This window comes from Oculina patagonica, chromosome 3 (assembly GCF_052425735.1).
Source record: "Oculina patagonica isolate OP01 chromosome 3, crgOcupat, whole genome shotgun sequence".
In the NCBI taxonomy this organism is placed as follows: Eukaryota; Metazoa; Cnidaria; class Anthozoa; order Scleractinia; family Oculinidae; genus Oculina; species Oculina patagonica.
The window spans coordinates 13,008,775-13,117,654 of NC_135760.1; the positions used below are offsets into that span (position 1 = coordinate 13,008,775).

The 108,880-nt window shown below is 36.3% G+C and overlaps 2 protein-coding genes and 1 long non-coding RNA gene across 5 annotated transcripts; 2 read left to right on the forward strand and 1 right to left on the reverse strand.

Annotated features, from left to right (window-relative positions):
* Positions 1-35,144: 35,144 nt before the first annotated feature.
* LOC144645659 (uncharacterized) lies at positions 35,145-40,915 on the forward strand. Its single transcript, XR_013569323.1, has 2 exons — positions 35,145-35,192; positions 40,212-40,915. It is a non-coding gene; the product is annotated as an uncharacterized LOC144645659 (long non-coding RNA).
* A 1,799-nt stretch (positions 40,916-42,714) lies between these two features.
* Positions 42,715-97,530, forward strand: LOC144646694 (laminin subunit alpha-like). Of its 3 annotated transcripts, XM_078506366.1 has the most exons (53): positions 42,715-43,509; positions 44,258-44,497; positions 45,248-45,313; positions 46,001-46,105; positions 46,899-47,106; positions 47,350-47,559; positions 47,947-48,081; positions 50,545-50,682; positions 52,713-52,850; positions 52,982-53,119; positions 54,094-54,440; positions 54,930-55,188; positions 57,441-57,540; positions 58,010-58,223; positions 58,731-59,003; positions 59,676-59,945; positions 60,517-60,798; positions 61,430-61,642; positions 61,890-62,159; positions 62,502-62,826; positions 63,208-63,551; positions 64,096-64,229; positions 64,335-64,494; positions 64,915-65,019; positions 65,347-65,433; positions 65,533-65,766; positions 66,340-66,466; positions 66,940-67,448; positions 68,007-68,187; positions 69,149-69,425; positions 69,780-69,856; positions 70,564-71,196; positions 71,605-71,814; positions 72,726-73,078; positions 73,252-73,368; positions 73,788-74,081; positions 80,363-80,588; positions 81,326-81,411; positions 82,082-82,650; positions 83,345-83,588; positions 84,171-84,688; positions 85,098-85,200; positions 85,888-86,043; positions 86,522-86,664; positions 87,303-87,503; positions 89,969-90,105; positions 90,765-91,059; positions 91,676-91,859; positions 92,549-92,704; positions 94,495-94,654; positions 94,843-94,973; positions 96,158-96,380; positions 97,108-97,530. In XM_078506366.1, the coding sequence occupies exons 1-53, from the start codon at positions 43,150-43,152 to the stop codon at positions 97,266-97,268; spliced, it is 11,826 nt and encodes a 3,941-aa protein (XP_078362492.1). In that variant the 5' UTR covers positions 42,715-43,149; the 3' UTR covers positions 97,269-97,530. The 3 variants fall into 3 exon arrangements, with proteins under 3 accessions (XP_078362492.1, XP_078362493.1, XP_078362494.1); XM_078506367.1 differs by lacking the exon at positions 70,564-71,196 and having other exon boundaries at positions 42,717-43,509; XM_078506368.1 differs by lacking the exons at positions 85,888-86,043; positions 86,522-86,664; positions 87,303-87,503; ... (6 more) ...; positions 96,158-96,380; positions 97,108-97,530 and having other exon boundaries at positions 43,098-43,509; positions 84,171-84,698; positions 85,107-85,176.
* Positions 97,531-98,189: 659 nt separating this feature from the next.
* On the reverse strand, positions 98,190-106,105 carry LOC144646699 (extracellular signal-regulated kinase 2-like). The gene is made up of 14 exons (XM_078506374.1): positions 105,941-106,105; positions 105,729-105,827; positions 105,553-105,582; positions 105,339-105,429; positions 103,890-103,963; positions 102,937-102,993; positions 102,610-102,648; positions 101,799-101,923; positions 101,391-101,449; positions 101,209-101,289; positions 100,353-100,651; positions 99,782-100,108; positions 99,470-99,601; positions 98,190-99,203 (listed from the first exon to the last, which is right to left on the reverse strand). Exons 1-14 carry the CDS (start codon positions 106,004-106,006, stop codon positions 99,042-99,044), a joined length of 1,641 nt encoding a protein of 546 aa, XP_078362500.1. The 5' UTR covers positions 106,007-106,105; the 3' UTR covers positions 98,190-99,041.
* Positions 106,106-108,880: the final 2,775 nt, after the last annotated feature.

Consider the following 108,880-nt stretch of genomic DNA (forward strand, 5'->3'; position numbering starts at 1 on the left):
TATTGATATAAACCTTTTTTAGGGTTATAAAATTTTGACCATTCGTATACTCGATTCATTTTATATTATTAGTTTAGATTAATTCACCTCTTTGATAACGATATGAAACGCCGTATCGATTTCATTTAAATCAATGGGACGATTATACGAATCGGTTATATATAGTCTGATTGAATCAATACTATTTTTATTAATTGGTGAAAATTTCAACCTTCTCGGTTCAATAGTAAAAGGAAAAGATCTACGAATTCCTTGTGCTATGATACTAAAACAAAATAATACATCTTTTGATTCATCTGTCAATGATCGGTGAGTTAAATCACAATGAATACATATCATATCAACGCTCCTTGTTAAATCAGGTATTTTATCACTGATGTTGCTTCCAGCTGATAAAATTTTCTTATCAAAACCCAGTATCATATTAAAGTCTGATACAGATAGATCTAATTCATAATTTTGCTGTATGGTTATTATTGTTCTAAATAATGATAAATCAAACGTAACTAAAAATGGATAATCATCACCATCTTTACCAGTTGTATTTTTTAAAAAAGTATCAATGTCACTATATGAATACATGCCATCTGGAAAAACGATATCTTTAAAACTTGTATCACTACCTGTTGTTTTTCGATATCTAATCTTATTATTGGTGAATGAAGCCGAAATATTATACCAGCTATACGTCATACTGATTATTTCGTCTAGTGCCATCTCATAATTTTTATTTGGATCAAGGAATAAAGGCTGGTCAAGATAAATTGTAAAATCATGTGCTTTCTGATTATAATTATTGGCTTGTCTTTTCGCCCTGAATGAACTAAGTATTAAATGCTTCTCCATTATATATATTTAAATTAGATAAAATAGTTGTTATAAATTTTTTCATATAGACGCTTTGTAATTCTTTTCACTCTTAACAGTTCATCCAATATTGTAATACCTTGGTTTTTTAATTCATAACTCGTATTCCCAGAGTTAATGCTTCCGCAAATTACATCCAGTTTTTCAATAAGTTTTTCAGGGTCTCTGTAATAAATAGCCTTATAATTATGGGCTAGACCACCACCATCCCATTCATCGTCTTCTCTATCAGAATCAGGCGCTGTGTCCCTTCTCATAGCATCTATCTTATCAAATAATGATTCCTCTATAGTTGGTTTTTTTTTATATTTAGTTTTTTTGGGGGTCTTTTTCAATTTTTTTGATTTTTCCTGTAAATCCGAAGCTGAGAAAGGAACCCGTTTGTACTCCATACGTTGTATTTTTTGCTTAGTTAATAACAACTGGTTTTCAATATTGTTAATTTGGTTTGTAAAATCTTCATCTATTTCCAACAGGTCATTATATGATTTTCCTTTGTATTTACCAGATTTGATCATATTTTTACCACTTTTATTCAGTTTGCCTAATAAAACACTAACCTGACGCCTTTCTTCGGCGAGAGATTCCCTTTGACGATCTAACTCCTTTTGATCAGCCTTTTTGAGCGAACTAGGAACCCATTCTTTTCTCTTTCGTTCTATTGAGGGCGGTGGATCAAAATCGGGCATTTCATCTTCATCTTCTGTTTGAGCTTCATAAATGGGTGGCGGTGGATCAAAATCGGGCATTTCATATTCATCTTCATCTTCTGTTTGAGTTTCATTAATTGGTGGCGGGGGTGGATAATTTGGCATTTCATCTTCATCCTCATCTTCATCAATTGGAAATTCTGGAAGAGGGTCAAGCTCTTTTAACCCTTTATTATTCAACTTTTTAGTTGCTTCAATTTGTGTATCGAGACGAGATGTTACTGGTTTAAACATTTTTGTAAATTTGATTTGTCCTAATTCATCTGCCAATTTTGAAGACATTATTTGATTATTAATATTCTTGATTTGATTTTCAACTTCTTCTTTTTGATTAGCAATTTTTTGCCAAGCTAATAGACTCATTTATATATATTAGTGTAGATTATTATCAATCTTTCATCAGTCTTCCAGAAGTCTTTCATCAGTCTTTCATCAGTCTTCCAGAAGTCTTTCATCGGTCTTTCATCAGTCTTTCATCAGTCTTCCAGAAGTCTTTCATATTATATAATTAAATAATATAAATGAAGATACCAAATTATGACAGAAAATCATCAAATAAGCCCGAGAGAAAGTTATGCGATTTTATAAGCGAAGATTATAGAATGCTCGTAGCGGGTAGTAGCAATTGCGGTAAATCAAACCTAATGATGTTCATGTTGAGAAAACCGCTTGTCTTTTATGATAAAATATTTATTTTTACCCCTAATCAGCATCAAGATAAAATTCAAGATCTTATAAAGTTGATGCAGGAAATATCTGGTTTTGTAGGTTATGATGTGCTCGAAGTTGGTGGTGAAGATGATATAAAAAATACAAATGAGTATCAAGATGATAACAGAAAAGTTGTTATTTTTGACGATATGATGAATTCAAACAATAAAATTCAAGATAAAATAGCTAACCATTTTACTGATGGTCGACATCATAAGATTAGCCCTATATATCTGAGTCAAAGCTACTATGATGTTCCGCAAAAAATTCGGTTAAATTGCTCTCATATGATTCTATATCCACCCACGACAAAAAATAACCTCCAGATGATTGCTAGAGAAAATCTGATATCGCCGAATTTGTTTGATAAACTCAAAAAATATGAGTTTTTATTTCTTGACAAACAAAAAAATACCGTAAAAAAGAATTTCGACGAATCTATATTATAATCTAATATATTAACATAGATGGGTTACATTAATGATGAAAATGATTTTATATCAACTAAATATTCTCAAAGTGCAAAACCTGCAATTGGTTTTAAATTGACTAGCCATGGTAACTATTATATGGACAAAAAGAAAATATTCGGGTTAAAGACACAAGATGACGTTGCAGTGGATGCTGATTATGATTCATATGCAAAAGACTTGGGTAGTGCTATTAATAAGAGATATATTAATCAATTTTGTTTAAAAAAAAATAGAGATGAAACTACTTTTGATTGTGTTGGACTTTCACTTCAGAACACTGAAGCTTACTATGATGGGTTGTATAACGACTTATCAATACCGAATGTTGAATACGTAAAATTAGAAGACAATAAAGTCAAAGCAGAACTCAATAACAAACTCGCTGATAAAGCCGACCTTAGTACCAATAATGAACAAACGTTTAACAGCATTTTAAATGTACCTAATTTCGATCAAGGTTATAGCAATATGTCTAACGTGATGAATAAAGAATATATTGACTCCAGAGACGCGCTTAAAGCCGATAAAACATATACCGACAATACATATTTGAAAAAAATCACTGGTACAGCTATGGCTAAAAGCATTCAAACAAAGGCTGATAAACAATACGTTGACAGCAAATTTGCAAACAAGTCTATAACTACAGCCCTAGCTTATAACCTTCATACTAAGCTTGATATAGACGGTAGTAAAAAAATGTTAGCTGATCTCGATATGAATGGCCATACCATTAATAATTTAAAAGAGCCGAAAAAGAATGCAGATGCTGTAAATAAATTGTATGTTGACAGTTCACATATTACCTCTATTGATAAAGGAAACGTTTTCAATAATATAATGATTGACAGTAATAATCAACTTAGTGAAGAGAATGATATCGAGTTAGGCAGTTTAATCGATCATCCGAATTCATACCATAAGATCAATACGAAAGTTGTAGACAGTAAGCTGGTACTTGACAACAATAAAGGCTACTACTCAAGCAGATTAGGTATCAATGTATATAGTTTACCAATCAATCGATACACAATGGTTTTCGAGCTATTTTTTCCAGCTGAAGTAGATCATGATAGTCTAGATATCGATATTGTATCATCAATCGACAACATCGACAAATCAACTACGCGAGTTTATGATGGATATAGTCGAACAATAGCACAAATTAATAAATATCAACAACATCCAAATAATTATCTCTATGTTGATATCGTTTTAAAGATGAAATCAGGGAACGCATATGTCCCAAAATTACAAACATATATCGTGATTTATGGAATAAAAGGTTATCAGAGTAACGTTGATCCTAGGATATACGATCAGCTATATTATGTTGAAAATGATAGAATAGCTTTCAATGCATCGATTGATATGAAAACAAAGGCTATTTATGGTATTAAACCAGCTACTACTAATGACCAAGCTGTTAATTTTGAACAGTTAAAAAATTTTCGGGACAATTTGAAGTCTGATCTTGAATTAAAAATGGATAAGAAAAGAAACATCAGCTATTACCATAAAATTTTCGAGTATTTTTATGATCTAACGGATCCATCTGAATTCATCATGTCAGATGCAAACGGAGCGGTAATTCAGGGATTAAATAATGGTCTTGTCTTTAATCCCACAAAATTGTTAGAAGATTTTAATCCAAAAAACGGCTTTATGAGTGGTTTCGAAATTAATTTAAATGAAAATATCACTGAATCCAATGACTGGACTATATATATGGCATTTAAATATGACTATAAGCCCAGTGATAATAAAAGGATTAAAATTGAATTTATCGAGGGTGATAGTTTTAGTTTTCCGTGGGTTAAAGTTGAGCATAATAAGCTATTCATCGATTATGATCTAGATTCATATAAAGAGCAAATAAGAGGAACATATTTTGATAAATATTTGAATCTCTGGTATACTAAAATAGGAAATCAATTTAGAATCGCTGTTTGCAATAATGCTATGAGTATTGATCAAACATTGTCTGGGTTTAATATCAATGCATCCAACATTAAAATCAGTTCAGATTACTATGTACAAAGAATCGCTTTTAGTAAAACTGCATATCCGATAAACGGTAGAGAGTATCATAAAATCCAATATTTAGATAAAACAAAGGCTGTATTCTTCGAATAAATTATCTAACTCCAACGATTTTATCTAATTAAATTATATGAAAACAGTGAAATTGGTTAGCAATATTATTGATTCTATTGAGAGATTAATTCAAAACATAAGGAAGCTGTATTACACAATAAAGAACAAGCGCAATGCTAAAATGACAAAATGATAAAACAAAAAAATCATATATAACTAATATATATGACTAAACATCGAAAATGCATATTTACATGGAACCATATATCAAGCGAACTGACTGAAGAACAAATTATAGAATTGAAAGCTTATTATCAAACATATCATCGAAAATGTTGGGCTTATAAGCAGGCTGTTAAACGTTTCAAAAAATGGAAATTATTAGGGAATTCATTGTCTATTCTCTTTGCATCCGGCTCCATTTCATCAAGTATTGCTACAGGAGGTGTTAGTTTGGTTGCAATTAGTACAATAGCGCTTTTAATACAAGGCTGGATGCATCATCAAAATCTCGATTTAAAAATTCAAAATAGTACATATGCATATCAGAGCTACCAGCATTTACTCAACTCAATTAAAAACACGATGAGATGCGGTGATTACAATCCGTCTAGCGTCATAATTTCAATGAAAAACATTGACGATTATGTGACGGATACCTGTCCGATAATCGACAAGTACCTACGAAAATATGATAAGAAATTTATTGGATGATCCGATTTATTTCGCCAAAATTTAATGACAAAATCTCATTCCAATACAATCGATAATAGGCTAACGTTTTCTTGCTTTTGCTAATTTTGATAAATTCACAAGGTAGATTCATCATCAAAAAAAGCTGTTTAATTATGAATTTGGTTGATATAAGTCTTTTTCTACCTTTGTTTACAACAGGAATAGCGCCGGATTCGATAATATCAAACACTTTATAAATTCGATTCCTTTGATCACTAGTCAATTGTACCCTATTTTTAATACATAAATCGTTTAAAACATTCTCAACGTGATACTTCCGATGATATACCGATTCTCGCCGTATTCTATGCATATTTTCATAAAAATCAATGTACTCACTGACATAATCATAACTATTAACCAAACCGCAATTTAGACAGACATCCATACCATTTATATTTTCTATATCCTGCTTACTACAGCATTGCTCAGCATCCTTGATACCTTTTATCAATAGTTGATCACAGAAAGGGCATATAGGTTCTTTTAAATTTTTTAATTCATCGTGGATTTCAGAATTACAAACCATTATATATATAACACACATAACTTCACGGCACAGCTGTGTTTGGCAGTAAATTTCAGAATAAACTTTTTGAGTAAACTTTTGAGTAAACTTTTGTGTAAACTTTTGTGTAAACTTTTGTGTAAACTTTTTGAGTAAAATTTGTTGAAATATGATTGGTCAATAGAAATCACACCAGATTAAAATACCTGCTGACGCGTCAGCAGGTTTTTTCGGTCAATGGTTTAGTCATTAATCATTTATAACTTATGGCTAAAACCGTAAACTGAATAATTATTTATTTAATGTTGATCTTTACGAGGTCTTCCACGTCGTCTTTTCTGGTCTTCAGGTATACACTTTAAACGTACATGATTTTTGTCTTCATTTGATATTTCAGATCTGCTATTCAGGTCTGAAGATAGCATTTTAATAATACAAATATTTGTTTTAAGGATGCTCTGAATACAATACATTTTATTAATGAAGGCTATATCATTCGAGCTTTGATCAGCTTCTAGTAGGTGTTTGATATTTAATGTTATATCACTCATTCTATATATATTAATAAAGAAAATAATTATCTGTTTATATCTATCACTTAAACGCACTATAAAAAACACTTAAGGAAATAATATATAGTATATATAATGGGACGAAATAAAAAATACGATAATGAAGAAGACAGACAAAACGCTATTAAGGAAAGCAAGACCAGATATATGCTAAACAAATCATGGATATGTGATGCATGTCAACATGACTACACGCTCGCTGGAAAGCACTCTCACATGAGGACCAAGAAGCATATTAAAAATACTGTTATCAAGGCTATTGAAGACCAATACAACATAATACCAGCTGAAAACATAGAAAGCAATATTATATAATTATATATTGTATAGCACAGTATATATGAATTGCTGTTATCTGTTGCCTTAGGTGACCAAAAATATATTTATTTCTGGTTATCTTTTAAACGCACCAAAAAAATCTCAAAAATAATTTTTACTATAAAAGGACTTAAAGAAATGCTAATTCTATATAGTACACAAAAAATGACACAAAAAAATATCTCAACCAATATTAATATGGACGAATCTGATCTCAACAATCTATCTAAAACCGACCTTATAAAACTCATTTTATCACTAAAAGCCGAACCAAAAGCACACGAGCACAAAAAGGTCGAGCAGAAAGCACACGAGCCCCAGAAGCCGAATAAAAGCCCCACCCCCTCGCGTAAAATACCAAAAAAGAAGACATACCAATCTCATTCAAACACTCCTAAACCAATAACAAAAACCCATAATACTCTTAAACAACTATCAAAAAGTTACCTGAGGGATGCAAAGGCACTAGGCTATACATGGATAGATCTTGTAAAAAACTCAACAAGGAAAAAAGTAATCAATAAAATTCAAAAATATAAGACCGATAAGACCTTAAACAGGACACTCAATGAATTTAATTTCGATGACAGTATTTTTGATTCAACATCCAATGACCAACCTCTATTCAAAATAACTGAAATCGGAAATACGGCGAATAAAAAGTACAATGCTTACACAAATGAATTTAAAATAATTGTACGAAAAAATTTCATAGATAATAAAAATGACGTTTTCAGTGTCTTTGAAAAAATGGTTGAAATGACAATAAAGAAAAGACAGTTAAAAGCAAATGATAGGTTCAGATTGGTAATTTCAAATAATGAATTAAATCATCCGATTTCAACAAAATTGTTAAAAGTTTCTGATTTCAAGTTAAATCAACTTTTAGATGTAATCAATACGTTGGAGTATAAAGAAATAGATTTAGAAAATTGCAAAATAATCATTCAATCTGTTAAAATACCGGCAGGCAAAGGTCGGCTATATTTATCAAAACAAACAGTAAATAGGAAACAATGCATTATCACAATAAAAAATAATGACTCAATATGTTTAGCAAGGGGGATTGTAACAGGTTTTGCTAATTTACACCCTGAGAATTACACTACAACTCAGTTGAAAGATGGATTTAATAAATCACGGAAACTACAAGAAATTCAAGCCAAAGAACTTCATAATAATGCTAATGTTGAAATTAACGATTATGGAAATTCTTTAGAAGATGTAAATATCTTTGCATCACATTTAGATATTGAGATTAACATTATCGATTCTGAGCAGTTTAATGAAATCATATATACATCTAATAATGGTAAAATTGACAAAATTTATTTATACAAAACACGGAATCATTTTGATGTCATAAAATCAATGACAGCTTTTTTAAATGTAGCATATTACTGTCATTCTTGCAAAAAAGCTTACACGAGACGTGATAAACACAAATGCCCCCAAAAATGTCTATCTTGTTTCAAATATTTTCCAGATGGAAATAAATGTAATGGTAAAGACGTTACATGTAATCAATGCAATCGTGTTTTTCATGGTAATACTTGCTTCAAAAACCATACTAGTAACCGATCGAAAAAAGATAGTGATGATTCAGTATGTAGCAGTGTAGCAAAATGTTTAAAATGCAATCAAATCATACTAAAACCATATATTAAAATACATAAATGCGGTTTCAAAATGTGTAATAATTGTAATAAATATTGTGAAAGCAAACATGAATGTTTCATGAAAAAGATAAAAGTTATGGGTGGAAATTGCATCAAAAATAGCAAAAAACCATGCCGATTAAATAAAAACATTCTCAAAAAAGATTATTGCTACTCATGTAAAACGTATAATGAAAAATATTTATTTTTTGATTTCGAATGTACCCAAAACACTGGAATACACGAAGTCAATTTAGCTATCTGTCATGATTTCGATGGTAATGAATTAATCTTCAATGATATTAATAGTTTTTGTAATAAAATCGTCAATGAAAAATATAAAGGATATACACTTTTGGCTCATAATAGCAAAGGGTATGACAGTCATTTTATACTAAAATGGTGTATAGATAATGGTTTCAAACCTTATTGTATTTACAATGGTGCAAAAATTATGATGATGGAAATTCCACAATTAAGAATCAAAATAATCGACAGCTTAAATTTCATTCAACAATCCTTATCATCGTTTCCTAAAACGTTTGGTTTAAACGAGTTGAAAAAAGGATATTTTCCACATTATTTCAACAAAGTTTGTAATCAAAAGTATATAGGAAATATGCCTTCCAAAAAACATTATGGCTATAATCAAATGAAAACAGAAGATAGACAGAAATTTTTACAATGGTATGATGAGCGTGTTAATGAAAATTATGTTTTCGATTTTAAAAAAGAGATAATTGAATACTGTCGTTCAGATGTTGATATATTAAGAAGATGCATGCTAAAATTCAGGCAAGATTTCATGAATGAAGAAAATATTGATCCACTAAAATACATCACAATAGCTGGTGTTTGTATGGCTATTTACAGAGGTAATTATATGCCAAAAAATACCATAGCTGTAGTTGATAATGTTGTTCAAACAGAAAACCATAGTGCAGTCAGTATTGCATGGCTTGATTACATTGCTGAGAAAAATAATATTAAGATCCAGCATGCCTTGGCAGGTGGTGAAAAACTTATCAAATGCAACAATAACAAATTAAAAGTTGATGGTTTTTGTGGATCTACAAATACTGTTTATGAATTTCAAGGTTGTTTCTGGCATGGTTGTCCAGATTGTTACAAACCTGATGTTATCAATAATAAGAACCAATGTGATATGGGGACTTTGTATAATAAAACACAAGCTAAAAATAACAAAATAACAACTGCTGGTTACAATCTTATTGAAATGTGGGAATGTAAATTAAAAAAGGATAAATGTTTCCAAAAATATTATAAAAATGATTGGTATAGAGAAGTTGTTGGGCCACTAAATCCTAGAGATGCATTCTTCGGAGGTAGAACTAATGCTACAAAGCTACTTTACAAATTCAAAGATGGTGAATGTGGTAAATACGTTGATTTTTGCTCCTTATATCCCACGGTTCAGTTCTATAAAAAATACCCCATTGGACACCCTATAAAAATAATATCACCAGAAAAATACGATAAAAAATGGTATGGACTAATAAAATGTAAAATTTTACCACCAAGAGAATTATACCATCCTGTTTTACCACAGAAAATCAAATGCGAAAAAGCTGAAAAGCTAATGTTCCCTCTGTGTATATCATGTGCAAAAACAAAGCAACAAGAAAGATGCCAACATAGTGAAAATGAACGAGCATTTATTGGTACATGGACAACAGATGAACTAAATAAGGCCATTGAAAAAGGCTATAAAATTATAAAAATATATGAGGTTTGGCATTTTGAGAACTCATCCGACGATCTATTCAAAGGTTATATAAAAAAATTCATGAAGCTAAAACTTGAATCAACAAAATATAATTTTAAAAATAACAATGACGAGATGATTTTTAGAAATAAAGTCAAAAAGAATTTAGACATTGATTTAGGTGAATTAAATGAAAATTCAGGCTTACGAGCCATTGCAAAGATGTGTTTAAACTCTCTTTGGGGAAAATTTGGGCAACGAAATAACATGAATCAATGTAAATACGTAACTGACATAAATGAATTTTATCAAGTACTTCTCGACGACACAATAGATAATTTAAACATGAATTTCATAAATGAAGAAATGGTTCAAATGAGCTACACTTACAAAAATCAGTTTGTTGATAACAGCTATAATACGAATATATACATTGCATGCTTTACAACTAGCTCAGCTCGACTAATGTTATATGAAAAACTAGACTATTTAGATAAACAGGTATTATATTTTGATACAGATAGTATTGTGTATATCGAATCCCAGAATGGTAAGACAATAGAAACAGGCGATATGCTAGGCGATTTAACAGATGAGTTAGACGGTGATGTTATAAAAGGTACCTTCGTAAGCGGTGGACCTAAAAACTACAGTTTCATATATGGCGATAATAAACAGAAATGTGTTATTAAAGGTTTTTCCCTTAATCATGAAAATTCACAAATACTAAATCACACAAATATGATTAAGATGGTTAAGGGCGATATTAAAGAACTCACATTAGTAAATGAAAATAAGATAACCAGACAGAATAAACAAATTGTTAACAAATATGAAGAAAAAGGTATACAGCTTTGGATATGACAAACGAGCCATTAAACACATATCAGATGACTGTATAGAAACATATCCTTATGGATATTAAAAGACAAACTCATCTGTTTATCCTAAGGTTATAATCTTAGGTTTTGATTTTCATTATGTCAACGAGGTTTGTTTTAAACGCACTAAGATGCAAGATTTTTAAAAAAAGAGTATAAGAGATTCATGAAAAAACGCATAAAAATAAAAACATACACTATATATATAGATAAATGACCAACATGAAAATAAACATGGAAAATTTAAAGAAAATATGTTTCAAAGCAGATACATTCAAAAATATGTCTGATGACGCAATAAACACACTGAAGTATATCGTAACATTAAAAGAATTATCAAAACTCGGAGATTGGGTATATGAAAATCTAGACACTTTAGTATATTTAGAAAAAAAACTAAAACAAGATGGACATTGCAAGCCATTAACAAAATTATTAAATGAAGAAAATGAAACAAGTAAATACATATGTAACATTTACAATGATTTAAACAGTGTATTATCCAACCTTGAAAAAGAAAAAATGAATTCAAAAATAACAAAAATCATAATCGTTTTAGAAGATAATTCACAACAGATATTCAGTACAAGAGATTTACCATGATAATAACAACAGCATAAAAACTCGGCTTGTTTAAAAGCACTAATATGCAAAATTTTGAAAAAGAGTATAAAAAGTTTTTTTTAAATATTGTCAAAAATAATCAAAGATTATTTTTATCATTTAATCAAGGTTTAGTTTATAGATTTGGCTTCAAGGTTTGGTTTCCATTTTTCTGGTTGACCTTGGGTTGACCTAGGGTTGATTCTGAGATTTGATTTCAGTTTAGGTTTTTCACTTTGGCTTCAGATTTAGTTTTTCAGATTTAGTTTTTCAGATTTGGCTTCAGTTTTGGTTTCAGATTTGGCTTCAGTTTTTGGAATCCAGTGCTGATAGTAGTTATGTACTAAATCTCTAAGGCAAAAAATTTTTTGCCTCAGAGTGTAGTACATTACTACTCGCATTCACTTTTCAAGTGAAGTGGCATATTTTATATTCTTAATATTTTTGTGAGTTAGTAACGTCACATTGTAGAAAGGTCTTAAGAGCTTTTGGGTCAAGCCTTAAGCTGCTCTTAGTATTTTCTTTACAGTCGTGAAGTTGACATTATTTATCTTGACTCGTTTATTGTGTGGTGATTACTGATAATCATGAGGATTAATATAGTTTACAAAGCCATATTTATCAATCGCCTACACGATAATGAGCGCTGTTTTGACAGTTTCCTAACACTCTTTATCGAAAAATGATATCTTGAAGAACAAGAAGCTTTTTAAAGAACAACTTAGTTAACCTTTTTAATGTACAAATAACATTTGTTTGTAAGTTACTATTGGATTGTATTTCTGATTATAATTTTCTACTTCTTCTCATTATTTCTTACATAGATTAGAATTTTTTTAGTAAAAATTTCCTATAACGTACATGTCAAAAATTTGAAACGGTCCTTTATTTACATTCATTTTTTGTATCATTATATTATTGTCGTAATCACAAAGTTTGGTAAACAGTACATCCGTGAATAAAAAACGTTTGCAAATGTTCTTCCACTTCTCGTTAGTTCACTCAGGCGCTGTGTTGTTGTTCGTTTTCTTGATTGTTCGCTCTCTGAGTACCTGCCGAGAGGATCAGACATTGCAGACAATTCGCTTTTTTCACGATCCCATAATACATCTTGTTTACCCCCCAAAATTTTTGCATAAGCATTGTTTTCAATTTCTCTTGGGACGATTGTACGTCATTGTAAATCCCAAGAGAAATTGAAAACAATGCTTATGCAAAAATTTTGGGGGGTAAACAAGATGTATTATGGGAACGGTGAAAACAGCGAATATGTTACAACATAACACAGAATAAAGGTAAGATGTACAAATTAAACTTAAATGCAACCAACTATTAGGATGATTTTCTTGTGTTCTTTTTTGTGTTTGTTTGTTTTTTGTTTATTTTTGTTTTTAAAAAAAGCAATAAGAATTTTGACTTAACCTTTTTTTCGCAACGAAGGAAAACGTTCTTTTACTGAAAAGTACATATAAAGTTTATTGTGAAGGAAAATAACTATTCTATTTAACCAGAGTGATAAAAATCTAGTTTCTTCTTTATAAGAGGCCAGAAAACAAAATTTAGATAACCAGCAGGCGGAGTATTACTTGAAATTGTTTAACCTAAAAAAATCTTTTCGCAGATTTAACAACATTGCACACGCGTAAGTTGCAAGCGATGAAGAAGACTATAGAGTTTCGATCTGGACATATTAAGTTATTCTTCCCACTTGCAATTGCCTTGCAATTCAATCAAACAAATTTTAACAAGTCTGATCCCGTAACAGACTTAAATAAAGCGGTTACTTTTCTTTGGGTACAAATCGTACATCGTAAATAGCAATTCTTCATACTATTTTATTCTCCATGTTTTCCGAATTCTACCAAATGTTAGATGAATGAATTTAATACTACATCAATACAATATTTCCCAGTTAATGACTTATGTACATGACTGGACGCAACTATTGTTCAGTAAGTACTTCATTATTGACTGCGTTATTTGCGTTTCTTCGCATTCGACAGAACTAATGAGTATCTCATAACCTGTTTTTTGGCATATTGACACTGTAGAGAAAAAAAGACTGCGTCCCACGTTAAAACTAGGTTAACGGAAAGCGAGCGCTATTATTATTGACATGCCACTGAAATCTTGAATACTTTGTAATCAGAAAATCTAGTTGAGAAAAACTGAAAGTTCTTTTGCCGTTATTTAAAGATTGTATTTCTCGCACTTTCAATCAGCATTGTTGTATAATTAGTAAACTGTAACATTATTTTTTTTCAATATTCTCATGCAAATCGTTTGTGGCATTGTATGTTTATCTTTCGTGAAGTTCGACTTTTCATTTAACTCAATAATTGGTTTCACAAATGAAGCATTAGCATGTTTAATTTTTGCCCACAAATTAAAAATATCTCCAAACTATTGACTAGTACTTTGTTAAAAAAATTGTGTATGAAAAGTCCATTTAATATGAAAAGTTGAGGGAGGGGCTAAGTCGGAGAGATATGACGACGTTGAAGAGGGATACGCATGTCTATGGGGTTGTGGAAATTTATGTGGTCACAGTGTGATGCAGAATTTTTTTAAGATTTTTTCCTTTTATAGTCATGAAATATAAATGTCCAGTCCATAACCTAAACACAAATATATATTGCAAGATGAGCCTTGACGTTTTATTTAATCATTTATAACAGAAGTTTCAATAACATCCTCCTCATCTTTTGTCAATTACATCATTGGCATCACCCTCTGTCATTTTCAGGAATCTGACTCTTGATCAGTAACATCGTCTGATTTGTCTTTTTGTGCCATTTACCACGATTTCCTTGGTATGCTCCACGTCGTCCATCACATTTGCTTCGATAAGATTCCGGGGCCCTGATGTGAAAGCTTGGGAGGAGCTTCATTCTTGCCAACTTAGCTTTTCCTGACAAGACTGCGTTTCTTTTCCCATATCTTTCTACCGTTTGACGTTTTTCTTGTTTGCTCTTTCTTGTTTCTCTTCATTCTTTTCCTTTCTTTAGCAGCAGCTGTATCCCAACCAGAAGACTACCTAGTATTTTGTATTTGTAACAAATGCATTGGTTTAAAGAACTGATTTGCCTATTCAGTTCATTACTCGCCCATTTTTTATTTGAAGTATTGAATTATTCAAGTATATATATCCAAGTATTAGTCCCAGTTGTAAAACATGTTTCAAGGTGCTTGATGATATTGTGGACAGTGTTTTGGATTGTTGAGGGAGGTTGCGATTGCGTGTGCTGTTTGGGATGGGCCCCCGGGAATTTCAGAAATGAAGTGGGGGGGGGGGGGGTTGGATGCCGCATCTTCATGTCATGCATATCACGTCCCTCCCTTGCCTTGCCCTGCCCTCCCCCCTTTCATATTAAATGAACTTTCCTTTAGCCGACCATTGATGAAAGGTTTAGCACTAATTTATTGAACAATTATGCGAATTACGAATAGTAATGTAAATTCGCTTTAAAAATTAGAAGCAGCTATATATTGAACAGTTTGACAATGATTGCTAACCGCCCGAAACGTCTCATTTAATGATGCTCGTTCACATTGTTCCTAGTTAATCATTTTTTAGATTATATTTGACAATGTATCCACATGGTAAGAAGATATTAGATTTTGATCACTTTTGGACTTGACCTCAAGTTATGTTTAATGGAATGTTTACCTTTGTAATTTTTTTGAACTTCTTGCTCAATTTTGCAGGTCTGTCATTATACTACTGAATGATGCAAGTTTTCAAACAGCCGTTTTTAGAATAAATTGCAAGCGACTAAGGATACTACTAAATTGCGTCCAACTTCCTTCTTAGTGACGCTATGCCATGCAATTAAACTAAACGTACGCGATCGCCAGGCTTTTTCCTTTCAGTACTGATCTTAAATATCAATTCTTCAATTCTCCATACTATTAAATTACCATATTGTCCTAAAGGTTTGACGTCAATGACCTGACAGTTTAAAGGTAAATCAAAACAATATCCCCCAGTTGTTACTGTTTTCTGTTATAACCTCTTTTGAATAATGTAGGAACATATTAAACAGAAAATAAACTTTTCTTCTTATCTCGATACCAGATTATCGGAAAGCGAACATGTTATAGGCGCAAATATAATCAATATGTCAGTGATTGATAAGTCGGGTTCTACCGTATAAGCATCATTTATTGTAAATTTTAGTTATTGTTTTTTGGCCTCTTATAAAGACTGTATTGGAATTAATCGTTACCATTAACTTAATTTTTGTCACAACCTTTTTGCACAAATTGTTTTCCGGGCCTGAACACCACCACTATGTTCTTATTTGTAAACTTCTACTTATTTTAATGCAAGCAATCGTGAGTTTGTTTCACAAATGAAGCGTTAGCACAATTGTTTGGTATTTGCGATTGCGACCACTTTTTTGGTGCAGTTTCATGTTCAATTGAATTTCTACGAACAAGTTTAGTTGTGGTATGCTAATTATACGTTATACAAAGATAAAATTTGCACAATTTCACAAAAACAACAATATTTGACAATTTCACGTTGATCTCAAAAGTAACCAAATCGAAATTTTAATTCTCGACCCTTACTAATTACTTTATATCCCTTTTGTTGCATGTATATCAAGACAAACAGTTTCCTTCATAAGATAATTGAAAATTTATCGATATGGAAAGAAGATATTAGATTTTGATCACTCTTGGACTGAAACTTCTTATGGTAAACGACAGGACAAAAAGACAAGATAACTATGATAAACTTATCTCTGATGTTTCCAATGTCAGCATTCGCCAGAGTCCAGAAGCTAATCACTTCAATCCAAAATCGATGCACATTCTTTCAAAATAACTGCCTTCAACCTGGACTAAACAAAAGAAAACATTGTTTCATTAGGTTTTTCTCCTTAGTCGAATGTCGAACGATTTTATCCGGGTTCTCTTTTACCCGATCAATACGAACAGCACTATAATATTTTACTGATCATGCAAATGCTATAAAATCTCGAACCTACAATTGACCTGCTCCCAAAGTATCAAGGCTTCACCGAAGAGCGACGTAGTCATGGGTTCGAATCACGTTGTTTCTCTTGATGGCAAACGACAGAACAACAAGACAAAATATGATGATAAACTTATCTCACATAAGATGTTTGCAATATCAACTTGTGCTCGAGTCCAACAGCTAATCACTGCAATCCAAAATGGCTGCATATTTTTCAAAATATCCTGCTTCGTTCAACCTGGAGAAATAAGGAAACATCGTTAACTTAGTCTATTTTCCTTTGTTTAGAAGAACGGGTAGGAACGATTTTTCAATTCCTGTTAACTGATCAATACGATGCACCGGTATCGTGGAGGTCATGGCTTAGAATTCCGTTGTAACCCGAATTTTTTTTAGACTACAAAAACAATGTAGATTACTTTATAACTCTTTTTGCAAGTATATCAAGAGTATATCTTTCCTAAACACTCTTGTTCCTTTTCCACTGTTTGTATTATATTTCTTGCCAACTTTTCCTAGTTAAGGATTTTCATTACAAGATACTTGGCAATATATCAATATGATAAGGAGATTTAAGATTTTGATCACTATTGGAATGAAACATTTGAACAAAAAGACGAGATATAATGAACTTATCTTACATGAGATGTTTCCAATGTTAGCTTGCGCCATAGTTCAAGAGCTAACCATCGATAACCACTGCAATTCAAAATGGCTGCACTTTCTTTCAAAATATCTGCCCTCAACCTTAAGGAAAAAGAAAATAGGAGAAAATATCATTAACTTACGCTATTTTTCTTTGTTTAGTCAAACTTTAAGAAGTGCATTGATCCCGTTTATGGATCAATAAAAAATACAATTGTTAGTTTCGCGTTAGCTCTCAAAAATATTAAACTAACTCTATGTAAGGCCAGTTACTCCATACCTTCGCTATCTAGAAAATTTATCACGCCCGCAGATTTCATGGAAAACCACCAATGCAAAGTTCATTGTATGTAGAGTTCAAGAAAAATAAAAGTTATTTTTGCTTTTTTTCTCTTAGCAGACAGGAGCAGGTGAAGAAAGCTAAATTATAACAATATCATCTGGCATTTTGGCTTATCACATTACAGTGGAATCCCGATATAACGATCCTCGATATAACGATATTCCCGATACAACGATGAATATTCTATGTCCCGGCAAAAGTTACAGTAAAATGTATGGGACAAAACCCCGATATAACGATATTCCCGATAGAACGATGAGAATTTAGCGGACCGAACGTAAAATCCTCCCGATATAACAATATTATCAGTACACCGTCACATTTTATTTGCAAAATATCGAATTTAATACAATAACATTATGGTAATCAAGTCATCTCCAACGTTTCTAAAACAGCTTTGTACGATGATATACGAAAATGATACTGTGTTCTAAGCCTTCTTATCAAAATTATTCTCTTTATCCTCCTCTAATATACAGTTAAAAGTACTTGTTAGGTTTACCCCGATATAACGATAGTTTCCATTATTTTACGGCCATATCGTTACATCGCGAGTTTCGATATAACGATTCTTCGATATAACGATATTATTTTACTGCTCCCTTGGCATATCGTTATACAGTCAACTTTTTCATAACGGACACCTCTATAAGACGGACACCTCCATAAGACGGACACCTGGTTATGGTCCCTGCCGTTTTTCAGTCATTTTACTGTAAGAAAACTCTCTGTAAGACGGACACCTCTCTAAGACGGACAACGGACACTTTGAAACCGCCAACGGACAGGCACTAAAAGTTATTTTTTCGTGAATAATACTTCAAAACTTGTTATCGACATATAGCATAGCAGGTCAGCGCCTTTAGAATACCAAATTTACCAAAAACATCTGCTAAAACGCATTACTTCTCTGCTTAAACTTGTAGATTTAGTTTTCTACTTACAGTATCACCGTTTGTTATTAGCAAACAAGTCGAATCTTTGATATTATTTTTGTTCCACTTTATAGGTTTTGCTAACGTAAGCGACTAAAACAGACGTGTATTCGTTGTGCATAGCCGTTTAGCTTTATCGTCTCAAAATTTTTGGTGTTACGTTACCTCGACTCTCTATAAGGCGGACACCTCTATAAGACGGACAGTTGGGGCCGGTCCCGACGGTGTCCGTCTTAGAGAGAGTTGACTGTATCGGGGTTCCGCTGTATTTTATTAACCTTAAACGCCAAAAATAGGGTATCTTTGACCCTTCTTTTGACGATGCGATGGCAACATATTTTGCAATTGACGTCATTTGCATTTGACTGATAAAAGGTTTACTGGTTTACAGTAAACGATTTTCAGCGGCATCATTGGGCTAGCCATAGAATACCGAGGACAAAATGATCTTTTATAGGCCTAAAGTATTGAGAGCCAACAAGTTGGAGTTTCGTGTAAAATTTTATTATTGTTCATAATGGTAAGGAACTATAATAAGGTATTATCGTTTATCTCAAGATGAAGTCATTTGAAATGTAGATTGCCAAGTTTCGATTGCTTATTGCTAGTGTTCATTCATGAGGCGATGAGGTGGACTGATTACCCGTCATCATACAAAGTACAATAGTCGGCAGTGATTGGCTGATTTGATCCTTACTGTCCCGCATGCGCAAGAGGCCTTTCCCCACAGTGGTCCACTGCCGTATTGGTGGGCCGTCCATGCTTCTGGATCTCAATTCCACTATGCCTGTTGATGTTGTCTGGGTGAAGTCTAATGGAAATGTGCACCAGTGTACCAAGTGCATCAGTGAAAATCTTGAAATCTGAAACTGAGTAGGTTTGCGGTCGTGTTCCTAGATTCTCTCCTACATCCATTCCTCACTCTTGCCGGTGAAAACTTTTATTGCGTTCACAGGGAGTTCTTGTAAACCACGCCATCTTGCCAAGTCGAGTGAGAGCGACGTAAGTGTGGCGCTCACATTTATGCCTTTTTGATGTTGGAGTTCTTCACTTATATAAAAGATTTATGAACACTTCAGGCCTCCTCTGAGAATAAATGTCAACAAAACGAGCCGCCAAGCAAGAAAATTAAGCAATGTGAGTGTTTGTAGGGAGACCCGGATTCTGTTAGGTTTTCATCTGTTCATGTGCTTTTTATTATTATTTTATTATTAGTCTTTTGCTCTCGTGTGCTCTTTTTTTAAAATAAAATGTAAGATCAAATAGCAAACTTGAATTTTAATTGAATTTTTTTCCAAAAGTAAACCTACAAGGTATGGAGTTACCGTTTCTGTTAGAGGCTCAAAATAAAAATTCTCCGTGCTCAATATTTTACATATCTTTTAATGTTAATTGAGAGAATGTCGCGATACATCAAAGCAATACCCTACCGTTAACGATTTTATTTTCGAGATACTTGACAATCAATGAAAATGGTAAGACGACACGAGATTTTGATCACTGTAGGATTAAAACTGTTAAATGATAATCGACAAAACGTAATAATCAACAACAACAAAAGCAGAAAAACGAAAAACTTATCTAAAATATTTTCAGTTGTGACCGATAGTCAACTTGCGCCAGAGTCCAAGAGCTACAGACTGCAACATGATCAAAATGGCTGCACTTTCTCAAAATATAACTGTCACCGTTCAACCTGTAGGAAAAAGGCGGAAACATTAAATTAAGCTAATTTCCGTGTATGGTCCTGTTCTACGTTGACTCCCAAAATAATAATTGTGATTGTCATACATTTTCTCTTGATGTTAGTTCTAATCTGGTAGTACATCAAGACAATACTTCCTACTTACCAATTTACTTGACAATTTTCAATGTGGCATGAGATTTGATCCCTCTTACATTGAACTGAAACCGTACATAAGATAGTCTAAGAAACAAAACTATGACGGGCAAGATTTCCGCACTGCCCTACATAGTAATAATATGCATACAATTTTGACTCACTCGTTCTTTTCACGATTGCTGTTTGTGTATTGCTGGCTTGCAACCACGTGACAAAGCGGCCATGTTGGGGGTCAAAACAATAAAATAAAAAATAAATAAATAAAATAAAAAATAAATAAATTTACATGATAAAAAAGGTAAATTCCCAGCGGAGGGAAACGCTTTGTTCTTGTCCCCCAGGATGGCCGCCGTGACGTCAGAGTTGGAAGTGGGGGGGGGGGACGCAAAAAATAATTTTTTTTTTTTTTCTCCCCCCCCCCACCCCCACCCCCCCCCCCCCCCCTGAAAAAAAAAAAAAAAAAAAAAAAAAAAAAAAAAAAAAAAAAAAAAAAAAAAACAAAACCCCCACCAAAAAAAAAAAAAAAAAAAAAAAAAAATTTAAAAAAAAAAAAAAAAAACCCCCCCCAAAAACCCCCCCCAACCCCACCCCAAGTTTAAAAAAAAAAAAAACTTCTTATACTCTTTTTAAAATTTTGATCATCTTTACAAGCCGAGTTTTTATCTTTTTATTATCATGGTAAATCTTTTACTGAATATCTGTTGTGAATTATCTTCTAAAACGATTATATTTTTTTTTTTTGAATTCATTTTTTCTTTTTCAAGGTCGGATAATACACTGTTTAAATCATTTAAATGTTACATAGGTATTTACTTTTTCATTTTCTTCATTTAATAATTTTGTTAATGGCTTGCAATGTCCATCTTGTTTTAGTTTTTTTTCTAAATATACTAAAGTGTCTAGATTTTCATATACCAAATCTCCGAGTTTTGATAATTCTTTTAATGTTACGATATACTTCAGTGTGTTTATTGCGTCATCAGAATATTTTTAATGTATCTGCTTTGAAACATATTTTCTTTAAATTTTCCATGTTTATTTTCATGTTTCATTTATCTATATATATAGTGTATGTTTTTATTTTTATGCGTTTTTTCATGAATCTCTTATACTCTTTTTTAAAAATCTTGCATCTTAGTGCGTTTAAAACAAACCTCGTTGACATAATGAAAATCAAAAAAAATGGAAATCGAAAAATACCTTGGAACAAAACCTAGGATCATAACCTAGGATACAACTATACCCCGCGCTAGACCGTCATGGTACAATTATATCATTGGAAGATAACAGCGCTGATCCTAATACCTATGATCTATTGTCAGTATCCATGTTATGGATAATGCTATTGTTGATATGTTTTTGTGTCAAAAGATGTCTCCATTTACCTGCCAATCTGTAGTCATATCCATCACATATATCACATACCCATGATTTATACCGCATGTAACGAGTCTTGCTTCTTCTAATAGCATCCTGTCTATCTTTTTCACAAAAATATCTTTGAAATCTAACCATTTATACAAATACTTTATATATTTTTATTTTCTTATGTGATTTTATATAGTGCGTTTAAATTTGTTGTAAATCCTTGAATGGAATCCAACTGTTAAAGTCATTACTGTATCCCTTCCATTTGACAAGAGCCTGTTTCTTTTTGTAGTCTCTACGGATCACTTTATCAATTCTGAATACATCCTGTTTTGCTTTTAATAATTCAGGTTCATAAAAGCTACCTTGTATTTCTTCATCTCTGAGATCTTTCAATTTGTATGTAATGGGATTAGTATGTTGGATCTTAGTAATTACGAACATTTCTTCACTCCAATTCGGTGTATAACCCTTATCGAAAACAATTCGTTTATACTTAGATATTCGGACCTTGTCACCAACCTTAAATTTTGGTTTAGCTGATAATGGCTCCATATCACCGTATAGGTTAAAGTAAACAGTTCCTTCATTCTTTTTCTTTGAAGCTTCTGTGGGTGTCATTTTGATAGAGCTATGTTTTGTATTATTATATTCTTTTACTATTTTTGGAAGTATTTCAAGATACTGTGTATTACCTTGAATAGTAAACTGTTTGTACATTTTATTTTTCAAAGTTCTATTAAATCTCTCAATAACAACAGCTTTACCTTCATTAAAAGTGGAATACATGTTAATATCATTTTGCTTTAGCCATTCCTTGAATGTTTTGTTATAAAATTCAGATCCCTTATCGACCCAGACATATTCAGGTTTACGCTTGTCATTAATGACAATATTGTTGAAAGCGTTAGTTATTGATGCACCTTTCTTATCTTTCAATTGTATAGCCCAAGCAAATTTACTGAATACGTCAATTATAGTCAATAGATATTTATAACCTTTATTCCATTTTGAAAGTTTATCCATAAAAACTAAATCAGCAGACCATATCTCGTCAATTCCATTTGATATTACTCTTCTAGTTTTAAATTTTCGTCTGATTGGTTTATGTAACTCATCGGCTAATTGTTGAGACCAATCATTTTTACTCAACGCCGTTTTCCGTTTTTTGGCTTCTTTTTTTATACCCAATCCGATTTTTCTTTTACTAGCGATTAAAGCTTGTACCCCTGTTGTTCCCCACGGACGGTCTTTAAATGGTATTTTTGATATTCTCTTAAGCATAAGATCATCTGCCTTATGTTTATCAGCTAGTGATTTTGAATTACTGTAGTCAATATCATGCTGTTGACATATGCTATCAAGATTGTTTATTGGATTTTTATATTTAGGATCGTTAGAAGCTAATCTTTCTTCTAATTTAGTACCAGGTCCACAATAATTATACTTTTTGCCTGTAGGTGTTCTCATGTGTAGTTCTCCAAGTTTTGATAAGTGTTTTTGAATATCAAGACCCTTACCCTTTTTATAGTAATCAACATTGTCTTTTACACCTTTGAGAGCTTGCCCTGCTAAAAGTCTTGCCATTGAAGCAAAGCTAGGTGATGGAGTTATGAAATTAGATGCTACATAGGCTATTTTATCAACAGTAGAAGGGCCTTTTCGTCTTGCAAGAGCTCCACCACTATGACTTTTTATGAATTTACTCTTCTTTTTACCGCAAATATAACAATTTGATTTTTCCATAAGACGGCCATTCTTTGCTTTGACTTTTTTAGAATTCATAGACTCAGTATTCTTTTTACATGAAACACAGTATGACTTACACATATATATATACATTAGATATTTAATCGCAGTATGTGTTTCGCCATTTTTTAGATTTCTTATCCCAAATAGTAGCAGAGCATGACGGATCTTGATGCTCACTTGGGGATGTCCAGAACTTTTTTGAAAATAATCCATTTTTATTGTTAAAAGCCCCTTTAGCAATTTCACCACTCCAGTATTTATCAAACAATTTTTTATCACCTCCGGTAGCGCCCATGATGAAAGATGCTACGTCTTGAGCTTGTTGAAACCCCGGAATCTTATCGCCGATCTTTTTGTTGATGGTTTGACCAACTCCCCGACCTTGTGTCTTTTTTTTTATTGCTTACAAAACGGGTTTTAACGCTTTTACATTCAGAGCAAATGCATCTCATCATAAGTCGCCCATTTTTGGTTTGAACATATTTTTCACTTTCTGGTACGCATTCTGTCTGTTTTTTCTGCTTTACGCAATACGATTTAACCATTATATATATAAGTTATATATTTCTGAAATAATGTTGAATGAATTTCTCATTCTTCATTGTGTCATATATGTCAAACACTTCCAACAAATTAGAATACGTATTCCCATGGTTCATCTCATTCAAAAAGTATAAACAGAAGTATCCGCATGTGGTTGTATTTATATTCTGTATCTGATTGTTTTGATGTAGCAATGTTAAATTCTTCTTTTTTTGCGTGATCGACTATTTTTTGAAATGGAGGCATACCAAAACTATCAAAATAATTGATTACCTTATCTTTTACATAAGTTGCAACCCAATGACTACCACTCAGATATGACGGTTGGAGATTGTAAATGAATATTCCTAATTTGTGATTATGTGGTACAGTCTCGTCTCTCATTAGTACATTTTTTATCGGTATATTCAAATATAAACACCAGTTTATTAAATCAAAATTACTCATTGGTATATTCTTATGGAATGTTGGCTTTCTTACTTTCTTTTCGGTTTTAAGATCTTTTTTTTTGGAAGCACCAATCCACCTGTTCTAAGAAATTTATCATATTCATCCCAAGAACCAATGAATGGTGGCGGTGTGTAAGCTAATACATCTTTCTTACTTGGTAGTCTAATATTTCCACCATCCTTCTTTGAAGTGTTATCAGTTGTTGATTTGTTAGTTGTTGACCTTCTTGATCTTGTTTTCGTTTTCGGAGCACTAATTCCAATCATTGGAAAACCAATTCGCGGTGCCCCATGACCGATCCTAATGACCTTTCGAATTTGTGTCTTCGAGATGTTTAAATCAGATCCAACACCTAACTTCTTAGCCTTATTCAATTTATTGATTTGTCGTTGAGTTAGCATTAAACTGTCATTGCCAGTCATATCTGAATTGTTTAAGCGAATAGTGATCTCACTTTTATTTCTATAAGCAGTCAAAAGCTTCCTTCGCTGTCCTTCTGACAGATTCACTTTATAAGAGTGATAAGTTGTCATTACTTGTATATATATTATATGTTATATAATTTCTTGTTTATAAAACGTATACAAAATAGAATGGTTTATACATAATATTCAATTGATTGATTTATACAATAACCAGCTCATTCCCCACCTTGTCAATGACGATTGTCTCATCATAAAGAACGATGGCATGGACGTTGAAAGGACTATCTCCCGCACTATTAGCGTTTAGTTTATATCTGAATATCAACTGCTTTGGGTCTCTAGTTACTCGCTCTGCTTGATATGATAAATCAAAAAAGATAATAGGATAGAGAGAGTTGTAATTTGCCAAGTTGAGTTGTGTACCGCTGTTGTAATCATTCTTTCTCATACCATAAGACATCAAATCATTGAAGATCCTAACTTTGGACTCACTATCATATTCGGTCTCAGGATAAAACACTCCGTTGCCGTATTCCAATCGGCATGTTGTCAAATAACTACCATTCCCACGGTCAAGATTGATATTGTAGGTATCAAATTCATAGGGATTTTCATCTGCATTGTTTGATTTAGCTCGTTGTAGATATACAAAGATAGCCTTAACATTATCAATACTGGATGATATCTGGAAGAATCCACTGCTATTCGTTGGTGCGGAAACCTCATACATTTCGCGCATATACGTCCAAGTGTTCTTTACCAAGAAGGAACTAACAAACTTATCATATAGGCTGTCCTTTGGAGTCAATTTTGGGACCCATAGAAGGAATCTATTAAGGACCACTCGTCCATCAGCTACATCATCGGCCTTTTTAAGTAATTCGGCGTCATTCTGTAACTGTATATTGAATTGGAGTTGCATTGGGAGTAACATTCGACCTTCCAGCTCTTCAAAGAAACTGTAACGATTTAGAGGTATAACAACATTGACATCATTGAGACCTGTCGTCAAAAGTCGCCTAGCCTCAAACCCTGCATTCTGATTAGCATTTGCTATCCTATGGTCGGTATCTAGATACCAAAGACTATTTTTTGCTACTGAGCGACTAAAATCGTCACTATATTCGAGGAGGTTCTTAACGAAAGTAACTTTATGGAGATTATCGGTATCATAAACGATTTTTCCTGCTGATTTAATCATCATGTGGGCAATCAATGAATGTGCTCCATTAATAACTGTGATACGATTTGCCCCCGTGGTTGCTCCATCAGCTAACATTTGCACCTGAAATTGTACCTCGAAATACGCATTATACCAATCGTAGAATGAACTTCTATCGTTAATCGTGAACTTATAGCCGTTTTTAAGTTGGTGCTGACCGTTAGCTGGGACTCGAATAACATCATCGAGTTGAAATCGAACCAACTCGGACCTCTGTAAGTATTCGCTTGTTCTAAAAGACATATATTATTATGTTACATAATTTTGCAATTATGTACCAATTTTTTTAATCATTTTATTCATTTTACTCAACGCCTTCTTTTTACACCTGATCCTGATATTAATCTATTAATGATCATATCAGTACTTTCATTTTTCTGTTGGTGTCTGACAGGTGAGGCATTTACTTTCTGTAAGATTGGGGATAGTGCCTTTTGCCCAGCATTTCCCTTCCTCATATTCCTAAGCCTTTCCATTATAAGGTCTCCGGCTTTTTCTGATGCCCTTTTACCCAGTTTATCACCTGCATGAGAAATACCTGATTTTATCGCCTTCTTACCTAAGGGCTTGACAATTTTTTTAACAACAGACGACATAACACTCTTCATCGGTTTGAAAATGTTATCAACGATAATACCTGACCCTTTGTGCTTATATACAAATTTACCAAATTTTGGATGGTAAAACCTCTTGAATTCATATGGTTTCATTATATACTATTATGTTATATTATTCTATCCTTTTCAAAATTAATGAAAAAGACGTATCCGCTCCATTCAGGTTAATTAACCGTCTCTTCCCATCTGTGATGTATATTCGAATGCTACTTATCTGTTGCTTATTAACCGGATTAAATGTGACCCTACGAGGCTCGATTGTAAACGAATAACTCGGCTGTAGTACGCTGGTCGAAAAAGTATAAATGATATCCGACTCTTCACCATCGACTAAAGAAGTATTGACTAGATCGCAATGTACATTTAATATATCGGTATCTTGGCTTAGATTTGGGACTCTTGGACCAATATTAACCGCATCCTTTAATACCTTTTTATCAAACCCTATAAGGTCGTTGAAATTGCTATGCGTCAAATCAAGTTGATAATTTTGAGATAAAGTGATTGTGACTCGGAATGTTGTTGAATCAAAATCAATAGAGATGGGATATATAGGGTTATCATCATCTCCCGTCTTGGTAATCTCTTTAATATATTCATCAAATTCAGAATAATTCCAAACACCTTCAGGGAAAGTTATGTCTTCAAATTTATTCCCATTATCAGAACTATATTTAATTTGCTGATTACCATATGAGGGATTTACATTAAACCATGTAAATGACATGTTAATAATACGATTGAGACCTATCATATATTGGTAATTGCTATCCAATGTTATAGGCCTGTTGAATTTAGTTGTAAAATTTTGAGGAGTGTTATTACCTTGATTTTTAACACTATATGATGATAATACTAACTCACGATCCATATATATAATACAGTTACATAAATTAGACTTTAAAGTACAGATTATATATCTGTTTATATTGTTGTTTATTTATAGTAGACCTTTTTAAAAGTGTGTCTAATATAGCGACTCCCATATTTCGCATTTTAACTGATGTGTTTCCTGCGTTTATTGAACCGATGATCAATTCCAATTTTTTGAGAAGCTGTTTTACATCGTTAAAAAATATAACATTTCCACCTTTCTGTTTTTTTCGAATACCAGAACCTTTTATCGTTTTGGCTTTACTTTCGTAATGTTTTATGTAGTCATTTAATGCAACTCTTGCATTGTTTATTCTCTTATTTTTAATCTGTCTTTCCGCTTCAGATATAGTTCCCCTATTATATTCTTTAGTAACATTCGCCTTGAAACCTTTCAATTGTCTCCGTTTATATTTGGCTTTCTCTAAAATCTTATTAAGATAGTTCTTGGTTTTCTTTGGTGTCATTTCAGGCTGATCTAATTTCATTTGCACTACATCATAATCGTCGATACCAACGTCATCTAGTATTTCACTTACTTCATCATCAGCATCTAAAGCATAATCAATTTCATCCTCATCGTATTCAGGAGGTAATTCATCTACATATTCAGGATAATATTGGGGATCAACATAAATCTCCTTATTTCCTTCTAAAAGATCTTTTAAAGATTCTTCATATGTTGGTGGTTTCGGAACAATCTGTTTTTCATTTTGTGGCATTACAGGCTCATCAAATAAATTATCTACGTCCATATCCTCAAAAGGATCAACTTCAGGATAGTAATCTGGAGCTTCCATTTCACCTCTCATCCCCTTTTTGACACGATTTTTGGGTACTTTTGCTATCTGCAAATTACTTTTAATTACATCATCTAATTTACTTGTCACTGGTTTGAATACCTTCGAAAATGACTCTTGGCTTGTCTGCTGACCGATATTATTTTGTGTGATTGCATTTTTAACATAATTGATTTTATCGCCCAAATCAGATTTACTCTTTGCAAGCTCTTTCCATCTAAGTAAACTCATTTTATTTTATATTATTACGTTACATAAAAAATGAAAATTGAATATAAAAATCAACATTTAACATAGCGTTTAACACCTTGATGTACACCGTGTTGAACACCTTGTTGAACTGAAAATAATATACCCATATAATATAATGAGAATACCGAATTATGACACTGAAGACGATATGGCCTCAAACTTTAGACAACTATACGATTTCATGCCAAATCAATGTTTTCGGATGCTGGTTTGCGGTCCAAGCGGTTCGGGGAAAACAAACACACTAATGCATATGATATACAATCTATTATATTTTGATAAAATTTATTTATACGCAAAAAACTTAGAGCAGTCCAAGTTTGTGGATCTTATGGATATGTTCCAGCAAATAAGTAATGAAGCTGGTTATGATGTTATTGAAGCACGCAATGATGAGATTATTACCGTTGGAGACCTTGATGGTGACTCTCAGAAAATAGTCATTTTTGACGATTTTGTATGTGATAAAAACCAAAAACCATTAGTCGACTATTTTATACGAGGAAGGCATAAGAACTGTAGCGTGATATATCTGAGTCAAAGCTACTATAAGACACCAAAAGACATAAGATTAAACTGTTCACATTTCTCTATATACGAATTCCCAAGTGCTAATGAGAGTAGTCTAATATGCCGTGAAAACAGTATTCCAAAAGAGCTATACGAGAAAGCAACTAAAGAGCCATTTAGCTTTATATATATCGATAAGCCACGAAAATTCGTAACTAAGAATTTCAATGAAAAAATATAATATAATATAACTGATTGATATAATATGAGTTACTCAAACGGTTTATTACAATCAAATAACACTAATATTACACCAATTAAAGGCCCTCGAGGTGAAAAGGGTGACCCAGGAGTCGGCTTTGATGTTACGCCTGAAGGTAATTTCAATTTGAACAAAAAGAGAGTAATAGGGCTAAAAACGCCTGATGACGTTGCGATCGATGATTCAATTGAAAATTATTCAAGGGATCTCGAGACGGCCGTAAATAAACGATATCTTAACCAATTCTTCCTTAAAAAGAACAGAAATGAAACAGTGTTTGATTGTGCCGGCCTTTCATTGCAAAATACCGAAGTGTATTATCCAAGTTTATATAACGATCGATCTGTACCAAACGTTGGCTATGTTAGTGTTGAGGATAACAAAGTAAGGACTGAAATTGATACCAAACTTGCTACTAAGGCTGACAAATCGTACGCTGATAATACATATTTAACAAAGAAATCAGGAGGTGTCTTAGCTCAAAGCCTTCAAAACAAAGCAGACAAATCGTACGTTGATAACACTTTTTTAAAGAAGGTCGTAGGACGCGTTTTGACTCAAAAAATTCTAAGCAAGCTTGATATTCACGGTAGTAACATGATGCAGGCAAATCTCCATATGAACGATAATCGCATAACAAATCTAAGCAAACCAATATATGGAACCGATGGTGTAAATAAATTGTATGTTGACAGTTCACATATTACCTCTATTGATAAAGGAAACGTTTTCAATAATATAATGATTGACAGTGATAATCAACTTAGTGAAGAGAATGATATCGAGCTTGGAGATTTAATTCATCATCCAAATCCTGTTCATCAAATCAATAAAAAGGTAATAGATACAAAATTACTTCTCGATAGTTCGAAAAATTACTACTCAAGCAGATTAGGTATCAACATGTACCCTATACCAATTAATTATTATACAATGGCATTTGAACTCTATTTTCCAGTTGAAATAGATGAGAATAGTGTTGATATCAGTGTTGTGTCATTGATTGATACTGTTAATAAAGTAACTACACGAGTTTATAACGGTTATAGTCGAACAATAGCTCAAGTTCATAAGTATCAACAACATAACAACAACTATCTCTATGTCGATATCGTTTTAAAAATGAAGTCAGGACACTCGTATGTACCAAAACTGCAAACTTATATTATAATATATGGGATTAAGAATTATGAAAGTAATGTTGAACCCAGTATATACGATCAGCTATATTATGTTGAAAATGATAGAATAGCTTTCAATGCATCAATTGATATGAAAACACAGGCCATTCATGGTATTGCAGAAGGTACTACTGATGATCAAGCTGTTAATTATAAACAGTTAAAAAATTTTCGGGACGATTTGAAGTCTGATCTTGAATTAAAAATGGCTAAAAAAAGAAACATCAGCTATTACCATAAAATTTTCGAGTATTTTTATGATCTAACGGATCCATCTGAATTCATCATGGCAGATGCAAACGGATCGGTAATCCATGGATTAAATAATGGTCTTGTGTTTTTCCAATCAAAAATGCTAGCAGATTTTGATCCGAAGAATGGTTTTTTTGGTGTTTTTAAAATTAATTTAAATACAAATATCACTCACTCCGATAACTGGACTATATATATGGGATTTAAATATGACTATAAAACCGGTGATAATAAAAGAATTAAAATAGAAATGGTTAATGGTAGTAGTTTTGAATTTCCATGGGTTAAAGTAGAGAATAATAAGTTAGCACTTGAATATGATTTAGATTTATATACAGAGCAAATCAGAGATGTTTATATAACTAAATTTTTAAACCTCTGGTATACTAAAATAGGAAATCAATTTAGAATCGCTGTTTGCAATAATGTTATGAGTATTGATCAAACATTTTCTGGGTTTAATATAAATACATCTAGCATTAAAATTTCTTCAGATTACTTTGTACAAAAAATCGGTTTTAGTAACACAGCAATGTCAGTGAATAGTCGAGAGTATCACAAAGTCCAATTTTTAGATAAAACAATGGGTATATTCTTCGAATAAATTATCTAACTCACTATTATATGAAAACTGCAGATTTAATACATGAGATGCTGAAAACTATTCAACGGTTGATTAAAAATATCAGAAAATTATACAACAGATTTAAAAATAGAAATAAAACATAGTCTAAGCATATAATATATATGCCGAAACAACGCAAAAATATATTCGAATGGAATCATATTAGTGACAAGTTAAATCAAGCGCAAATTCAAGAATTGAAAGAATACTACAAAGTATACCATAAGAAGTGTTGGTGTTATAAACAAGCTACAAAAACCTTTAAAAGGTTTAAATTAATAGGCAATTCGCTGGCTATTTTATTTGCTTCGGGGGGCATAGTATCATCCGTTTCAACTGGTGGTATCAGCCTAGTTGCAATCAGCACGGGAGCTTTATTGATACAAGGTTGGCTTCAACATCAAAATCTCGATTTGAAAATTCAAAATTGTATATATGCAACCCAATCCTATATGCATATACTTAACACACTAAAATTTATTTTGCGAACGGGTGAATTCGACCTATCCAATATCCTAATAACGATGAAAAATACCGACGACTACATAAGTGATAACAGCCCGATTATAGATAAGTGTATGGTAAAATATGATAAAATTTTTACTTTATAAGGCGCAATATCTCTGCATTTTTCAATTCTAAAATCTTTGCCCAATAGCGATTATAAAATTCAAGCGTTTTTCTCGATTTTGAAACCTTTATAAACTCAAAAGGAAGATCAAGCAATTTAAATAACTGCCTGAGGATATATTTAGTGCTTATCATTCGTCTTCGGAGTTTATTTATAGATGGAAGAATAGTATCAATCTCATGAAACACTTTGTAAATCTTATCGCGCTGATTATGAGACAATTGAACTCTATTTTTAATACATAAATCGTTTAAAACAGCCTCAATGTGGTATTTACGATGATAGATGCTTTTACGCCATATCTTGTGTATGTTCTCGTAAAAATCGAAATACTCGTTGTAATAAATAGAACCATGAACCAAACCGCAATTAATACAAACATTTATACCGTTTTGATTTGACATATCCTGCTTACTACAGCATGGCTCAGCATCCTTGTTACCTTTTATCAATAGTTGATCACAGAAAGGGCATATAGGTTCTTTTAAAATTTTTAATTCATCGTGGATTTCAGAATTACAAACCATTATATATATATATATAACACACATAACTTCACCAACCATGCCTTTATTCAAAAGTAAAGTCCGAATGACGTCACGCCACAACTGTGGCGGTCATTATAATTCACAAGTGCCACAAGCACAGTCTATGTTATGTGTCCATGGTTCTGCAACCTCTTGGTGACTACTAAAATAATCCACTACAGCACCGCCATTCTTTACAAACCATAAAAATGGTAACTTACACCTTAACACTTTTTTGTAAGGAAAGAAAAGCTTGTAAAACTTTCTAAGCTGTCGTGCTCGTGTTTTTTTAACTCTACATCGCAAATTAACCCAATCGTCAAAGTTACCGAGTACTCGCTTCATACACTTTTCCTGTTGGAACTTTTCAAATGCTTGATTCAGCCACATTCCATAAAAAAAAGCATTCTGAACAACATAATTCTCAATCGTTTTAAAAGAGTTTTCGCAAAGTCTGATACAATCTTCATACATAGCTAAGGAGACTTCACCTTCTGGGAATGTGTTAGGAACATCAATGTGCACTCTCTCTCCTCTGATATAATTATCTTGCATTTGTTTGATGAGTGAAAAAGCATCACACTCACGTTCCGCCGTTGATAGCTTCTTTCGTTTTAGTTCTGGATGTGTTTCAACTAATAACTGCGGAACATTTGGGGAACCTGTTGTATCAGGCCAATCTTCAAGAACAGTTTTGGCTTCTTCGGGTTTTCCATCGTTTAGCAATGCTACTGCATAGTCTCGTTGTAGACAGCAATTCGAATAAAGTTTCATCCAATACTCAGCAAATAATTGGACCTTATCGTTCATAAAAACCACATTTTGATGGTAAAAACCATCTATGACCTCCACATCTATATCTTTCTCATAACCTGTGTCAACAACATCTTCTAAATCCATTTCATCCATCAAATCAGTTAAACCAGTTTCACTCCCCGCATTCTCGTTCCCAGAGCCTCCGTTTCTTTTGGTCACGTGGTCGGCGAAACGAAGGGCTCTGGTAACACTGACTACCGGATGTCGTAAAATCCACGACATCCGGTAGCGCATGCCCACTGCATAAATGTTCGTCTGCGCCTGCTCAGTAAAAGAAAGGGGGAAGGCTGGGGCTGAATGAGACGGAAAGCGAATTAGAAAGAAAATACATTTGAGTTTGGCGTTCGAAAGAGCTGTACAGCAATCCTTGCTACAATTGTCGGAGGACATCAAGAAACAAGGAATGGAACAGGAAGACGGCAGATAGAAAAGTTATCATCAGCTGATAACATTCCGACGGTTGATGATACTGTGAAATTTATTTATGGCCATGCGGAGGTATTGTAGAAAATTCAGAGCTAAAAGTAAAAAAGCGGCTGAGCGATGAGGTATCATTCTATTGAGCGGCGGTAAGAAATATCACATTGAATTTCAAAGTCTTCATGTATTCATGAACTTCATTTAGTGTGTATATCTTGTATAAGCTAAGTTGATAGTGCAAATGTTTGCAATATTTTCAATGCAATTAAAAGTACAACCGAGTTACACCTTACAAAAGATGTACTTGTCATTTGTTCATAAACAAAGGTCTGCTTCGTGAATACGTTATTCCAACAAACTCCCAGTGTTATTCGGTCTTTTTCCGGTAACATTTTCAAACTTGCCCGCTACATCTTCAATTGTTTCGATGACCGGAAGTATAACGAAAATTGCGTAGAAGCGTTTCATTTTTTTACCTAATTACGCATGCAGTTTTTATCAGCCAATCAAAAAAAATCATATTTTTTACCGTTACCAGGGCCACTACGTCATGTCATTTAAAAAATACGCGTGGCCCTGGGGAAGAGGATGCACTCCCCGCCATTTCTTTAACTAAACAACTTGTAAAGATATGCTCAGGGAATTTTCGAGATCGTACGAGTGTCTCGTGATTCCCAAACAATAGCTATTAGCAATGACGCATTTCCTGTTTTTCCAGACATGTCTAGACTTAAAGTAAATATTTGAGTTGCTATGTTTTTGTCACCATAATAGAACCTTAAGGAAGCATTTGTGAAGCCGTCATCTTCAAAGATCAGTTGATTAAAAATACCTGCTGACGCGTAATTCATCAAAAAACTCCCTTTTTAAAGACTGGTTGATTAAAAATATCTGCTCACGCGTAAGTCGAAAAATACCCTAATGTAAACATTGTAGAACCATCTTTTTTAGTCATTAATCATTTATAACTTATGGCTAAAACCGTAAACTGAATAATTATGTATTTAATGTTGATCCTTACGAGGCCTTCCACGTCGTCGCTTCTGGTCTTCAGGTATACACTCTAAACATGCATGATTTTTGTCTTCATTTGATATTTCAGATCTGCTGTTAAGGTCTGAAGATAGCATTTTAATAATACAAATATTTGTTTTAAGGATGCTCTGAATACAATACATTTTATTAATGAAGGCTATATCATTCGAGCTTTGATCAGCTTCTAGTAGGTGTTTGATATTTAATGTTATATCACTCATTCTATATATATTAATAAAGAAAATAATTATCTGTTTATATCTATCACTTAAACGCACTATAAAAAACACTTAAGGAAATAATATATAGTATATATAATGGGACGAAATAAAAAATACGATAATGAAGAAGACAGGCAAAACGCTATTAAGGAAAGCAAGACCAGATATATGCTAAACAAATCATGGATATGTGATGCATGTCAACATGAATACACGCTCGCTGGAAAGCACTCTCACATGAGGACCAAGAAGCATATTAAAAATACTGTTATCAAGGCTATTGAAGACCAATACAACATAATACCAGCTGAAAACATAGAAAGCAATATTATATAATTATATATTGTATAGCACAGTATATATGAATTGCTGTTATCTGTTGCCTTAGGTGACCAAAAATATATTTATTTCTGGTTATCTTTTAAACGCACCAAAAAAATCTAAAAAATAATTTTTACTATAAAGGACTTAAAGAAATGGTAATTCTATATAGTACACAAAAATGGAAAAAAATATCTCATATATTAATATGAATGAATTAGATCTAGAAAAATTATCTAAAACTGAACTCATAAAACTAGTATTATCACTAAAAGCAAACCAACCAAGAGTTTATAAACCTAGGCCACCAATCCCAACTCCTCGTAAGAGTGTTAAACAGATGATTGATGATTATGAGGAAAATGTCATTCAACCACCTCCTGAATTTAGGGATGATTACAAGCCTAAACCCATGCCACGGACTATAAAAACAGCCCCACTACCATTACCAAGGACAAAGATAGAGGAAGTTGCTAAAGCTATGAAAGGCTACACAAAGTCTTTTGAAATTGGTATAAAAAATAATAAAGACCCGTTATTACAGCTTCAAAACACAAGAAAAGCTGTAGAAAATCACATAATAAAAGAGCTATCAGCAATGAAAGGTGTTAAGTTCATTGAAACGCTCAAGGTGAAATTCACTAAAATGTCTGGGGATAGTGTAATATATAAAACCGCTTATTTCAACAGTAAAGCACAGACCATAATTAATAATCTGGAAATCGTTGAATCACTACAAGCATCTAAACAACAGATATTAAATTTCGTAGCTCAATGGATATCTGAAGGCTCAGGATGGACTATTGAATCAGTTGATGGTCATTATATAAATTTAGTTAAATATGAACCAATGAAAGGCGAATCTTATATTCAGCTACCACCAGAACTTAGAAACAGTGCTAAAGGATTAATAAACATGAAAAATGAAGATAATGAATGCTTTCGGTGGTGTCATATCAGATACATAAATCCTCAAGATAAATATCCTCAACGAATTAAAAAATCTGATAAGGCATACATCGAGAGATTAGATTACTCCAAAATTGAATTTCCAGTAACAATAAAACAGTACAATAAAATTGAGAAGCAAAATGAGATTAATATTAATGTTTTCGGTTATGAAAACAAACAACCATATCCCATCTATATATCAAAAGAAAAGTATGACAATCAGATGAATTTATTATTGATAACTGAAAATGAAAACAAGCATTATGTTCTAATAAAAGATTTTAATAAATTCATGTATAACCAAACTAAACACAAAGAGAGGAAGCACTTCTGTATGCACTGTTTACAATGCTTCAGTTCTGAAAAAGTATTAAATAATCACAAAGATAATTGTATTCAAATAAATGGAGTACAAGCAGTAAAAATGCCTGATAAGGATAACAACATACTAAAATTCAACAACTTCCATAAACAGCAACAAGTGCCATTTGTCATTTATGCCGATTTTGAAGCTATAACAGAAAAGATATCCGGCTGTAAGCAAAATAATGATAAATCATATACTGAAGCCTATCAAAAGCATACTGACTGTGGATATGGTTATAAGGTTGTTTGTTGCTATAATGATAAATATTCCAAACCGATACAAATATATAGAGGAGAAAAAGCTGTTTACAAATTCATGGAAAAGATGCTAGAAGAAGTTAAATATTGTAAAAATACAATGAAAAAATACTTCAAGAAACCATTAAAGATGACTAAAGATGATGAAAATGAATTTCAAAAAGCAGAAGCATGTCATATCTGTGATATAAAATACATAGATGAAGATATTCGGGTTAGAGACCATTGTCATATTACTAGCAAATACAGAGGGAGCGCTCATACAGAATGCAATCTGAAATTAAGAATAGAACCCGATAAAATAAAAATTCCAGTAATTTTTCACAACTTAAGAGGTTATGACAGCCATTTCATAATGCAAGAGATAGGAAAAATTGTAAAAAATCATACATACAAAAATAAAAAGGGAGAAATTAAAGAAATGAATATCAATGCTATACCAAATAATATAGAAAAATATATGGCCTTCATGCTCGGTAATCATTTAACCTTTCTAGATAGTTTTCAGTTTATGAGTTCAAGTCTTGAGAAGCTGGTTAGTAATCTACCTAAGGAATCCCTAAAATATACTTCTGAAATATTCGAGAGTAAGCAACTCAATCTGATGTCAAGAAAAGGAATATATCCGTATGACTATATGGATAGCTTTGACAAATTTAATGAAAAACTACCAAAAAAAGAAGACTTTTACAGTATATTAAATGATGAGCATATATCAGATGATGACTATAAGCATGCTAAAAATGTGTGGAAAACGTTTAAGATTAAAAATATGGGTGAGTACCATGATTTATATTTAAAATCAGATGTCTTATTATTAGCAGATGTGTTTGAAAGCTTTAGAAAAACATGCCTAGAATACTATAAACTTGATCCATGTCATTACTTCACAAGCCCAGGTTTATCGTGGGATGCTATGCTTAAAATGACTGATATCAAATTAGAGCTAATGACTGACGTTGATATGTACCAATTCATCGAAAAAGGAATGAGAGGAGGTATATCGTATATAGCTCATCGATATGGGAAAGCTAATAACAAATATATGAAAAAATATGATGAGAAGGCGCCCTCAAAGTATATCATGTATCTTGATGCTAATAATTTATACGGTTATGCTATGAGTCAATATCTACCAACTGGATGCTTTAGATGGTTAACACAAAAACAAATTGATGAAACAAACTTGGCCAAGTATAAAGAAGACAGTAAAAAAGGCTTGATACTGGAGGTTGATCTTGAATATCCCAAGGAGTTGCATAATCATCATAATGACTACCCATTGGGTGCAGAAAAAGTTAAGGTGACTAAAGATATGCTATCGGATTATTGCAAAAACATTGCTAAAAAATACAATATATCATCAGGTTTAGTACATAAACTGATGCCTACATTAAACAATAAAGAAAAATATGTATTACATCACAGGAATCTTCAGTTGTATTTAGATCTAGGATTAAAGCTCACAAAAGTCTATCGAGTGTTAGAATTTAATCAATCCCCATGGTTGAAGCAATATATCGATTACAATACTGAAAAACGTAAAAATTCTAAAAACGCTTTTGAAAAAGACTTTTTTAAATTGATGAATAATTCAGTATACGGCAAAACCATGGAGAATTTGAGGAAGCGAGTCGACGTTAGGTTAGTGACTAATAAAAATAAATTATTAAAGTTAGCTTCAAAACCAACATATGTCAGTAGCAAAATATTTAATGAAAACTTAGTAGCTGTCCATAAAATCAAAGAAACATTAACCCTCAATCGACCTTCATATGTAGGAATGGCTATATTAGATTTAAGCAAAACACTAATGTATGATTTCCATTATAACTACATAAAAAAGAAGTATGTAAACAAAGCCAAACTACTATTTACAGATACAGACAGTTTAACTTATGAAATTCAGGCTGAAGATGTATATAAAGACTTTTTTAATGATAAAGAGAAATTCGATAACAGTGACTACCCTGAAAAATCACCATTCTTTGATAAAACAAACAATAAAGTCATTGGTAAATTCAAAGATGAAGCTTCTTTTATTCCTATTTTAGAATTCATCGGTCTGCGATCAAAAATGTATTCTTATATTAAAGACAATCTACAAGTAGGAAAGACTGCCAAAGGAATCAAGAAATCCGTTATCAAAAAAGATGTCACACATGAAAACTACAAAGAGACCTTATTCAATAAAACACAGATGCATCATACTATGAAAACCATCAGAAGTCAAGGCCATCAACTTGAAAGCTATGAGATTAATAAAATATCACTGAGCTGTTTTGATGATAAACGGTATATACTTGATGATGGCTTAACAAGTTTTGCTTACGGGCATTATAATATAAAGCAATAATCTTCATTATGATTTCTAGTATAAGAGATTTTTAAACGCACCTTGATTTCAAAATTTTAAAAAGAGTATAAGAGATTTTTTTATTTTGATTAAAGGGTTTAGCAAGGGTTGGTTTTTAAGGCTTGGTTTTTTCAATTTGGTTTTCAAACTTGATTCCATTTTGGTTTTCAGTTTGGCTTCGAGGTTTGGTTTCATTTTTGATTCTATTTTTGATTTCATTTTTGATTCCAGTGCTGTGCAGTAGTATAGGAGTTGGGGATGTAAGAGATTATAAAAATTTTTATGATCTCGTACCCCCAACTCCTATACTACTGTTGCAAGCCAGCAATAGTGATAGTATGAAATAGTTGCATGAGAATTTCAGTTCGCTGGAACATCAAGATATAATTACCTCTTCTTAGTTTATTTTGAAGAACTGATTAGCGTAACTGGCGTATCAACCTCAAAACGGTGGAAACTGTGCTTGTGATAGAATTTCAAAGAAACCAACTTTCAGAGTACCATTTTAAAAAAAAATCTATATTCTAGACAAATCAATGATAAACAATTTTTTTTTACCTTTCAGGGACTTGTAAGAAAATTTATCAGCGTGTACTCGGACAAAGGAATGCGTCGTGAAGGCACGCCTACTTCAGTCAATTGCAGTATCTTGCTCGCTGTTAGAAAGTCTTGTCCAGCCTGCAGAAAAAAATGTTCAAGTTGCGGGAATGACTGGCGTTATGTTTTCTTTCCAACACAACTCGAAAACGACTTTTCACGAGTGAGATATGTCAGTGCACGGCAGCATTCCAAACCAACTGAACTACGAACGGAAAAGTATCATGTAGTAGCAGTGTGAACATTCTAACCAACAGCCATTCGTAAGAAACACTCTAACCAGTGGATTGCTCACGAAGAAAAATTTATCCCTGATTCAATGAGTGTTTCAACAACTAAACTAGCTGATCGAGCAACGATTTTTTTTATAGCGTCACCGATAAGGACGCCAAACATTTCACAGCAGAATGGTTACCAGTTTAACCGTTAAAGCGCCCAAATGGAAACAAAAGCTTAACAAAACGAAAAGCTGCAAAAGCTATAAAAACTAGACGAATAAACAACTCTTAGAAAGAAAATAGAAAACGAAACGTTGGCTTACCAGAAGCGGGAGCACATGGAAGAAGATGAAGGACTCAGCTTCACAGCACACAACGGTGAACAACACCAAAATGGTCGCCGTGTCCTTTGAGACTTCTTTATATACGCGATTAAAAACAATTGCAGCTTCTAGACATGTGCTTTGTTCAATCAGAATATTTCGTTAAGAATTTTCTACATTGAATAAGTGAGAATTCGACCAATGTCGCGAGAAAGGCATGCACTTGAATCATTAATCAGCGTAATAAATTCCAAGCTATATCAAAAGGAGTAATTGTCAACTACATTCTTTACACAAAGACAAGTTCATCGAACAAACACCGAACACTGAAGCCTGTATTTGATCTCCCCGGCTGTTCTCGTTTTGACCCACACACGTACCATATTTGCGGTCAACAATCAAAACTCAGGAATTACAATATACCATTAAAATCTTTAAGAAGGTTCTCTGGTTAAAATATTTTGAAAAGATGAGATTTCGGCTACCAGTCTGTAGCCTTTGACGAACACTAAAATGGAAAGCAAAAATTAAAAAATAAGTGGCAAATGTGTGAAAAAACTAACAACGAACAGTAAAAATATTCGGTAAAAAATGTGTGAAAAATAAAAGTGAATAAAAACTGATAAATAGTTATAAAAGAACGGAATATTGCCAAGGCAACCGTTTTGAGTTCTTGTCGGCATTGACAGTTTTTGCAGAATGCAAGGATTCCAAAGTCTAACCAAGCGTAGTTAACAATATTAGAGCCTTTCGCATAGTTTTTAAGATTTCTTTTGGGCTCTTCCTTTCGATTTTGGAAGCATCTGCCAGACTCTCCTATGTAGCTTTAAGAGCAGTCTGAACACGGAATCATAGACTACGTTTGTTTGGAGATCCAAGGGCTGTCTAATTTTTGTAGACGGGAATTCTTGTTGGAGAGTTTTAAAGGGTTTGCTGACCACTTAGATTTCGTTGTTACGGAGTAATCTCATGAGTGGCTCAGTTAGTCCCTTGATGTAGGGAAGACAAGCGAGACCACGATATGCGTCTGGTGGATCGGCCCATCCGAAAAGCATGGAAACTAGTTCTTCAGGTGGAGGGACTGTTTGTGAGGATTTCTTCCTGTTTAACGTGCTGGAGATGACATTTGAGGGATAACCATTGTTTTTTAGCGCATCAGTGACGTGAATAATTTCTTGGGTTTTGACTTCACTGATGTGTACCGGAAACCAACACACACAGGTCAATATTTTAAAACGGTTGACTTGATTTGCCAAATTGTGTCTCCTAGCACTGTCCTAGGGAGACTCCTATATGAAAGGGGCGGGGATGCTCGTCGGAAATTTTGAAAAGAACTCCTTAAAGAGACTGATATGGGTGTGGCTCAAGCTTTTCTTTACCCCTGAAAGATACCAAACAACTAAGTGTAGAATTTATATTTGTATATTTCTTCGTGTGCAGCCCTAAACGAGACCATTATGGCTTAAAATATTGGCGGTTTACCCGGAACACCCTAAGCGAGACCATTACACCCCTAAGTGAGACGACGACCATCCTTGCCCCTTTCGTATGCAAGTCCTCCCCCGGGATTGTGTCCCCAGAGCCACTTGTTCCTCGTGCCCCGAGCCTGTGTACAGCCGTCCCGCTCCTCGTATTTCGCGTTTTCCAAATGAGGGGTGTCGAATGGTAAATGCGAGACTTTGCGAGACGGCGAGACTGATATCTTTTCTGCGAGCCCGAGACCTTTTTAGCCTTGCAAAAGAAATCGAGACTGCGTCAAAAAAAAATTCGAGACGACGAGACCCCTGAAATTTGGCTAAAATTTTGCGAGACACGCAGTTTTTAAAGGACCATTCACCACCCCTCAAATGGGCACCAAAAACTACACAGGCGCCTGGTACGCAGGTTACTATTTTACGAGATTATGGACTTTGAGGACACTTTGACTTTGTACATACAAGCTTTATAGATTTTAGCTTACGCCAAACGAAAAACTATAAATCAAGCTTTTCGTTTGGCGTGAACTGAAATTATATATGAGGCAGATAAAACGTCTGCGAGGGAAGGCTAGAAGGCTACTGTGTCGGCGAAAAGAACTGGAAAGAAAATCAGGGAGCGAAGCGTGCCGAGCAGTCAAGCAAAATGGCAAGTTTTATGAAAGTTCTTCGTCGTTTGTCTGCTTCTTTTCGCGGTATCAGCTTGTTTGCTGGCTGGAGATCGCGGGAAATCCGGGAATTCTTCTCACCCCACGCCCAAGGTAATTTGAGCTTCCTTGCTTTCTCGACACACAAAGAAGTCTGTGTTGGCTCGCTGCATGTGTGTGACTTGAGATCGTCGAGTACGCGAAGTCGTGAGGTGGTTGTTCAGAGAGTGGGCAGTTTCGACAATGAACTCGCCAGCTCTCGCCATCCTGCAGGCCCTTATAATGGTCAGTTTTGCCCCGAAGTCTGGCCACGGGCAAAGACTGAGTCTTCCAGCTATTAATATCGCTCAGGGAAAGAAAATTACAGCAACTGCTACATGCGGCGAAGACGTCGGCGAGCCAGAGTTGTTCTGCAAATTAGCGACCGTGGCAGGAAAGTTGGAGATTTTCGGATTGTCTTGCGATCACTGTGACCCTAGTGTAGCTTCCAAGAATCGCTCGATCCAGCATGCTAGTGATGGAACCGAAAAATGGTGGCAATCTCCTCCTTTATCCCGGGGACTGCAGTATCAGCGAGTCAACATCACTATTGATCTCGGACAGGTAAAGTTTCATCGTCTTCATCCGTCTCCTCGCCCACGCGAGATATTAATTTGTAAAAAACGTTTCTTTAATATATCCCTCTGTCGAATTGAAGTCTGTGTTTATTTCGTTTAAAAGTGAATACTTTATACAAAATTCAGGTTTTCACGGAGTTTCAAATATTACGCTAGGATATTCTCCAACCCAGAGAACTGCAGATCAGTGAAATTTTTTTTTCACACTTTGGTGAGAATTATTATAAGAATGTACATGGTTCGATCGTAGAATTGGAAGGCACCTTCCATTCAACTTTTGAATGTATCTTAAATGAATTTGTTTTCCTTTAATAAAATTGATGTTTTTACGGGTGAAAGGTAGAGGAGGAGATATTTGAAGTTTATTTATTTGACGTATAATAAGCAGTTGCAGAAAAGACTTTAAAATAAATTGACAAGCCCATGATTTGCGAACTTTTTTTTGTATTCAAACCGCGTAGATCTGTTTCTCCTGAAAGGTTTTTTTTTGTTTAAAAAACACAATTTATTTGCAAGATGTGCTTTCTGCAAAACGCCAATTGGCAAAGAATGAAAGGAATGCAAGGAATTTACCTCTGGGGTTTTGGCAGTGAATTTGTTTCCTATTGGTGTTTGATGTAGCCAATGGCAACATTGTCAAATGTCACATTCAAAGATTGACTTTTATACTAAAAGAAAAATAACATAATGCTAAATGTACTTGTAAGCAACTGTTTTAATTATTATTATTTCAGGAGTACCAGGTAGCCTATGTCATTATTAAAACTGGTAATGCTCCCCGTCCTGGTACTTGGGCATTGGAGAAATCCATTGACGGCGGAAAAACATTCACCCCCTGGCAGTATTTTGCGACTGATAACAGTGATTGCTTGACATACTTTGGACACTCAGCGCTTCTTCAGTCGTTTAAAGATGATACAACAGTGACCTGTACAACAAGTTACTCACAGGTTCCACCTTTTGAGAATGGTGAAGTAAGTTCCATAGATTTTCTCTCTACAATATCTGACTAGCTGAAATATAAGAATTTAGTACACAGCTAGAAATTTTTTCCCCAACAGCGTGTGCTCTTATTGGTAAATTCGAGGTCACATGACAACTAACAATTAAAACTGTTTCCTGCCAAAAGTCTCTGAGTGGGCAACATTGCAAAATCTATTATGTCAGAGGCAAACAGTTCAGTATTGCCTTTGAATGTTTACCGATAACGGTTGTGCTATATAACAAAACACTTAATGACTGATCCCTCGGAAAACCAGTTAATTTTGTTTCCCAAGAATCTCAATGTCTCAATCCCAGTCCATTATAGATATTTTTTTAACAACAGCATCCTCCTCCTCGTCCCCATAGCCCTTTGCATTTTTCTTAGCCAGCAGGACCTTGGCACAAGAAAGGAAGGGCTCTGGGGACATAGGATTTTTGAATTAATACAATTTTTTTATTGGCTGTTGAAAACAAAATCTTGAACGAAAGTATAAAACGTCATGACTCTCTCGCACAGTATATAGAAACATCATGACTGCATACATGAAGACCAGGAGTCCTAGAATCTGGGACTCAAAATTCTGTCTCCAAAGCCCTTCATTTCTCATGCCAAGGTCCTACCACCTAAGAGAAACCAATAAGGCTATGGGGATGAGAATGTGGCATTCTTTCTTTACATCATTCACTAGTAAAGTAAATTGTCTTCGGAAATAGAAGTTAAATCTTTTTATATTTTTCAGATTCATATTTCACTTGTTAATGGAAGACCAGGAGCATCAAACTTTTCTTACAGTCAGGCACTGCAGGTAAACATGATGCGTTATCTTACAACCGCTTTCAGTGTTACGTGCATAGTGGCTTTCTAATATTGACATCCATCTTTTGACATACTAACCAAATGACACGGATCAAAATCTGCCAATCACAGCCCACTAGCATGTCACCTTCTGAACTTGTGGGCTCATTTGCATGAAACCAGCACCTGTATGCATCGGCTTTGATTGGCTTATTTAAAACAGCATGTTGAAAGATGATGTTAAAAGATGAATGTAGAAAGAAAGCTATGCACATAACACTGAAAGCAGGTGTAAGAATTTTCTAAAAGTTTTTTTAGGGCCAATTTACCTGAGTGTTTTCCTCCCGGGATGACTTTTGTCCCGGGATGAATTCATCTCAGTGTCTGGTTATTTTCTTGTTGCTGTCTACATGATGATACATGATTTCATCCCTGTCCTGAGCACCAGGATGAAATGTCATCTAGGGATGAAACGTGACGAAAAACGCCATGTAAACAGACTTTCCGGGATGAAATGTAATGTAAGCACAGGCGAGATAAATTCAACTCGGGTGGGACGACTTACGTCCCGCTATCCCGGGATGAACACGTTCATGTAAAATGAAAATTTTTCCATCCCAGGATGAAACTCTTCTCGGCTCTCATATAAAGAGGCCCTTAGACTTTTTGTTGTAAAACTTTGTCTTATTTAATACAGGAATGGACTCGTGCTACTCACATCCGGTTGAGGTTGTTGAAAGTCAAGACTTTGTTAACTGACTTGTTACCACTGGCAAGGAAGGATCCTTCTGTTACAAGAAGGGTATGTCTATTTTTATCATAAAACATTTCTTTATAATCTGCACACTTCTGTTTAGTGTGTGTACTCCAAGTTCAGCTAATATTCCCATGATGTATCAAAATATTTAACCATTCAAGAGGTGGTTTGATACAGTTATTTCCATTTCACGTTCAAGAATCATTTTTAAATCCTCAATCTTAAGGGGATTCTGCATTACTGATTATCTCCTGACATTTACCGACTGTCTTGTATATGATTGTATGGAGGATGGGTAGCTTCAACGTCTTGCACTGCATTTACTGTGATATCAGCCAATCACATGATGTAATATTTCATCCTAGGCTGGCGATTCAGCAGGGGAGCAGGGATAGCCCAGTGGTGAGAGCACTCGCCTCCTACCAATGTGGCCCAAGTTTGATTTGTGGTCCTTGCATCATATGTGGGTTGAGTTTATTGTTGGTTCAAGTACTCGCTCCGAGGGTTTTTCTCCAAGTTTTTTGGTTTTCTCCCTCCTGAAGAACCAACATTTCCAAATAACAATTAGACCTGGATAGAGGACCCGCATGAAAACCAGAGCTGTGCTGATGCGGCTTCCTTTCTAAATGGCTTCCTTTCTAAATGTAATTTTATCCTGTAAACTAGCTTTGAGAAATACTATAGGACAATGAAATACCACTTAGTGAAAATATGAGCACATGACACCACTCTGTTTTGTAAGTGTTTAGAATCACTGACCATCCTGACAGTTGAGTGGATATTCATTGTTATTTAACTATGATTAGCTACAGTATCATTAACCTTGTTCTGTTTGCAGTATTTCTACTCCATCAAGGATATCTCTGTTGGAGGGATATGTATGTGTAATGGACATGCCGATGCCTGTGTTCAGCTGCCAGATGACCCACAGTTTAGGTGTAGCTGCAAGCATCAGACATGTGGTGTTAAGTGTGAAGAATGCTGCCCAGGCTTTGTGCAGAAGAAATGGAAACCAGCCACCGCTGAAAGTAGCAATGAATGTGAACGTGAGTAAAGTGTAATAAATTATGTGTAACTTAAGTTTAATGAAATACCCATTATAGATCTATCCCTGAGTGAAGGATGATGCTTATGCAAATTTGTTGCTAATATTTGAATGCCCTGTTTGTTGTGCTTGTAAAGATCAATATTTTATTAGTGGGAATCCAAATCAACTGTTTGTAGTAATTTACTGCAGCTTGACTGCTTGCTTCTTCTAATACATGTGCATTTGTGTTTTATTTTTTTAGCCTGTAACTGTCACAACCATGCAATAGACTGCTATTACAGTGAACGAATTGCTCAAGAAAAGAGAAGTCTGGATATAAATGGCAACTACGAGGGCGGAGGAGTGTGTGTGAATTGCAAGGATAACACTTATGGTATTAACTGCGAGAGGTGTAAACCAGGCTACTATCGTCCTACTGGAGTACCGCAGACATCTCGTGACGCCTGTCAAGGTATAAGCTGGAGCTCATGTAACTTGTATCCAGAAATGAGCCATAAGATTAGAGAGAAGATTGTGAAAAATATTGTATGCATTTAGTTTAAATCAATTGATAAGTTGATTTGACAGCACATGCACGTTGAAGTTAACATACAGAGAGTTTAATTTTTAAATGGGAATCCTTTTAGTTTGACTTAAAAGTCCACACAAACACTGGCTTCTATAGTGTTCAATGTGATCACACACTCTCTTTGATATACAAGTAAAATAAGTATCTGTTCCTATGTCTTGCTGGAGATCAAGAAGATTAAGTAGAGTAGTCAATTAAGACTGCCAAATTCCTTCTTACAAATCAGAATGCTTTCAAACTTTGATTGTTGTACTGTTGTGTGTCCTGCAGCTTGTACATGTGACAGAAGGTTTTCCACTGGTCGTTGTTTTGATGGTGATGGACAGTGTGAATGTTTAGAGAACTACAGTGGGCCTAACTGTGATCAGTGTAATGAGGGGTTTTATGGATTTCCTAACTGCAAACGTAAGTACAGAAATGTTTCTAAAATCACAACAAAATGATAATTGTGACAGACAAATAAAGTAAAGGTAGCTTACCAAAATAAATGGTGTACTTTTCTCAGAGCTTTGTCCTGTATAAGCCTTCATTGCTATGTCAAGGTCACCTTATGTCAACACATGTAACTGATGTAGTTACTACTGGTACTATTCACCTACTGTGGCACACTTGAGGTTATCCTGTATTTAAAAGTGGAACCTGACTAATAAAACCAGTCACTGTTACTCTTTGCCCTCCATTTGATGTCCCCAAAATCCGTGGTACACATGTAGAATGTGTCCCATGTAACCAGAACACAGTTCCTACTTACTTATAAAGGTTTTAAAAGTGTAAAATAGCGTTCTCTGGTTTAAAAAGTTAAGAAAAAATATGAGCTTTCGGCTATTTTACTATAGCCTTTGACGAATGTAAAAAAAGATAAAGCGCGTGGTTGGAAATATATGCAAAAAGGGGTGTGAAAAGATTAAAAACTAAAATACAATAGAAGTGTAAAAAGCTAAAAAAGGACAAAAACAGACAAATTAAGAATTATAATAAGATAGAATATTGTCTTGGTAACAGTTTGGAGTTATTGTCTGTGCCGACAGTTTTGGCAGTGTGCCAAGATTCTAGTGTTCTTCGAATACGGTAATTGCCTTTGTCTATCACGGTAGCGCCATCAAAGTCAATTGAGTGATTATTTTGCCAAGCATGGTTAGCAACGTTCGAGCCTCTCGTATAATTTTTAAGATTTCGTTGATGTTCCTTTCTTCGGGTTTTAAAACATCTGCCCGTTTCTCCTACGTAACTCCAACAGCAGTCAGCGCACGGAATTTTGTAGACAACATTACATTGGAGATCCAGGGGCTGCCTGAATTTAGGAGAAGGGAATTCTTGTTGCAGGGTTTTAGCTGGTTTGCTTACTACACGGATGCCATTTTTACGAAGTAACCTGGTGAGAGGTTCAGTCAATCTGCTTATATACACAGTTATATGGGCAGCCCTGTAAGCCCTATTGTCGCTAATCTTTGCATGGAGGTGGTAGAAGAATTAGCCATCAATACCTCTACAATTGCACCTAGGATTTGGAAAAGATATGTTGACGATAGCTTCGTCATCATTAAAAGAAAGACGCTGTCCCCTCCTTTCATGACACTTTAAATTCCATTGACTCAAAAATCGCTTTTACCATTGAAGAAGAAAACAATGGCCAAATCTCTTTCTTGGACACCTTGGTTTCCAGGAAAAATGGTGTTATTGTCATCGACGTTTACCGGAAGCCGACACATACAGATAGATATCTGGATTATTCTTCTCATCATGAAATAAAACATAAAGTCAGCACGGCCTCGACCCTCCTATTCCGTGCAGCCAACCTACCTAGCACTTGTGAAGGTAAAGCACGCGAGACTAGTCACGTTACGGAAGCATAATTGAAAGCCAACGGCTACCCACCTACAGTTATTTCCAACATATTAAAAAAGAAGTCAGCCCCGACAACTCCTCCCCCAGAAGAATTGGTGTCCATGTTCTTCAAATGGGCCGATCCATCTGACACATCCCTGGGTTTCGCATGTCTTCCCTATATCCGCGGATTGACTGAACCTCTCACCAGGTTACTTCGTAAAAATGACATCCGTGTAGTAAGCAAACCAGCTAAAACCCTGCAACAAGAATTCCCTTCTCCTAAATTCAGGCAGCCCCTGGATCTCCAATGTAATGTTGTCTACAAAATTCCGTGTGCTGACTGCTGTTGGAGTTACGTAGGAGAAACGGGCAGATGTTTTAAAACCCGAAGAAAGGAACATCAACGAAATCTTAAAAATTATACGAGAGGCTCGAACGTTGCTAACCATGCTTGGCAAAATAATCACTCAATTGACTTTGATGGCGCTACCGTGATAGACAAAGGCAATTACCGTATTCGAAGAACACTAGAATCTTGGGACACTGCCAAAACTGTCGGCACAGACAATAACTCCAAACCGTTACCAAGACAATATTCTATCTTATTATAATTCTTAATTTGTCTGTTTTTGTCCTTTTTTAGCTTTTTACACTTCTATTGTATTTTAGTTTTTAATCTTTTCACACCCCTTTTTGCATATATTTCCAACCACGCGCTTTATCTTTTTTTACATTCGTCAAAGGCTATAGTAAAATAGCCGAAAGCTCATATTTTTTCTTAACTTTTTAAACCAGAGAACGCTATTTTACACTTTTAATATGTCTCATCCTGGTTGCAGTTCAATTTTTAATTATAAAGGTTTTATAAGCTCTTGGCAGAAAAATCACATAAAAAACAAGGCAACTGCTTGAGATTGATTTGATGTTAGAGATTGCTTAGAAGCTTAAAAGATGAACAAACTCATGGTTACATGTAGTTGGCCAGTAATGATGTTGTGTTATAAATTCCTTGCTATGTATTTCTTTGTCATTTTTCAACAGCTTGTGACTGTCATCCCCTGGGTACAAGTGGGCGTGTGTGTGGACCAACTGGTGACCAGTGTCCATGTAAACCCAATTACACTGGTGCCAAGTGTGATCAATGTGCTCCAGGATATTATGGCTTTCCAAACTGCAGGAGTAAGTACATATCTCTTATTTAAGTGTGTAGTAACATTTGCTGTATGCTTAGACCGGTTTTCACTTGAGTGTTGAAAGTAAATTGCGTTTGCTTTGGTTTTGCATTACTACGCCTAGTGATTGGCTTAAAAATCTCGTGCCACTTTCTCAGCCAATCAGAACTAAAACCAAAACCAATTGTGACTTGCTTGTGCACATTTTCCCGGGCTTCGTGCCAGCTACATGTATTTGCTTTGAGTTTTGATTGGTTCACTTGGTTGTCCGTGTCCTTTGTGATTGGCCAGAGTAATTGCTTTCAGTTGGTTTTGGTTTTATGACACTCAATTGAAAACTGCTCTAATGGGGTCTTTCTATATTTATAATATTAGCAATCCTTGTAAGGCAACTCAAAATGTAATTGATGAATAAAAATGTACAGCTAATATAAACTACACACTGAAATGTCCAATAAGAGATTTGAGTTGCTTATTGTAAAAGCAGGCTTTGAACAATGTTTTTTCTGAGTAGTCAGGGTTAAACCGGACGTATACAAAACATGGACCTGGGTCCATGGACCACCCCTGTGGACCCGGTCCATGGACCACCTTGTGGACCCGGTCCATGGACCACCCCTAGCCTGTGGACCACCCCTAATTTTCGAAAGAAAATCAAAGTGTAGAATGGGGACAGGGTATGAATTGACGGCAGGTACTAAAACACAAAACAACGAAATGAAACAAAACCAAATTAGCGAAACCACTGAAACGACCAAAACGAAACCGCCGAAACGGTTGAAACGAGCGAAACGAAACATATTCAACTAGGACTCCGGTTAGTCTGTTTACGGTTAGCTGGTAAAGGTTTTGCTTGTTTCGGTGATTTTGTCTTGTTGTCTAGCAGAGTATTTTACTAAGCAAAAGGCAATTATGAAGGCTTTAGGTCGGGTAAAAATATTGACAATATTTGATTTAAAAAAACTGTACATTCGGCGGTTGCATGCAATGTCTGAGACATGTCTAGATTTTATGCAAATTTGATCCGGTCACGTAATCAAACGTAAATATTCTTACGGCAGATTCTCTGTTTTTAAACATCGTTATTCTTTTGAAATAGATTTATAATGCTACAAAGAACTAAAACGAAATCTTCTTGTCTTTTGAGGCCGACTGTAAACAACGAAACGTACCAAAAATGAATATATTATGATTGCGTGCATGATCTATAATTTGCATAAAATACAGACATTGAATTCCCTTGGGGCCACATCGCACGTTCATTCGTTCAAATTTTAGCGCTGTGACAGCCATGCTTTGAAAGAGCCAATCAAAAAAATTGAATTTTCTTACTTGGTCAGATCTCGCCTTCCGGCTTCGTCTACCCGCGAGATGCGGGAACGAGATTACTGTTTCAGTTGTTTCGGCGGATTCGTTTTGGTGGTTTAGCTTGTTTTGGTCGTTTCGTTTCGGTGGTTTCATTTCGTTGTTTTGGGTTAATTGATTTTCTTTCGAAAATTAGGGGTGGTCCATGGACGGGTCCACAAGGTGGTCCATGGACCGGGTCCACAGGGGTGGTCCATGGACCCGGGTCCATGTTTTGTATACGTCCGGGTTAAACCTGGTGTGAAATATTTGTCTATGTTGTTTTAGTTTAGCAAATAGAGACCTTACAGTACTGTCACATGTGTACTAACATTTCTGTATTTACTATTTTGAATGTACAAGCAGTATTCCTTAAAATATATATTTTTAAATATTTTTACTGTACATCTATGTTTCCAAGCATTATGTATGTGGTTGCTTGTTGACTGAAGTAAGTTATCTAGTTTTAAAATACTATTTACCGCCTTGCTATTCAGTAGTAGTTTTGAAAATCTGTTAGTTTGGACACTGCGACCTACATCAACCATTAAAATGTCCAATAAGAAAAAGATCACACTTTGTCATTGAAGCATTTACTATAACAAATTGGAGTCAATTTTTTAACAGGTGTAGGAAAATACAGTAGTGTTATAGTCAAACAACAAGCAAACTGACATGTTTCTTACTGTTTAGGATGTAACTGTGACAGAGTAGGATCACTATCAACAGACTGTGAAATCAGTACAGGACAGTGCAACTGTCGTCAAATGTACACTGGGAGACAGTGCAATCAGTGCAGCAAAGGATTCTACAGCTTTCCTGAATGCAAAGGTAGTTGCATGGTTATTGCTTACAGCAATTTTTAATGCAACAGTGATTTGGTTGTTTGTCTGGTAGGGTTTTGCCATGCGATGTACATCATATACACAGATGCACTGTCTTGTTGTTATTTAATTCTTTAGTTTGTAACTGTGATGCTGAGGGTACAGCTCGAGATATCTGCGATCCAAACACTGGAGTGTGCATTTGCATGAAGAACTTTGCAGGTCCTCGCTGTGATGCTTGTAATGAAGGATACTACAGGTTTCCAGGCTGTAGAGGTTAGTTGCTATGTATTTAACAATTATCCTGCGAAATTGCGCGGAATATCGCCTACAGCCGAGTCGGCTAAAATCAGACGATATTCCGCAAGCTTGAACAGGATAATTGTTTTATTATTCAACAAATCGTCAATGGAACACATTTTGCAGGTAGAAAAACTGTAATCATGCAGCGCTTTACAAGACTTCAGATGAATTTTCTCAACCTACGTATATCGCAGGATATCTGTTATGTATGGATGACAGATATCAATAACATTTTGACCATATATGGACAGCGTGCGCATTTGCTGAATAAAAACGTCAGATATACATGAATGATAAAGCTGGAAAACCGATCTGGATTTTATTGAGAACTGAAAGGTTGCCTTAAGACTTCAATACACGTTTACATATTTACAACTATCCTGTGAAATAGTGTGGAGTATCGCCTGATGCTTAGCCAATGAGGTTGTAGGCCAAGTTGGCTATCGTCAGATAAGCACAATAATTATTTTAGTGTTCAACAAATTGTCAAAGAAACACATTTTGTAGCTAGAAAAAATTGTGACTATACAGCCCTTTGCAAGACGTCTGAAGAATCGTGGCAACCTTCTCCTGTCATGCATGGATGACGGCTGGATAACAATGACAACACATATTGGCAACTTGCAAATTTGATAGTTGAATGATAAATTAAAATCTACAACACCTCAGACCTCTTAATATCTCATGACTTTGATATTGTTTCTGTCAATCAGCAGAAATTTAATATATCAATTTACCCTGAAACTTGCGAGGGTCATGGACATTTAATCTCGCCTTACCATATCAAAGAGAGTTGGCAAGAATAGAGGGAGTCATCACATTGGTGTTGATGTTCTTAATGGGAAACCAAATCCTCAAAGCTAACATTGAAACACATGTATGACAATCAGTAATGAGAATTTATGTTTTGAGCTTCAGACTAAAAGGGTTGACATCTCTGTATTTAGGTTGTGGCTGTTCTGCTGAAGGCTCAGTTTCTGCCAAGTGTAACCAGTTTGGAGTTTGTGAGTGCAAAGACAACTATGATGGTAATAAGTGTGATCGGTGCAGCTTGGGGTTCTACAGCTACCCAAGATGTGTCAAATGTTCCTGTGACCCCCGAGGTTCAGTACACCAGTTCTGTGATCCAAACACTGGGCAGTGTAACTGCAAAGGAAGTTTCCGTGGTCTTAATTGTAATCGCTGCCGCAGTGGCTATTATGGGTTTCCTGATTGTCAAGCATGTCAGTGTAATCCTGCCGGGATTAAGCCACTTCCAGATGGACAACTGGTCGACTGTTCATTATCAAATGAGGTGAGTTACATCATAGGTTTAAGTAATATGACAATCAGTCAGTCAGTCAGTCAGTCAGTCAGTCAGTCAGTCAGTCAGTCAGTCAGTCAGTCAGTCAGTCAGTCAGTCAGTCAGTCAATCAGTCAGTCAATCAATCAATCAATCAATCAATAATCAGACAGTCAGTCAGTCAGTCAGTCAGTCAATCAATCAATCAATCAGTCAATCAGTCAATCAATCAGTCAGTCAGTCAGTCAGTCAGTCAATCAATCAAATTTATTTATCCGCAGAGCTGACAGGGGGCTGATTACGCCCCTAGCAAAACATATGCTAATATGCTGAGAAAATAAATAATAGATATATATCTAGAAAGAAAAATTAGATAAATAAGTAGGATTTATAAAGAAGGGATTTGATTTGCAGAATTGAGTTAAGTCATCTAAATCACAAAATAGAGACAAGACTTTTTCTTACTTTATCTAATGTGTTGTTACATTTTCAATTTGACAGGGCCAGTGTAATTGCAAGAATAACGTCCAAGGTCTTGCATGCACAGAGTGCAAAGATGGCTACTACTTCCTTCAAAGCAGTAATCCTTTAGGCTGCAACAACTGCGACTGCAACATGGATGGTGTGATTGGCGGCCTTCGTACATGTGACAAGTTTACAGGGCAGTGTCCTTGTAAGCTGTATGTCGCAGGAAGAAAGTGCACTTCATGTAAAGCAGGATTTTATGGTCTGGCAGGCAGTAAGGTGTTTGGGTGCACAGGTAACAGCTATTGTTAATTTATATTGTTTTTAGCTATTCCTTTTATTCCTGTCAATAACTCAATTAACTAACATGCATGTTCAATAGGTCATTTCCGAGTTCCCTGGCTGCGAGAGGCGAAACCATCATATGATAATAAGTTCTCCTACAGGTCCATCTGCTCACTCATTCATTGAATGGGAGAGACCGTTTTAAAACAGAAACAAAGGGAAACCAGAAATGGCCTATTTATAAAGTAATATCCAAACAGTGCAAGAATGCACAAATTATAGTTGACATCAACTTTGTTATTGATACCACTAATTGTCCCTACTTACTTCCGTTGGTATGAAGGCAGTTGGTGAACTATCAAGCTGCTGCAATTTCTAGAATTGGAATGGATTTACGTTATGTAAATCACTGGAAAAGGGATGTGTACATTATAAATTCACTATTAATATATACTGTAAATATTTATGAATTTGTGACAGAGGAACAGCTTATTTGTTAGTGTTGCATGCATATTGAAGGATCCTAGTGTGCCTCCACCCCCACCTTAAATAATGCAAGCCTTGTACATGTAGCAACAAGAATCTGCAAGCAGTTTGTAACCGTGCGGTTAGTGTTTGACCACCTCTTTCAGTTCTTTGGCTAGAAAGGCGCGGCGCCGCACAGTAGAAAATCAGAAATGCAGTCACTTCATAAACACACAAGTCGTGTTTGCGTCAGTCACGGAACGTGCGTGACATGAATTTCCTTCAGCACGCCTGGTCGGAGAAATGCCTGCTTACGCATGGAACACAAGCAAATATTTATATTGTGCCGAATGTTTAATAAAATAAACCCAAACCAGTTCATAAATTGCATTAAAAGAAGTCCATTTCACGCCAAAATAAAGAATAGTCTTTCCAACAACCTTTCTCGAATTAGCTGTAAATAGAGCATACTTGCCTGCGCAGGTAATTCCCCTGGCGCGATGACGTGTATCCCGTGCCTTGACACATTCTTGCTGAGCTTGCAATATACGTTTCGATTCCCAGAATAAACTTAAAACAAAAAAGTCGTTGTTTTGCAATATTCAACACATTCCGGGTAAATTGTACGACTTGTACTCGCTCCGAGTACAAGTTGCACAACGCCTAAATGACACAAATTCAAGTTACTATTTCACACAGAGCGCAGAGTGTTCGTAAATACTTTTAAAATAAGTGAATGATTATTTAAAGCTACAGGCGAGCGATCGCGTGACATGGGTCTGACATAAAGTGGTAGTTTTTAAATAGCTTGGACATGTCCAAGCGGTCATCAAATCTTGCGTGACCGTGACAAAGGAGCCGGCTGGGCCGCGTGGGTCTGGAACGATTTACCGACAAAAAAAAAACGACAAAAAAATGCCAGCCAGATTATGAACCGGCTTAGCACGGTTAATGAACCATACAAGATTATAACAGATATCAGGCGCGTAGCTGAAGTTTTTGTAAGGGTGTTCGTATTGACAGGAATATTTATTAAGGGGGGTTATTTAATACGAGTTCGGCGCGAGCCTCTAGGGGGATCTGGGGGCATGTCCCCCCAGAATATTTTGAATCTAGAGGCCCGGAAATGCTATTTTCAGCATTGTGTACGTCAATATTTCAAACTCGATGGAGTGTAAAATAACAGGTATTTTTAGTCATAACAACAATATTTCCGGCGTTTTGTTAACTTGATACATTCATACATACATACCGGCTTAGTACACTAAACGTTTCACAAAAGCTTGATGTGTGCTGCAAAGGTTAAGCCCCCACCCCGGCTCCACCTTCAATGTACTAAAAGCGGCGTCAAATCGTCAATATGCACTAAATACACCATAGTTAGTACTAACTATGAATGCACGTATCACCTGGGTCCCCCGAAATTGTAATCCCCGCATTTTGTTTATTGATACTCCATTTATCAAATCCCAGACGCCTGTTAAGGAAATACTTTTTCAGCAATGGGATTATTTTGACTACATATAATACTAGGGCACTAAGATCCATTCTCCTAACAATTTAATACTTTCCCGATACTTTTAGCGTTTTCGTGCAGGGTAATTTAAAAGCTGCAACTCTCAAAGTTTGTTTTCCATTCCCCCACTATTTGCTAAAAGCTGAAAATCAACAGTTTGTGTTTTCGGTCCTCCATTATTGACCTCCAAAGGGGGTTCTTTCGAACCCCTCGAACCCCCCTCCTACGCGCCTGGATATACGGTAAATAGCAAATGATTGTTTGTTGTTATTGTCTTACAGGGTGTGACTGTGATGTGGGGGGTGCATATGACCAAAACTGTGACATCACATCAGGCCAGTGCAGATGTCGTGCTAATGTTGTCAGTAGAGACTGCAGCAGGTAAAGCTGTTTGCTGATTACCTTATTATTTCTTATTTTCGGAAAACTTAATTTTGCGAAAGTGGAACATGAATATTCGTGAGACTTAATTTTCGCGATTTGGCCAAAAATAAGTAATTAACATAAAAATATGCAATATAAAATTTTGCAATTTTTTCAAAAATTGAGAAAATTAAGTCCTGCGAAAATAAGTAAGGTATTAATATTACGATTACTTGTCACAGTTGCTATACATGTTATAGGACATGAACAAAATTCACAGTACAGCAGTCGTTTTATCAAGTAACTAGAGTTGTAGCTTTTGATGCTCTAGAAAAATTACTGTCAGCCACCATAAAGAGCAAATCTAAAGATGTTGCTTTGTAATGAGTATTAATTTGCACTTTTTGATGGCAGATAATGTTGACAGTGTGATGTAATCAGTTGTTTTCATTTAACATTGTTTTGACATTAAGGTGTATTTTTACAGGCCAGCCCCTCGACATTACTACCCGACATTACTTCACATCAAGGCAGAGCTGGAGGATGCTACAGCTGTTCCTATGAAATCTGCTCCAGGTCAGGATGTTCTGTCACCTGAGGTTTCAATGGAAAGTGACGGCACTCCTGCCAGATTTGGCTTTGATGAAAGTGTGTTTCCTGGATACTCATGGAGAGGATATGCCACAATGTCAGACCTTCAGGTATGGGAACCATGTTATAATGATGTACATTGTAGGTTTAGACAAGGCTGCCCTTATCATGGTAACATAATTTAGAACTTATTTGTCGAACAATGCTTAAATTTTTTTATTGATTAGCAGCAAGTCTAGTTATTCTAGTTCTCACTTGGTTCCTGCTGATATTCTAGTCGTCTATGATGTACTAATGACCCTGTGCTTGTCATGTTCAGCTAAACATCAGATCTTGCACAGGCACATTCACTTGTCTCTCTCATCGCCAAGATGTATAAATGGCACACTGACAAACTTCACATCCAGAGAAATGCCTGAGTAATCTGGCAGTTTATCATGGAAATATTTACTGTCTGTCCTGTGTGAACCCTGATAACTTACAAATAGGCCTAGGTTATAATCTGTTCATCAGTCTTTTAAACAAGCTGAGACAGTTAAACACAAGGACACTTGACTTGTATGAAAGGGCTTGTTTGTATTTGCTGTAAAGACTCACATATTAAATTCTACATGCAGAGAGCATTAAAGGTGACCCTGGACATTCCAAAGACCGCTCGTTACCACATCATTTTCCGTGCCATTACGAATGAGAGTTCACCAGTGACAGGCAAGGTGATGCTCACTCCTAAAGGAGGTGTAGGAAGCAAACAGAGCAGTCCTGTCACATTTGGTTCAACAAATGTTCCTACACATCACACTGTGGGAGACAAGGGTATGGCTACACAGTTCATGCTGACTAAAGGACAATGGGATCTGATGTTAGTGCTGCCTCCAGCAAGCGTACTCTTGGTAAGAATATTAAGCTTTCCTTTACAGTGCAACAAATAAGGATTGATTACTTGATATAGTGTTGTAAAGACAGACAAGAGTTAATTCCTTTTCCAAATTTATAGTTAACAACTATTTACTAAAGTGGAGGTGGCTAGTGGTGGATATTTACCGAGCCGCGAAGTGTCACTAGCACTGACACTGAGGTGAATAGTTGTTTTTGTATATACTAAAACAGTGAGATAATATAGCTTGAAAGGATGATTTTTGACTAGTTTATTACATTAATGAGTGCAGTTTTCATGCACGAGTTGCTCGGGCGTGAATAGCAAAGGATATTTGAGTAGCCAATCAGTGCAAGCAGCCAAGAACGTTATCCACTGTTTAAGTGATATACTAATACAGGTTAACTGAACCACAAATTGGCTGTGACTAAAAGTGGGACAGGGACATCCCCACATCCCCATTTTCATGTCTCCATGTCCTTTTGTCCCACTTTGCCAAGTCCCAGGCCATGCATCCCTGCATCCCGAGGCGAACACATGCCCTCGTGTCCCAGTCCCCACGTTCCCATCCCGATTCCAGCCCCACAAATCTGAATGTTCTCGAGGACTAGAAGAACTGTAAGTATGACTTAACTAAAAACGGAATTACAGCCTCTAAAGACAGTCAATTTTTGCTACATGTTTGCAGGATTATGTTGTTGCTCTGCCACAAGAATACTATGAAGCATATCGACTTGAAGAGAAGGTCACCAAACCATGCCAAGTGAATGGTATCAATACGTTGTGTAACCAGTTCTCGTACCTAAGCACAAAGAAGCCAGGACTGTACACAACAGAACTAGAGACAGGGTACATCATCAGGACCAGTGGCAAGCTGACACAGACACAGTTGTTTAAAGACGAAGCAGTGTTACAGCAGTTGGATTTTAGTGCTATGGCTTTGTTAGATGACAACCAGGTCAGATCTTAATAACTGTAATGATAATTTATTGCAAAATGTGTGATAACACCTTTTATGAAAAAGGTGATTTTTTCAAAAAAGGTTTAAAGCGTAAATCATTATGTGACTTTGCATCGGAAGTAATGCATAACTGCTTAAATGTTCAGTAGTATTTGTTAGAATACATGTACTCAGCAAAAGAATTTGAAACACTTAAAACTGTAGAACGTTTGAATAGGAAGTCGCGATTGACCAGTTTGGTTAATAATAATCTGTTAGGTTGAACCCCGCTATTTCGAACTGTAAGGGGAAACAAAAAATAGTTTGAAATAGCCGATAGTAAATGACAAAAGGGCAAATCCAAGGGAAATGGGTTTTAATTTAAAGTAACAGGGAATTCAAAATAACCGAGTTTGAATTAAAGGGGTTCAACTCAGCCATTTAATGCTTGGCCATACCAGTTCAAATGCTTGACTGTATCCATTTAAATTCTTGGCCATAACCTAATATTGATCCCATCTGTTTGAATGTTTGGCTGTTTTCTAAAGCTTTTGTTTGAGCTCCAATTTGTTTTGTTTTCTTTCCACAGAATCGTGTTACAGCAGACTTTAAGATCCCCAAGAGTGGTAAATATGTGTTTGTGCTGCAGTACTACCACCCTTCTGATAACAAAGCCAAACTGAATGTGTACCTGAGATATCCTCAAGGGTCACAGAGAGGAGAGTTCAACCTTCAGAGCTGTAACTACAGATTTGGTTGCCGTCAGGTGGCTGTTGATAGTAATGGTGCTGTAAAAGTGTTTGATGTGTCACAGATACAAAGAATGGTTGTTACTCTTTTGGCAAGGGATTTATCTTCTCCTATTGCTGTGGTATGCATACTTCTTAATTATGTGATATTGTTTTTTTTTTCACTTTTGGTTTGCTTAACAATAATAATTAGACTATGAGCCTGAGTTTTCTATCAGCAAATAGTCAACGAGTGCAACCAAGTTGACTGTCACAAGAATGTGAACGAGAGATCTGTTTAAGTTGAAACTCTGAAGGATTGCAGTCCAAACCCCACAATTTTATGTACTTTTGAGCCAAAAATCTAATTCATTGTCGCTTTAAGAGCATGTACGTGTGATTGTGTTCTATCAGCGAAATAGAAAACAATGGAAGAACCACTCAGATTTGCAGATTTCCAATAGAACACGGCTGAGTATCTACTAATCCTTTTTAAGCCCGGGCCACTTAATTCTACTGAGTAGAATCAGAATCCTTTACACGAAAATGAAGTGCTCAAGATTAGTTACTTACACTTTGCTCAACTCTGAAAATACATAAATTTAAGCACGCTCCCTTCCTTCTTCCACTACTGTTGACAATAAAATCACAAAACCTTTGATAGTATTAATACTATTAATAGTGATTGATATTTTGTTTTTTATTATGAGCAAAGGAAGGAATATTTCTTCCTTGCTATGTCCCTGATTAGCTTGTGCCCACTGTCTTTTTTAGGACTCCATCACTGCCATTCCACTAGACATGTGGACACTGGATTTCATTGCACCAAGCATCCTCTGTACAACCCAGGGAAGCGAGTGTATTCCAACATCATATCCCAATCCAAAAGGAGCTGTAAAAATTGAAGCTGAAGGCAGCGATCCAAATGACCCACAGCCACCGAACAAGCAAGATCCAACAGTAAAATTACAGTATCTGAAGGGACCAGTAAGTATTTAGTTGGAAATATGACTAAAGGACTTTTAACCACAAACACTCATAAGTGTGAAATGTTTGCTGCCCACAGTGTTCAACTGAGTAAAGGGAAACTGCCTTTGGTTTGAGTTATCAGGAGGTTCAAAAATTAAGGGTTGAGAAATCAAAATTTCACTGTATAACACTCTCAGAACAAGTTCCTTGGTTGGTTGAGTGTGAATATAATAGTGTAGCTAATTTATTTGCTTTTTTCCTACAGAAGATTCATGTGCTGGCAGGCCCTGTTCCTCGGCCTGGGGAGTATGCAGCCATTGTTCACTATTATCAACCAAACCATGCTTCATTTGATTCACAAGTGTCTGTCACAAGTGACCGTGCACTGGATGGTTCCATGAAATTCCATTACTGTCCTCACGCATCAGGCTGTAGATCTGTCATCAGGGACTTAAATGCATCGCCGTTCTTTAACATTGGACGTAATTCAGTTGCACTGGAATTCACTATTCCTGAGAACTCATCAACCTGGATTGTAAGTTTCAAAAACAAATAGTGATTTAAATTTATTTCTGTTTCTTATTGAAGATCAATACCGGGGTATATATGAAGAGATCTGTGTCATCATGTAATTCCTCTTGACAAACATCCCGAGTCCCCATCTTCTTTGTTAGCTTGGTGTTAAAAACCATTTTTTTAGATGAGGAGTTACAAGAAATGGTTTCGTTGCAGTGAGGACAACATTTGCCACTACCAATAAAGATTTTCACCAGCTAAATTATGGTCATACATTTGAGTGCTTTGCCATACATGAATAAGCTACTAACACTTTGTCTCTTAAGCATAATTAATTTATTATTTCTTTTTTTTTATCTAGGATTATGTTTTACTTGTACCTAAAGCTTCATTTACGGAGGAACTGCAAGAAGATGCGCCAGTACCTTTAACTCAAGCATTTCTTGACTCGTGCAGCAAGGATGATTTCTTCATCAAGTCCTCAGACCCAAAGTTTTGTAAAGATTCTGTGTTCTCACTCACTACAGCCTTCAGCAATGGAAGTCTTTCCTGCAACTGTAATCTCAAGGGATCTTTGAACAGTGACTGTGACCAGTTTGGGGGACAGTGCCCTTGTCGGCCAAACGTTATTGGCAGAACGTGTAGTAGGTGCAAGACGGGGTATTATGGCTTCCCTAACTGCAGAAGTAAGTTCAACTGCAGTAATGTTAGGTGTATTATGAAGAAGTAACAAAACAGAAAAAAGATTTAAGTAGCTATATTTTCACTGGTATAGATCTTGGCAGTTTTATTTCACATGAAAATCAGGTTGAAATTTAAGTACCTTCAAACAAGTAATCATTCAGGTGCATGACAGAAAACTCAGTCAGTTCACTTGTCCTTTATTTTTATTTGACAATAATATGTGGAGCTCATTGGGCGTTAAGAAGTCTTATAATCCTTGAAATCAATAAAATACGTCAAAACACTGGGATACAACAAGTAAATTAGTTATACATCATTCAGCAAAACCGTATGTAAATTGTAATTATTGTAAGTTAACAGTTTGCTTTCCTTGCCAACTTCAGAATGCCGCTGTGTTTTCTGTAATGAGATCACTGGAGCCTGTGACTGCCCACCCAACACTGTTGGCCCCAACTGTGAATTTTGTCTGCAAGGCACGTGCTGTTATGACCCAATCCTGGGCTGTCAGGACTGTGGCTGCGAGAGGTTTGGTGTGGTTGGTGGTAATATAGCATGCAATCCTAACACAGGACAGTGCAACTGTAAACCATCCCATACTGGAACGAAGTGCAACAAGTGTGCCACTGGTTATTATGACTATCCCCTGTGCCAGAAATGTGAATCATGTGATCCCAGAGGGGTTGATAGCCGAATCTGTGATAGTAATGATGGAACATGCTTTTGTAAGGTAAGACTTAGTGCCCAAAGTAAGGGCTAAACCAAAGTTTTTAAAATGATGTTGTAGTAATCATTATCAACTGTCCACAAGAAAATCAGTTAATTACAGTGTTTGTATGCCGGCCATAACTATCAACTTTGCAAATGATCCAGTTAAACAAAAGCACATGTACTATGAAGTGCCTCCAAAGCCAAAAGCAGTGGGCATCCTCGCATCTTAAAATTTAAAACTTATTAGCATTTTTTATAGTCTATGGTGTTGTAACGTTGCCAGGCTTGTATGGTAAAGAATGGTAAATGAATTCCTATTTTGTATTAATTTCAATTATTATGTGGATCATTTGGAATGCACCTGAAAAGTCAACCTTGTCAACAAAGGAAAGATTAAAGAAATGCTAGTTTAGAGGAGGGCTTCTATTAGGTTTCCCTGGGAGTCATAGTATGTCTACGGGCTGTTTGGTTACCCTGGAAACCCTTAACACCCCAGGATACCTAACCTGCACATTTCAGTACAAGTGCCTATTGTAGGTCTTATGCAATATGTTACTTCTCAGCCTGGAGTCACTGGACCACGCTGTGATAAATGTGCAGCAGGACGCTTCAATCTAGATGCTGACAATCCAGACGGCTGCTCTGAGTGTTGGTGTAATGGTCTGTCAGACACTTGTGACAGTGGTGATAAGTACTGGTAAGAAATCGGATAGATTTTAAGGCTTTTAATGATAAAAAATTGATATTTCCCGTGTGGCACTTACACACTACATAACACTGGAATTGGTCTTGTCTATTTTAGGTCCAAAGTGGACACCATGGACAACTGGCAGTTAGAGAACAGTCCAGCAATTGTTGTTAAAATTGGAGAGACCAACCTTTATGCCTCTATAAGCAGTCAAAGAGAAGAGAAAGGCAAACCAATATACTGGGTAGCACCAAAGGAATTCCTGGGGGAGAAGGTACACTTCATAGAACTTATTTTTCCCTGAATAAATGACTTTGAAATTATGAAGTGTTATTAAAATTGTGTTAAGAGTTGCTACAAGGGACACTTTGGCCAGGGTCATTTTCTTCATTTTATAATTTACTTGCCATTCATTTAAAGGGTTCCTTGTACACCACTGAAATGGGCTGTTTGTACATGAGTTTCTTCTCTCCACCATTACAGATTAAACAGTGGACAATAAGTTAAGCTTATCTGAATGGATTTGTCCCATTTTGTTTTTCAATGGCTTCCCACTCATAAACACAATTATGTTTGATGCAGGCTGTAAGAATTGACTGTTGCAACACAGTCAAGTAAAATCTTTAATTTGACTGAGTATCCCTGGCACTATTGAAAGTTTCTTTATATTACCCTGATGTGACATCTGTTGCAGATTTCATCTTATGGAGGCAAACTGAGTTACACAACTCGTTATGAAGTGCCACAAGGGGAAGCTGATTCACCAGTGTTGACAATTAAACCTGATGTTGTGATAGAGGTACTTGACTTATCTTGCTTTGTCTTTTTCTTGTTTCTTACATTCCAGTATTGTTTGTTAACTTTGTGAACTTGAACAGGTGGTTATGACTGTCTGGTCTCAAGAGCAGAAAACTAGAATCTCTGATATTAAAATTTACTATGACTGGAACTTTAAATCTGAAAGATTTCAATTTCTTGAAAAAAGAGGGTTGACATGACATTAAGCAATGATTTAAAAAGGAACTGGAGAATTCCATGAACAATTAAAATTTGTGTATCCTTTCAAATGAACTTTTTGCTAAAAAACACTGAAAGTAAATGTCATTTGTTGTTGTTGCTGTTTCAGGGTACAAATGGTAAAGTACTTCATAACAAGAGACAGCTTCAACTCTCTCCAGGAAAGACATCAGCCATAGAGGTGCAATTTCTCGAGGTAAGTGCTAACAGCCTGATATGATGAAGTTTGAGTTATTTCCAGTTTGGAGATAATTTATTTGTTAAAATGTCTTGAATGTTTATCTTTCGATCATAGTACCTGTGGCAAGATGCCAGTGGATCAAATGTCAGTAGAGATGACTTCATGTCAGTTCTTCGTGACATAAAATCTCTTAAACTGAGGGCATCGTATAGCACAGTTGTTGCAGAAGTGACAATTAATGATGTGAAGATGGATGTTGCTGTAGATGGGCCTCTTGCAGGAGCAGGAAGAGCCAACAGTGTTGAAATGTGCGTTTGCCCAGAAAGAGCTACTGGAGCATCGTGTGAGGTCAGTTGACACCTTTTGTGTAATTAACAAAACCAAACTTTGTATGCTTCAACCTAAGCAGGTCGTAAAGTATGATCGTCCGGGTGAGAGTAGTTCTGAGAAGAACTGTTGTTGGTGACTGACATTTCGACAACCTGAGTGGAAGTCATCTTCAGAGTCAAGTGAAAAGTTGTTAGTCAGTGATGTTCATATGTCTGGTCCATTGAAGTTGATTGGTCAGTTCAGCAGTGATGTTACCGTATTGTAAAGTTTTTCGACAGCTGACAGCTGAACTGACCAATCAACTTCAACGAACCAGACATATAACATCACCGACTGACAACAACTTTTCACTTGACTCTGAAGACGACTTCCGCTCAGGTTGTTGAAGCGTCAGTCACCAACAACAGTTCTTCTCAGAACTACTCTCACCCGGACGATCATACTTTACGACCTACTGATACTCCTGGGTTCAAACCATTCACTATATTAACCTGAGCAGTAACACACACAGTAAAGCATGCTCACAGCCCAGGTACAACTAGGTCAAAACATTGTTAATGTAATAATTTCTATAAATATTTTGGTTTTCAGCTGTGTGGAAAAGGATACACCAGAGCTGCAGATAACAGCACATGTGTTCCTTGTAACTGTTTTGGACACTCTGATGACTGTGACAGTGAAACAGGAAACTGCAGCAATTGCCTTCACAACACCACTGGTAAGGCAGATTATTTTATTATCAGCCATTGATTTTGCTCATATCCCGATTTCTGGGGAAAGGAGGGCACACCTATCAATTTAGAATAGGTGTGCAGCACAAATTTTTTTAAACCCCAATAAAGTTAAGTTAAGTTAAGGTTAAGGACAGAAAATTGAAAATGGAATATTCTTTCTAAGGCCAAAGACAAAAATGAAAGGGAACAGAACATAACTTCAACTTTTACCAAATCACTTTGTCAATACATTAACAAGTAGTTCAGTTTAAATAAACCATATCCTGTTTAGCTGGAAGTTTACCAACAAGCAAATACAACAATTTAAAGGAACCCTACGTATAATGATCACCTTGCATCACAGTGCCAAAAAGGGCCATAAGGAAACCCTCTTTACAGTGCGACTGCTTGAACATTTTTTTTTCAACTAGCCTTGAAACTAGCCTTGAAACACTGTCTTTGTCTTCAATTATTTCAGGCCTGAACTGTGAAGCTTGTGAACCTGGTTACTATGGCGATGCAACAGTAGGATCTGAACAGGACTGCGGTATATGTGAATGTCCTTTAGGAATCATGTCAAACAGCTTTGCTACAGAATGTGCCCTTAATTCCTTCAATGAACTCTGGTGCAAGTGTCAAGAAGGTTATATTGGACAGAATTGCGAGAGGTGTGCTGACGGTTTCTATGGTAACCCATCTCAACCTGGTGACTATTGTAAGAGGTGTGGGTGTAGCGGTAATATTGACACCAGCGTCAATGGAAGCTGTGATGCGCAGACAGGACAGTGCCTCAAATGTATCAATGCTGCAACAGGAGACCAGTGTGATCGCTGTTTGAATGGCTACTTTGGGGATGCAGTTGTTGCAAAGAACTGTGCAAGATGTGCCTGCAGTGATTGCGGCACTATTACTGCAGTCTGCAATCACACCACTGGGGTGTGCGAGTGTAAGCCCAATGTTATTGGAGATTTCTGTGACAGCTGTAAGGTAAATATGGGTTATTGGTCACATTTGAGGTCAAGGTGGCTGGATATTGGTCAAGTTCTAAATGCATGTGTATAGACCAAGACAAAGTAAGGGTCTATACTCACAGAATGAGGCCAATATCCAGCCATCTTGGTCAATAAACAATATGCACCATTTATCTTGAGGGACACAGCAGGCAATCCTAAACTCAGGTACCAATTTTTCATGAGCTCACATACCAATTACAGCATAAGGGCAAGGTTTGGTTCATGTTGTCCATTTGGAGGCCTAGCCACATAATAGGTAGTAGTACTAAGTAAATGTTTTTATAACTAAAAATAGAGATGGGTAAACCCATGATAAGGCACCTAGAACGCATCAAATTTGTTTGAGATGAAACAAGGATTTTTGTTTAAACCATTCTGATTTATTCAAGTTTCACGAATCAACCTCTTACTTTTGTTAGCATCAAGTTTTGTGAAAATGAGTGTACTATATGTACAAATTACATTTTCAAGGTTCTGTTCCCTTAAAGTCTCACTATCGTTTCCACCTTAACGACTTAATGTTTTTTTGTAGCCAAATACCTGGAACTTTGACAGTTGTCTTGGCTGTGAAGATTGTGCTTGTGCACCTGTAGCACTGTCTGCATCATGTGATGTGAAAACAGGCCAGTGTAAGTGCCCAGAGGGTGTCACTGGAAGGACATGCGACAGATGTGAGGCAGGCTTCTTTGGTTATACAGATGCTGGCTGTCAAGGTAAGTTCATTCAGGTTTGATTTTACATTTCTTGTTAGGTTTTAGGGCAACTGGCTCAAGATTCATTTAGCGAGCCTCCAGAATAAGGTGTTAGTGTATGTCTTAATCACCACTTTCACTTTAAACTTTTACCTAGCACTGTACTGGTCTCGATTTTTAGCACAAAGCCAACTCAAGGAGACAGCTCCTAGGATAAGCAATAAGATCATGAAGCTGGCAGGGTTAAAATAACAGTGGCACCTTACAATTGACCATTAGGCTTCAGACTGTAGGACATCCTTAGAATCGGTTCTGCTTCTCTATGATTGCTGTAAAATTCTGAAAGTAACAGTCCGCCAAGGAGGTGGCCTCTTGAGAGAACTACCATAGAGTGTGCACCTGCACATCTACACCTCTTGGCACTGCCACCCCCTATCATCAGCCAGAACCCATGCATCTTGGTTGCATTTGAGAAAGTTTTAAAAAGTAAGATAGAGGTGGTTACCGGTATATATGTTCCTGGGGGCACCCTGTATATTTTTGGGTGGGGGTGGGGTTTTGTTTCAGTGTTTTTAAGGAAAAATCATCTGTCAACAACGTTGCCACGATGATTGTTTTTATGTTTAGGAAAGCCTCTTTCTCTTCTTTTATTTTGGGCTTAATTTGTGATACCACTGAATCGTTTCCCTTCAAATGATACCCTATTCTAGACCATAAAGTCTGATTTATATACCCTATCCTAGACTAAACTGCTTGAAAACCACACCCTTCACAGCGGCACATACCTATGTAGCTCATTTATGGGAGTGTTCCCCCCCCCCCCTCCCTGGATAAATGGTACACAATTTAGCTATGTGAAAGTAAATAAAAAAGCAACCTTCTGAAACTGGTAAATCCAGAAATATGGAAGGCCATTATTTTCTATGGGTTGGTTAGGGACTGGTCTTTGTATGTTGTAAACAATATTTTATTCTCTTTTCAGCTTGCAATTGTCCAAAGGGTGAAGAAAACTTGTTTGGCTTCTGTGACATAAACACTGGTCAGTGCTGTAAGCCGGGAGGAAACTGCACCATCTGTCCTCAGAACTACATTCTGACACCTGAGGGTTGTGAATACTGTGGCGAGTGTGTGGGACGGCTTTTAAATACCTCCACTGACCTAGATCGCAAGCTTACACAGGCTCTAAAGTCTGTAGAACATGGAACTGCAGGGATTATCGCAGAGGGTCGATTTTCAGATATCAATGAAACTCTTCAAAGGTTTGCAACAAATATCTACTGCTTTTGTTTGCAGATGTTAGCTTTTAGTTTTGAGTGTTTTACTCATGACACTGCAGATTTATACTGGCTGCTGTAAAGCAGATTGTTTTAAAATGTTTTCACATTTTTTCTCTCATTTAAGGAGCAAAAGGGAGAGATTAACTAGAAAACCTCATCAGCAAATTCACAAAAGATTCAAATTTTGGTCTTTCCATTTATTGTGTTAAAAAAAATTAAACTTGGCAGTAAACAGTGGGTCGAGTTAAATGTAGAGGGATTAACCATGTACACAGATGTGTGTATTATTCATGTTGTTACATTCTATAATTCTATAATCATTATTTTTCCATCCAGATTGATCCCGCCAACTAATCAATACAATACAACCATGGAAGAGTTGCGCCAGTTTGTAGGGGTCTCTGTTGTAGATGGTAGGTAATAGACAACATTCCTTAAGGAAAACAAAGGCTATTAGGCTTGTATGTTGTCGCCAATTGCCCAGACATTTTTTGTTGCCGCAGAATAAATTTAATTTTGTGTTGCATTTTTCTTGATTTAGAAAACTCTTGTAAAATTGAATGATTGGGGCTTTAAAACATTTCGTTGCAATTCATACAAGAAACTCATTGCTGCAGTTTTTAGAGTTGTCATTTTAAAAACAGTTTAAGGGGTCAGATACCATATGAGATGGCACTAGGAGAGTCACATTAATGATTACCAGATTGAACATGTAATACATGGCCATAGTTCCTAGCTGGACTGGACAGCAAGTCGCATATATAAACCTAAGCTATAAATTAATAGAAATGGGCAGAGCTTTTTCATACTCGCACGTTGATGCAAGGATCTATTTTGATTGCTATTTTGCATGAATTTAAGGTAGAATCAGAATAACACATTTGTGACATAAATAGGAAAGTGTGTGACGGAAAACATGCTTTTCCGTTTCTTGGGTTGTTCTACTGCCCATTATTAGGAACGTGTTATAATACTACTGATGAAAAGTTACACTTAACAGGAAAGGCAGTCATGATGTGTACACACATGTACTGTAATTTTCACATGTCCTTACATATAACAATCTTTTTAATTCTTTTTTAATTTCCTAACATTTCCTTCATTGTGTTTTCTTCTGAAGCCCTCCCTCATCCCCTCGCCATATATCCTTTGAATGCCAAACATGGTGGAAAAGACATTGGTCCAAATTCAAAACCAGACGCAAAACTTTCAAATGCACCTCCAGTGGCAGGGCCATACCTCAAATCAGATGGCGCACGGCAGTTGAAGGGCCAACCAGACAGTTATGTTGAAATCCCTAACCAAGGATCCCTCGACACTCGCAAATCAACCTCCATTTTGGTTTGGGTCTATCACGAGAACATGAATGGCCCTATTGTAGACTATGAGGCAAACAAACCAGTTAATCTTTGGTTGTACAACTCAAAATTCAGGCTACAGTTTATGAATCGTGACAGAAGTGCACCCACTGTTGATAGTCAGCTAAGCGGGACTGTGTCGCCAAACACATGGAACCATGTCGCTGCTACATATGATTACGATAGTGGCTTAGCAAAGCTTTGGGTGAATGAAAAACTGGAGGATGAAGCTGATGTCGGTGTAACAGAACTAGCTACTGACGGCTCGAGTGTGTTGATGGGTAGACTGGAAGGACTACCATTTTATTTCAAGGGCCGCATTGCTTGCCTTCAGTTTTATGACAAAGCACTTACATTGGAGCAGATAGATATTGCAAAACATGCCTGTGATCCGGGTAAACATTTAAGTCTTTTTTGCGAAAACGTGATGGTTGTGATATGTCTAAAAGTTTACTCTTGAGCAACAGAGTAGTTAACCTTTCATATCCTCACCTAATTCACCATTTACTTCCTGATAATGTTTGCTATAATTATCATTAACCTACTGTCAGTCATAAGCAGGCATGAAGGCTGTAAGATTTATACCTTTTATTTCAACAGCAGTTTAAGTTAGTTAAGATAAAATGGCTGCTTTAATACAGGTTGCTGCGTACACTTTCTTGAATTTGAAAACAGGTGGGGTTCTTCCACACTCACCCCTGTGTTTACACAAGGTTATGGAAACATGAATGCCAAGAAAATCAAAACATAGTAATTTAATTATCAGCATGTCTAATTGTCAGTACTTTATTTTTTGCCTCCAGCTGCAGTAAATAGCAGTTATAATGCAACGCAAGTTGCAGGTACCCTTACAGAGAGGACAGACTCTTCTGAGGAGACAACAGAGGTAGTAGAAGAAATGGTCATGAAAATAACAGATCAAGCAACAAAGGCTTTGGAAAATGCCACATCCACAAAAGATGAAGCTCTGGCTTTAGAGCAAGAAATAAGGGAGGCGCTCAATAGAACACATGGTGAGTAGGGTTTAATCTTTTAATTCTTGTGCATTCAACATATCCAAGCTGTGACCATTAATTTTTGTTACCATTGTGACTTTAAACTGCTTTTGCTATATAATTATTGCAGTTTTCAGTGAAATGGGAACTTTGAAATTCAATCCTCAACCAACGGTTTTCGCTTTTTGCTACCGTCAATCATCTGCGGTCATTTGTGATTGGTAGATTCCGATCCATTTTGTTTATTTCTGTTTATCATGGTTCTTTGGCTGTTGCCATAATATGATTGATGGCAGCAAAAAACGTAATCGTTACTTGGATTTTGAATTTCAGTTCGCATTTCACTGAAAACTGCAATAATAAGCAAACCGCTAATCCTTGCTGAAAAATGACTAAGTGCTGACAAGATGTGCAGTAGCCACCTGGCATGTATTTTATGTGTTATTGTAAAATTCATTAACTATTCATGAGGGTGCAAACCAATCCCAGTACAGTATTCAGATCACATGTACACAACTGTAAACCCCATTACAAATCAAACAAGAGAATTAACTTTTGATACAAACTCCTACTCAGCTAATTAGTACAGGTGTATTCATTAACTTTTGATACAGATCTCTACTGATTCACTTAACAATACTTTGCATTCAACTTATTGTTTTCATTTCACAAGTAGAATAAAATATTCGCATCCGATCTGTATGGCCATTTACAATGGCGAGCCTAACGGCTCGCCATTGTAAATGCCCATACAGATCTCCTGCTCATATTTTATCTACTACTTATAGACGTTTCTGTCACATACCAGGAACTATATTAAAAAAAAAGATTTCCAGAAAGTTAAAAACTCTTTTGAATGTGAATTGAAACATCTAAATTAACTGAATGTCATAACAGAAATTGATTCCAATTGTTTTCTTCCATTTCAGGCGTTATAGACTTTGCTGAAAACATAGCCAAAACTCTAAAAACTGACAAAGCAAACCAAACACTGTTGTTAGAGGAGGCTGAAGAAATCTTGAAGGAACTTGTGAATAGAAATTTTGATGCTGCAAATGCGACAATGACTGAGGAGGAGGAACTGGCAATGGAGGCCATCAACAGAGCAAAGTCAATGTTAAATGACACTGTCAGTTTGTGGAGCCAACTTATGGAAGCTAACAAGACCCTGGATGAATTGCTTGGTACATTTGGTTCAATTCTGGACAAGACCAGCAGTGTTTTGGAAAACACCAGCCTTGCTTTGGAGACCAATAATATCAGCAAGAGTTATGACTCCCAGGTAAGTCAAAAAGCTATGATCAAGATCCTACATATCTGAGGATCCTACAGCAAGCACTAAGCTGTTAATTCCGCACGTGTTTGTCTTAACCCAAATATTTGTTAATGCAATTTAAGTATGATGTTGTGTAATAGAACGGTAATTTTACTTTTTTTCTTAACTTTCGGATTTAGACACCACTAACAGAGGCAGCAATGAAGAAAAAAGAGGTCGACAGTGCCCTTATGAGCCTGCAGGAAGTGATTCAGACCACCAAAAGTAAACTGCTTAATGGAAGTTCATCTTTAGAGGTACAAGTGACTTTTTTGTCTTTTAAATTCCAATCTTGAAACATGAATGTTTTTTTACTGGTCACTGCACATTTCTTTTAGTGTTGGCTTAGAAAACTTGGAAGTACAGCTGCAAAACAATGTCCTTTATAATTAAAGGACAAACTCATTATCAGTCAAGTGTTGTTAAAAAGGTTTAAGTTTTCTTTCAGCCAGTGAAATTAGCCAGAAGCCGGCCCTTAGCGACATCCCTGGACATAGTATGCTTACACTCTTGATCTCTGTAATCCTTTTGCAAGAGGAGAAATTTATCGTCAGCATGTTTAATATTTTAAGTGTAACCTTTTCAAGAATATTCGTTGTTGTTTTTTTAGTGTAGATAATTTTGTCTTTACTGTGGATGACTTATTTATTGTATATTTTTGTCTCCATTTTTTTAGTCTTTCAATGGAAGCTTTCCACGACTAGATGATCTCATTGATCAAGTCACCAAAAAGATGGCCAACATTTCTCAAACTATGGATGAGCTAACTCCATCAGTGGTTATGGCCCAGAATCATTCAGACGAACTGCGTAAACAGGCCGATGAGCTGGAGAAGCTTTTGACAGACATTGAGTTTGCTAACAAAGCAGTTAATGCATCACAAAGATACTCAGACATTGCTGAAGCGTTAAAAGAAGCGTTAGCCATTGCACAAGAAGCTGAGAAAATAGCCATGGATGCTAGAGATGAGGTAATTTCATTTGCACATTTTATGTCCAGCTATAGAATGTAGTCCATGAGCCAATTCGTAAAAAGTGGCTGGAAAAGCAATTTCGTAGCACCCCCAACCGAACAAAGTTTCCTTGGTACCAAATTAAAGCTAAGGGCCTAGTGTTTTATATTCAACTTGTTTCCAGCCGCGAAAATGGAGCTTAAAGGAAAAAACGAGAGGTTTTTATCAGGGTGTGGGTGGGGATAACTTTAGAACATTCAGGTCGGTATATTATAACAAGGCCCATATCTCCCACCTCATTACACCAAACTTCACTAAACTTGGAGGGATTAAACAATCGATCATACTCTTTAACATAAGATGCTTTGTAATTAATTAACTGTCACCATAGAGACGGTTGCTAAGGCCTATATAATAAAACGATGACACTTCAAATCCTGTGTTTCAGAATGGAAGTTATATGGTCACGCTTTTAATAAAAGTTGTTATAGCGCAATGAAAGCTATAATTGGAAGAAATGTACAAACTTAACTTCTCCCCGAGTTAAAAATCCCTCAGTTAGCAAATATTTCCTTGAATTTTGAGACATTTAGTACCTTAGCAACCATTTGTTTACATGTAGACTTTTGAACAGCTGGGACGTAAAAGTAGTACGATGAGCTGAAATATAGCAGTATTTCAAAAATTATTGCTGTTTGGGTGATCAGTGGTCATAAAAAAAATTAAAAATATGGTTGTATCTTACCTTTAAAATGTTGAAATTAAATTTTCGGCAACGTTTCTGTTGCCTTCCTCAGAATGAAATTATTTAAAGAATAAATTTAAAAGTTTAAAACTTCTGACGGTCCCTAAGAGAAACAATAAGTGGCAAATACGCTTTAGGGAAAGACTGGCGTTCATTAACAACTTCGGTGTTTACTGTGGAATCCAAAGATTTAAAAATAACGCCTCGTTCCAGTATTTCTACAAAGTTTGGATGAATGTCATATCCAGTGGTGTCCGAGTGCTGTTTTATGGCAGACTTGATTTTTAACTTGATTTTTAACCTTGTAATTAGTTTTATTTGAGGACCTCTCTGAAAACGACGTCATGTGAGGGGAGCCTCCTCTTGAAAGTTTTGTTTTATTCTTTTTAGACTCATAATTGCCTCGGGTGCCAGGGTAGTGCTCTGTCCCTCTAGAGTTCCAGGATATTTGACTTTCACTAATGTATACAAAAGGACACGATTTGCATTCCACTTTATAAACGATGCCAGTAACTTGGTTGTCATGTAGCTGTTCCTTGGGTTTTCTGAGAACATCACCAAAATCATCCAATTCGCTGATTTTGTAACCAATCGCACAATTAAAAAAGTAACAAGAGAGCATGATCTTCAAAACTAATTTTTCATGGGTGACTGTGGAGTATAGTAAAATGTTATATTGTATATTATAAACAGAGAATTACGATTGCAAAAGTTCCCAATGTTTTTTTTTACGTTATTCTGTATCTGTGGTTTCTGTGGTTGGTACGTATACTAATTATCAATACTATTATTATGTAATTATCTAATGAGATAATTGCTGATTATTTTTGAATAAGATAACACAATTTTTGCAGCATCAATAGTGCATGCCATTTGCACAAATTATGTTCGAGTATCATTTTCTTGACTGTGTGTTTCATTTCGAGGGTTTCGAGTGCCCTTGCTGTTGTTTATAAGCTTTGAATATTTTGTATGTACAATGTAGCGTCTTGAACCATATTGCCTGCTGCACAGTGGCTCTACTGTTGTACACAATAATGACTGAACTAAATATTCCTCAAGGAGAACGTGCTCGATCAGTCAATGGTAGTAAACCAAACTCAGTGAGGTAAATGCCTTTGCCACGTTAGAAATGTTAATGGCAATCTGTGTATCTTTAACAATAAGACATATAGAAGTCATTTTAAACCTGTGCAAATCAGGAAAGATGGAGTTTTTAGAGTAATGGAAGGATGTTAGAGCGAAGGTCCTAAGGGAGGATATCACAAGAGGTGCTATTGGCCATGCACAAATAAAGACCACGCGACAAGAGCTGATAGAAAAAAAGTGAAACTCTCCTCTTAACCAGCAGCACACGAGGAAGTGACCAATGAGCCCGTGCAAAAGCGCGTCTGTCAATCTAGTATCTTGGTAACAAATCCTGACAAATGCCACCCTCGACAGCACTTTATGGATCACTGCTGGCAAAGACAAACAAAGCCGTTTTGTCTAAGCTGCTGGATATATTATTGAGAATTATGACTTTATTGAGAATTATGACTTTTTCATCATACACAGCGCCATCACTTCCGCTCTTTACTCAGCTGAATCTTTTAAATATATACCAAATTAATGATTTCTTAATCGGCTCCTTCAGTTTCAGTCTTAGCAGTAAAGTACTTCCATTCTATTTTAGTGACTTCTGTTTAGAAAATGCGCAAGTTCATGAATATAATTCTAGAAACTCAAAGCAACTTCATAAAACTTATAACAGAACAAATTACGGAAAATATTCAACAAGAAACAAAATAATTGACTTTTGGAATAGAATACCTTTGTTCATCAAACACTCAGCGTCTTTAATAATATTTAAAAAGAAACTGAAACAGTATATTTTATCTTTAGCAGTGACAGCTCAGTAAAATAAGAAATAGAAATTACTTAATTAGAGTGATATTATTATTGTACATGTATTATTGTACTACCTGACTGATATAAATTGAATGTATTTTTTTTCTAAAAGTTGTTACTAAAGGGAGACTACTTTGTAAAAGCCCGTAAGGGTTTCTTTAGTCTTCCTCCCAAGTTATAATATTGATATACATTCTAATGTACTTAATTGACTTCATGGGAAATAAACATTCATTCATTCATTCATTCATTCATTCATTCATTCATTCATTCATAAAAATGTTCCTGTGTTGCCCTCTTCACTACTTTCTACCTTTGTTATCATTGATGCCGTGGCTGTGATTCAGGTAATGACACATGTGCCAGACAATTTCAGTGCATATAGTGCTATTAGCCGGGCATCAGTACCCTGTAATTTCAATCATAAATGCTGAAAGAAGCAAGCGCAGTCGGGATGGACAGACTGGAGATTAGTAGCTCACAGCAACGTTGAATTGCTCACGACAATGGCCGGAAGACATTTCTGAGCACTGGGAAGACTTGCCTGCTTCATTTCCTTGCTTGTGAATGAGCAAGACATTCGTATTCCCACAAGCTAGAAGGACGTGTTGTGTACGTCACAGATGGCTCCTTGGGTACAAGACTTACGGGAAGCGATGGTCGTGTGTTGTCAACGGCAGTCCCAGAGCTTTATACCGAGCAGGAAGAACTGGGATGTTTTTGCACGTTCTGGATGCATTCACAATGGTCATCGACAATTGAGTATTTACTCTTCTGATGCAGACGTGAAAGTGCTGGCAAGCCATCATCAAACCAGCAAGAAATGCCATCGTAAGTACGACTCAGAATCATTCTCGAATCGTGGACATTTCCAGTGTCTGCAATCAGTTAGGGGAAGTAGTATGCAAAGTGCTTCCAGGCCTTCATGCACTGACTGGCTGCGATTCGGTTAGTGCCTTCTCCGGCAAACGGAAAATGAAAGCTTTTAAGGTAGTTAAGGAAATAACAAACTACGACTGAGAACTAGTTCTTCCCTTTGGCCACGATAATGTACATGTGAGGGACGAACATGCAGCATATGTTGAAGAACTTGTGTACTTTTTGTATGGAAAGGCAGGGAAAGATGTTAATCAAGTTAGATACCACTTATTCTGCAAAATAAAGAATTACAGTCGCACCACCTCCCGCCACTGAATGTCTGCCCTCAAAAAACATATACAGAAACCTTACAGGCTTAAATTTGTAGAAATGCTTTGGAGGCAAACCCGACAGCCCATAAGTCAGTTGGTAACGGATGATATATAAAAGGACCAGGAACTGAATATTGATTAGACAGACCAAGCTCTAGCACCTGAGACGGTGATGGAGCTGGTTTGTTGTGGCTGCAAGGTACAGTGCCGGAGTCGGCGCTGATCCTGGACAAGAAGTGGTATGCTTTGCAGAGATGCATGTCTTTGCGAGGACAGTAGTTGCACCAACTGGTCAAGCAAGGAGGACATAGACGGGGATAATAGCGAACCCGAAGATACTCACTTTTAATTAGTTAATACCTAGAATTAATATGTGTAGAAAAACACATTTTTTTAGAGTTTGCGACTCCATTGCCATTGGAAAGTTTGAAATTTTCTTTTTTATGTTTTTTTTTTTCAAATACTGTGATTCTTTATACATACTGTTAGATATTTTTATTTTCAGGACCTGCATTGATAGTAGTTTTTTCTTAAAAATGATGCAGTAATATTGTTTAAATGTGTTTTAATTATAATTATTGTTATCATTTTTATTGTTATTGTTGTTATTATTATTATTATTATTATTATTATTATTATTACTATTACTACTATTACTGTTATCATTATCATTATTATTATTACATTTTGAGTCTAAAAGAATGATTAGAGCCATTGGAGGCATTATCAACAGCATTTTGTATTTACCATCATTTCTGTAAATAGAAGCTGTCGTTTTGTTTGAATAGGAATGTGTTAGCGGTTTCTCCATATTTTTAACAGTTTCCTTATTTCTTCATGTTTCGTGGAATTTCAATGAGTTTAGGAACATATATGAACACAAAACTGAGACGGGTTTGTGAAGTTGATATACCAGCTATTCGATTCGTGAAGTACAGTATACTCACCATTGCGAATGGTAATAAAGAACAACGTTTTCAATAACCTTGCCTAGCAATCATTGCCATAATGACATAACTGGTACAAAAACGACCACATTTCATTCTAGCACAATATATTTCACTCCTTTTATTTCATAACCGTTGTACTTGCTGGATATAACCGTGCAGTGTGCTTGACAGTGTGCATACTGTACACAAAGGCCTGCATGTAAACAAATGGTTGCTAAGGTATTAAATACCTCAAAATGCAAGAAAATACTTGCTAATTCCGAAATTCTTCACCTGGAGAGTAGTTTAGTTTGTACATTGCTTCCTATTTTAAACCTTTATTGCGCTAATACAGCTTTTATTAAAAACGCAGCCATTTAACTTTCATTCTGAAACTCAGGATTTGAAGTGTCGTTGTTTCATTAAATAGGCCTTAGCAACGGCCTCTGTGGCGTTCGCTAATTCATTAAATAGCATCTCATATTATAGAGTATGATCGATTGTTTAACTCATCCAAATTTAATGAATATTGGTGTAACGATGTTATAGATATCAGCATTGTTATATAACACCGATCTAATGTTTCAAATTTATCCCCACCCACCCCCTGTTACAAACACCTCATTTTCTTCGTTAAGCTCCATTTTCACAGCTGGAAACAAGTTGAATATAAAACACTAGGCCCTGAGCTTTCATTTGGTACCAATGAAACTTTGTTCGGTTGGGGGTGCTACGGAAATAGATTTTTGAGGTCCTGGCTCATGGACTAATGAGCATGTTGTAGGGGAAAGTAATATGTAATACCAGCTCTGGATATGTTGTAAGTAGAAACAGTACACTACCCTGTTTCTTTGTTAAAGGGACATTACTGGCAGGGGAGTGGGGTATGATAACTTATTATCTTTCCACCACTGTCTCCCTTCACACAACAACAGGACTTCAGCTGGAAGTTGTTAGATAGAGAGAAAGTGAGTTGTATAAACAATGAGCTGGGTGTTAACATTAGAAAAATCTCACCATCATCAGACCTTGACAAGCGTTTTATCGTCTAACTCAGGTAGTAAGATAATTACAAATATCATCAAGGAGTGTAACTGGTATAAGTGCTAACAGACCATCACTATCACATTGTTATATAGCTAGAAATTTTTCCCCAACAGCGTGCACTCTTATTGGCTAATTCGAGGTTACGTGACACCTAACAATAAAAACTATTTTCTGCCAAACGTCTCTGAGTGATGACGTTAGAGAGTAACATTGCAATGTTACCGGCGAATGTTGACGGATAAGCGCCTTTTATCCAAGTCTCCACCGTGCTAAATACCATAACACTAAATGACATATTCCTCAGGAAACCAGTTAATTGTGTTTCCTTTGAATCTCAATGCTTCCCTCAGCTTCTCCTGGAGAAACTTCGAGATTCTCGGGAAATAAAATTAATTGTTTCCTCGGGACCAGTCATTAAGTATACAATATGTAAATCTATTATTCAGAACCTTGCTTTCCTGTGATCAGTAGTTAATGATGTTGCTTTATGTATTTCAGTCACAAAATGTCAATAACTTGGCAAAGAACTCTCACAATGCCAGCTCAGTGCTAAATGAGACTGCGCTACAAACAAAGGATAAAGTTGATAATGAACTGTCAAGTCTGCTTGACAACATCACGAAGAGGCTGGACCTCATCAAAAGTAAAATCCAAGGTGTCTCTGGAGATTTGTCTGATGTGACTGGGTATTTTCCCGAATTTGAAGAAATGGCAAATCGTATAGGTGAGTGGTTTACACAGGGTTTAATACAAGTTTTAAAAAAAACCAGCCATTGTTTTGCTCTAGTGCTTCCAGCTAATACAGGATTGCAACAGGCCAGGAAATGGTAAAGGAAAAATGAAATTCTTTAAGGCCAGGTAAAAGTCAGGGAATTTTATTTTGAGTCAGGGAAAATTAACATCTTGAAGAAAAGTCAGGGACAACTGGTATATAACATCGCCAATTTTATACAATTGATGGCTGGAAGAAACATTGATCTCAGCGATGTTTTCTTTGGAAGTGGAGGCTGGAGGTCACTACGATATCTGACATTTTAAATTTATTTGGTCAGGGAAATATTATTTTACCAGGAAAAAGTAATGGAATTTTGAAAGTTTATGTCTGCGGCAAGGGTTAGTTTAGATGTAAAAAGGTTGACTACATCTGCTGAATAAATGTTTAGTTTAGGGTAATTGACTGGTGTTATTTCCTGTACCTTAATTACAAATGACCACTAAATAAAGGGAGCACCACTTCATGTGGTGCCGCTTAGTGCTGTTTTGACTTAGTAATGGTTGGACTGGTTTGACTGCAGTTTTTGATGTATAGTACACATTACCTTTACTGGATAGAGCAAACAAGTGTAACTGTTGCTCTTCAAAAAAGTGTTTTGCACCTTTATGACAAAGGACAAAAAATCCACCTTGTTGTCCAATGCATACAATGTTGACATGAAAAATGCATAACTCTGTATCACTTAGGTGAAAAAGCTAAAGACATTGGGGAGAATGCAACAAAGTCAGAGATGGTGGCAGATGATGCTTGGGAGATAGCTGAGGACATTGAGGTATGTGTGGTTCATAATTGATGATGAATAAGCCCTCTGTTTTCAAACGGTAGAACTGTCAAAGTCTCAAAGATTCTGTACACACAAAACGTAGATTTTACCATTTAATGTCGCCAAACTCTCAGACCTACATGTATTTACTTTCCGGTACACAGTCATGCTGCACAGAGGTGAATTAAACCATGATACAATCCAGTTGCATGAAAAAGAATTGTTAGACATTGTTTTTGTTTTAAACAGCTTGTCTTTAAATGATATTAATAGGGCTACCTGTGACATTTGGCAAGTTGTGGTGTGTTTTTTTTTTTGTTACTGCCGATTTTGTTTCAGAAACGTCTCCCAAAATTGCATTGAAAATAACCATTGATCTACTGGAAACTTGCTATACAAAAGCAAGCATTGTTTGTTGTTTAAATAAATAAAATAAATAAATGTGTCTATTTCAAGTGATAAAATACATATATATCAACAGTTACAATAGTTAAAATATTAAAAAGAGCCAAATACAGGAATCAGAATAAAAATTAAAAATTAGTTACAATATGATGACAATTTTATTTTAAAAAAGAGGAAAAACTATATAAAAACTAAGAATAAATTGCTAAATTTTGCAGTTAGGAGTATTGCCAGTTCATAACAATTTATCTAGAACCATTCTGTTTGTTTTCAGCGGCAGCTTACTGGCCTGGCTGGCCTTAAGGAGTCTATCATTCTCACAAATAGAAACATCAGTGAAGCTGAAAAGAAAGTGATGGATGCTTTAAATATGTCTCAAGTCATTAAAGAGAAAGTGGTGACACAAGAAGTCCGACAGGAACAGATCATTGAGGAGTTGGACACTGAAGTGGTTAAGCGCTTGACGGACATCAGAGGGATGATGGACAGGGCACATGAGTTGCTCAAGTACACCTCCCTTGTCATGAAGTTTGATGGCAAGACGACCAGTGCACCACTACCCCCTCCTGCTGTCGAGCAGGAGACCAGGTCTCTGAACTTCCTTATGTATGTGAAACCAGAAAAGCCTGATGGACTGTTACTGTTTATGGGTGATGCTGGAAGCTCAAACAAATATCGTCAGAAACGTCAATCAGAGGAATGTAGATCAGACTTTTTAGCTGTAGAGCTCAAAGCTGCCAGACCTCATCTGAAGATGTGCACGTCAGGGAGGTATCTTGATGTTGAAGGAGAGGAAAATATTTTGACTGATGGCCAACGGTGGTACAAGCTTGAAGCCGGCATGTAAGTTTTGTTATCTCAATCCCAGGGGGGTACTCTGGGATCAAAGTGACGGGGATGATCGAATGGAGGCAAAACTCAGGACCCAAAAAAATCCCTAAGTCTCCCGACATTACCCAAAAAAATCCCTGGACCAAAAAAAACGCCCAAAAAAATCCCTAGTCAAATTACCTCTTAATTGCCAAGGCCGCGCCAAGGCACTTTAGTTTGATTTTAATACCCAAAAAAATCCCGTATTTTAATCAAGTCACCCAATAAAATACCTGCCAAATTCTCCTACCCAAAAAAATCCCGGAATAAAAAATTTCGACCCCAAAAAAATCCTTCGCACATCCCCGTCACTTGGATCCCGGAGTACCCCCCCTGGGATCTCAATATTCCTCTTTTCTGAACGTTTTGCAAGATTTCTTTAAGAAAATAGCACCTTAATTAATTTACAGCAGTATTGGGAAGCAGGGCGTTACCTTCAAATGTTGGCATGCTTTGCATAATTCTTTCTTATCTTAACTTCCAATGAGTATGTGATCCAGTGTCTGCAAAGTTATTGAAGAGCCAGTTTATGCTATCTTACACAACAAGCAAATTAACATTAAATGTGATCCTTGTTAACAGTGTATACATGTTGTATGTATGTTGCATGCATGTTCCATGTATGCAGTGGTTAATACAATTGTTTTTTTTTTATTGTGCTTTATAGGACAGGAGATTTAGCAAGACTTTCCACCACATATTTTGATAAAACCCCAAGCAGTGTGAGGAGCAGTGTGAGGGCTTTGAATATGGATAACCCCATCATTAAATTTAACAAGAACAGTGATCTTATTGTTGGTGGAGTTCCCACGAAGATGAAGCTGCCACCTCAAATTGATGCTGTTAATTATACAGGATGTTTTGATGGCCTTCAAGTCAACGATCACTTTGTTGGATCTTGGAACTCAGATGTAGGTCTTTTAAGAAATTTCATAATGGCTTGTCGCAGCGGTTGTTCTTAACAAATAGAGTTACAACTGTCTTTTAAACCCTTTGGTGAAATTTCCTCAACATTCCACTTTTTGGAACTTAAGCATTTCCACAAATTCACTAATTAACTCAATCATTCCTGGGTGGTTATCCATCACGGATATAGGGATTGGAGGTCATGCATTTCAGACCTTTATTATTCCACTATTACATCATTTTATCATATTAGATCGAGAGAACGTACAAAATATGAGCTTGTAATACACTGTAAACCAGGGCAAAAGTACGGACGCAAAGCAGAGCAAGAAAATGGCCAGATAAAATGATCCAAACATGGACTTGTTTTCAATAATGGTGGAACAATAAATCCCTTATTCGATGGTTTAACATATAAAACGCGACTCACAAAATATCCGTGCCTATTAATGAGGTGTATTGGATAAAATAATATTTCTAATAAATTTGGCCTTCCACTACCACGCATGGGAAACTGTACATAGAACATACCTCGTTCAACAGTGTTTGGCAATGGGTAATGTTAGTTATGTTAATTTTTTTTCCAGCCTCTCGAGAAACCTGCAAAAGATGAATTCTGTTACTCACGCAGTGGTGATGCAGAGTTTGCAGTGAAAGAAACAGACCCAAGCAGGACGTTTTTTGGCACAGGATTTCTCAAATCAGGTCCATATGGAGATGATGCAATGGGAGAGATGGACTTCAAATTTACAACCACCTCTTCAAATGGAATTTTGGTCATTGCCATTGATGATGACGATGCATCACTCTTCCAAGCCATGGAACTATCTGATGGGCATGTAGTCTTCTCCTACAATATGGGATTTGGATACAGGAGGCTGTCTTCTACAAAGGTTTATGACACTGGGGATGAGGTCTCGATAACAAAGGTTGCGACAGATTTTAGAGGTGATAAGTTTGACCTCAAAATAACTTCCAGTCAAGGCGAGGAGGTACTTGCAAACAGAAGACCTTTCTATCCAGGAAAGAGGAGTCTTAATTTTGTGAATGCAGATTATGTTTACTGGGGAGGCATCGAAAACAAAACTACAATTCCTGCAAATGTGTAAGTAACAGTTATCGAAATTAAATATACTAGCCGCGGCATAGAGGTATTTGTATATTAGTTAGTGTAATTGGCTATTTTCTGTTGAGGTTGGAAATAGTGAAAACAACAGTTGACACTTTCACTCTCAAAGAGTGGAAGGTCGATGTCATTTTTGGCTTTAGTGTCCATTCATAGCACAATTCGATTGAAAACTTTAATGTTAATGTAACAGGCAGGTATGTTACAATGCTATTGGTAGGAGAAATAAAGTTGTCTAGGTCAAACAATCTTTCAGACTGTTTTCGCCCAACTCATTTATTCTTCCCCACTTTTCTTGGACTAAGTCTTACAGTCCTGGGCCCAGCGTTATCCACCCTTTGAACAACTGGGCCCTGATTTAATACGACACAATTTCTTTCTTACACAGGACTAAAAGTTTTTTTAAAGGATGTCTTACAAGTCTGAGTTTATCCACTGGTGATATCAAGTTACAGCCATCGCCCGGCTTCATTTTGGGATGTATGGTGAAGGTGAGGCATCTCTTTTATAAATCTTGACTCAATCTTCAGTGGCATAGTTTCCTTTAAAAATAAATCCTTCAGGAAGTGATGTATTGTGTTTGACAAAACATTGTCAAATAACTGCTTTATCTCCACGGGGGGGGGGGGGGGCACCCTGTATAGTTTTGCAACCCTATACTAGACTAGATACCGAAAATCCGTACCCTATCCCAGACTTGCTTCTTTTTAAAACTGCATCACTATAAGTGTTTTAATGGAAAACCATCTGTCAACAAACGTTATCACAATGATTTTATTCACGTCTACGGAAGCCTCTTTCTCTTCTGAGTTCCTATTCCTATTCTGGACTTAATTTTTCATACCACTGATCAGTTTCTCGGCACATGATACCCCATTCTAGAGCTAAAATCTCTGATTCTTATACCCTATCCCAGACTAAATTCTTTGAAAACCATACCCTTTTACAGCGGCACATACCTATATAGCTCATATATGGGAGTGCCCCCCCCCCCCCTCCTGGGTATCTCCACCTCTGTGTTGAGTTGCTTGGTAAATTTTAGAGAAGCCCGTAAACGATGATTTTACTCTGTGTGTCATGTAGTGCTGCATGCCCCTTTTGCAACCACTTACAAGAGATGGAATCACACACCCTGCAGGTCGGGGTATCAAAACTAACTTATTCCATTTTACTAACAGCAAGCGCACAATGTCACGTTCCTTGAAGACCACAGTTTCCTCGCTATAAATCCTTTCCTCAACAAAAGGAGAAGAGGTTTTAACATTGGATTGTCCTTCAGAGTAGGTCCTAAGACTAAAAATGGACTTATTTTTCTGGAGGCCCATGGCGAAGTAGTAAGTATTCCATGTTCTAGACAGATGTCGTTGTGGTGGAGCGCTTTTCAAAGGGGTGTCAAAAGTGATCCAAAGTCGCTTACTCTGTGATTGGTTAAAAAATCGTGTCAACCAATGAGATGCAAAACCAAAACCAACTGCAACTTGGTCATGCATGTTTTCCTGCGCTTTGCTTCGTGTTCCCATTGGTTCATTGGCCAATTGGTTTTACAATGCTTAATCTACAACCACTTTACTAAGAATTTTTTGTGAGTCAGCCTCATAAATTCTGTGCTGTTGTTGTTCTTGTTGTCTGACATTAATTTCAAAAGATTCCAAACTAATAAAACGGTAACAATATAAAACATGCAAATTTCTATGGTAAGTAGTGATTTAGCCTGCAGCCTACTCAACTGTAATGAGATATGATTCTTGAGCCTATATATTCTTACTGTTGTTTGATACTCTATTGACTCCTGTTTTTTTTTTCTTATTACAGAAAGATTTTATTCTCTTGGGCCTGGTTGATGGAAAATTGACATTTTCAGCCAATGCAGGAATGCTTCCATTGACATTGCAGACTTCTAATAAATTAAATGATGGAAAATGGCATTTTGTATCGGTTCAAAAGGATGGTATAACGTAAGTGTGTGCGAAAAATGTAATTGTATAATTTGTTATGTATTTTTGTTGTGAATGTCTTAGATATAATTCAATGTTTAACAAGCATTAAAACATAGCTAGCAGAGCCAAGCAATCAAATTCAGTATATGTAAGCATACGTTATATTGCGCGCTAATAGCATGCACTAGTACAATTTTTTTCGCGCAGGTTTTGATGTACATTTCCATGGGCACTGTTTTAAAACAGTTGGTTCATGATTTCAGCTGTGTGCTATCGAGTTTGGTAAGAAGCTAGAGTTGCTCTTGGGCTTCTTTCGTGCTCTTAAAACTCCCTGTGTGCACCATTACTGGATAGTGCACACTAAAGCATGACCCAATAATTGTTAATTAGGAGTGCCATTGATTCTCGCATACTATTTTTCCTTGCCGTGTTTTTCTTTTTAAGCCTCTCTTCATGGCATTTTCTTTCCACTGTTTCCTATTCACTTCTTTAATTGTTAGTTGTGCGAAATTATTTCATTCCCTTAGATGTTATCCTTGACAACCCTCACCTGTGATGACCCCGTCGTGTACCTTGAGCCATCTGACTGGCTGCCATTCTGTGGTTGAGATGAGAAGTTTACATTTGTGTGACTATAATTTTGATCTTTTCTGTAGGATGCATCTTGATGTCGATGACCAAAGAATATCTGGTAAATTTCAAGACCCAATGCAACAATATATTCAGACAACACAGGACATGTACCTTGGAGGTGTTCCTGCAGACTACATGGACACTGTCAGGAATAGAGATTTTGAATCTGTTATTCTCAATTCTCTGAAAGGCGGATCTATCAGAGACTTGACTTTTGAACATGAGTAAGTTCGTTTTAGTTTGAAACTTTTCATTCACTGGTCAAAACTTTGTGCTACCGTTAATTTCAATGATTCTTTCCATCTCATCACTGAGTGAGTCGGTCAGCAAGCTAGATTACGGTTAGTGCTCTTGGGCTTTATCGGGAAGCTGAGATACACTCTGCTTAACTCTGCTGAACTCTCACAGCGCCTCTCTCTACCCAGGAGTACAAATGGGTATTTTTGGTGAATTGTTAGGGAAACCTGACATTTTTTATTCTGGTTAAAATTGTAACAAAAAGTTTTCTCAAGGAGGAGAACTTAATATAAACCACAGGTAGATAATTTATTTGATAAGAAGTTTGCATGATTACAGAATGAATGGTTCAGTAATTCAAAGTAAAAACTACTGATGTACTGATGCCTCTGTAGTGCAATACTTAAAATCCCTACTATGACATCATTGGTCTAAAAGTAAAATGAAGCCTGTCAGTCCAGTTATACCAATTAAGATAAAAAAGAATGTGACAAACCTGCCCAACTGGTTGTACAATAATGAGATTCCTTCGCATTTTTATCAGTTAATATATTCCTGCTCTCGCTAATGGGATCCTGCCCAAAAACGTGCCCTAACTGGTGCGCCCTATACTACTTTGAAAATGAGGAAATGGAGACTTGTCAGTGCTATTTCTTAAAGTAATTTTGTTCGAGTGCAGCATTTGAAAAAATAAAGGAACGCGTTTATGAAAATCTGTATACAGTCAGCAGCTATTTTATACAGCCTTGCTGATATTTCCACTTCATCGTGATTACAGTGCGAATACTCGAACCGGGACAGTTGGAACAAAGTTAACCAATCACAACGCTAATTGAGAACAAAGAATGGCGAACTTTTTTAGAACTGGACCAATAACGTCCAAGACCGCAAACAATAGATTTGCAACAAAATTTAAACAGTCAACAACGTTTGAAACAGTTGCGGACCTCTCAGGAAACTTGCCTTGTATTTGATTGGATAGTTTCGATCCTACATTTTCACTGACTGCACCGAATTTTCAGTAGCACTCGTAAAACCGTAATCAAAAGTTGGCTTTCACAGGCTGAAAAACTCTTCAAAAGAAATTTTCTGATAAAATTGTATTGCTCTTCGTTGGTGATAGCACAGTAAAGAATAACGAAGGACGCTTTTATTCACGACAAGCGCGAAGACGCGAAAAGGGATGGAATTGTTTCAAAGGACGTCTCAAGTGCCTATTCCGTCGTATGCAGTCTTATGTCGCATGTGAGCAGAAAGTGAATAGAAACGTTCTAGATTTCATATTTGAAAAGTCAGTTGTTTTCACTCTTCTAAGTTACATACTCGTGTTTGTTGTGATTATTTTTTGTTTCTGACGAAAGACAAGGCAAGAAAGATTTGGGATGCCGCCACAGCGACAACTGACCTTGCATATTTTATTAATGGCAATTTTGCTTTCGCCGCATGAAATGAATTTCTCCCATAAAAGTTTCAGTGACTTTAGCCTGTGGTAATTTTATAAAACCACAGAAAGATTGAAGACTCAATGACGAAACGGAACAAACTCCTCTTTCACGAAAACCGTGAGTTTACAAAGTTGTAACAGTAGATAACCGACAGAAAATGAGTCCGTGAGCCTGAGCAAACAAGCGAAAACAACATTCGACGTGATGTTTACATTTCACGTGGCCTCAAATCGTGTCAAAAAATGTAAAGTGGTAACTTGTGGACAGTTATACGGCGTTGACCGACGATATAAGTATTCTGTTTTCGTGAATTTCAAAGTCATACGAAGGTGTAAAAGCAATTTGTTAACATTGGCGAGGAAGTGACTCGCATCGATTTCAAGGCAACAGACAGAGCAAAGCTACTGAAAAGCTAGAGCGAAATGAAAATAATTACGGCGTGAATTTGATTTCAGTCTTCATTTTATTTCCGGAGTGAAAATTTTCAAACAAGAGCGAACACAGTGTGGAATATTCAATTCACAACTCCTGGCCGTGAAGAGAAAATTCACGGTTCGTAGTTTGATTTGTAAACTTTTCGCGAAGATAACATACATCTTGTATAACTTGTCTAACTTTTTATCTATTACGATCTCTATCTACGACCTCTTGAAAATTAAGGATCGAAACTAACCAATCAAAAACAAGGCGAGTTTCCTGAGAGGTCCGCAACTATTTGCAACGTTGTTGAGTTTTCAAACTTTTCTGTAAATCTATTGTTTGCGTTGTTGAACATCATTGGTCTGTTAACGAAAAAGGTCGACATCCTTTGTTCTCAATTAACGTTGTCATTGGTTAACTTTGTTCCAACTGTCCCGGTTCGAGTATTCGCACTGTAAAATCCCCTGAAATGAAAAGAGAAGCTGTGTGATAGAGACGTTTGACCGCGTTGGACTGGGTGTCTCCTCTGGTGTTGTTACAAGGGACTGGAGTAGCTCAAGCAATCTATTTCCTTTTTTGATTGACAGATTGTACGATTTTATGAAATACAAAGCAAGAAATAAGGTGATATTTGATAACGATGATTACTCACAACAGACGCCTAAGAATCTTTTCATACAGACCACAGTACCCCCGCAGACCACGGAACCCCCGCCAATTGGAGGTGAGTCATGTTCTTTTAGTTTCTATGTAGTAGTAGCTTGCCCTTGACGCCTTCTCAGGAGCATTTGCAATCAACAGTCTCTCGCCATAGCCTCCTGTCCTGTGCATCCTCTCAAGCTGGTACCAACTCTTGCCCATGGACTTTGCTTCTAGCGAACGTCTCCAGGTGTTCCGACCTCTCTTTCGACTACCTTGAGGATAGGTCAAGGTGCCTGGTGAACTATGTACTGCAGAAATAAATGAAATTTGTAAACAACCATACAGGTCCAGCAATACAAGAAACCATTATGGACAGTTTACTTTTGCCCAGGGAGATCATTCTTTAAATAAAGATTTCTTAGAAGCGTAAAGCTCTTGCATATCGACGATAATTAACTGAATGAAAATTGTCATGACTCTTTTTCGCTTTCAATGTGGCTTCTGAATATTACAATGAAAGTTTTGTATTCTGATCAGTAACAAGAACTCATGACAAGGGGAATCAAGCAAGTACTTTATGGCACAGCATTTGTGGAAAGCAGATTTTTATGGAAATATTTTACCCTGTACAGTAATTTTGTATTTTTGTAATAAGACTGAAAAATGAACTCTTTGCTGTGGGGCTAACATTCTATCTCCAATGCTTAATTATTATTTTATGATTTCTTGCTCAATTACCAGGACTGAAATCCACACCGCCACCTGCTACAACCAAAGAACTACCCAGCACCACCCCTGAGAGTACAACCATGCCCAGTACAACCATGTCAAGTACAACTAAGGAAGTCACCACTACCCCTCTCCCAACAACATCTCCAACAACAACCCCTCCCCCCACGACACCGCCTCCAGTGTGCCCAATGCCTGACAAACCAGCACAGCAAGCTGGAGTGCTGGGATTTGGTCATGACCTCAACAGCCATGCGCTGTACACTATTACTAAAAGTGGTCCACTTACCAAGTTAATAGGCACGAGGTTAGTGGTGGTGTAGTCTGTTCTTCTTGTGCTTATGCTTTTGCCATGTTATGTTTGTGTTGCGATGATTTCTTGTGAGAATAACATAAGAAAAACAAGTGTGTTTGCTCTTCTTATGCTCATGCTTATGAGTTCAGTGAATCCCATATTTTTTTTTTAAGCGATGTTAAGCATTTCAAGATACAACCTTTCACAAAGTTAAGAAAAAAAAATCCTCGGAGCGGTTTCTTAAACTCTCTTGCCTGTCTAAAGCCCCCACCCCACCCCATGTCCAATTTAGGGCTTCTTTGTACATTTTATTTGCTGGTATTCTTAAATAACTGTCTCTGCGCGCAAGAAAATGTCATGGAACACATGTTGCAACGACAGGCCCCTCTTGTCTAGATGTTCTTGTCTGTGTATATGATGTTATTTTGTGCGAGATCGTGCTTGCGCGTTTTCCCTGTGAATATTGGGTTATAATTGTTGTAATAAAGCGGTATTAGTAATCAAGGTCTACTTGCCCTTCGCAGCCATATAACTAAATAAGAATGTCGTGTGAGAGGTGATTACATTACTCCACTGTTGCTTTTCCTGAAGCTCTAAAGCAGCCAATCAACTTTCCTTTCTTTGGCAGGACTAAATTAAGTTTCGAGTTCCGTGCTTCAAATCCAAATGGCATCTTGGTGTACACAGGGAAGGCGGACTTCATAGAGTGCCACTTGGAGAAAGGCAAGGTGTTGTGTAGCTTTAGTGCTGGTGGTGGGATCCTGTCGCTGAGCACACCGCAGTCGTCGTACAGTGATGGCAACTGGCACACTGTAAGTATACTTGTTATGGGATAATTTTTTTCAAATATTTGTTGAATAATAATAATAGTTTATTTAAACTCTTTTGCAGTTAAAACGAACTGAATTATCGAGTGACTCTTATTTGAAATGATAAGTCTACTATTTACAATTAAAAAATCTATCAAAAAAGGACTACGCATAATATTAGTTACGAAAAGTAGCGAAATGTAAAAAAGCTTGTAGCTCTCTTTGTTCTACATGTTATGGCATTATTATACAGGTAAAACTTTGGCGCTTTCTGCCTTACATTATACTTAGACTCTATTAGTGCTGGTCTCGGTAACAGATGGTGAATAGGATGTAGTAGATTGCTTTTTGTAGATAAGGGTTCCAACATACACAATGACCCTCGATTTATCTCTATTTGATACTGTAAAGCAAAATATCTGTCGAGCTCCAGGGAACAAGCGTCAAAGCAATGCAGAAATAAAGGGTTATTCCGCCATGAAAGCTACAACGTACGCACAGTCAATGGTATTTCATGTGATATATTATTTAGACACTTTGGAAGGTCACTAAATTATACCGTGGAGGAAGCTAAGTCTTCTTACTTTTGCAAGTCTGCAGCTGTAGAGGTGTAGGATCTAGGAACGTTTTGACAATGTATTTTCTTTTCTTTTCTTTCCATCGTGACCGTGCAAACTGTGCTTTTTTTCTAGGTTCGGCTCATGCGCAAGGAAGTGAATGGTACGCTTTACGTGGATGGTAAAAAGGTTGCCACAGGACGAGCTGGCGGTGGAGCTACATCAGTAGATGGACTCAAAGAGCTGTACTTGGGTGGCACGCCTGAAGGCTTTGATGCCAAACGAGTCACGGTAAGTGGCGCCCAGTTCTTTTGCTGCTTTTGAGCGATGACGTTCGCTTAATGCCATGAGGCAGTCGGTGGGATATGTCGATCTGTACTGCATTCTGTTGCGCTCGACCGATTAATAGAACCAAATGGGACTGGGAACTAGCTGCAGCAATAAATATTATGCGAACAGAGATCAAGTTAACACGAAATCGCTGCGAAAACACGAAGCAAACTACTCCTGAAAAAGTTAGAAGGGCAGTCAACAGACATGATCACATCTCTACATTTTTTAATACAATGGGCCTCTGTGGTCGGTCAGAGACAGCGTTTGACCTGTAGCATGTCGCTCGCAAGAAGTAACCCGGGAGTATCGTACTGTATATTGTATATCGGATGTCTCTCTACAAGGTAACGCAACGTTTGGCTGAATAATCATTCAACACAGAAAATGTCAGCTACTTTTATTTACGTTAATTTTTGACAAATTTCCTGAAAAATATTTGAGACCCACTGGATAAACGTCGTCACTTCTGCACGCATTGCGTGCCGTTCATTTTAGCTTGTCCACATAAGTAAGAGTAGGGGTGGACGCTAGTGAAAAGCTTACCTGTGACGTTGTCGTCACGGATAGCGTAATCTTTCTCAGTCTAATCTTTTCTCTTTCAGTCTTATCTTTGTAATCTTTCTCAGTCTATCGTCATATTTTCAAGTTTAAATGCACGACCCCACCAGCCCTGCTGATTAATTTGCTGTGCCAAAATAAAGTTATTTACTCGTTAGTCTTATTCATCCATGTTACTTGTTACATCTGTCAAGTGCTTAATCCCTAATGTGCTGAAATTTCTCCAAAAAACGCGTTTTTTAACCGTTAATCGATTTTCTTGGCTCTACGGTCCTAAATTTCTCTAAACTTTGCTAGAAATGCACTTTCTGACACTGCATTAAGTTTTTGATGACATTTCCATGTAAAAATGTACAACATTTTACGTTCCGATTTTTTCCCTTGCTCCTTTCCTTTTCATTTTTTTTTCTGCTTTCTTATTCTCTCTATCGTTTACTCTGTGCACGCCTTCTACTGGCCTGAAAAGTTTTGATCTTAATCAATGAAAAACCCTGGAAAGGAGACCATGATCAAGTACGGGTATATTGGTCTGTTTTAGCACCAATTTTACACCAAAAACTGATCGCGTTTTTTTCAATTAGCTTTGTCGGAATCCAGTCAATGTTCAAGATGGACACTCCTGTGGAAAGATCTATCCAAACTCTATAAGTTGCACGTCACAAAAATCTGCTGACTTGTAAATTGGTGACGTCATAATTGGTTGAATGGCCATTCCTCCAAATCCCGGAATAATCCGGACTTTAATAATAAAGGACCCTAGTCAGCCTCCGCCATTCTCGATGCTATCGAAATTATGAAAACTGCATGGTGAAGCGAAATTTTATTGCTTTGCTGTAAGTTATGTAACTGGAATTATGTTTAATTACCTTGAGCAGTTTTTAGTGATCTTTTTCATTCTTTCTCTTTCTCTTAATACTGAAATTCTCGTATGTCAACAAAAACAAAGGAGTGGCTGACTAGGGTCCTACTGAAACGAAAATTGACACTTCATTCACAGTTTTCACTTCATTTATTGCTCATATTCTCGTGATCCACTAGCCTACAATCTCAAACTTTTTGTCCAGATTTACAGAAAATACACATTATAGAGATGTCAGAGGGAGCAATAAGTTCCTTTTTACTTAAAATGAGTGCAACAGATAGAAACAGTTGAGTGCTCGTTACTCATAGCCTGTTGTTCTTAATTCTAGTCTGGTTCACAAGTAAGTTTGCCAGGATGCATCAGGAACGTAACAGTCAATAATGTTGACATTGGTCCTCCTACTGCTGAAGTCAAGACACAGGATTGTTACAGAGACAGTCCTTCTGCAGGGGTCAGCTTCGAAGACGGTGGTGGCTTCCTGAAAGTTGGTAAGTCTGTTGCCCAAGTTGGCGTCCTGTGGCCTGTTAAGGTCGGTTTAAATTACTGTAAGCTGCGAAAGATGAACTTGAATCAGAATCGATGTCAAGTCAACTAATTTAGCCTTTGGTTGAGCGAAAACGGACTTGGTTAGCGCTGAAATGTACTAATCAATGGCTACGTTCTTTTTTCCCCTTAGCTAACGGATACACTGTTGGAAAAGATGAAATCATCTCGGTGGAAATAAAACCAACATCACACACTGGTGTTTTGTTATCGTCGTCAAGTGCTAAAGGGGACTACATCGTGTTAGAGATGATTCGCGGCAATGTAAGTTTATTGAGTAGAGTAAGCAAAAAGCTCTTTTGACATGTTTGTTTACAACCCAACAATTTAAAGGGGCAGTATCATGGCGATTTTGATGCATTTCCACCATAACGGAGCTAAAATTATGTCAAAATACATTCAATCATTCACAAGATGCGCAGAGAACACCAAGGTGAAGATATTACGTGAATGTCTCAAAGAAGAGCAAAATGTATTTAGTTTTTAACGTTTTGTCCATGACACATGGGCAGCGTTTGAAAACGTCTGCCAGACGTTTTCAATTTTTCTTGGAAATATCATGCCTGTATAACTCATGATAATACATCTTTTGTTGCTTTAGTGGACTCTTATAGTCATTTTTAACAAAGCTCGGCCATTATTTTAAAGTTTCCATTAATATAAATATTTCTTTTGACTTTGACTTTTCGAAGTGATTCTCGTGGTACTGTCCCTTTAAGGCAGTGGGTACACCTGAAGGCCGTTTATCCACCGCTTAACTTGGATTTTATGCGAATATCTCGTTCGCGTTTCAAGCAATCCAAAAACTCTTTGCTCAAAACACGAACCTATGTTTTGCGGTATTTTGTAAAATTTTGGGTGATTTTTGGGGATGTTTGAGAGGAGATGTTTTTCTCAAAGGATTAGTAAAAATTAGAGAAATAAGAAAATTTGAAGATATAATTTTTTTTTAAAATTAGATTTTTATTTTATAATTTGTTAGAAAGACACCAGACAGTCCCCCGCACTTGGTTTCGGGGGGGCCTTTTTGTTTTTTTTTTTTTTTTTTTTTTTTTCACCTCTTCCTCAAACCCAATTCCATTCAAATTCGGGTATACCCCCGCCTTAATAAATTAGGAGAAGCCACGAGCCAAGCGGCCCACACTGCCGGAGCTTATCCCGGTTTCCGTAGCATTAAGCAGCTAGGAATATTTCTACTCCCCCCTGAATGGGATGCTAGTCCATTGCAGGGTTCCCCCCCCCCCCCCAGCATTATGTCGCCGGTACCCATTTATACACCTGGGTGGAGAGAGGCACTATGAGAGTAAAGTGTCTTGCCCAAGAACACAACACAAGTGACCCCGGCTGGGGCTCGAACGCGGACCGCTCGATCCGGAGTCCGGCGCTCTAACCATTAGGCCACCGCGCCTCCAGCCTTAATAAAGCTGACTAGCAAATTCTTGGTTTAGATCATCTTCCGTGCAGAGAATGGTGGGGGTCAGCTAGCAGTGGAATTTGCTGCTGAGAACGCTCTTGAGCTATGTGATGGACAATGGCATACAGTTAAAGCATGGAAAGACAAGACTATCGTAAAACTTCAAGTTGATGGCGGCGATATACTGGAGGGTGGAGGCAAAGGCTCTCAAACCGACGCTAATATCTACGATCCTCTTTATGTTGGAGGTCTTCCAGGTGAGTACACTACAGATTTGTACTTCAGTGTGACTGGACTCTTAATTCACGGACGAGTAAATTTTTTTTATTAGGTTTTACCGAAAAACTCACTACGACACTTCTAAATGACAAAACCGTAGCTTTATTGCGACCAAATTTGTCTTCTGGGCAGTAAAATGCAAAGTTGCAAGCAAACGATATTAACTTTGTAAATATCGCAATCCGTTTCATCTTCATCGCTTTTGGCCATCCGTACCTTCTTTTGTATTTGCTGTGTTACTGAAATGTACCTTGGCTGTTTTAAGAAGTTATCTCATTTCCTATGCCTAAATTTGGCTAAAATGCTTGACAGTCCCTTTAAGCTTGTGTTGACCACGCGGGAGTCAGTCACACTCTTGTCTATTAGTACTGCTGTGCAGCAGCAAATGAGTACGAGAGTTGACGAGTTTATACTCGCTTTTATTTGGTCGGTGACTTGTTTCTCTTTGGCCCAGGCTTTAGTGTTCAGTTGCCATTATATTTTTTTAAGCTAGCTGTATGTAAGAGAGGCAATGAGCAAGGAGAAGTTGGGGGGGGGGGGGGGGGGGCAAGATCAGTAAGGATGTTGCCCTGCAGAAAGGGACACTGTACGGGCTGTGACCAGTAGGCGTTTTGAAGAGTCGGGTTGGTTAGGTGGAGTAAAGAGTTCTACATTTATGTTTGTGATGTAATAAATATTTTTTGCTGTGCTCCATTCTTTTTGCAGATGGCGTGGTCGCTAAGGGTGTAACAGCCACAGAGCCTTTCACAGGGTGCATACGTAAGCTGCAGTCTATGGACCCAGGAAAGCAACCGAAAACCTTGTACCTGACTAGACCTCTTGACATGGCTGGAAATGTGTACCTTGGAGGATGTCCCTACAACTAAACCAGTCTTGTTACGTCTTAGTAACAATCGCTCTATTTTTGTAACAGATTTATCGCTTACTATGTTTTAGTACTCGTTCTGAGCTTTTAAAAAAAAGTTAGTACTCTTTCAAAGGTTTCCGTTTATTATAAAGTTAAAAACTATAACCGCTAAAGTTAGAAGTGTCAGTTGAGCTTTGCAAGCAAATAAATCATTATTTTAGTAACAGTAGTACCATTTTACCTTTTTATACCTACAATAAAAGTATAGCTTTTAAATATAACCTTGTGTCGTATGTTATCTGACTGGCATTTCCTTGGAGTAACGCAACTAAGTTTATCTTGTTAATGATTATAACCAGTAAAAATCCGGTGATAAGCAGCAACATCTCATCCACTTAGCCTGCAGTGCAGGCGTTTTCCGTGGGCGCGCGTAGTAACGCAAATTTCTCAATCTATCCACTGAATCACTCAATTTAAGAATTACAATTACCATGAAAAGTCGTATTCTCTACTTTCCAATTGCCCATAATACACTTTGTTTGCCCCCCTTTTTTTTTTTTTTTTTTTTTTTTTTTTTGGGGGGGCTTATTTTCAAAAAAAATTTTTTAAAATTGGGGGGGAAAAAAAAAAATAGGGAAAAAAAAAAAAAAAATGAAAACATCACAAAACTTAATACTTGAGTATTGAATGTCAAATCATTTTCAATTGAGTTGAGAAGTTATTACAGATTAGCTAGTTGGAGATAGTGGGGTCTTAGTATTCAGATTCCCAAACCCTCCCTGATGAAGACATGCATGACAAAAACAAATTCCTCATTGCAAGTTACCCCATGCAGCAAAAAAATCGTTTCATAGAAATGGTTAAGGTGGAGGTGATAGTGGTGGGTAAGGGGGCAGTCTAAAAAAAATTGGTATTTGAATGCAACAGGACTACACCTGGGTTGGTGTTGTTTTTTCATATTTTATTCTTTTCAGCATCTATAATTTACAATAAATCTTCAGCTTTTCTCGTAGTTACACAAGTGTGAGAAAAATAGGTGAGTCAATAAAACACTCACTTTATAATATTATATACAAACCCATCTTTTTGCCCCTCCCTCCCCTCCTACAAATAACTTACTATTAACAGCACTTACAGTCCTTACCGAGCTTACATTATTAACTGAACATGATGAACATGCATTTAAATATAGCAGCTGCAGCATTTTGGTTGCAAACTGGCGCTGGATAATTAGACGAACTTTCTCTAGTTTTAAATGGATCAAAATGACTAAGATATTTTCTAAACAAATGAACCAAGATTAATTTATAATAAGTAGCCGGTTCTGTAAAATTTTCTTGGCCAAATATCTCTAAAATTAAATAAAATGCAGAAAAATGTATCCTGAAATTGGATTTGTCAATTGCAAAGTAATTACAATTATTGTCTAATTATAAAATTCTTTGTTCTGATCGTTATCCAAATTTTGCATCTAATTAATAAATTTGATAATATTTTTACAATCATTCTTTGGCGGCAGTTTAAGCCTTCATTTACAACGCAATTTGTTCAATAGATTTTGTGTGGCATAAAAATGATTTTAAGAGAAAAGAAGTGTTTTAATTGATAACGAAAGGTAGCGGCAAAAAGTACAAAACCCCAAAATTACGCATATATTGTTTCATTTTCTTCTTTACACAACTTAAATAAATTAACAATAGATTCTCTAGAAATGAATTCATGTAGCAATAAAGAGAATTCAGCACAACAAACAGTAAATGTAAAATTCTAAGAAGCCTATGAAACGCTCTAGCTACCATATCCTGGATTGTAAAGATTGTAGTGAACTTTTTGATATTGTTCCGTGTGTTTGTGCATAACTTTCATACGGTGATCGGCTAAGGCTGGGGTTTGGCACAGGTTTTCTTGCAGGTCTGTGAATTGATTTTGCTGAGGGAGGTCTTTGAGCTGGAACCTAGAAATAAAAATAAAAATTGATCTTTTATTGAATACATGTAACTCACACTTAATGAACTGAGTTCAAATGATTTTATAGTCTGGTAAAAGTGTGAACTCAGACGGCCATTTAACTAACATTTACAAAATAATTATTTATAAAAATTAAAGCTGTATGCTAGAAAAAGTCTGGTCATGCAGATCTAAGCACAAAATCCTGACTACAACTCACACAACAAACCAGTTATTGAGTTTAATTTGACAGGTAAAGTAATTCAAACTTACCATACGAGCACTGGTTACTTGCAGAAGTCTGTCTGCACTGTTGCTGCGTGTGATGATTGTGTTCTTAGGTTTTACTTGAGCAGATATTGGTCTTGTACGACCAGCTGGGTTTTGTCTGGGTGGGGACATAACCTGTTGAAACAAACAAAAGTTTCAGCAATGTTTACCACCATCATTCACAAGTAATTGTTTTGTCACAGGAAGAGAAAAGTAAACCTTTATAAAATCCTACAGTAATTGCTCAACAGGTTGTTTAAGTGTCTTGCCCAAGACACTTAACACCCTTAACGTAAAAAGCTCTGCTAAACTTACACTGTCGTTTTCCAAGCTGTGTCTTCTCACCATCCCCTTTCCAGCAGACGGTGACCTTTGGTGCTGGATCTTGGTAGTTCTTCCAAATGCCACAGTGACACCTTCGCTCTTTTGCACTGGGGATTTGACTGGTGAGCTCTGAAGAGGTTGGCTGGCCTGTGCAATGCTCGGTGAGGTATGGGTATAGTTTTCAACTTGCTTGAGAGGCTGGGAATCTCTTTCTTGTTGCCTTGCCTGTTCGGCAGCCTGTGCTTGTTTCTGTCTCTGATCTTGAAGAAAAATTTCTCTTCTCTGTCTCCTGATGTTAGTTTTCTTCTGGATGATACTCTGCACAAAACAATACAGACAAACCAAATCAATTTTTGCATGTGCTTTATTCACGGACTTACTGTACTAGTGCAAGCGGCTCAGAAGTGCCTGATAATTCAATTAGAACAGTTTGTTATCTGTGAACTGTAGCTTGGCAGTGCGTTTGAACGAGATCCTTTTTGTAGAACTGAAAGAGCTAAGCCCAAAGCACCAAAACCTATGAATTTATTTTACTCAAGCTAAACAACACATGAGCACTAACCTCATAAAGTTTGACACGATACTCCTCTACACTCAACTGAACATCGTCATTTAGAGCAGGAATCACATCATAATCCATCGATGGTTCTTCTTCAGGGTTGTGAAATCTTGCCACAAATGGATGCTTCAGAGCCTGTTCTGCTGTCAGTCGCTTGTCAGGGTTAAATTGAAGTAATTTCCTTAACAAATCAATGCCATCTGGTGGGGCACTAGGTATAACATCCTCAAGACTTCTTTTGGGTTTACAGGCCATTCTGTCCAATACTGATGAACTGTACTGTGACTTGATACTGTCAACATCTAATGTGAACATTAAAACAACACATCACTATCAAATGTAATTGATCATTTGGGTTAAGGTTAAGTCTGCATACGAGTCTAGTTGGTTTTTAGGCCCATCACACTAGGGTGTTTCTGTAGTATGAAGTGATGGGATGCTAAAAGTCTACATACGAGTCTAGAGGCCTATCACACTGCAAACACTGGAGCTCTTCTGTAGCACGAACAATGCTAGTCCACTGCAGGGGTTGCCCTCCAGCATTAAATTTGCCAGTAAGGGCCTGAACCTGGACCGCTCAATCAGAAGCACACTAACCATTACGCCACTGCACCTCCCATAATCACCTTTGGGGGAACAACTTACCTACTGGTGCACAAAGATTGAGTTCTATTTTTATACAAAAATCTGCTATTTTTTCTATACATGTGACCCAACAGAAATTTTGTCCCTAACATGGTGCGGTGCATTTTGACGTCATACAAGCTAAGCTGACCAGCTATCCATTAAACATATTACTTGCCAGTAACAGTATTAACACAGTAACATCTGAAAAATAAAAGCTTTGCTTTAACCTTACCTTGTCTAGATGGAGTGGGAATTATTGTCATAATTCTTTCTATCTGATCTAAAGTTGATGTGCCTGGGAATAGCGGCTTTCCTGCAATTAATAAGAAATGATAATATACAACATTACAGTTATAAACAAATCATAAAGATACAACTGAAAAATTATGTGTAGGATTGTGTATTCAAACTTACCTAATAGCATTTCTCCTAATATACAGCCTAGTGACCACATATCAACACCCTTTGTGTATCTGATGAGGAAAAAAATAACAATTTATTAAAAGAGTCATCTACTTATCTTACCAGTAATTATACCAGTTAAAGTTGAAATCTACTGAGCCAGCAATTTTCCATGATGAAGCTACTAAACAACACTGAGCAGTGTGAATTATTCTAGCACGACAGTTTTCAGAGTCTATGTGTTATATTATTATCGAAAAGTAAGAATCTTAAAAACGGCATTTTTTACTCCAAAAAATTAACAACTGAGAAATTTTTCACTGGCTTCTGACAGAGAAGTTCTCTGGTTTGCATCAAACTTTTACAAGCTATCACGACATTTAAAACATCTAATTTACACCCTGACGCTTTCTTGTTTACCTAGGTGAAGCTAATAGAATTTCAGGTGCTCTGTACCAGCGGGTTGCCACATAATCTGTTAAACTGGGATCAGCGGCATCTTGCGTCATACTTGTAACTGACCGGGCAAGGCCAAAGTCACACATCTGCAAGATACACAAAAAAATTATCAAAATTTAGGACTACACCAAAATATTAAGAGATCAATCTAAGCAAATTACAAGCATGTGATCAATCACAAAAACCTGTTTAAAATACCAGTTTACCAGTAATGATGGCTAAATTACATTAACTTCTAAGTCTATAGCAACAAATACATGTGTATATCTTGCTATGTACTTTGGTGTCTATTGGGGGGGGGGGGGGGGGAGGGGGGGCGGGGGGGAGGACGCGGGGACGGAGGGGGGGGGGGGCCCACGCACGAGGACGGACGGAGGGGGGGGGCGAGGAGGGGGGGGGGGCGGGGGGGGGGGGGGGCCGAGGAGAGGGGGGGGAGAGACGGGGGGCGGGGGGCCCGGGTGGCGGGCCCCCGTGGCGCGCGAGGGACCGCGGGGCAAGCCGGGCCCCCCGGACAGACGGGGCCCGGGCCGAGAGGCCGGGCCGCGGGCCGGCCGGGGGGGGGGCGCGCCGCGCGGCGGGCGCCGGCCGACGGCGCAGGCTAAAAATGGTTCAGGCCTTTGTAGTTTGTAGCTAAACCTTTAACTCCAAATATTACCAAATTAAATGTACTATTGACTGAAAATTCAATTTCAAAATAATATTCTTACTGTGATGGTACAGTGTAATAAATTTATTTTAATGACATTTCTAATAGTATTGAAAAACAACTTACCTTGACAAAACACTCAGAATCCAGAAGAACATTACTTGGCTGCAAAAAAATCAAATACCATCTCTTGATATTGAGAATGCCATGGCGCAAAATAACAGTTGGTTGACTATTGACAAAACTTAGCATGTCGCAATGGAAAATTTTGAGATTCATAAATGGTAACTGTCTAAAAAAGTGTGTTAAATCAAAGCCCTTTCTTTTCCATCATACATCTTGTGACTTAAACATTAAAAAAAACTTTTTAAATCATGTAAGAACTCTGATCACAGGAGAAATACACTCCAAAAATTTTATACACTGGTATAGCAAGTAGATAATCAAAAATACCTTTTGGTCTCTGTGAATTACGTTTCCAGAGTGTAGGTACATGGTAGCCTTTAATATCTGCAGCAAACATGATCACAATATTATGAGTTTACAATATAGCACTATTTTAAGGGAAGTACACTCTTATGATTGACGTCACAGAATGAGTGATATTAAGTAGGGCATATATAGTAAGAACATCCCATGATTTTACTGAAAACAACTGCAGTAGTTTCCAGAATCATAAACCTGGTATTTTATGAATGTGGTTAAACAAAATTTTTCGCTTGTAACAGTTTTTTGCCACTTTGTTCATGATTGCCCCCATACCACCTGTTACTCAGGCCAGTAATGATGAAGAAGACACTTGTCAAAATATATTGTTTCATTGAATTTAGATCTAAAATGAAATTTTAAACAACATTGCAAAATAAAACACTAAAAGGCAGTCAACAGATCTCAGGTAATTATATGTAAAATGTTTATATTCGGGGAATTATGTCACAATAAATTTAAAATAGTCTTAACTGTGGGAATTTTATTTTAGTGACATTGACCAGCACAATATAAAGAACACATGAACAATATAAATTGATCAACCATAACAAAAGCACGTCATTGTGTTCAATGCCTTTTTCTTCCTATGAATTAACATAAAACAAGTTCTTTAATGAAAACATTCAAAAAAATTCCTTCGGGAACAGAAATTTCTAAGAAGGCATGTCCGATTCTGCTTAAATGACAAAATGAAGACACATTTATAATCATGGACTTTTTAGACTTATTAAATTTATTGGGTTGATGACATTATATCTAGCAAATGTGTTTACATGATGCCCACATGGAAGCAAAAAACAAAACAAAGCTGACTTAGTTGCTGTTTCAAGCATCAGGTTTCTATCAAAGCAAGTACTTTATGTATTTTAGTTCATTCAATGATAATTTGTGTTTTACATGAAATAAAAAACCATTACCTGGTACATAATATATCTTTTGTGTATATCTTTAAGAATGTTCCCTTTCTTTATCACATTGTGAAGATCTGTGTCTGTGAAGAAATGCAATTTGCTACCATAAGAATAAAATTATTTATAATTTATGGTGTAAATCTGTTAATTGGTGTTGTTGAAAAAGTCTTGTACAACACCATAAATTGTACAAGATTCTGGTGTGTGAATTAGAAAACATGTTAAAAGAAGAAGTATTTTTGTTGCCCACAAAGCTAAAAACATTGCATTAACCAAGTGAGAAGAAGATGAAGCACTGCGGTTGCTACATAAGTGAAACTGAGATTTGACCACAAATCTTTGGGGCTGGAGCAAAATATAATAGATTTTTAACATCTGAAATTATGCCATATGTACAACATAAATATCACTTTATTAAATGCAGAAATTCATTTTTCTTGGCATTGGTAATTGTCAACTTGCTTTTAAAGTGCATTTCAATTGGATGCACAAAACGTTGCACCCAATCTGCAGATTGAGTCATGGTTAAAAAATCCAACTCCAAAAAAATTCTGCACAGTCAAACTCAATCCATGGAATGTCAAAAAATATTATATAGCTTACAAAAAGTTGTACATAACAATCCATGAATTGAATTCAACTGAATTGGATTATGAAATGTTTGAATGTCTACCCAGGTCTTTTCAATGTTGTCATTACAAGTTTTCCAAAAGGATAAATGACCTCACTCCATGACCCCCTGGGAATAAATAAACTTTCAAACTTGAACATACGCATGTACATCCCTGACAAGAATTTTTCCACCCTGAACGATTAACGCTATTAATTGTTTTATTAAAATATTGTTTCCACGTTTAACAAATCGTTAATTTTAGGATGTAGACCGTGATATAATTTCTCATATTGCAAACTTTGTCCGTCAAGTACATTCAACAAGTGCATGTAAAATTGCACGGAGTATAATTATGTAATATATTAAATATTAACCCTGTCAGTCGTTCCGTGCCTTGCACAGCAAAGTTAAAATGCCTAGACGGAATTACTGTTGCCTAAACATTTTATCATCATATACGTTCTGTGTCATAGAGACCACTTGTCTGAATATCGGCTTTAAACTGAAATACTTAAAATTTTTAGCATTTACATCTAGCAAGAAAAACTGGTAAGCAAAGCTTACACTCAATACTAGAACATGCAAATCATTTGAAGGTGTTTCTAATAAGAAAACAGACGCTATCACACCTTAGCATAAATCAAACGAATCCCCTGCTGGCCTTGTCAAGCGATTTTCTGCTTTAAGGCAACGTATACTGAAAGTTTCCAAAGCTTAATGAATGTTAGGATTACCATATGGCGTAATTTGTACTGCAGAATTAAGCAATCCAGACCGCAACAGCTTTTGTGAACCAAATTTACGCCGAAAATTGGACATTTTGACATTCATAATCAACTTACCCATATATTCAAAGACCAAGTAAATGTCCTTATCGTTGTCTGCCTTTATAACGTTTAGAAGTTTAATGACGTTTTCGTGGTCCCCAAATTCCTGAAATCAAAGACAGGACATGAGAAGCGGAAATCAACATTTTGCGGTGAAATGAAAGAAGCGCTACACAAATATTCCCTGAGAAATTATTTAACATTAACAAATTCACTTGAATTTACATACCTGAAGAAAGCAAATCTCGCGAAAGGTCCGCTGAAATGAAAGTTAAAATGAAAACACTGATGAGAGAAGATGATTCATTCACACAAGCAAGCAAGACTGTTCACCAAACCTATCATTGAGAAATGGCGCCCAAAACACACGAGGTTCTCGTTATATCACGCATTTATAAAACATACCTGAGCGTCTGTTTGGTTTCTAAAAGCATCAAAAATCTTTTTCACAGCGACAACTTCTCCCGTCCGTCGATCTATAGCTTTCCAGACGATTCCATATGCCTATAAACAGCAATAAACTTTGTTAAATCGAAGAAACGCCGGCAAAATGATAACCACTGAAGAAATATGGCGCGCATCGCGCCAAATCATAACGACATGAACAAGGCACGTACTCCTTTTCCTAAGCGCTTTTTGATTTCATACTTCTTCGTTATATGAGCATCAATTTCGGCACTCATGATGGAAAACTTTGCCACAGGCCAGTGAACACCTCACCATGAATTCTACTAAACTTTATGCACAATACAGCGTTTGCTTTGTGGTTTAAAACAGAATGCAATCGATTCTGTATTCTGATTGGTCTGCGTAAATGGTTTATTGTAAATAGTTGCTATGGCACCCACAGGAGGCCAGACGATGATGATGTCATGATATCTGTTTTTGGACCCACTTGCAAGTATACGGTATATGACTTCCTTGTTATAATTATATAGGATGAAATAAGCCATCCCATTTATTCTTGTTTTATCACGCACAAACGTGTCATAAAAGGAACCGAGAAAGGAAACCAAACCAAACAATTTGCATTCGTTGCGGTCATCTAATGACGCAATTTTCAAAACTGTATTGTGTACCTTGGCCCTTCCTCCGCGCTGTAAACCACGAGATTGAACGAGATCACGATAATTCGTTTAGTTCAGTGGAGCAGATCTAAATGTTGTACATGAATATAAAAGTTGTACACATTGTACATGTCTACACCCAGCCTACATGCCTACATATCATGATAACTATTACGCGTAGCTGCATCAAATTTAGAGTCATTCTTATCTTTATTGCACAACCCTGTCAAATGATGTTTATTTCAATTGATCTTATTATAGAAACACAAGTGGCACAGTTGATTAACTTTGGCACTTTGAACCGGTATGACAGGCACGGCTATGTCACATGTACAAAACCTGGGTAAAATAATGAAGGATAATAATTAAAAGGCTCTTTTTGACCCTTTACTGATAAAACCTTCTGTGCGTGGACATCATGCATCTGTTGTCATGTTTACTCGGTGCACGCGAGCATTTGGAAGCCCGTCTATTTTTACCAAAAGGTGGGAGTGCTCCACTTAATGAATTTGGCAAAGACTTGCGCCGTCAAGTAACCATTTGAAAAGCTGTCAATCGCTATTGGTGGACATAAAAGAAATCTTCGTCAAGCTGCTTCAAACGTTTATGTTATTTTTGGGTTGAACCCGAAAAACTCGAAAAAAATCTCATTCAGCTCATAAGAATTCTATATCCGCTACACTGACTATACTGCTATATATACCATAGAAAAATGTGTTTTTACAATTTCCAGCGCTATGACTAAATGTACGTGGAAAAATGAGCAGTCCATATTAAATGTACAGTCAGGGCCTTGAGAAAACTGAATCAGAAAAGGGTAGTTCACACCAGTGTACTGAAGCTGTACGACTGCAGTATACAATGATCACTAAATAGAAGGGAATTTAACCTTCCTTCACTTCTTATACAAGGAGTATGAATTTAAATGTGTTTGTTTTTTGCTCACAACAAATTAAAGGAAATTATTACAACCCCTTCTAACGGAACTTACCACTAAATTTGGATAAATATTACGCCATTTTTCAACGATATACCGAACCTCTATCCTTGATGTTATTTTAGTACTGAAGACGCAAATACTTAACAATGCTCGTGCTATACATGTATGTTCAAGTATCATTTTATATTGGTCGGCAAACTGGTAAATGATATCTTTGGCTTGGACAAGGAGAGACTCGATTTCCAGCCGTTTTGGGAGTCAGGTGTGGCATTCTCCGGGTTCACAAAACGGCTGGAAATCCAGAACTTTGGACAAAAACTACCAGGTGTAAGTACCGGCCGAGTATTTACACTGTGTCATTGACTAGAATAGAGTCGACATGTAAGCAGGCTATCAAACGTGTACATTGTAACTAACGTACAACGGCAAAAGGTGAGTATCCACCTTTCTGGCGCCTTGTTGTCCTTGTTGTAACTCACAACTAGATAGTCTATTCCAGTTCCTGAACTATTTCATTCTTGCGCCATGATGATGATGATGATGATGATGATGATGATGATGATGGGTTTAACCCATATAAAGGGCCAGTAAATGTACCAGTCGCCATCTTTTTTCCTACGGAGGCCGGATTCAGTCAAGACCCGAGAAGCGCTTTCCTGGGCACCATGTCAAGAAATTGAAAGAAATTGTCAAGAAATTGAGGTGGATAGGAAGACCAAAAAAGAGCTAGAGTAGGACTGTTTTTAAAGAATAAGAAGAGATGTGGTTAAGTCCTGAGAAGGAGCCGGCAGTTTTTTTATTTTAAATAAATTAATAAAGCATTGGAACGCAAACAAAAGAGAAAAAAAATTGTAAAGGATTAAAAAAGATATGAAAAAAAAAAAATAAAAAAAACAAAAAAAAAAAAATAAAAATAAAAAAAAAAAGGATAAAACAAAATAAAAAAAAAAAATAAAAACAAAAGGGAGAAAAAAGAAAAAAAAAAAAAAAAAATAAACAACTCTATATCTTTTTTTTTTTCTTTTGTTTGTTCTAACAGCGCAAGAAAAAAAAAAAAAAAAAAACGCGCTTAGGCCAATTGTCTACTAAACAACACGTGGTGTATTCCAGTCCCTGAACTCTCTCTTCCACGCGCCCTTTATAGGGGTTGAACCCAGGCGCGAGAAGAGAGGCGCCTGGATTCAACCCCTATAAAGGACGCGCGGAAGAGAGAGTTCAGGGACTGGAAAACACGTGGTGATGACCTCAGATGAGTTCACATTTAAATGTCTGCCAACTGGACAACGACACAGTGCGTGACTTACGAGCAATAGACAGAAAATTTGAAATATCACGCCGATGTCGCCGATAAGGAAAATGCGGATAGTCCACCTCTACTTCGGTGAATAGTTGTTTTAGTTTATACGAAAGCGGCCTTCACACGACAAACTGTTGGCCAACTCGTTTTGGCAAACTCAAGTTGGTGTGTGTGAACGACGCAGCAACGGCAAACAAGTTGGCCAACTGTTGGCGACCTTGTCTCTATTCTCACCAACAGTTTGCAACTTGTT

What these genes read in the sequence shown, in the direction of transcription:
- LOC144646694 (XM_078506366.1), top strand. Translation starts at nt 43,150, where the DNA reads ATGAACTCGCCAGCTCTCGCCATCCTGCAGGCCCTTATAATGGTCAGT. An exon ending in CACCTTTTGAGAATGGTGAA is followed by an intron (nt 44,498 to 45,247) that starts GTAAGTTCCATA and finishes TATATTTTTCAG; the next exon opens with ATTCATATTTCACTTGTTAA. An exon ending in CCACAATGTCAGACCTTCAG is followed by an intron (nt 58,224 to 58,730) that starts GTATGGGAACCA and finishes TTCTACATGCAG; the next exon opens with AGAGCATTAAAGGTGACCCT.
- LOC144646699 (XM_078506374.1), bottom strand. Translation starts at nt 106,006, where the DNA reads ATGAGTGCCGAAATTGATGCTCATATAACGAAGAAGTATGAAATCAAA. An exon ending in TAATTCACAGAGACCAAAAG is followed by an intron (nt 102,649 to 102,936) that starts GTATTTTTGATT and finishes ATTTTTTTGCAG; the next exon opens with CCAAGTAATGTTCTTCTGGA. An exon ending in ATTAGGAGAAATGCTATTAG is followed by an intron (nt 101,290 to 101,390) that starts GTAAGTTTGAAT and finishes TATTAATTGCAG; the next exon opens with GAAAGCCGCTATTCCCAGGC.